Source organism: Sorex fumeus, unplaced genomic scaffold (assembly GCF_029834395.1).
Source record: "Sorex fumeus unplaced genomic scaffold, SorFum_2.1 ptg000129l, whole genome shotgun sequence".
NCBI lineage: Eukaryota > Metazoa > Chordata > Mammalia > Eulipotyphla > Soricidae > Sorex > Sorex fumeus.
In genome coordinates this window covers 4,001,886-4,129,869 of record NW_026606186.1, presented here as the reverse complement: position 1 = coordinate 4,129,869, position 127,984 = coordinate 4,001,886, and the positions used below count along the sequence as shown (strand labels likewise).

The window sequence follows — 127,984 nt, the reverse complement described above, 5'->3', positions numbered from 1 at the left end:
ACGGAGCTGACTCGCGGGGGGGGGGGGGGCGGGGGGGGGGGAGCGGCTGGACCCTTGCAAAGGGGGTAATGACAAGTGACACAGATTCAAAGCCGCAGGTGAAATGGGCAACAAAAGACAAACCAGATACACAGGGCTGCAAAATCAGAAACTTCTGGGCACCGAGGGACACAAAGAACGGGATGAAAAGGCACCCTGCCGAGTGGGAGAAAATATTTGCGAATCAGATATGTGATAAGGGATGAATGCCCAGAAAACAGAAAGAGCTCAACGACTCCACAACCCAAAGCAAACACGGGGACTTGAATGGCTGCTTCTCCCAAGCACACGCACAGATGGACAATAAGCACATGAAAAGATGTTCAGCTCATCATCGGGAATGCAAATGAAAGCCACAAGGAGATGCCACCCCAGCCACAGTAGACCATGGCTGTCAAAAGCCCAGGGGCTGGGGCTGCAAAGACAGTGCAGAGGGTTAGGCGCTTGCCTCACACACCCCTGACCTGGGTTCGATCCCTGGCACGGCAAATGAGCAGTGCCAGGAGTGAGTCCTAGGTGCAGAGTTGGAGTGAGTCCTGAGCGCAGAGCCAGAAGTGAGCCTGAGTCCAGAGTCAGGAGTAAGCCCCGAGCACAGGACCAGGAGTGAGCCCTGAGCCTAAAGCTGAGTATGAGTCCTGAGCGCAGAGTCAGGAGCGAGCCCTGAGCACAGAGCCAGGGGTAAGCCCTGAGCACAGCCAGGTATGACCTCCCCCATCCCACCCCAAGAAGCAACAAGAAACCCAAGGGCTGGTGAGTGAGCTTGTAGGACTAGACTAGCACAGGACTTGCCTGCTGGAAGCCTGGGTTAGAGCTCCAAGCATGGGAGCGGTCCCTCAAGCACCATCAGGAGTGACCCCTGAGCACAGTGGCAGAAGTGGCCCTTGGGCACTGCTGTGCATGTGTGGCCCCCCAAAAAAACAAACAACCCTGAGAACTAGGAGGAATTGGAATTCTGGTACCCTGCCTGTGGGAATCAGAAAGGACACTATTATCATATAGAAAACTGGAAAGTGAGGCCTTAAAAATTAGAAATAGACTAGCCCTAAGATCCAGCCAGTCTACCTGCAGGTGTATTTCTGGGAGAATAAAGGCAGGGATGATGGGCAGCATCAGTGTGCCCATGCCAGCAGCAGTATTCACCAGTGCCCCAAACAAAACAAACAGAAAAGATAATACAAATAAAGCTAAATAAAGGAATTTCTTTCCATTCTTTTTATGGGTGCTCAAGCGGGCCCAGTAACGTCTCCATTGGAGACTTTGTTGTTACTGTGTCTGGCATATGGAGCGATAGCACAGCGGTAGGGCGTTCGCCTTACAAGTGGCCAACATGGCCGACCTGAGTTCGATTCCTCCGTCCCTCTTGGAGAGCCCGGCAAGCTACCGAGAGTATTCGATATGCCAGACACAGTAACAACAAAGTCTCCAATGGAGACGTTACTGGGCCCGCTCGAGCAAATCGACGATCAACGGGAGGGCCTTTACCTTTTACCTTTACCTTTTTAGGGGTATAGAGGGATTTGGGCCACACCCACGAGTGCTCAGAGCTTACTCCTGGCTCTGCGCTCAGGGATCACTCCTGGAAGGCTCGGGGAACCATATAGGGTTCTGGGGACTGAACCAGGGTCGGCTGTGTGCAAGCGCTTTGCCTGCTGTGTTCTTTCTCTGAACCCTCTTTTGAGTTTTGTTTAAATGCTGTAGATGTGTATGATGGCACCAGTTAACCCTAAGGATGCTAAGGGAAATAATCCTGTCACAAATGGACTACTGAGGGGCCAATGGGGTAGAGCCTTGAGCATTGCTGGCGTGGCCCTAAAAAACAAACAGAACCAAAAATCCCAAATGAACCAATGAGATCTGTCCCATGGAAGGTTCCTAAAGACAGAGTAAGCATTCACGGGGGTTCACAATTTCAGTTTTACAAGGTGAAATGTTTGGGGGTCAGAGATGGAGTGACAGTCAAACCACCACATGAATGGACTTGAGACCACAGAACTGCATCCTCAGGAAAGGGAGTTATGGCAAAGCAGATGTATTTCACCATCATTAGGAGAACCATCTGAGAGCCACGAAGAGTGCAGAGAAGGAACTTGCCGCTGCTGACAGTGGTACAAATCCTGGCACTACATAAGGTCTGGGCTCAATGGGGTAGCTCTCCAAAATAAAAGACAATGGTATAAAGAGAGGAACATGGCTGAACATTTTCAGAGGAGAACGCTCGGCAGTGCTCGGAGCTTACTCCCAGCTCTGCACTCGGGAATCACTCGTGGTGGTATTTGGGGGAACCCTATGGGATGCCAGGGATCGAACCCTGATCCACTGCATGGCAGGTAAACGCCCTCCCCTCTCCACTGTACTTCGCTCATGGCTGAATGCTTTGATTGAAATGGTCTCAGAAGCTGCAAAAAAATAAAAATATTTAGGGGCTGGAGCAATAGCAAAATCGGTAAGGTGTTTGCCTTGCATGCGGCTGACTCGGGTTTGATTCCCAGTATCTCATATGGTTCACCCAGCACCAACGGGAGTAATTCCTGAATGCAGAGCCAGGAGTAACCCCTGAGCATCACTGGGTGCGACCCCCCCCAAAATTTAGATTTATGAATTCTTTTTCTCCAACATGTTATGGCTGTCTGTCTGAAATGATGACTGAGACAGTGGTTGTAGTGTGGCAGGTGACGCCCAGCTCAGACACTCCTGGTCTGAGGTCAGTGTGGGTCTGTGTCCTCGCCTTGAGCTGACACCCTCAGGGTGGCCGGAACCACTCTCGGGGGATAGTATCAGGAGGAAGCTCCACCCCGCCCTGCATGTTGAGGCCCCACAGAGCATCTCCCGCCCCTCATCCACCGGGGGCTCCCCATGAACCCGACCCCTCAGACAACCCCGCACTGTCCCAGGCTCCAGGACAGTCCAGAGCCCAGAGCCCCTGTCCCACTGCGCCTGCCCCCTCCCTGTGAATGTTCCATCGCCAGTGAGAAATGGGCTGGCCCAGACCAGGATGCACACATCTGCGTCAGCACCACAAAACTCTTTCTACGGAGGGTCCCTCAGGCAACCACTGGCTCATGAATGTGAGTTTCCCGCCCCCAAGGGACGCTGGTCTCCAACCCAGTGGCCATCAGGGGCTTCAGGCAGAAGGGTGGACTCGTGCCGGCCCCACCAGCTTGATACTGATGACGACCGAGACACCGTCACAGCAGCCTCAGCAGTCACTTGAGCACAGCGCCTGGAGGTCCCGGGGAACCGCCTCTCAGGCCCTCCCTGGCCACTGCATCTCCACCCCCAAAATCCAGGTGCCCACTCCTGGCCACTTCACTAGCCAGGCTGAATAGCCCCAGAATCTTCCTCCCCCTCCTGGGGGGGAAGTAAGGAAGAAAAGGGAGGGATGAAGAAGAAGAGAGGGGCTGATGATTCAGAAATGGGCAATCAGGAGCCTGGAGAGAGAGAGAGAGGGAGAGAGGGAGAGAGAGAGAGAGAGAGAGAGAGAGAGAGAGAGAGAGAGAGAGAGTACAGCGGGTGAAGTGTTTGTTCTGCATGTGGCTGACCTGGTTCTGTCCCCAGCACCCAGATGGTCCCTGACACCACCAGCCGTATATTCCTGAATGCAGAGCTGGAAGAAAGCCCTGAGCACTGCCGGTATGACACCCATTTGGAAAGGAAAGAAAGAAAGAAAGAAAGAAAGAAAGAAAGAAAGAAAGAAAGAAAGAAAGAAGGGAGGGAGGGAGGGAGGGAGGGAGGGAGGGAGGGAGGGAGGGAGGAAGGAAGGAAGGAAGGAAGGAAGAAGGAAGGAAGGAAGGAAGAGAGAGGGAGGCAGAAAGAGAAGAAACAAAGGAAAGAAAGAAAGAAAGGAGAGAAAGAGAGAGAGAGAGAAGGAGGGAGGGAGGGAGGGAGGGAGGGAGGGAAGGAAGGAAGGAAGGAAGGAAGGAAGGAAGGAAGGAAGGAAGGAGCAGCCATTGGGTCAGAGAGAGAGAACAGCAGACAGGGTGCTTGCCTTTGCATGCCACTAACCCGGGTTCGATGCCCAGTCTCCCGACTGGTCCCCCCTGGCCCCCAGGAGTGATGCCAGGAGTAAGCCCTGAGCACCATAGGGTGTGACCAAAAAAAAAAAACCCAAAACAAAAACTAGCAATCAGACTCGTCTCAGACAGGGAGCAGTCACTTGGAGCTACGCCCACCGGCTGGAGCAGTGAGGCCCAGCTTAGATTCCAAGGGTACAGAAGCCCCCCTGACTTGGAGACCCCCTGCCCTCCCTATGACCCTGAAGGGTCCCTCCCCACTACTCCTTCCTGCTCCTGCTCCCTGGTGGCTGGGATTCTCGCTGCAACTGCAAGGGACAGGGGTGGCCGAAGACAGGAACCCCTGGTTGCCACAAGCAGGGAAAGCCCAGGTGTCTGAAGAGGAAGGAGGCAGAGCTAAGCTCTCTTAGGAGGTGAAGGCGGGCTTCCTGGAGGCGGTGACATATACACGGAGTGAGAAAGAATGGCCAGGAGTGAGCTGGGAAGAGTTCAGAGGGATCCTTCCCGGCAAGTGGGAGAGAGGGCAGGATTGCTCCAAGGCTGCTGGAGAGGCTGAACGCGGGCCAGTGTGCTTGGCAGGGTGTGCAGCGACGGGGAAGGCGGCCCCGGGCCAGGAGGCCTTCCAACCCTCCAACCGCGCGGAGGCTTCTAGACTCCGAGGCTTTTTCTGGCTCTGGAAAAGTCTGAATTCCCGAACTCTTCCAGGGAGAAGCACCCTGCCGGGCAGATCCTGTGGCCTGAGGCCTGGGGGAGAGGCAGAGGTGGGGACGGAATATTCTGGCTTTTCTGTGCATGTGGAACAATGGCCAAGCTGTCCATGAAGGACCACAGCACCCGGCTTCCCGACCCCCCTCCCCACTGCAGCTGCCCCCCACCACCCACAGGTACAGCTGACCAGCCATACACGCTGGCCCGGCTCTGCTGCCGTCACCCTGGGCCACGCACTTCCCCGCTCAGAGCCTCAGTTTCCTCATCTTTGCAGTGGGTATGTGAGATCTGGGCGTTGCAGGGCCGGGAGGGGGAATGGCGGCAGGAGGGGTCATGAGGCCAGGCTCAAGGGTGCCCCCTGCCTGGTCTACGCTGCGGCTGGCCTGCAGCCCATCTGGCTCCCCGGCTCCAACCCGAGGCCGGACTGTTCCGGGACAGACGCTAGTCAGCCCCTCAGCCCGGCGCTGACCGCCCTCCTTTCCACGGCAATGTGCATCTCGCCTTCGGAAGAGCCCCTCCTTCCAGCGAGGGTCCGGCAGGGTTGCTCGGGGGACACATTCCAGAAAGAATAACTCTGTGTAACATGAAACCCTGGATCTGGAAACACAACCTCGATGGGAAATGAGGGGATAAGGGGCTGCTCTGCAGACGGCCCAACCTCACAGCACACAAAAGGGATATTGAGACCCCCCCTGGCCTCCCACCTTGGGTCTTGGCCCTCTCTCCCCTCGGCCAGGGATCTTCAATAGCTCACAATGCACCCGGGGCATTATCCCAGATCAGCCCTCCCCTGGCCCCCCCACCCCCCGCCCTTGGGTTCAAGTCCAGATGCCTCAGCAGGACCACCCTCCAGCCCCTGCTTATACTTGCGTGTCATCCTAGTGCAGCCCCAACTGATTAAGTGCTTTCCTGCCTCAGGACCTTTGCGTGTCCGGCAGCCCTCTTGCCCCTCTAGCAGGCCACTGTCCACCCTTCCCAATCCAAAAGCCCACAGAGCTGGCTGAAACTCCAAGCATAAAGCAGAGTTGAGAGATCATGCCCACTTTGCAGGGAAGGAAACTGAGGCCTGTTGAACCATGTGGTGGGGTCCCAAGCCTGGCCAGACAGCCTGCAGCATCTCTGAGCCCCCAGAGAAAGGGACTAGCTGCACCCCCACCTGAACGGGGGCAGGACCTGCTCAGACACGAGGGCTGAGAAAGAGTGGGGATACTCTCTCTGAATGTCCGAGACTCTGGGTTCTACCCCGAAGTCAAGAAGAGTGGGGGGCTGGAGCAATAGCACAGCAGGGAGGGTGTTTGCCTTGCACAAGGCTGACCTGGATTCGAGCCCTGGCAACCCACAGGGTCCCCCAAGCATCTCCAGGAGGGATTCCCGAGTGCAGGGTCAAGAGTAACCCTTGTGCATCACTGTGTGTGCCATGCCCACCCCCCAAAAAAAGGAAGAGGAAGAAGGAGGAGGGGGAGGAGGAGGAGGAGCAGGAGGAGGAAGAGGAGAGAAGGAGGAAGAGCAGAAAAGAGGAAAGGAGGCAATGAGGGGTACAGCAGATTCGCTGAAGCCACGGCCATGTGACCCCCCCATGCCTTGCGTGGCCCCTCCTGCAGATCCAAGCAAGACCACAGGCCTCTGTTTTCTCCTCCAGAAAGTGGACTGAACAATTCTCCTTCATAAGCACATGGTAGCAGTACAGGTGAGGCCCAGCCTGGGGGTGGCATGGTGCCCCCTCCTGTCCTTGCTCTGTGTCTGGGGAGCCTACACCACCCCCCTCCATCCTAGCGGGCTTGCATCCCAAGAGGTTAGGCTGCTGGGGCCTGGGAACCCTCTACGCCTGTTTTTTAAGTGAGGCTTCTGTCTCCCAGCATCCCCTCTGGGCAAAGGCCGGCCTCCGCTCTGCTGGGAAGGGGCAGGAGGCCAGGGACTCAGGTCCGGCGAGCCCAGAGGCCCAGGCTTACAAAGCTGGAGACTGAGGAAGGGATTCCAGAAGATAACTGTGCCTCTCTCGAAGGGGCCACTTCTTTCCCTGCTTGGGGGCCTGAGGGTTTCCCCTCTAGGGGGCTGTGAGACAGGAGGGATGAAGATGGAGGGGGGGGCAGAGGGGAAAGCTACAGATTTGTGGCGGGCGTAGCCGACACTAGTACTCCCTGGCCCCGTGAGTAGGGTTAGCAGGCAGGGGGCCGGGCAAAGGGCAGCTTCGGGTGACCAATATCCCGTGGGAACGAGGGGACAAGGTGTCCCGCGACCCTTCCATGCCGAGTCTCATGATGGAGTTGTAATGAGGACGGTCTAATCTCTGGTACCGTTTATATCAAGCTGGGGAGGAGAGAATACAGTGGGTAGGACCCTTTCCTTGTGTGCGGCTGACCCAGGTTCCATCTCCAATACCATGTATGCCCCCCTGAGCTGCTCCAGGAGTAATCCCTGAGCACAGAGCCAGGAATAACCTCTGTGCCACACCCCAGCAAAAAAAAAGAAAAGCCAAAAATAACCCAAAAGTCAAGCTGGGTCTGGAGAGATAGTTAAGACATTTGCCCTGTGGGGGCTGGAGTAATAGCACAGTGGGTAGGGCGTCTGTCTTGCACGCGGCCAACCCAGGTTCGATTCCCAGCATCTCATATGGTCCCCTGAGCACTGCCAGGGGTGATTCCTGAGTGCAGAGACAGGAGTAACCCCTATGCGTCGCCAGGTGTGACCCAAAAAGCCCCCCCCCCCCCAAAAAAGACATTTGCCCTGCATGCTACAACCCGCGATCTATTCCAGGCACTACATACGGTTCCCTGAGCCCCCCAGGAGTGACCCCTGAGCACAGAATCAGCAATTATCCCTCAGCAGGGCCAAGTTGGCCCAAGCACCCCCACCCCAAATTTTAAAAAATTAAATTAGAAAATATAAAGAGCAGGGGCTGGAGTGATAGCACAGCGGGTAGGACATTTGCCTTGCACGCAGCCAACCCAGGTTCGATTCCCAGCATCCCATATGGTCCCTCGAGCACCGCCAGGAGTAATTCCTGAGTGCAGAGCCAAGAGGAATCCCTGTGCATCACCAGGTGTAACCCAAAAAGCAATATATGTGTGTGTGTGTGTATATATATATATATATATATATATATATATATATATATATATTCGGAGAGCCCGGCAAGCTACCGAGAGTATTCGATATGCCAAACACAGTAACAACAAAGTCTCCAATGGAGACATTACTGGGCCCGCTCGAGCAAATATATATATATATGAGAGAGAGAGAGAGAGAGAGAGAGAAAGAGAGAGAAAATTAGTGCAAGGGATAAAGTATCACCAAGAACCGTCACTGACACCCCATGGTCCCCTGGACCTCGTTGGGGTGGCCATGTGATGCCTAGCACTGTGTCCTTGGACAATCACGTCGAGCCATTGGTCTGGGCAACTGAGAAGCATGTGGGGCCCCGTGTCTCCAGAGCACCACTCAGGAGAGGCTGAAGGTAATGCTAAGACTCAGGCCGGCTATACACACATGCCGACGACCTTCTAGAGGAGCTGGGGAGCAGTTGGGAGGGAAGATTCTTCCTTGATCTGGACACACGGATGTCCCCTTTGTCACTGCACCTCACGCCTTCCCTATAGGCAGCGCACTTCAAGAAAAATGCTAGGAGGGATGCAGACACTGGTGGTAGGGTTGATATTGAAATATTATACACGGGGGCTGAAGCGATAGATAGCACAGCAGGGAGGGCATTTGTCTTGCCTGAGGCTGACCCGCGTTCGAGTCCCAGCATCCCATATGGTCCCCCTGAGCATTGCCAGGTGTGACCCAAAAAGCCAAAAACAAATAAATAAATAAAAGAAAAAGAAATATTACATGCCTAGAACTTATCAAGAACTTTGCAAATCACAATTCTTTCATTAAACTTTGAAAATTATAAAAAAAAATGCTAACATAACTGAAGGACAAACAAACCTAGCATGCAATGCTGGGGGAGAAACTCCAGGCAGGGGCCACGTCACCTGCATTGCCTGGTGGCATCCTGGGTGCCAGCAAGACGGCAAGTGCTCTGGGTCCTGAGTGCTCCTCATTTGAGATGGGGGTTCACCCCTGCTCCCCAGGGGCAGGGGAAAGGCCCAGTCAGCCTCTTCCTGGCAGCTGTGCACCCCTACAAATACCCCCCCACACACACACACACACGCAGGCGTGCAGAAAGGGAATCACATATTTTTGTTGTTCAGCTGCAGAATGTGGATCATTTCATTTATTTATTTATTGCTTTTTGGGTCATACCCAGTGATACTCCAGGGTTACTCCTGGCTCTGTGCTCAGGAATTACTCCTGGCAGTGTTCGGGGGACCATAAGGGATGCCGGGGATCAAACCCAGGCTGGCTGCGTGCAAGGCAAATGCCCTCCCTGCTGTACTATAGCTCTGGTTCCACATTTTTTTCTTTTTAATTTTTTTGCTCAAGCGGGCCCAGTAATGTCTCCATTGGAGACTTTGTTGTTACTGTGTCTGGCATATCGAATACTCTCGGTAGCTTGCCGGGCTCTCCGAGAGGGGCGGAGGAATCGAACTCGGGTCAGCCATGTTGGCCGCGTGTAAGGCGAACGCCCTACCCGCTCCTGGCTCTCTACTCAGGAATCATTCCTGGAGATATGCAGAGGATCCTATGGAATGTCCGGGATCGAACCTGCATCAGCTACATGCAAGGCAAGTGCCCTCCTTGCTGTGCTGTCTCTCTGGCCCTGGGGATTCCATTTCTGATCAAACTGTTCCTCACCAGATTTTCTGCAGAGTTCAGACACCAGAGAATCAGGCAGACCTGGCAGTCTCCAAAGCACCCTTATTGATGATTCATTTCATTTCCCCGAGAATACCCTGAAGATGACCGTCCAAGGGCAGGCAGAGGCTGTCACTAGAAACTGCTTTCCACCAGGCCTGCAACCACGGTCAGTAAGATGGTGGTGAGTGGGACAGCGGTCTGCTCTGGGACCGGCCCCACTCTGCCCCTCGGGCTGCCCCCAACCTCCCGCTTTTCTTTTCCTTTTCCTTTTTACTCTCCTCTCTCCAAGCACCAGCAGAAGCACCCGCCTTCTATATCGAGGGAAACGCTCCCAACAAATGCACACCGAATGCATTTATGTGCACAGACACTCATAAAAACTTTACTAGACACCAAATCATTGCAGGAAGGGGCGAGCCTCCAACGCCGCGGGTCCCCGGGGTTTGGAAGTAGATTGAAGATAAAGATCAAATAGGGTTGGCGCTGGCCCCCACATCACACCTGGCCCCATGGCCCCCCAAGGACTTTCGGGGTGGAGGCCCATGAGTGCTCCTGCATTCGTGGATGTGTCTAGTTCCGGTTCATTCTGCCCGTTGCTCGGGCGTCGCCATGGGGCTGCTCTGGCCGCACACATGGTCCTTGGCCTTCTCCTTCTGGCTCGGTTCAGTTGATCGGGGAAGCCGCTGACTCCAGACGGGCTGCTGACATAGCCCAGCGCAGCCGTTTGGCAAGAAGTGCAAGGATGCTTGAGGAAAAACTATTTTTCAAAAACAAACATACCAGGGGCCCAGGAGAGCAAAGTGCTTGCTTGGACTCCCCTTACCAAGGCAAGGGTCGGGCGCTTGCCTTGAATGCAGATGACTCAGGTTTGATCCCCAGAACCCCTCGTGGTTCCCTGTGCATTGCTGGACTTGCCACCCCCACCCAAACCCACCCCCCTCCCCGCCCCATATACACACACAAAGTCTTAATGCTCCTCATTCTGCTGCCAGAGCCAGGGTAAGGGGAGGAGGGGCTGCCCAGGGGGCCGGGGCTGGGGGGTTGGACTGGGGGGTCCTGGACTCAGCCCGAAGCAGCCTGAAGCAGCCATGGAGGAAGAGAGGGAGGGAGAGTCTCGGAGTGTGTCTGACTCCAGCTCCGCTGGGGCTGAGGATCTCAGGGTATCCCAGCCGTCCTTCCAGCCTTCCCGGTATTTACAGAGTCCTGTCTGTGCAGGAACTGGGGCGGGGGCCATCTGGTGCCCCTCACGCCCCAAGTGGGGTAATGCCACTGTACAGATGAGGAAGCTGAGGCCAGGCTTCCCTGAGGCCTGGCACGCCCTGTTACCTTGTCACCATCCCTAGGGCAGTGAAACACTGCAGCCTCTGGGTCTGAGTGAGTGAGTGAGCTACGGCATCTCTGGCCCCACCCTGCAGGGCCCCAGGGCAGGCGGGGGGGGGGGGGGGGGGGTGGAGTGGTACTCCAGTGACCAATGACGGAGACCCTTTGCCTGGGTCTGTGTCCAGAGATCCTAGCCTAGGGTGGAGGACGGAGGGACTTGGCAGGGGCTCCCCTCAGACTCAACCCTGCCTCCAAGCCACACAGCAACCACCTCTGCAAACACAGTGCAAACCAGGACCTAGAGATGAGAATCTGCTCAACCCACCCCACCCCACCCCCAGTGGGAGGGGAGGCACCAGTCTGGACTTCTGCCCCCACCCCCGGCAGCTCTGGGGTGAGGGTCTCCATGAGGCCCTGCAGATACTGTAGCACTCAGTTGAGGAGGGGCTTGAGCCTGGGGGGAGGTCAAGTCTAAGGGGAGTGAGTGTCAAGCCCACAGGAGCGCCATGTGGTCCTGGCTGGCTCTGCCCTCTGCCTTCTGCTGGGGCTTGCGGATGGAGCATCACCTGCCCAGTGGCCAGCCCAGCGACCCCCCCCCCCCCCCCGCACCTGGGAACTGTTTGATGCGGCCCTCAGGGTTCCCAGGGAAGCACTGGCTTTCCCCCCTGCCCCCTGGATCTGAAGGTGGCTATGGCCCTGTCCACGGACAGGCAGGGCTGGGGGTGGAGGGATGCAGAGTGAGGATCTCCCAGCTCGGGAAGAAGCACAGGAAGTAGAACAGGAGAGGTGGAGGGTAGGAGCTCAGGGGCCAGGGAGATGGTAGCTTTCCTTCTTGGGTAGGGTCCCTGTTCCTGAGTGCAGAACCAGGAATAATTCCTGATCATCACAGGCTGGCCCAAAAGCAAATGAACCAAATAAATAAATACACAAATAAATTTTAAAAATTGGATAAATGTATGTTTGGGAGAGGAGAGTCGCCTAGAGCCTAGAGAGGGGAGGAAGCTGGGAGGGAGCTCCTGGGATGTGGGGAATCAGAGGGTGAGGGGCGTCCAGACGCCCCACCCCTGCTCCGGAGTCCGGCCCAGCTCCCCAGCTCCCTCACAAACGTTTGAGCCCAAGTCCAGATCCCGGATCAGCCGGAGTGCTGCGACAGGGCACCGGGCAACACCACCTCGGGGCGCCACTGCAGCAGAGGCCGGGTTCGTCCCCACCCTCTCCACCCGCTCTGCGGTCCAGTGTCCAGCTGGGCTCTTCTCCCGAGCAGAGGCGGCAGGAGCACGGCGTCTGGTGCGGGACCACGCTCTCTGCCTAGGTGTATGAGGCCCGCAGTGGTGGGGACAAAGGCCGAGGAGCAGAAGATGGATGGGGATGGAAATGGGGGCCTGGGGCGTGGAGAGGGGAGGGGCGGGGGTCTCCGGTTTGGGTTTGTGTCCTGGCTAGTCCTTGAGCGAGTGGGGCCCTCCTGGCCTCCTCCGAATCCCGGGTGGGGTGTCCTGGCAGGAAAGTGCAGGGGCGCAGGGTGACTCCCCGCCACACTTGGAGGCGCCTAGGTCTTGCTGGTGCACCCGAAAAACGGCCCACATGTCCTCCTGCCCCAGACACAGCCTGGGCAGGCAGCCTTGGGCTCTGGCGCCTGGAGACCGGGACTTAGGCAGCCCCAGCTACTGGGGACCCCGTTCCCCAGGAAAGTGCGTGGAGAGGTGGGGAGCCAGAGACCGGGAAAGGGGGTGGAGAGCGGCTTGGGGGCGGTGGGGCAGGGCCTGTGACCCGTAGGATTCCAAAGCAAGTACTGGAGGGGAAGGCGAGGGTCGGGGCGGGCACCCTGGAGCCTACAGGCTGTCCCCGACCACGGGTGCAAACATGTCCCGCTGCCAGCAGAGGGCAGGATGCGCCCGGCCCGTCTGCCCGCCTGTCCGGCTCTGCACCTCGGGGCTGTGCGCGCTGATGCCCACGGCCCAGTTTCCAGCCGCAGCGCCCGCGCCCAGATGCCCGAGGAGACACCTGGGTGAACCTCGGGAGCTCAAGGCCTGAGTTTCCAGGCTCGTCTGGGGCAAGGGCACCAGGGGCACATGAGGGCAACTCTATTGCCACTCGTACACCCTTCTGGCTTACACACAAAGACGCCCAGAAATACAAGCAGACACAAAAGCCACTCACAGCCTCCCTCTCCAAGGCCCCCAAACTCTGAGCGACCCGCCAGCACACAGAACCCTTCAGAAACTTGGAGAGACTCCTATAGAAAGGTGACACACAGACAGAAAAAGGAGCCCAGACACAATACAGAGGCCGAGAGACACACAAAGACGGACGCACCGGCCGGGAGTGACAGACACAGGGACACACAAAGACCGACAAAAGCTGAAGCCACCGAGGCGTGGGAGGACGACGCGCCTGGTGACTATTGGACGCACGCCGGCAGGATGCGGGGATGGAGACCCAGGCTCCCTGGGAGCCCAGAAAGTCGCAGAGACGCGGGAATGTCGTGTGTGCCCAGGGACACGGGGACACACGCCCGCAAAAGCCCAGGAGGCGGGCTCGTGGTCACGCACGGACACGCACGGGTGCCCCCGCCACGCACACAGGTACTCGGCCGGGGCGGGAGCCGCTAATCCCCCCTCGAAGCCGGGCCCCTCCGCGGGGCCCCGCGGCACAGGGGGCCACTTCTGACCGAGCCCCCTGCCGCCTCCAAATCCGATCCGCCCTTTCGCCTCCAGCGGGGTCAGGGGACCCGCCTCCCGTGCCCTCCACCCCCGCCCGGCTCCGCGCCACTGCCCAGCGCCGGGAGGGGCTGCGGCCGCCCCGCCGCGCCTGCCCCGCGGCCGCAGCGACCCCCGCCCCCCGCTCTCGGGCCTCCGTGGGGACCCGGGGACCCCGCCCCAGAGCCTGCCGGGACCGAGCTCCTCGCGCCCCGACGCAGCGGCTTGCGCAACACCGCGCGCCAGTGCCAGGCCAGGTGGGCGCCAGGCCCGGCGGGGTCTGAAAAGTGGCCGATCCGCATCGCGAAGCCGGGGAGCGCCCCCGCCCCGGACCAAGGCCCACTTCGCCTCGCGGGTGCTGCCCCTGCCCGGCGCGGCCTCCCGACCCCGAGCCTTCGATGGCCAAAATCGACTTCGATGACCGAAAAAAGTCACCCGTCCTAGAGGGCGATCGGGTCTCCTCGGAGCTGTCGGACGCAGCCCGTCCCGGGGCTCGGCGGCCTCCGACCGACCGGGGGGCCTCCACGCCCTGCGCGCGCTCCTCACCACCCCGAGCCCCGTGGAGTCAGATCGCCCCCGGCACCCCGAGCCCCGCCCGGGGACCCCTTTCCTTACACTCCCCGTGGCCTGTCCTTCCTCGCCGCGGCCGCGCGGCTCCCATCCTCGCCCGGCACCGCTCCGGGATCCTCGCTCCCCGCCTCCAGCCGAGCTCAGCCAGGCCTGACGTGGTCCCGGGTCCCTCCCTTCCAGGCCGGGGCCCACACCCCCTCTCCTGGGGCCGCGGCCGGTGGCGGTGGGAGGGCGCACGGAGAGTGCGGGGCCAGCAGCCCGCCCCTCCGGCCGCCCCGTCTCCATCCCTCCATCCCCGCGGACCACCGACCCGGGGAGCGGGGCGTCGGGGCGGGAGGCTTGGCAGCGCCGCCGGGCGGGGGGGCGCCCCGCGGCTGGCCCGCGCGACCTACCTCGGCCGCCAGTCGGGGGTCCCCGGGGCCGCCGTCCGCGCCGCGCGGCGGCTGGACACGATACTGATCCACGAGCGGGCACGGAAGGGGATCGCCAGCTCGGTGCCCCGCGCCCCGGCGCGGGCTGCGCGGGCTGCGCGGGGCCGGGCGGCGGGCTGTCGCTCGCGGGCCGCCCCCGAACTTGGGCGGCTGGCCGGCGGGGGCTGCCGGGCCGGGGGCGCGGGGAGCGCTCCCGCGGGGGGCGGGGGGGCGGCCGCCGCACTATTTGACGCGGCGCCGCCGGCTCATCCCGGCGCAGGGATACGAGGCGCGCCAATGAGTTCAAATGTCAGGAAGTTTGAGGAGGGGTGAGGCGGCTCCCGGCCGGAGTATCCCTCCGCCGCCCGCCCCGGCTCTAAACCCGGCGGCTCCCGGGGCGCACCATGGCACTGGAGTAGCGCGGGGAGCGCGCCCGGAGCCCCGCGGCCCGCTGCGCCCCGCCCGGGACCCCGCCGCGCCGCCCGCGCGCGCCCTGCCCCCCCACCCGCCGCCCGCGGGGCCGCCCCTGCACCCCCGCCCCCTCCCCGCGCCGCCGCCGCCGCCGCCGCCGCCGCCGCCGCCGCCCCGCGGCTCCGCCGGCCGCGCCGCCCGGGCTCGGGGCTGACAAGCAGGTGACAGAGGCGCGAGCGGCCGGCCGAGCGCCGCGCCGGGGCCCGGGGTCCGCGCGCCGCCGCTCCCCGCGCGCCCCGGCCGCACCGCATCCCCGGCGGGCGGGCGGGCGGCGGCCGAGCACCCTGGCCGGCGGGGCCCGCGGCGCGCCCCGCGCCCCATGGATATAGCAACAGGTCCCGAGGCGCTGGAGAGGTGCTTCCCCCGCGCCCAGACGGACTGCGCCAAGATGCTGGACGGCATCAAGATGGAGGAGCACGCCCTGCGCCCCGGGCCCGCCACGCTCGGGGTGCTGCTGGGTGAGCGCGGGCGCGGGCCGGGGGTGCGGGGCGCGGGGGCGCGGCGGGGAGGAGGACGCACGCCGGCCCCCCGGGGTGGTCAGCGGCGGGCGCGGGCACCCCCGACACCCGAGCCCTCGGAGGGGACCAGGGGCTCCCGCTGGGAGGACGGGGCCAGGACGGATCCCGGTCAAGCTCACCGTCCTCCTCGGACCTCGGGCAGACCGAGGGAGGCGGCGGCGCGCGGACCCAGGGCCCCAGCGGTCACCTTGTCAGGCTCCTTAGCCAGGTCACTGGGGGCTGTGGGGGGGAAGGAAGCTTCCAAGAGAAAAAAATTTGTCCCTGGGCTCCCCCGAACCCCAGATTTGGGGGAGACTGGGCTAGAAGACCTCGGAGGCCTCCGCGGGGCGTGACAGCGAGCCCGCGCCCCAGCCGCCCCGCGCTCCCCGGGCATCCGCGCCGAGCGCCCCGGCGCCGGGTCGCCCCCAGCCCCGCCAGGGAGAGCGCCGCGCAGGCCCGCCGCCGCTCCGCGGGCCGGCTGGGGCGGGGGCGCGCGGCCGTCGGACCCCCGGGCCGGCCGCACGGGCGCTGACAGCGGGTCTCGCCCCGTGCGCCGCAGGCTCCGACTGCCCGCATCCCGCGGTGTGCGAGGGCTGCCAGCGACCCATCTCCGACCGCTTCCTGATGCGAGTCAACGAGTCCTCCTGGCACGAGGAGTGTTTGCAGTGCGCGGCGTGTCAGCAAGCCCTCACCACCAGCTGCTACTTCCGGGATCGGAAACTCTACTGCAAACAAGACTACCAACAGTAAGCCCCGCGCCCGGCCCCGCGCCCGGCCCCGCGCCCCGCTGCCAGCGCCGCCGCCGCCGCCGCCGCCGTAGCCGCCGCCGCCGCCGCCGCGCGTCCGCTCCGCGCGCTCCGACGCCCGCCGGCTGCGCGCCAGCCGCTCCCGGCCGGGGCGAACCGACCCTGGTGGGGCGCCCCGACCTGCCGCGCTCAACCGGGCGCGGGGTCGCCGATTGAGGGGGCGGGGGCGGGAGGAGGTGTGTGCGTCTAAGGCCGGCCAGGCACTGGGGTCGCAGAGGCAGGGCCTGACCCCAGGGGAGGAGGCCTGCAATGGAACCAGAGATTTGATTTTGAAGGGCAGGCAGGGCTTTCCGTGGGCCCAGGCCCTGCTTGGCGTGTGCTTTTCCAGGTGGGTTTGGGGGGACAGCTTGGGGTCCTCCTGGGAGCCAGGAGGCAGAGTGTGACACCCCTTCCTGCCAGGATCGCGGTGTCACTCCAGTTCCCGTGCAGAGACAAGGGAGCCCACCGGGGGTACAACATGCTATGGGAGAATGTGGCCCTTCCAGCTTTTGTGGCTGGAGATGCTGTTCATTCAGGAAGAGGACCCCGAGAGATGGCAGACCAGTGTGGGACCCCCCTGGGCTGGGAGCCAAGCCAGCCTTCTCCAGGCCTCTCTCTCTCTGTGTTAGTTAGGATGGGGGTGGCCTGCTGAGCCCCACGGCTCTTCTTTTTTCGGGCCTAGTTCAGAGCTCCTGGGTCCTGGCTGGCAAGGGCCTGGGACAGAGGAAAGTCGATAGAGGCTTTTTCCTTTCACCCTCTGCGTTCAGGGCTTGTCCGGGAGGTGCCTGGCGGGACTTGTGGTGGAGGGTCTTGAGAGTGGCATTTCCGAGACAAGCGGTGCCTGTGAGAACTTTCTGGCTAGGCTCTTGGATGGGGGTGGAGGGACTGGGGTCTGCTTAGAGAACTCGGGGAAGCTGGCATGGCCAGACGCCTTGGTGGTGGTGCCTGTGGCTCTGCTCTGCTCAGGACCCTCAACCCAGGTCCACCGCCCTGGCAGGATGCAGAGCCGCCGTGGGGGTGTCCTGTGGCCACCCTTCCACTTGGCTGAGGCCTGGAAGTGGTGGGCTGTAGAGCAGAGCCCCAGAGAGGGTCTGGGCTGAGCCCCTCACTAGCACCGAGCCTGGCAGGGCAGGCGCTGCTCTTTGCTGGCCCCATGGCGCGTCCACCTCTGTCTGGAGCCTCCCTGAGGCCTGTTGCCAGGAGCCGGGTTGGTGGGGTGCCCTGGACTAAAGTGACTCCTGTGGGCGGAGAAGGTGAGGCCCAGTCCCCTTCCCCGAAGGCTGGGGCAGAGTTGCACAAAGCAAGCGGGGAAGGAAGTTTGGGGTACGTGGGGCTGCGGATTGGGGGCAAGCCTGCCAGCAAACCGCAGGCAGGGCTCCTACATCTCAGAAGAGTCGTACCCCTCACCTTGCTTACCTCCGGGACAGAGCTCAGTGCTCACAGCACCCACCTGCACTCAACTCATCCCCTGGCCCGTCCCACTCATCCTTTGGGGACAGGAGGCCCTGAATGCGGGAAGAGGGGCCTCCATGTCTGCGCACAAGGGTGAGGGAATTTTTTTCTTCTTTTAAACGTATCGGGATGACTTTTTTCCAGCCTCTCACCAGTGCTGGTTCTCCCCCTCCACCCGGCAATGGTTTTGGGGCATCTCCGTAAACCGTGGAGAATGCCCTGGGTCCTTCAAAGCCCGGAGACTGGGAAGGAACCTCCAAACGTGAACAGGAGGTTCCTTCAGAGCAGAGAGGCCAACCCCCTCATTTTACAGAGAACAATGAAACGTTAGGGGTGGTTTTGTGGAAAGTGGATTTGCCTTACAAAGAAGTCTCTCTTGGAGAGCCGGCTTCTTCACACCACCGGGGGGCCGTTTGCAGTCGATTTTGGAGCTGGCGAGGGCCAAATCTCTGGGTGCTCTTCCCCGAATCTGGGGCGGCTGCTGCCGGCGGCATTATTCAGGCCACTCCCGCGCCCTCCTCCTCTGACACCCCTTTTTTCCCCCTACCACACCAATTAACTGTCCTCGCTCCCCTCGTTGGGGCATGGGGGCGGCTGGGGGCTGAGGCGGGGTTGTGGAGACAATCCTGGAAGCAAATACCCCGCTGGCTGGACGGCACCGTTTCTAAGGAAGCGCCCTCCGGCACAGCCAGGCTGGCGGGGGGCTCCGGGGGGGAAAGCGATGATCTTTTGCACAATAAAAAATATATTCCACGATTTATTTTTTTTCTTTGAAGATCGCAAATGCATATTTATTGCATCTGTGCCTAAATGCTTTTCAGACGAGAATCCAGGCGAGAGGGCGCGGAAACGTGCCTTCTAGATTTTGCGGAGTCTGCATCCGCGGTTTTGGGGAAAGAACAGTCTCCCCCCCCGCCCCTTTCGCAGCCCTCCAGCCCCCCGCCCCTCCACACACTCCCTTTAACTTTTGAAAAACGTGCTCTTTCGCACCGGGAATGGACTCGGGCCTTGGAAAGCGGTCCCTCTTTAAATTCAGGGTCTCTTCCTCCTTCCCACTGGGTCTCTAAGATCACCCAGACACCCAGAAGCTCGAGGTTGCTCTACGCACCACAGGGGTGATTCATGGCCATCTGGGGTGGGTGTGGGGAATCGTGTTGGATCAAGTCAGTCCGCACTTCCCGGAAGGGCCAAGACAGGGGCCGGGGCCACCGGGTATTTTCACGTGTCTTTTGAAAAAACGAAAAGCCTTTGCCCTTCCCCGCCCTCGGGTGGGAGGGGGGGACGACTTCTTATTCAAAAAACAAATAAAAACAAAGGCCCTCGTCACTCTCCCTGCCGAGCCCCGCGGCAGCCGAGCGCCTTCTACGGGGTTAGACTCCCACGGGGCAGACTGGAGCCCCCAAGGCCCGGATCTCTTCCCCTCTTCCCCAGGAACCAAGGGGGGAGTTTGATGGCATCACGCAATCTTCGTTTTCTGCCGTCCCCACCGGCGAATCGGGACCGTGGAATTATGTAACTCTTGCCTGCCGTCCGTCTCTCTCGCTCGCTTGTCTGGAAGGGGTTTCTCTCCTGGAGGGGGCTCCCGAAGGTGTTGAGGGCTGGTGGGGGCGCCCCCAAATGTCGCAAAATGGTGTCCTGTAGCCTGTGAGACCGCTCCGGGCTGCCCATCGACTGTCCTCAGGGTGCAGGGAGGCTGCCGCCCGCCCGAGACCGGCTGGCGCCCCCCTCCCCCCTCGCCAGTCGGCCTGGCCTGTAGAACTAGGAGCTGCCCAGGGTCCCCTTGGGCTGCCAGCCCCCGTCAGTGCCCTCACCTCCAGGAGCCACGGGAAGCCAAGTTCTGCATTTCTGGCTGTCTTTGGCGTGGATTTTTTAAAAAAATAATTGTTGTTGTTTGTTTCGAATTTACTCCATCTGGCAAAAGCTTCTGGGAGACCCAAGGCCGCTTCCCGACATGTTCTCTTCCTGGGGCATGGTCCCTCAGAGGTCTTCCTGGGAGCTTCCTCTCTGGGGTCCGGGCCACCCCCAGGAGCAAGGGTGGGTGGGAGGCCTGGAACCTCCTGTCCCGGGTTTTCTCCCTTCTCCGGGGGATCTGTGGCAGCAGCACCCCTCCACCCAGGGGCACCCCAGCCTTCCAGCTAATGCAGAGCTGCTCATGCCCCGGCCAGTGGCCTGCCTAGGAAGGAAGGGCACTGCCCGGGCGGTGGACACTCAGCCCGTGACTAGGCCGCAGGCAGCCTCTCCCCAGGGACGAGGGTGAAGGGCTCACTCTGCCAGCCCAGGGTTGGGGACCACGTGCCCCCCAGGAGGGCACTCCTCCATTTAACCCCAGCACCTCGGCTGCGGCGGAAGGGTAAGCCGGGGCCTTCCTGAAGCCGCGTCCGTCCGCCTCTGAACGGAGCCATTATTCACAGCTGACTCCTGGCTCACCCTCTATTCCCCAGGCTCCAGGCTGCTGGAGCCTAATTTGTTTGCTGGGTTTTTCTCCAGTGGGGGAAGCCGCGCGCGGATCTGCACCGGGGCGAGGTGAATGGCTACTCTCAGCTCCCGCCCGCCGGCCGCCGGGGAGCCGGGCAAGGAGGACGCAGTAGCCGGGTGCCTCCCTCCCGGCATCTCCCCTGCGAGAAAGGAGGGCACCCCACCTGGGGGAAGGTATCCGTACAGAGCTGTGGATAATGGGCCCTGAGCACCTGGCACTCTGCCTGGCGAGCTGTTAATAATCTGGAGATGATGGTTGACACTGCTCCCCACATCAGCGTGGCAAGGAATGCCTTGTTCCCGAGCACACGCCAGGCCCAGGGGTTCCATGCTGGCATGCTGGGCTGGCTCCGAGCCCCCCGCCCGCCTCCCCCACCGCCAGTGCAGGGATGGTGAGAGGCACCCCCGTTCTCTCTGCTAGAGGGGGACTCCTGCCCTGCCCTGCTTGGAGAAGGAAAGAGCTTTAGGCTCAAAGCGGGTCTATCTTTGCCCCCTCCCCGCTGCCCCAAAGGCCCCCCTCCCCCAGTTCTAGAGGCTGCTTCTCTCTGCACCCAGGTTCTTTGTCAGCAAACAGGGGGATGGAGTGGGCTCTGTAAGGATTCCACGGGCACCTGGTGGGTTTCCTATACGTGTCCCCTTCTCCACGGGGTCCACCAGCCTCTCCCCCACCCTGAGACACTCAGACCCTCATGATTATTTCAGTGGAAACAGATGCCCACTTTGGGTCATCAGGAAAGCAGCCCTGCAGGTGGGTCCAGGGTAGCTAGTGCCCTGTGTCCCCTTGGGGGGCGCTGGGGCATGGAGGGGGTTCAGAGCAAAGAGCATCCCACTGGAGAACCGTTGACATCCTGGCAGGGCAGAGTTTAATAAAGTGGCCACCATAATCCTCATGTCCTGTCTGCAAGCCATGGGTGCGGATTGTTTTGGGAATTTGGACAGGCAGTGGGGATGAGGGGGTGGGTGGAGGAGAAAGCTGAGATTCGGAGGTGGAGCAGTTAGCATGGCCAGCTCCCCTCTGAGAGGGGCTGGTGCTCATGGCCAGGCGACTGAGGGGGTTTTAAAGGAGAAAAAAATCAGTCCAGTGCGACTTTGACTTTGGTGTTCGAGAGGGCTGAGGAGCTGGGCAGCGGAGGACCTGCCCAGGGACTTGAGTGACGACTGCGCCCACGGCCAGCCCGACCCCAGCATTGAGGCAGGGCCAGTCTTCCTCTCCAGGGAGCCCCCAAGCGCTGTCAGTCGGGGGGAGGGGGAGGTGACCCTGTCCTCTCCATCCTGCGGCCCCAGAGTCCAGGGAAGCCGAGAACAAAACCAGAGTTCTCTGCGCTAAGGGAGGCTAAGGGAGCCGGAGAGAGGAGGTGGCAGTGTCGAGGGGAGGGAGAGGCTGAAGCCGCGTTTGAGAAAGTCCATTCACAGAGGCCAAGGAAGCCAAGTGGCGGGCAGGCGACGGGTCCTGCCATCAGCGGGGTGATCTCCATTCATGTCCTAACTGTCTCCTGTCATTTGAAGCCAAGAGCAACACGATTGGGCTCCCTGGTGGCCTATAGGGTTTTTCTCCCTTTCTCTGCCTTTTCCCCCCTTCGCAGTAAATGTTTATTTGTTAATGATATACTTTAAATAGCCTAGCCTTGACCTCGAGCCTCCTGAAGCATCCATCTTCTCTCAGAAAAGCCCTTCAGAGTTTGTGTAATTTGGGGGGGAAGGTGTAAGTGACGGGCACTGAAGGTTCTGTGTTTGCTTTTAACTACTGCGGAGTTGGGAGTGGTGGGTTGGAGAGGGCCACTGCGCCCCACGGCAACTTTCTGGGGTTTCCGGCCGGCTGACAGCACTTCCTCGGGACCTTTTACCTTTGCTTCCCTTGATCAGTACAAATAAATGTCTGCGCAGGCCCTTCCTTTGTTTTTCCCGGGGCAGTATCGTATCCATTTCTGTCTGTTGGCTTGAGTGGCAGCTGCAGGGGCCCAGGGCCCTGGCGGGGGTCCCGGGGGTCTAGGGCCCTGAGGATGTGTATGCACTTTTTTTCTTGGGTGGGGTGCGGGAGGGGGGGCGAGCATGTTCCTAACAGAACACCTGGCAGGTCTGCCATCAGTGAACAGAGGAAAACCCCGGTCCTGGAGGCTGGTTCCAGAAGAAACAAAGATCTCTGCCTGCTGGCCAGCGGCACAGGGGGAGGTTTTCTCCGGGAAGCTGGGCAGTGGTTTGTGGGCAGTGGGAGGGGTGGGGAGGGCGTTCAGAGATGCTCAGAGCAGCATGGTGCCCCCCCCTCCACCCACTCTAAGGGCTGATACAAGAAGATGGGGGAGCAGGGGAGCAGATGGAGGGGCACAGGGGGCCATGGGGGGTCCTGAGTGCTGCAGCATCCAGAACATGAGGTGGTGAGGCTCCTGGCAGGAGGGGGGGGACAGGCTGGGTGACAGAATCTCGTAACTCCCTCCCGCCCTGTCACAGGCAAGAAGCCTTCACCCCTCTCAGTGGGGCTTCCTGGGTGGGGCATGCATGCCCAAAGAGAAGTGTCCTCCTGTCTGTCCCTCTCCGGACCCTTCCTGAGCCCCTCTCTGGGAAGACTTGCTGGGTTGTGAGGAGGATGGAGAGACGCAACAACCCCACAGTTAAGGGGCTACACACTTAGGCACGTGCCTCCAGCCAGCCCCTCTCCCTCCTTCCCCCCTTCCCTCCTTCCCTCCTTCCCTGCTCCCCCAGCCCCTCCCCTGCACCCCCATGGGCAGGAATACATTGTCTGCCCAACCTGGGCATCCCCCCCCCCCCCAGAGAGAGAGCCCCTGCCAAACAGGTCACCCTCTGCACCTCACCCAGGGGGACCCTGGGCTTTGAGTGCCCCCCAGAGAGAAGGGGGCAGGGGTCTGGCCAGCAGGAACTGGGAGCCATCCAGGCCAGGGACAGTTTTTTCCCAGCAACCTCTTGAATCTGGTCAGTGAGGAAATGAACACCCCAGCCCCCCACCCCCCTCCCGCTGTCCCCCTCCCCCCCCACGGGGAGAGCCTGGGGTGGGGGGGCCCGAGCAGTGCTGTTGCTGGCGTCATTCAGTCATTCAGCTCTGGGGCCAGTGAGGCCAGGCAGTCACTTCACCCCTCCAGGTGCAGAGGTATTCCGTAGCGGAGATTGGGGATTGGGGGGGGATGTGTTTCCAGCTTTCCAGAGCGGATAGAGGAGATGCCTCTATCCAGAGTGGATAGAGGAGAGTCCTCAGGCCCCAATCTTCTCAGGGTCTCAGATTAGGGTTCTCCCCAGACCCCCCCTCCCCCCCCCCCCCCCCCCCCCCCGCCTGGAAGAGTGCAGGGACTGGCAGAGGTGTAGAGTGACAGTCACTGCCCAACACAGCCCACCTCTGCAGGCGGCCCTTGATGAGGAAGGACAGGCTGGAATCACTGCATCCCGGGGCGGGAAGGCGCGTGGGTGCCCCGGGCTCTGGGTGAGCTCTACCCAAGCCCCTGCCTGCCGCTGCAACCCAGAGTGGGGCAGCGTGGTGGTGAGGCTCTGCCTGGCCTGTGGGGGTTGATGAATTTCAGTGTCACCAGGGGTTTAGCCGGGATTTGGGAACCCCAAACGCTAATGCTCACAGGCGGCCCTGCCCTTGCTGAAGCGCAGCCTTTTCACCTAGCCGCTGATTTATGGAGGAATCCGATCCCAGGGCACAGAACTGGGGCCCCACCGAGCCCGGCTGTGGCCGCAGCCGTTACAACTTGGCGCTCCCTCGGCGGCGGCCCTCCTGGCTGCGAGTGGAGCCACTTAAACCTGCGGGAGGAGAGAGACGCAGGCAGGGAGCTCCCATTTTTGTTTGGAATTCACTCAATCTCCCGGTGCCGGTGCCGAGAAGAGTCCTTCTCTGCTGGGCCCCTTGGGCAGGCCCCGAAGAAGTGAGTCCGGGAGAGTTGCTGATGGGAGGAGAAAAAAAATAGAAAAGTGAGTCTAAGATCCTTTTTCTGCTGGAGAACTGTGCAGAAGCCCCTCACTCCTGGAGATGGCCAGCCCCCCCTCCCCACCCCCCCCCCAAAAAACAACACTGAGTTCCTGGCAGGGAAGCTGGGGCAGACCCCAGCCCCGCCTTCCCTGCACCCCCGCAGCCCGGTGGGAGGGCGGAATTTTTTCAGATTTGGTTTGCAGGGGGGAAATGTGGTTGTATCAATCCACAAATATTTACTCTTAACAGACTTGTATCTGTGGAGATTTCGAACAAAGACAGTTTAGGGGGATTACAAAAACCCTAAACCCCGTTTTTCTCCCGGACTTGGTGCTTTAAATGCCAATTACAGGCCAGCCATATCCAACAGCAACGGGGGGAGGTGGCCAGGGTCCACGGGGTGGAGGGGGGGGTGGCTGTCCAGCCATTAAATGTAACTTTTCATTATGAAAAGGATCTTGCTGGTTTTATCTTCTAATAAGATTATGTCACGAACACAAGTACCTAGGACAGTGCTGAGTGACAGGGCTCGGTGGTTTAATCACAGCCCGGGCTCCCCAGACTCCAGGCCCTTTGTCCCCTGAGCCAGGGACGGAAACTTGGCATCCTAATCCCCTTATTCATGTCCAGCAGAGAAAAGAAGCGGGGCACCTTACAACCCTGTCCCCTCCACCCCTTCCGAGGGCCCGGGGGTGTGGGAGGGGAGGGCTTAAGCACTGCCCCCCACCCACCCGCCTGCCTTTAGTTTCCCAGCGGCCTGGGGTCTCTGAGCCGACCATGCGTGGTGGCAGGGTGGGGGGCGGCTTTTTGAGAGCCTCAATAGTGAGCTTCGGGGAAATGGGGGCAACGGATGCAGGTCGGGAAGAGGGATCTGGGGACCCTCTGCTAGCCGGGAACCACGGCCACGGCCTCCTCAAGGAAAGGTGGCACCGAGGGCTACTGCCACGCAGCACACCCCCACGAAAGGGATTGATTGAGGTGCAGCCCGGGGCCCCGGGGCTGTGCCAGGCGGGGAAGCCTCTGCAGGGTGGATTTCGTTGGCTCCCAGACTGGCCCGTTCTTCATCTCCTCATCTCTGCGGTTGCCCGCCTCTAGCTGTGTGCTCTCAGCCCCTTCTTCCGAGGGCGAATTCCTTTGTCCGACCCCCACGGAAACCGGCTTCTCATTCTGCTCCTCCTCGGGCCGTGATGCCTTTATCCTTGCCGCCACCGACGCCACCCCATGCCAGCTTGGAGCTCTTCCCTGGGGCGCCCCCGGCCATGCAGTCCCCAGCCGGGGCGCACACGCTGGGCCAGAGCCCTCGATGTGGCCGCTCACCGGCAGAGCCCCAAGCCACCAGCCCGGTCACCACAACTCCCGGGCGCTATGGACGCCGCCGCCGCCGCCGCTGCCACCACCATCGCCAACCCAACACCGAGGAGCAGGAGCGATGGAGGATTTCAGCCGCCAGAGCCCCCGGGGGCACAGTGGGAAGTGGCGGGTGCAGAGTGTGGCCGGCTGTTCCTAGCCCCTGGGTCACCACACTGCCGAAAACGAAAAGCAAAGCCAGCACCCTGCAGAGAAGATGGGCGTGCAACGGGAGGGGTGTCCCATGCACCCGGGCTGCCTGCCGCAGGGCTTCGGGGGGATGGACCGTGGAGGAATTTGCCTCCGGTACCCCAGGCTCCTAGACTGCTCCTGGCCGCCTCCCGGGCCCCGTGGAAGCCCTGAGTGAGCCCGCTCTCCTCCCTCCACAGTCGGGGCACCGGGAGGATGGCCCGAGAGAGCCGAGAGCCGGTGTCACCTCATAAAAGCGACAGGCAGAGGCTGTTTTATGGGGAGGGAGAAGGAGCAGGAAGTGATGCTTCCCTCCTGGAAAGAGAGACGGAGCTGGTAGGAGGGCGCGGGTACGAGGAGTGGAGGGACGGAGGGACGGTGGCCGCGGGACGGGGCGCTGGTGCTTCCCTGGCCGTCAGCTCTGCAGTGCGGGCGCCGCCGGCAGCCCCAGCCCGTCCACCCAGACTCTGCCAGCGGGCCGGCGGGCGGGCGGGGGAGACTTTCTCCCTCCAAACACTTGATACCAACTTTGTTTTTTTGGCAAGAAAAATAAGCCTTGTTTGGAAAGGGGCTGGTGGCGGGGCGGGCAAGCAGGGAAGGAGTGCGGCGGCAGAGCAAACTTTGCGGATTGGGTTTCAGCGCCTGCGCCCCACCCCCAGCCCTGCCGCGGTGATTTGTGTGCGGGGGTCTGTGACCCGGCGAGGCATCAAACGGCCCGCGGGAACCGGCGAGTTCACAGGGACAGTGGGCAGAGGGGCGCCCTAAGACAACGCAGATGGTTCCTATCAGCCGGGCCGGGCAGAGCCCTGGGCGCACAGCGGCTGCCCGCCGACCGGCCCGGCCTCCCCGCCAGGGACGAAGCCTGGGTCTCCGGAGGAGGCCAGCGGCCAAGGGGCCTTGGGAGGGGGCAGGGGCAGATCACAGCCGGGGATGCCCGGTGGGCCAGGTGACCAGTGACACGGTGGCCGCCAGGTGGTCCGGGCCCCATGGGGGCTGCAAAGGAAGCTGCCCGCCCTGGGCCCCTGGCCCGGGGCAGCTTCTGAGCTGGGATGCACCAGTAAGGTTGAGCACCCTCCCCCCCAGCCCTGCCCCCAGGCAGCTGAGGCTTCTCCAGGTCAGAGAGCCCCTCCCCCAGGAACCTGGAGGGGGCTTTCTCCTGTGGGACAGAGACACCTGACCAGGTGCTATCAAGAACACCGTCCCCCCACACCCACCAGTCGGCCTGCTCCCCCGGAGGTAGAATGCCTTCCCTCCAGTTTCCCCATCTGAGTCTCTCTGTCTGTCTGTCTGTCTGTCTGTCTGTCTGGCCTGGGCCCATTGGGGAGGTGGGAGGGGAGACTTTTCTCCCTTATAGTCCCCAGGAGACTCAGAGCCTTGCTTTGGGGTGCAGGGGGGTGGGGAAGCTCTTTCCCCACTGCTCCTCTGAGCCTGCTGCCCTCTGCCCCCACCCCCAGGTGCTCCTCACAGCCTGACCTGGTTCTCTTGCCCGCTGGGGGTCTCCTGCAGGCAAGCAAGGGGCCAGGAGGGAACCTCTGGCTGTTCCAGAGTGTCCTAGCCCAGAGCTCACCCCCAAATCCCAGAAGAGAAGGGGACACTGGGGCCGGCAGTGGGAACTGGCCGCAGAGGCCCCCAGTGAAGGTGGGCATCCCACAGTGACCAGCACCAGGTGAGGGGGCTCTGGGGCCGCACCATACTTCTGTTCCAGAATCTTCTTCAAGTGTCTGGCTTTCTGGCTTGCCCACCCGCCCTCCTGCCTGCCCTGAGCTGAGGTCACTGGGAGGGGAAGACCCTTCAGTGCCACATGCCAGGAGTGCCCCCTTGGAGGGAAAGATTTAGGGAGGGGATCTGAATAACCACGTGGGTTGGGGGCTTTTGCTTTCCACACGACTTGGGGTGGGGAAGAGGCAGGTGAGTCCTGAGCCTGTCCCTTCATCCTCCATCTCCTGATGGTTTGCACACAGACACTCCTGGAGCATAGCGGGTCACAGGGAGGCCAGGAGCCTGAGTAGGGCCACCGAGGGCCAGCGGGCTGCCTGGATCCCTCTGGGCCCTGGCTCCCAGGGTGCTTTCCTCAAGGGAGCAGCCGGCTGGGTCATCTGCACTCAGAAGACACATCTGCCCTCCACATGTTAGAGGCTCAGCAGAGGACATGTGGCTGGGGACGTGTTATCTTAATCATATTTATCGGCCAATCCCAAAATTAAAAAAAAAAAAAAGAATCTGAAATCCTCATGACCCGGGAAAAGATCTCCCAAGCCCACAGCAGCATTCGAGAGGCCCGTGCCTGCGGGAGCGGGAGCGGTGTCTCCCGGCCCGCCTGGGGCAAGGCTTCAAGGTTCTCGGGGCCCTGCTAGCGAGCGGACTCGGGCTGTGAAACACTTGCTGCTTTCATTTTCCCAAGCAGAGATCTGAAGCAAAATTAATTACCCCGCCTTGACTGATAGTTGCTCTGTCGGAGTATGGTTCTAATCCTTATTAACATTCTCTAAAGTCAGCCATGAAATATGACTTTTACACCACACTCCTTGGCATATGTTTTTCTTTTCCAGGATATTTTTCAGGCTATCTCCGAGCCTCACTGCTGTTCATTATCCCCCCCGCCCCCCCACGATAGGTCTAAACTTGCCAGCCCCAAAGCCAGTCCCAGCCCGAGCAGGAGAGCCACGGGGCCGGGGAGGCAGTGACAACAGTTCTGCTCGCCACACAAATTGCTGGCGATGATGGAGCTTTGAATGTTTCCCTCCATCGTGTTTTTATTACAAGCTCCAGCATAGTTGTGCTCGATGGTGTCTTCAATTAGGTTAAAAAAAAAAAAGGCGAGGGTTCCCCTTTCTAGAGCAGCATGTAAAGAAAATGCTTGTTATGACCGCAGAATTATCGTCCAAACCTGGTTCTAGTAAAGCCGGCCCTGCTTTGACGAGCCCAGCAGGCTGGGAGCTTGCTCTGACTTTTCAGCCGCTGGGGAAACAGGGAGGAAGCACCTGGAGGCCTCCCTCCTGTGGGTACTGGGTGCTGCGTGCTGGGTGCTACCCCACTCCAGACCTCGGGCTGCGGAGGGCCCGGGTGGCACAGAAAGCACGGGAGGAGGGGGGGGGGCGCTCGGGGCTTGTTGAGCACTGCCTCCGGCTCCGCTTGGTGTTGGTCTAAGCACGTGGTCTTTATTAATGACAAGGCGGTACAGGTGCTGTTGTGAGTGTTTTCTGCAGCGGGTAAAACCACCCTGCTGGAACAGAGAGGTGTAGTCACTTGCCCGAAGTCACACAGAGAATGACTGGAGCTGAGACTGAAGCCCAATAATTCTGGTGTGGGGAACTTTCCAGAAATTCTCGAGGAGGGTCGATTTCCACCCTTCCCTGGAGGCTGGACGCGGTGGGGAGGAGGGGGCTCCCCGGACTCCCAGCCCCATCCTCCCCAGGTCCAGAACTCCGCTCCCGATTGAATGAATGTCTCAAGTGAAGGCTCATGAAGAATTGTGCTGCTTGCCTTTGGTCACTGAATCTTCACCACCAGGGGTGGGGGGACATGAGGGATTACTAATATCAGTTCCCACTTTGCAGCATTGCAGCCGGACCAGAGAGATGCAGTGGCTCCCCCAGGTCACACAGCACTGGAAGTCCCAGGCTGCCGTCTGCCAGCACTCGTTTTGTCTAGGTTCAGAGCTGGGTCCCCCAGATCCTGATGAGTTTCCCCCCACATTTACTCAGATTCCTGGGGATAGACTGGGGTTCAGAGAGGGATAGATACACACTTCGGATCACACAGCTTGGAGCCGGCACCCTCAGCTGCCAGGACTGGTTCTCTTGACCTCTCCTTGGCCTTGGGGGGGTCCCGAGGCTGGGGGAGCCCCCGGGAGCCTTCTTGGTGGGTCTCCTTGGGCTGAACAGTCCTGCCCGTAGGAGGCAGCACAGATGTTGTGCCAGAAATGGTGGAGGGCACCCAGGAGTGGGTGGGGCTGGTGTGTCCGTGCCCTGCACCATGCCAGCCGGGCATGGCATCATCCTGGCCCAGCCCCGCTTCACAGAGGGAAAATCAAGGCTCCGGGAAATGGCAGGCGTGTGCCTCGAGGCCCACAGCTATGGAGCAAGCTGGTGACACTCATGCTCAGGTTCTCTGGCTTTGGGGCCGATCAAGCCCCAGCTTTCCTGGGCAGCTTTTAACATTAAAAAAATCTATCTATTATTATTCATTTGGTTTTTGGACCCGACCTGGAAATTCCTTTTTAAATATTTGCAATCTCTTTTTTAAACATTTGTAAATTATTATTACTATTATTATTACTATTATTGGGCTGGAGCAATAGCACAGCGGGAAGGGTGTTTGCCTTGCATGTGGCTGACCCGGGTTCAATTCCTCCACCCCTCTTGGAGAGCCCGGCAAGCTCCCAAGAGTATCCCACCCACACGGCAGAGCCCGGCAAGCTCCCTGTGGCATATTTGATATGCCAAAAACAGTAACGGCAAGTCTCACAATGGAGACATTGCTGGTGCCCGCTCGAGCAAATCGATGAACAACGGGATGACAGTGCTACAGTGCTATTATTATTATTTTAGTTTGAGGACCACAGCCAGTGATGCTCAGGGCTTACTCCTGGCCCTGCTCTCAGGAATCACTCCTGGCAGGGCTTTGGAGTGTGAGGGATTAAACCCAGGTTGACCACATTTATAAGGCAAGTGCCCTCCCCTTTGTACCATTGCTCTGCCACCATCCTTTTTCATTTGTTGGTCTCTTCATTTGGGGTTCGGTGTTGCCCTGGGGCCCCTCCTAGCTCTGTGCTCAGGGAACACACACAGTGCTAGGGACTGAGCTGTCACCAGCTGTGTGCAGGTGACAGGCCCTGACGGCCAAGCCAGCTCTCCTGCTCCTCTCCTTGGCAGCTTCCTGCTTATGGTTCCCTGACAAGGGGTCCAGAGAGGACAAATGCTTTGTTCAGGGCTGCACAGCAATCTGGGGCCAGCAGGACATGCCTTCCTGGTCAGGGTGGGGGACAGGGGAGCTGTCCCCGTGGACGGGATTCAGCTAATCCTAGCAGGGCCCTTTCATCCCGCCTGCCTGGCTCGGGCCGCCCCACTCGTTTGCCGTCTGCCCTTTGAAGGGGACAGCCACCAAGCGTGCCACTGTGAACTGTCAGGGCCTGGGGTTCAGCCCCCTCGGCAGGGCCCTGGAGAGGCAGAGCTGTGTCCCCAGCGCCCCCTCAGTCTGATGAGCAAGTGGCACAGACCCTGGAGAAGTGGGTGGCCGCTCCCGGCCAGCTGTTAGCAGGAGATCAGGCCAGACACAGGTCCTGCTGCAGAGGTGCGGCTGGGGGTTGGGGGTGGGGAACCGGTCAGGGAGGGAACCACCCGGGGACGCCTAGGTCCTAAATCAACAGTCCTGATTCTTGGTCATCCAACAGCTCGGAAGAGGCCTCCTGCTGTGGGGCTCTTAAAGTGAGGGGTGCCCTAGCTAGAGGGATCCCACCCCCTCGAGGGCAGGGACCCCCTGCTAAGCCAGGCCTGGGCAGGGCCAGTGGGGCCCAGCGGAGTGAGGCGGAGACCCTCACATTCCTACCCTTGTCTGAAAGTGTCAGCTGCTTCTCTGCTCTCCTAATTCCAATTTAGCCAGATTCTTCGCCAGAGACGCAGGGAAGATCCCAGGCTGCAGGCCCTGCCAGCAACTGACTGTGACCTTGGCTTCGCCCTGCTGTCCCTCAGTCCCCTCAGAGCCTTCTGAGGCCCAGGCATGTGGCTGGTGAGGGCTGGCCGGCTCTCCGGCACATTTCCTCGCGCGGGACATGAGCTGCTGGCGTTCCTGAGCCAGGAATCTCGGTGCTGGGGGTCCCTGAGTGGCCTCTGCGGGCCCAGACAATCTCCATCCACGGTAGGTCCTGACTTAGTACCAGAAGAACATCTGGAGGGGCTCAGGGGCCAGCCTGCTGGGCTCCAGCCTGTGACCAGTTGCTGTCCTCAGCCTCTGGGGCTCACAGGGACAGTGGGGAGGAGCAGAGAAGCTGATTTCTAGGGTCGGGCGAGGAGGCAACGCCTGCCAGTGGGGGTAAGGGCCGTGTCCAGGAAGGGCCCGTGGACAGCCTGACCCGGCCAGAGGTGAGAGGGCCGTGTCGGGGAAGGGCCCACTGAGTTCTGGTGACCCTGGGCACATGCCCAGAGCTGGGAGGCTGGAGCCATGGGTTCTTGCAGGGGGCGGGACGGGAGGGTAACCTGTCATTCCAGGTATGGGCGCTGGTGACTGGGGTGTGCTGAGGGGACAGGGAAGGGCCGAGAAAGCTTGGCCTGATGGGACTGTGGAGAGAAGGGCAGGGGTGTGACAGGCCTGGCCGGCACTTTATGGACGTGGCATGTGTGTGTGTGTGTGTGTGTGTGTGTGTGTGTGTGTGTGTGTGTGTGATGGGGGCTGGAGGCTATGATGGGTATGGGGGGCAGTGGAGGGCAGGAGATCACGACTATGGTGCATGTACGTGGGTTGGGGGCCTGGAGGCTGGCAGGAGGCAGCGAATGCCACTTGGAGGCCTGGGAAGGGGAGGGTGGGAGGGTCAGACCAGCTGGAGGAGTTGATGTGGGAAGGGGAGACCCAGAGGGACAGCTAGAGAGGCTGGTCGGCCTGGCTGAGGCCTGGGGTTCCGGGCACCTGAGCAGGTCCCCTGAGCGTGGGGGCACCCTTGACTGGGGCCTTGATGGGCCCAGGGTCCTGGCCACATGGTCCAAGCGGACTTCCCCCCCCCCCCCCCCCCCCCGTCCTGAGGGGCTTCTCTCACTTGCAGACCAGCGTATGTGCTTTCAGTTTGCTGCCGGGCCTCGGCCTGGCCTCTGGCTCGGACGCGGGGAGGTGGGAGGTAGCTTGAGCAGGACCCAATCTCTGGTATCGAGGTGCCCCCACCCCCTACCTGAGACTCATTCCCTCTTGACTTCTCCCCTGTCTGGGCCAGGCCCCCTTCCTCTGGCTTAGCTTCTGCTCTTCTTACAGAACTTTGGTCGTTTGGTTTGGGGGGCGGGGCATAGCCGGTGGTACGCAGGGCTTTCTCCTGGGTCTGCACTCTAGGATCACTCCTGGTGGAGTTCAATCCTTAGGGGGCAGGGATCGAACCCTGGTCAGCTGCGTGCAAGGCAGGTTGGCACCATCTTATTGGCCCTCCAGCTCTTGCTGAGGCTGTAGCTTAGGTTGTCAGGATGTGTCACCTTTCTTCTGGACTGGTCCTTTCCTCCGGGAGGCCAGGCAACAGTGTCACCATCCCACGCCCTGACCCTGGACGCTCCTGTCCCTCACCTCAGGCCTGTCCTGCCCTGCTTGTTAATTCTCGGTCCAGGGCAGGACCCGAGCCCCTGGGGCAGCCCCCGGGGGCCTGAATTCCTCCCCCATCCCCCAATAGCCGAGGCCTGAGAACCTCTGTCCCAGGCCACCAGCAGGCACAGAACCTCAGACTTGCAGATGTGTCGTGCCCACATGCTAAGTGAAAGAGGGCGCATGCGGCCTCCCGGTAGGCATGAGGCTGTGGGATGTTGCAGGGGCTGCTATGAGCCAAGTGGGAGTGCATGTGTGTGTGCGTGTGCATGTGTGTGCATGTGTGCATGCATGTGTGTGTACATGCACGCATGTGTGTGCGTGCGTATGTGTACACTGTGTGTGCATGTGTGTGTGAAAGTGTGTGTGTGTGTGTGTGTGTGAAAGTGTGTGTGTGTGAAAGTGTGGCGCTGTGCGGTTCTGAGTCACTCTTGTCTAGTTAAATTACAAGACCATGAGGTGGGCTGCTGTCCCCTACCTGAGCCCCCACAGCCAAGGCCCTGCGGGGAATCGACTCTCCAAGGTCCCAGCTTACTTGGCTGCTGCACCTCGGGGGCTAAAGTGTCTCTTGTGGGGTTCTAGGAAGCACCTAGCCCAGGGAGGTGCTCAGGCTGTTCTGGAGGAGGAGGATGCAGGGAGAAGGAGCCTAACCCACCAGTCCAGGGGCGCCCATATGCCCAGGGGTGGGGTCTGCTGGGGCTGGGGGCTCCTTGGGGGGAGGGGTGCAGCCATGCTCCAGCAGAGCGCCAGCTTCACCCACCCCCCAGTGGTCAGGGCCAGGATCCGGTGGGGCTGACCTGGGGGCCAGCCTGTCCCTGTCCTCAGCCACCCACCTGCCCCCCCACCCCAGTCCCTGTCGAGTGCTGGACTGTGTCCTCACCTGCACATCGGGGGAGCACAAAGCTCAGCACTCAGACACAAGCACTCAAGAGATCGCTCAGGGCCAAGGCGCTTGCCTGTATCCTATGGTCCTGGGTTCGAATCTCCAGTACCACATAGGGTCCCCCTGACCTTGCCAGGAATAGCCCCGGAGTACAGGGGGTGGGTGGGTGGGTGGTAGCAGGGGTGCTGCCCAACACCCCCTTCCCTAAGTAAGGAAAGAAATATGTCATCCCCACCCCCCCACCCCAAGCACATATACACTCACCACTGGCTTGTCATGACCGTGAGAATCAGTAACAACTGGGACCACCTGCCCCTTGGAGGCACTGATGCTGGGGGCGCCCACCCAGACAGGAACCGGACAGGTGGGGAGCCAGCCTTGGGAGGAGACAGACGGGAGAGACTCTGGAAGCTGTGCTGGGGGTGGATGGGGAGAGGGAGGTGGGGGTCACGGCAGCTGGGGGGGTCACGGCAGCTGGGGGGGTCACGGCAGCTGGGGGGGGTCACGGCAGCTGGGGAGGGCTCCCACAAAGGCGTTGCTCACTCTGTCCACTGGCCTCTGCAGCCCCAGTGCGGCCCTGGTGCCCAGTGAAAGAACGTGCGTCTCAAAGCCGGAGATGGGCACCTCCTGCCCTCCAGCCGCGGCCTGACCTGAGCGCTCAGATTAGGGGCCTCATCCTAAAGGGCTGAGGAGACTCGGCCCCCAGCACTCAGCTGGGAGTGACCCCTTAGTGTTGTGGCCAGGGACTATAACCCCACTGAGTACCACTAGGTGCAGCCTCCCCCAGACCAGTAATGATGACGATGGTGCTGATAAGAACAACTGTTGTCTTTAAAAGTCTCAGAATTGGGCACTGAGTGTCAGCACAGCAGGTGACACTTGCCCTGCACAAGGCTGACCCAGGTTGGATCCCCGAGCCTGCAGATCCCGTATGGTCCCCGAGCCTGCAGAGCCAGGAGTGACCCCCGAGCACTGGAGGAGGGAGGGAAGGAAGGCAGGAAGGGAAGGGAGGAAGGATTAAGGGCAAGGCACCACCTGTAGATCCAGCCTGACCGCCTGGCCCCGCAGTGGCCCAGGATGGGGGCACAGTGAACGGTGACCGCCTCTTCCCACAGAGGGAATCCGGAGGCCCGCACAGCCCACCCAGCCCTCCTGTCTGCTTCCGCCTCTGCTCGGAGCGGGGACTCTTCCCCTGGCATTTGCTGAGAGGCTACTGTGTGCCCTGTCCCAGGGGCTGAGGACACAGGACACACACAGCTCTGGTCCCCTGTAGCCCACTGTTGACAGGGAAGGATAGCATCCTTCCCTGTGTACGGAGGGCTTCCTGGAGGAGGACTTGCTGGAGCAGGGGGGTAGTCAGGACTGAGGTGGATGTGTACCCAGCCAAAGAAGGTGTGCCCGGGGGCACCTGAAAATGGGGGTTGGCTGGGGGAGGTCTTTGGGGGAGTTGGGCTTGGGGTGTGTCTGCGGGGTGGAGGTGAGGGTCCGAGGCCCGAGCAGTGCAGGGGCAGGTGCGGCCTGGCCGTGCGGGGGCTGTCAGGATCAGTGTTGCTCGTAGGGTCGGCTGTGTGCGGGCACAGTTGGCGCTGCGGGGTGTTGTGCCCTGAGCACTGCTCTCCTATCTGCAGGCCTGCCAGGGCTCCTGGGGGACCCAGCTCGGTGCTGTCCTTGGGGAGGCCCAGGGGCGCTGAGCAGCAGAGGGTCAAGGGCAGCCCGCCCAGGTGTCTGCAGGCGTCTCTGCTCATGGGTGAGGGTGTGTGGGGAGTGGGGCGATAAGGATGGTGGTCCCCCACATCCCTCCCTCTTCCTCTCTCCCCACCTGCCCTCCCTCTTTCTCCCCTGCCCTCTCCCCTCATCTCCCAGCCCTTCCCTCCTCCCATTCCCTCTCTCCTCCTCTCCCCTTCCCTTTTTTCTCCTCTCCCCTTCCTTCTCTCCTCTCCTCTCCCCTTCCTTCTCTCCTCTCCCCTTCCTTCTCTCCTCCTCTCTCCTCTCCCCTTCCCTCTCTCCTCCTTTTCCCTTCCTTCTCTCCTCCTCTCCCCCTTCCCTCTCTCCTCCTCTCCCCTTCCTCTCTCCTCTTCTCCCCTTCCCTCTCTCCTCCTCTCCCCTTCCCTCTCTCCTCCTCTCCCCCTTCCCTCCTCCCCTGCACTCCCCCCTTCCCTCCTCACCTCCCTTTCCCTCCTCTCTTTCTCTAGGGGCCTGTAGGGGACAGGGAATCTAGGTTCGGTTCTAGGGCCAGACTTGCGTGACCACCCAGGCTACCCTCCCCTAGGTGGGGCCCAGGAGGGAGGGGCAGGGCCGTGGGCGCGCAGGTTGGCTGGGGTCTGGGCAGCAGGTGGATGGGGACAGGGGACGGGGGGACGGACAGGTGTGCCCCGGCGGGCGCGCCCTCCCTGCACGTGCGCCCCAGCCCCCAACAGGTGTGCGGGCACCGTGGTGGGCGGAGCCAGCGGCGGGCGGGGACCAGCCCGGAGGGCAGCGGGCACGGGGCCTCCCGCCCGCGCCCTCCCGCCACCCTCCGCGGCCCTGCCCGGGGGGCGCCGACCCCGACCCGCGGGCCCCCACGCCCCGGCTCAGGGCCTCACAAAGGGAGCGGAGGGAAGAGAAAAATCGCAGAGATTTGTCTTGTCTCGGGCTGACAGCGGCGCGAGTGATTGCCAGGCCCGCCTGGCAGTTTTTTAATCATTTTATCTCGGCCGCGGGCTCTCGGGGGAGCCGGCGGTGCTTAGCAGTCTGCTCGGGAAGACCTCGGGGCGCGCGGCGGCGGCGGCGCCGGCTCCGTTATTAGCTGTGCGCTTCGGAGCGCGCGCGGCTCCCGGGGGAGCCGGTGAAAAATTAACAGGGGCCGGCGGCGCGGGCGCCCGTGTAACTGTAATTACTCCATTGATATTCCTCGCACAATGGCGCTGTCATCAGTCATTTACATAAACTTGCTCTCGGAAGGCGGGCGGAGGGCCCTAATCCTATTGGGTGCTTCCAGCGCATGCATTATACATGGGGGGCGGGAGGGGACCGGGGTGTCCGCGGGAGTCGGGGGAAGGCGGAGAGCGGCCGCGGCGGGCAGGGCCGGGAGAGCAGAGTAATTGGAAGAGAAATGGGGAGAAGGAGCAGCCGGCGAGGGGGCGAGGGAAGGGTCAGCCCGGGCGGGTGCGCAGCCGGCGGTCACCCGCCCGGCCCCGGCCCCGGGGTGGCCAGCCCGAGCCCCCTCCGCGCGCGGCGCCCGGCTGCCAGGGGCAGGTGAGCCCGGCCTTGGGGACTTGGGGACCGCCCCCTCCCCCCGCCCCCCCCCCCAGGCCCCTCTGGGATCTGGCTGGAGGCTCTTCAGCTGCTAAGGAGTTAAACCCTCCCTGGAAATTACCCTGTAATGACCTAATTAAAGACTTCAGGGTGAAAGCTAATAACACCCGCCCAACAATAATAATCCGGGGGCTCCCCCCCCCCCGCACTGCTGCGGCCAGCACCCCCTGACGGCCTCCTGCCAGCTTCGGGGGGCGCGGGGGAGGGCAGGGCAGGGCGCAGGAGGGGAGCGAGGGGAGTGGCCCGTAGTCAAATTCCCGTTGTTGAATATTTAATGAGGCCGGTCCTTGGGCGGACCTGTCGATTTTTATTCTTCTGTCAATAGCTTCTCATACGCGGGCGCTGATCTTTAGCGGCGTCTCCAGGGACTGCTGCCACTAAATGCAATTACGGATTTTATTCCTCAATGTGTTTGATATTTCCACTGATCTAATTTGCAGCCTGGTAGTTTATTGTTTGGCATTTTAATGGCGTTCAAATGCTATGGGAAATTTGATTTCTTTTTATAATTCCTTCTTAACGCGGTTAATGCGGGTGGCGGGGTGGCCCAGATTTTAGAGCCCAATGTATAGGAGGAGAAGGGGGGTGGGGCTGGGCACACCCCCTCTTCCTGGGGTTGAGGATGTGTCTGTTGAAAGGGGGGCGTCCACTTGGGAGCCGGGACCCAGGTGTCTGCCAGCCTCCAGGTTGGGGGTATCTGGGCGACTGAGGTGAGGGGAAGTGGACAGTGAGGCCCAGGGTCCAGGTTGAGGGGCCAGGACAGGCCTCTCCCACGAGCGCCTAGCCTGGCCCTGTGTCCAGCAGTCCCAGAATCTCCCCCTGCCCTCTCCCACTCCCCGACCCAGGGACCTGCCTGCTGGGAGAGGGTCACACCAGCCTGGCCTGCAGATGAGTGTCTGTATGACACGCCTGTCACCTGTGACAAGTCCTGGGGGGCTGGGGGTCAGCCACATTCCCCAGGTGTGTTCACCCCTGTCTTGTGCGGGGCTGTTCCCCCACTCCTGCCCAGGGCCTGGGGCACCCACACTGACTTCTTGGGGGCCCACCAGGCCGGACCAGTGCCAAGAGAGGCACCCCTACCCCACCCCCGACTCTGGCCCAGCTCCCCATCTGAGCTGACCTCCCTCCTCAGACTGGAGCCAGCTGGCACCCTCCTGCCACCCCACCAGCCACAACGATGGCTGCGGGTCCCAGATGCCCAAGGATTGGGGACTGAGGTCACAGGGGCAGGGAGAGAGGCCTGAGGGGTGAAGGGACGCCAGCCACGTCCTCCTGGTCCCACCTGCAGTTCCGGGACAGCTCAGCCTTGGGTGTGTGTGGGGAGGGTCAGGGATCCAGGTTCCCATGCCAGGATCCTGCAGGCTGTGTGCCCCCGCTCCGCCCCCGTCCACAAAGTGGGCACACCAGTCTGCTGGGCCCTACACGCAGCAGGACACCTGCGCAAAGGGTGGCTGATGGTGACCAGGAAGGAGCTGAGGCCCCCTCAGCTGCTGACAGGAGAACTCAGACCAGGCAGACACACTTCCTGGCTCTCTTCCTCCTCCCTTCCCCTCCTCTCAGCCTCATCCCTGTTCTGTTCCTCCTCCCTATTCCTCCTCCCTTCTCTAGACCTATCCCTGCTCTTCCTTCCTCACCCCATTCCTCTTCCCCTCCTCCTCCTCCCCTCCCCCTTCCCTTCTCTTCCTCTCCTCCTCATCCCTATTTCTCCTCCCCTTCTCTTCTTTGCCTCACCCCTACTCTTCCCCTCCCTTCCTCTGCCTTCCCCTCCTTCCCCTTCTACCTCCCCTCCCCTCCTCCTCCTCTTCCCCTTTCCTCTTCCCCTTCTCTGCCTCATCCCTATTCCTCTCTCTCCCCCCTATTCCTCTGCCCTCTCCCTTCCCTCCCCTCCTCCCTCTCTCTCCCCCTCAGCCTCAGCAGTGACTGGGTTTCTGTGCCAGTGGACAGGGGCTCAACCGTCCTTCCCACCCTGCAGGGGAGTCTGGCCTGGCCCTGCCATTTCAGGCCCAGCCCCTGCAGCCCCTTCTTGCCTAGTGGGAGACAGGCGAGGGTGACACTTGCTCCATGCAGCCTTACCCAGGCCAGCATCCGCGTCTCCCTTAACTCCGGGGATAGCCACGGACACCCCCAGCAGAGGCACAGAGAGGCCATTCCCTGCCAGGGACTTTGGAAGCCTGAAGATGTCCCCTGTCATCCCTTACCTGAGCGGGCCGGCCCAGCATTTCTCAGCCCTGCACACTCTGGGTCCCTCTTGTACCTTGTCCTCAGGGGTCCCTGGCCGGCCAGAGCCTGGGCAGGGCAGGCTGGCTCTGTCCTGCTTACATGGACACAGCCCATGGCCAGGGAGCCCAGGAGCCAGTGGAAGAACTCCCAGTCCCTTCAGCCTCCAGAGTGCTCCCGGCCTGCAGGGTGGGGCTCCCTTTCCCCTAAACCCAGCCCCAGCCCCCCTCATACCCACCACCCAGCTCTTCCTCTCATTCTCCCTTTCACAGTCATGCCCCTCTCTTTCCTAGTTCCTCTTACCCACAACACCTCTGTCCCTCATACCATCCCTTGTCCCTACCGCCACACGAACACTGTCCCCTCACCATCCCTCGCCATCCCCTCACCGTAACCTCACCACCCCTCACCGTAACCTCACCACCCCTCACCACCCCTCACCATCCTTCACCAACCCCTCAACACCCATCTCCATCTTCTCCCACCTCCTCACCATCCCCCACCACCCCCTCACCACCCCACTCTGTCCACTCACCACCCCTCACCATCCCCCATTACCCTCAGCACCCCCTCAGCACCCCTCACCATCCCTCACCACCCTTCATCATCCCCTCACCATCCCTCATCACCTTGTCACTGTCCCCACAACCCCTCAGTACCCCTCAGCATCTCTTACAGTTCACCCCTCAGCACCCCCTCCCCATTTCTCCCCACCCCAGCACACCTGTCCCACTGAGAGCCCTTCCTCCCCTGCCCAGGCGGACCCTGCGCTGCTGCCCTGCAGGCTGCTCCTGCCTCCTCAAGGCGTTGCCTGGCCCTGGGCCGTGACTTAGCTCCCCACCCCTGCCCTGGCACCACTTGGCTGTCCCCCACTTTCCCCCTTACCGCCTGGTCCTGGGCAGCAGGTGAGGCATCTCTTGGGTGTGGGAGGGGGGAACGCAGCTCTCAGGGAGCAGGTCTGGGTGTTCGTGGGTGCCCCGGCCACGCGCTCACCCCAAGCAGCCGTGAAGCCAGACCCATGCCCTGTGTCCACTCGGGAAGGGGTGTGGGAGCCTCGGGGTCCTCGGCTGGGAGCAGCCTGGCATCAGCCCGTTGTGCTCCTGCCGCCATGCCTGTTCGGCCATCCTGACGCCACGGCAGCCCGGGCCCTCCAGCTCCAGGGCAAGGGCGGCTGGGCCTCTGCGGACCTCAGGCCCCCGTCAGCCGGACCCTCACTTTTGGGGGGTGTGGGAGGGCCACACTGGCTGTGCTCAGTGCTTCCTCCTGGGCACTTGGTGAGCCCCTCGGAAAGTCACACGCTCTCTCTGAAGCAAGTTTCTGCCACTCACAGGGCATGTACACACACCACACATACACACCTCACATACACACCACACACACCACACACACCACACACACACTACATACACCACACACAGTACACACACCATACCCCACACACCACACACAGACACCACACACACTACACATACACAGTACACACACCGTACCATACACCATACCACACACAGAACACTATATAGCACACAAACACACACACACTACACACCATTGCACACATAGACACTTGCACACACACACACACACACACACACATACCCTCCCCGCACATGCTCTGGGGGATGAGGTCCTCTTGGCCCCTGAGCATCCTGACCAACCAGCCATGGTACTCACTGTCCCCATGGGGGCATGTCAGAGCGAAAGGGGGCCATGCTGCCCTCCGGGGGCTTTCTCACTGTGAGGAACAAATGTGTGCCGTGCTGTGACTTTCCCTGAAAGGCTGCAGAGTCGTCACACAGCAGGGACTGGGGGGTCTGGGCCACACGGTGCTGGGTGCCCACTGGCCATGCTCCCCCCAGGGTCCCAGAAAGAGGGCAGCTGCAGTTGCTGGGGAGCAACCGGGAGGCGCGATGGGGTTCCTTACAGAGAGGCCTATGAAGTAGACCCCATTTTTGTGTTTGGTTTTCTAGGGGACACCTGGCGATGCTCAGGGCTTCCTTCTTGCTTTGTGCTCGGGATCACTCCTGGTGGTGCTCAGGGTGCCATATGGGATGCTGGAGACCAAACTCGGGATCAAACTCAAGGCAAGCGCCCGGCCCGCTGTACTCTGGCCCCTAGAATCCACTTTAGTTCCCACTTTACAGACAGGGAAACTGAGGCTCAGCGGGATCGAGTGACTTGCCAAGTACGTGTGGCTAGGAGGCAGCAGAGCAGGCCCCTGGTTTGGGGACCTTCCCACCGTCCCCCGGCCGGGGCACCCGCTCCTCCACGGGGCGGGCAGGCAGGCCAGGCTGGCGCCGAGCAGAGGAAGCCGGGTTGATAAGGGGCCATCTGGAGGCCAGGTGGGTCTCCTCACTCCCTGCCAGGTAACCAGCCCACCGGGCTGGGGCCTGCCTGTGCCCCCCACCCTCAGGTCCTGTGCACCCCAGCGAGGCACCTGCGGAAGTGTCCTCCCTGCCTGCCAGCCCCCACCCTGCCCCACCAGGCTCAGCAGCTGTCAGGAGTAGAGAATGAGATGCGCAGAAATCCATAACCTCGGGGCTGGAAACCCTGTTTGGTGGGGGAGCTATTGATCGGCAGCGAGGCTCCTCCCTAGCCACCACTTACACTGAAGGGCCAGTGGAGGCTGGGGGTCAGGTGCAGAGAAGGGGCGGGAGAAGGCTTCTCGCCCTGGGTGCTAGCTCGGGGCGCTTGGTGGGGCCCCAGGCGGGAGCAGCTGGACGGCTGTCCTGGCCGTCCCTGAAGGGTACCTCTCTGTGCCGCCCCTCCTTCCCTGCCCGGACCTCCTGGGCGGTGAGTGCCCCTCCCTGCCCCTCAGCTTGCTCGCCCACCCTGAACTGTGAGGCCACTTGCAGGGTGAAGCAGGCGGGGCTGGGTGGGGGCCGTTCCCACGTCCGTGCCGCTGAGGGAGACAGCACGTCCGCGCACACGTCTCTGGGGTGGGGGGAGGCTCTGCCGCAGCCAGACGGGCCCCTCAGCGAGGATGTGGAGTTCCTCTGAATCCCTGCCAAGAGCTGACAGGGACGGGGCTCCCCCGGGGCGCTGCCTGCCCCCCCAGCCCACCTGCTGTCAATCTCCCCCCTCCCACCTGGCCCAGTGGCAGCCTGCGCCCCGCATCTGCCCCATGGGTGCTCGGCGGGCGGCAGCCCCCCAGCCAGGCCCCCAAGAATGATGATGGGGAGCCCCACCCAGCCAGAGCAGGAGGATGCCTGGTCCAGGGCTCAGCTCTCAGGCCCTGGAGGGGAGCGGAGGGGGGGCGGGGGGCTGGCATGGGCTGTGCTTGGGGAGCCCCCAGTCTGTCAAGGAGCCAGGTGAGTGTTCCTGGGGCCCAGGGTTCCCGCCAGGGAGCGGAAGGTCCCCAGGTCCCTCCTGGAGTAAGGCCGAGCCTGGTCTCAGGCCAGCCCCCTCAGCCCTCTGGAGAGCTTCATGTTCAACAGGGCATCCTGGGCAAGGGATGGGCCAGGGAAATGACCAGTAGCCCCATGCATTAGAGGGGCGGGGCACAGGGCCTGGACAGAGCACACACGGCCGGTGTCAGCTGGGGAACGTCCCGAGTGGGTGGGGAGAGGCGCGAGAGAGGACGCGGGCATGTTCTGCGTTCGCTCAGGATTTGTGTTTGAGCACTTGAGCCAACCCAAGCCTCAGAGGGAGCCGCACCGGCTTCCCACACAGGCCCCCAGCTGTGTGTGTGCGGGCGTGGGTGAGGAGAAGCTGTGAGGAAGGAGGCTGGTGACCGCCCCTGGTGCCCATGGTGGAGGGACAGTGAGGGACAGTGAGGGCAGGCCTGCCCGCCATGGTCAGCCTGGCACCAGGGGGCACTTGGTAACTGAGTTGTGAGTGGGTTATGTGCCCGGGGGCAAGAGTTAGAATCTTTCTTTGGAGGGGATGGGGGGTGGGGGGCGCAGCCGATGGTGCTCGGGGGCTCTGTGCTCAGGTAACTCCTGCCACAGGAGTCTGGCTGCCCTCGAGGAACGGTGAACGTGCCATGGTGCCGGGCGTGGAGAGACAGATGGGCCCTCGGGTGACTGGAGGCCAGGCTGGCAGCACGTGCGTGAGATTCCCCCTTGGCTTCTGGGTCTGGTTCGAGGGAGAGTGTGATCCTGGGACAGGTGCTGGGCGCAGTCCCCATCCTTCTGGAGGTCCTTCCCTCACGCCAAAGCCTGCTGCCCCTGGGAGAACGTACTCTGGACCTCATGCTGCCTCTGTGTTGCCAAGGTGGGTGGAGCCCAGTCAAGGAGGGGGAGACGCAGTGTGGCAGGTGCCCTGGTGGCTCCCTGCTCCAGGTGCCAGGCATTGCTGCAGGGGGGATATCCACATTTTGCCTGGGCAGGTAGGAAAGGTCGTCGGGAAGAGAAAACCAATTCTCCCCTCTGGACCAGTATCTTTCATTAATTACTATTGCCAGAGCATTACTGACCTGGAGAAGGTGCAGGATGTGTAGACTCTGACGGGGCCGAGGGCGTTGGGGGGGTGGGCGCCAGAGGGGAGCTCTGGAAGGTGGCTTCCTGCAGGTGCTGCTAGCAGACTCATGCCCACATGGGCGTGCTACTGGGGGCAGGATGTGCCGTGAGACCCTCGCGGGATGCGCCATGAAACCCACGTGGGATGCACTGTGAGACCCTCGCGGGATGCACCGTGAAACCCTCGTGGGGTGTGCAGTGAGACCCTTGCAGGATGTGCCGTGAGACCCTCACGGGATGCGCCGTGAGACCCTCGCAGGGTGTGCTTTGACGACACATGCTTTTGGCAGCTCATGTTTTCTCAAAGGGCCATTTCCTGTGCTCTGGCCCTCAGCTCCTGCCCACTGGCCCCGTGTCCATCCGCCCACCCTGTTGGAGGACTGAGACGGTGCCTCTGAAGAGCCGTGCTGCGGTGGGGCGGGGTTGGGATATGGTGCGTACCCAGGGTGCCCAGGGTCTGGGGAACGCCCAGTAGGCGGGCGCACGTGGTGTGAGTCCAGAATGTTCTATACTTGAGGGGATTCCAGGCCCTGGCTGGTGCTTTAGGAGGGCGTAGCAGGAGGAGACCTGGAGCTCAGGGGCACTGAGGCACCTGAGGAGTCCCGCAGGCAGGAGCGGGGCAGCCAGCCCACATGTGGCCCGCCTCTAAAACAGGAGTGACTTTTGTTTTCCCAGCATGTTGTGAATTCATAACAGCCGATAATGACTTCCTCAAGGACTGTGTAGAGAGACAGAAAGGGGGGGAAGGGAGAGAGAGAGAGAGAGAGAGAGAGAGGGAACAGGAAAAAGTGAAAGAGAGAGAGCTCAAGAGAGAGAGAAAGAGAAGGCCCTTGAAGAAAAATGAACAGCGCTGGGCGTGGACTCCATTTGTAACAATATGGAAATTGATTGTTGAGTCGGAGGAATATTTTGTAGTTTGCTTAGCTGTGCTCGGCTAATAGCCAGGAACATTAGCCACCCCAGGAATGAGTTATGTGCACATTAGGCGCCTCCAGGCTCCCGAGCCCCCTGGAAGGCAAGGCCCAGCCCCTGGAGCCCGCCCGCCCCTGCCATGGGCTCTGCAGACCCTTGGAAAGTCGGGGGGGGGGGGGCTCTGTAGCTCTATAGCTGGAGGAACCGCGGTGCCCTAGGGGGTGTGGGGGCAGGGGCAGGCCGGCTCTGTTCAAGCCTCAACCCCTCCCTTTTGCTGGCCCGGCCACTGGCAGGCACCTTCTCTGCCTCTTGGCCTTGTTCTCTAAGGGAGACGCATGCCAGACGCAACCCGCCCCCCGCTGGAGGAAAGTGGGCACACGTGTGGGTGGGAGACGGTCCAGGCGCGGAGCTTGGCTGCAATCAGGGCCACCCGCTAGAGGCAGTGGGCGGGCGTGAGGGTCCACGCAGCGGAGGCCACGAGGCCCACTGGCACCTCAAGGCTCTGACTGTGGGGCCCCACGGGGGTCACGTGACCGGGCGGAGGGTGGCAGTGACTTCCGGGCCCACCGCTGCACCTGACGAGGAAGCCGGTACTGAGACCCCACTGAGCCGGAACCCCGCCTGGAAGGCCCTCCCGTGGATGGGACACCTCATTCCCTCTGCCCCCGCTGCTGCTGTTCCTGCTGGCCAGACCCCTCTTCAGCCTCCCTGACCTTCCCCTGCACCAGTCCCCGCCACTGCCTGCGGCTGCAGGTCAGACTCAAATTTTCTTTCCAGCATGGCGATCTGGGAGCCGGGGTGATAGCACAGCGGGGAGGGCGTTTGCCTTGCACACAGCCAGTCTGGGTTTGATCCTCACCATCCCATATGGTCTCCTGAGCACCATCAGGAATAAACCCTGAGTGCAGAGCCAGGAGTAACCCCTGAGCATCACCGCATGTGGCACACCCAGCCCCACCCCAGAAAGTCATTCTGAGGGCCAGAGAGATAGGCCGGGGCTAAGGCGCGTGCCTCGCATGCAGCTGACTGGGGTTCCATCTGCAGCGCCACATACCGACCCCCAGGCATTCCCAGGAGTGATCCCTGAGCACTGCTGAGCGTGCCCTTCCCCCCTCCGAGAAGCCCTGCGGAAACCGGGACTGAGGCCTGAGAATTCGCACGTCTGTGGGAATCACATCCACTGAGGGGTGGCAGCCCGGGAGAAGCCGTGTTCTGGAGGCAGCAAGGAGCCCAGAGCGGCCCAGAGCCTGCATTCTCCGTCACGTGGTTTGGATGTCATGGTTGCGGCTGGCCTGGCCCTCAACTGTGTTGTAGGGAATGTTAGAACGGCGGTGGGGGTGCCCGTGCTCCCCGGGGACCCAGTTGAGGGTTATTGGAGAACCTCGATGTGGGCATGGGGTTGGTGCCCACATCTCAGCCACGCACCCTGCCTCTAGAGCATCTCCCCGCCCCCCCGCTGCCCTATGCAGGGGTATCCCTGCCCTTCCCCCTCTCAGCCCGGGGAGCCCCTGACCTAGCAGAGGCCCACCAGGACACCGCCCCCCCCACCTTCCCCACCTGCTGCCACCCCACTGGGAGCTCACACCCATCACCAGAACCTCCACACCCAGCGCTGCTCCCTGTATCCTCCCCCACCCACCACCCCCTGGCAGCCCCGGGTCCTACCGGCCACTTGTGGGGACCCAGGCCCAGGTCAGCCCTCGCGGAGGCCTCTGGGAAGGACGGGGCAGAGGCGGTCAGCTGAAAGCAGGTGGGGCAGCCCAGTGTTTTGTTTTAATCACCAGCGAGATGCTGACACGGGCCTCCCTGGGGACTGTGAGGGGGAGCTCGGGACCGGGCGGGCGCTTCTGCAAACAGCGCGGAAAGCCCCGGTCAGCACAGCCGCGCTCCTGGGAAGAGTCTTCATTAGCCAGCACCACCCGGCCACCTCCTTCTCCTGCTGCTGGCCCCGGGCCCGCCCCTGCTCGGCCTGGCCCCCGCGCCCTTGGGGGACCGCAGGGACCTCAGGGCCTGCACACGGATCCGGAGCTGCGCCGGGCAAGTTGTCGGCCGCAGCAAAACTTGCCAGGCCTCCCTGCCGTGGGTGCCCTGGGCGGCCCTGGGCGGCCAGGAAACTGCTCACCATACCTATTTTAAACACCAGTGTAATGGTTTATGGCCCATCGAGGGATAATTACGGAGTGCAGAACCCGGCTTTTATGGCCCCTCCTCCCCGGGGCACACTTAGAGAACAGTATGTGTCATGTAGCCAATTTAGATAATGATTCTGATAAAGATAAACGGAATTGTTTATTATAAGTAATTGGGTCTGCTCAGGCCCAGATGAGGCAGTGATGGGGAAGGATGCAGTGGCAAGTGGGGAGTAGGGACAGGGGCCGGATGGGGCTGGGGGTAGACAGGCTGACTCTCCCGCTCTCCTCTCCCCGGCTTCTCTCTCCCTCCCTCCCTGTCTTCCCATCTCCTTCCCTCTCCCTTTCCTTCCCTTCCTCTCTCTTGCTCCCCCTTCCTATCTCCCCTTCATTCTGCCCTCTCTCCCTCCCCCTTCCTCCTTACCTCCCTCCCACCTCCTTCTCTCACCTCTTCCCTTTCTTCCTCTCCTTCCCTTCTCTGGCTCTTCCCTCCTTCCCTCTCCCCCTCTCTCCCTTTTCCTCCTTCCCTCTCTCCCTCACCCCTTCTTTTCTTTTCCCCTGCCCCCTCTCCTCTCCCCCTCTTTCTCTAGTCCTCTCCCTGTCTTCCTCCCTCTCTCCCTCTTTTCTCTCCTTCTCTCCCTTCCTCTCCCCTCTCCCCTGCCTCTTCTCCCCCTCACCCCTCCCTTCCTCTCCCCTCTCCTGTCCCCCTCTCCCCTCCCCGCCCCCCCCCTCCCTGGGGAGATGGACTCCTCCTCCATCTGCATCCTGGGCAGAGGCAGCTCCTGAGTATAAATAAATCATGGGGTTTTCTGTCGAGTCAGCTGAGCGGGGGAGGCACCTGGAAACCGCTGGGAGGGGCGAGAGGGGGGTTCCCACTGGCCCCAGCCCCGCCTCCTCTGGGGAAAGCCAGCCTATAAGGCCACAGGCCGCTCAGCCCTGGGGCTGATCCTGGGGTGCAGCTGGCAGGTGCCAGAGCTGGGGGCAGCCGTGTCTGGGGGGGGTGGCCCCCAATAGGGGGTCTTTGTGAAGGACAAACAAAGCCCACCCCACTGCACACACACCTGAGACCGCTAATTAGGCCCGAGCCTGAGGCGGTCCTGGAGGTCTGGGCCGTGGGAACTGGCCCTTTCACCTGCCTGGCGACCCTGCACCCAGTGGGCCCAGCACCCCACAGCTCTGGGACAAGAGCCCAGAAGGATCCCCAGGAAACTAGAGCTCAGTAACAGGGGGCGGGGGTCCTGCAAATGCATCAGCAGGGGGCTCAGGGCAGGGGGTGTGGGGACGCCACATCCGACAGCCAGGGTCTCAAGGATGAACGGGGGACCCCAATGCTAAGACAAAAAGGCAACTTCCAGTCAGGGTGCAGGGCGCCCACACCTCCAAGGTGGGGTCCTGACAGCAGAGGCCCCCACTGGCCCAGCAGGTCCAGGTGTAGCGGCCCCCCCCCCCTCCACTGCCGGAGGCGGCAGCGCCCCCGCTTGAAACCTAAACCGGAGGAACGGGCTGTCAGCGTGCCTGTGATCCCAGGCGTGATTGAGAGGGGCTTCGGGCCCCCAGGCAGCCCCAGCTCAGAGCGGCCCAGCGGGAGGTTGAGGAGGAGAAAGAACCCGGATTTTCTCTTTCTTCCCTGGGCTGCTTATCTGATCACCCGGCCGGCCCCCTTCAAAGACGGCCTTATCAGCTGGAGTTTGTTTGGGGCTGCTCACTGCACCTGGCGGAGAAGGGCTAAGCGGGCCTGCAGGTGGTGGTGGTGGGGGTCTCTGCGCTGGGAATGCACACGCTTTCCTGCACTGGCCCCACATGTGTGTGCGGGGGGGGGGGGTCTGTGGGCTCCAAGTGTCCAAGTGGCCACAGATCATCCCTAGGACTGGGGCGAGAGACGTTTGAGTCATCCCAGGTTGCTCGGCAGTGGGGAGGTGGTGGGACCCCTTCGGGACTCAGTCCTGGTCTGGGGTTGTTGATGGGGAAGAAGCAGCAAAATTAGGGGAGCGTGAGCTGGGGCAGGCAGGCCTTGCTGGGGTGGGGCTGGCGCAGGACCTTTGTGCGCAGAGTGGACTTAGCGAGAGCCATCCTCCTTCAGCTCCTCCAGCCTCCACCACGAGCACTTCTGCAGCTGCCAACAGCAGCCAGCCCTGATTCTAGTGAATTGGAGGCATTGCATTTTCAGTAGATCCTGAAACCCACCTGATTAGATGGATCCACTTAAATGGGACTCATCCTGGGCTGGAGCGAAAGTTCAGCGGGGAGGGCGTTTGCCTTGCATGCGGCCGACCCGGGTTCGATCCCCAGCATCCCATATGCACCGCCAGGAGTAATTCCTGAGAGCAGAGCCAGGAGCAACCCCTGAACATCGCTGGGAGTGACCCAAGAAGCAAAATAAATAAAAATAAATGGGATTCATCCTGAACCCCCCACCCCGAACCTGTGCCCTCCTTTCAGAATAGAGGAAAAGGAGCTCCGTGTCCTGTACCCTGGACCCTGGCTCTGCAGCTCCGGGGTGCAGTGTCTCGATGCGGCCCAGTCTGCAGTGCGCGGACCCCGCCTCTGTGCCAGCCTGCCCTGTGTGCCCCTGTCCATGCGTGGCCCGTGTGCGTGCACGGCCCCATGTGCGTGTCTCAGTCTTTGTGCGTGACTCCTGTGCATGTGTCCTCATGCGTGCGCGGCCTCTGTGCGTGCGTCCATCTTCGTGCATGGCTACAGTGCGTGCGTCTGTCTCCGTGACTCCTGTGAGTGCGTCCTTGTGCGTGCTCCTGTGCGTGTGTGGCCCTTGTGCATATGGTCCCTGGACGTGTGCGTGCTTCTTCGTGCATGCGTGGCCCCTGTGCATGTATGGCCCCTGTGCGTGCGTGCATGCATCTTTGTTCCGTGCGTGCGTCCTTGTTTGTGCGTGGCCCCCGTGTGTGCGTCCTCATGCATGTGTTGCCCCCTGTGCATGCGTGGCTGCTGTGCGTGTGTGACCCCTGTGCATGTGTGGCCCTCGTGCGTGCACGGCCCCCGTGCATGGGAGCAGAGCTGTGCCAGGGATAACGCCCCACCTTTTTCTGTACCCCCCACAGCCCAGGCTCAAAATTATCATCGCCCCCCACGACCATGACAATCTCTCCAGCCCCTCTTCACAGCACCCCCCCCCGAGTCCTCCTCAGGCTGGTTGTGTTTGGCCCCGGGCAGTGGCACCCTAACTGCCAGGCTTCACAGCTGTCTTAGTCCCCTGTCCCTCCTTTCTTCCAACGCTCCCGGGAGTGAGCAAGGCCTGGCGTTCTCCATCGCTGCCCATTGCCCTAATGAGTTTTGCGGCTTCCTCTCTATTCTCCCGTCCTCACCGAACAACCCCCCCAACCGACGGGGTCCCCCTTCTCAGAAGCAGCATCCACCCACATCACTGCTACGCGGCCCCAGCATGCCGCATCCCTCTGTCAGGCCAGCGCCCCCTCAGCCCCCATCATTTCACCAAAATACCTGCAGGACCCCACCTGCCAGTTCAGTGCCGGATGTTACCCCAGCAGGAAGGTGGGGGCAGTGTGCGGGTTTCCCCAATCCTGTACCCCGTGCCCCAGCCCTGTATTGTTAGGTTATTTACCAGCCCCGTCTTCCCCCAGACGACAAATAACAGGGAGGCAGACACTGTGGCTTGTGTGTGTGTGTGTGTGTGTGTGTGTGTGTGTGGTGGTTGTGGTGGAGGGGGAACAGGCAACCCTCAACCCTTTTGTGAACGCGGTACGGGCTGCATGGGCCAGCTGTAGGTCTGTGGGTTGGCCTGGCTGCCCCAGGAGGGACCATTTGCTTCCTTCTGCCCAGCTACCACAAGTCCCAGAAGGGGGCCCGTCCCCTGTGGCCGGGAGCAGGAGATAAAGGAATGGTGGCAGAACGCCTCCTGAGTGCCACAGGGACAGACGGGCACCAGAACACTCAGCCAGCCTGTGCTTGACCTTGCTCACCTCCCCAAGGCCTGTGCGCCTGCTGAGGTCATTGCGGGCAAGACGGCAAAAACGCCAGGCTTGCCCGCGGGGGCGGTAATTCCACTCTAACCCCAGGATGCCCCAGTGGGAGTCATCGAGAGAAGGGTGTCCCCAACCTCTGGCAGTGCCCCTGTGATGATGGTCTGAGTCCTTCCTCTTCCAAACTGTTCTTTCAGAGGACCAGGAGATGGGACGTAGTGGTCAGAGGTGGGTGGACCCGAGGGTGTTGGAGGTGGGCAGCCAGTGACCCAACTGTCCCAGATCTGGGGCTATAGCGATAGCACAGTGGGGAGGGCATTAGCCTTGTACGCAGCCGACCCAGTTCGATCCCTGGCACCCCAGATGGTCCTCCAAGCACCACCAGGAGTAAATCCTGAGCATCGCCAGGTGTGACCCTAAGACTAAATAAGATCCTGTCCCAGACATAAGGGGGTGGAACGGTGGCCAACCTATGAGCCCCACATCACAGGTGGCTTGTGGCAGGGAGCCTGGACCCTGGTGGAAGGAGTCAACTACTCAGGGGCAAACCGCTTCCCTTCATGGAGTGTGCGAGGGAAGTGAGGAGACCACATGTCGTCCTGTCTGGGAAGTTACAGGAGTCCAAGTAACATGACAGCCCCTCCCCCCACCCCTCTACCCGCCTAGCTCCGGATGGGGCAGCTCCCGGCTCCTGCCCGCGGGCACTCTCTGCTTCCCATGACATTTGTGCTGCAGGGCAAGGCCTATGACTTAACAGGCTGGCTGCACAGAGGCTTTGGGGATGCAGTGGGCAGAGAAGGTGCCTGCCCACAGGCCCCGAGCTGCCAGGGGACCAGGCCCCATTCACTGTCTCCAGTGAGCCGTGGCAGGAGACTCTATCCCTCTCCCAAGGCCTGGATGCCGCAGGTGTCTTCAGGAGGGGAATTGGGTGGGCGTCAGCCCTGAGCTCTGCCTGGTGCTGCCCATCAGAGCCTCAGTGGAAGCGTCTCCCCCGGTGTTTGGTTCCAGCCCTGAGGGGCTCCGTGATGGCCTGGGAAAAGGCATTTCGGGGTGTGGAAGGGCACAGCCACAGGGGACTGGGGACTGTGACTTAGGAGCTTTGTGCTGTGGGTGGTGGCCCCCCGCCCTGTCTGACCCTTGGGCCTCTCCGTTTATTCCCCAGCTCAGTGGCCCTCGTGCCAGTCATCCTGGTAGGACAGCCCACGGCACCCCCTTCTCCCCACACCCCTCACTAGTGATGGACCCAGAGCCCTACATGTGGGGGGACACTTGGGCCCTGCTCAGTACCAACACCCCCAAACCGCTCTTCTCCCTGAGTCCAGCTGTTGCCCATGCCCCGATGGGGGGAATGTCACGTCCTTTTGAGGTGGCACTTGCCTCCCTCGAGTCCTCTCCGGACCCCAGTATCTGTCCCTTTCCAAGCAACCCATGTGCAACTTTTTTTTTTTTCTTTTTGGGTCACACCCAGCGATGCACAGGCATTACTCCTGAGCTCTACACTCAAGAATTACACCTGGCTGTGCTCAGGGGACTACATGGGATGCTGGGAATCGAACCGGGTCAACCACATGCAAGGCAAACACCCTACCTGCTGTGCTACCGCTCCAACCCCTGTGTGCAGCTTTTTTTTTTCTTTTTGCATCACACCTGGTGATTCACAGGAGTTACTGGCTCATGCACTCAGGAATCACTCCTGCCGGTGCTCAGGGGACCATATGGGATGCTGGGAATTGAACCTGGGTCGGCCGCCACGTGCAACGTAAATACCCCACTGTGCTATTGCTCCAGCCCCTGTGTGCAGCTTTTTAAGAACATGTTTCACCTGATTTTGTTCTGAGCTTGTGAAAAAGTGAGGAGCGTGGGATGCAGATCCAGGAAGAGTCAGTGCTCCAGCAGCAGGGGGGGAGGGAGGGGCGGGCAGAAAGATAGCACAGTGGGTAGAGCGCTTGCCTTGCTGACTGGAGTTCAGTCCCCAGCACCCTATATCATGGTCTGTGAGTGTAGCGACAAAAGTGAGCTCTGAGCCCCACCAGGCATGTCCCCAAAACAAAACAGAATGCAACAACAGGCCAAGACTTGACAGGGAGGAAGATGAACTGGGAACCAGGAGCGAGCTGGGTGCTGAGGGTGCTGCAGAGAGGCGGGGTTTGCAGGGGTGGGAGATGCAGTGCAGAGTGGGGAGAAGTGAGGCCTTTTTGTCCCAGAACCTCCTTCCCCAAGGAAGGGTCATAAGTCCTTGCACTCCCCCAGGCCAGCAACTTCGGGGCCAGGGTTTTGCAAATGGGTCTCAATGTGTTCCTATTTTATCCGCAAGGAGCCCACTAAGCAGTTCTTGGATCTGTGCTGTGTGCTCCCTACTGCACTGGGTATAAGACCTACAAAGATAAACCCAGGAACCTGGGGGCGGGGTTGGGGTGGTGCCTTGGTGCTGGTGAGGGCACCTCAGGCTGTCCTTGTACTGTTGTGCCGGCTGTTCACTGAACAATAACCTCCGGCCACAGGTTAGTAAGAGACGGAAATGCACCCAATTCAGGGCTCTGGCCAGAGGAAGGAGTGCCTGGTTCACTGAGCTTCAAGAGCCAGAATGGGTAAAGGGATGAGTCAGGCTTCCCTGGAGGAAATAGCGTTGGGTTGGGAGAAATCTCAGAAATTTTGGCAAGTGTGGGTTCGGGGATGTGAGCGGGGACAGCAGAGCTGGGGGCTCCACGCCCTGAAGAGCAGACAGGGCATCCTTGGGGGGCTTGCCCAGTGCAGCAGGTGTGAGTCGGGGTTGGGGGGGGAGGCCAAAAGACTGCAAAAGCCTCCAAGGCCAGGTGTGGGGGTTGGGAGGAGGGAGAAGCAGAACGGGTGAGTTGGGGAGAGACTCGTCAGCGCTGGAGTATGCTGGCCAGGGCAGAAAGTGGACCAGGAGTCAGCGGGGGGCCCCTCACTGGGCCCTGCCCTCCCCCAGGCAGCCCGGCCTCTGGGGCCGAGGGCACCGTGGCCCCTGACCCTCTGCCCTCCTTACTGCCTGCAAGCCCCTCCCTCCGGTCCTGATTCCCACCTCCTGATTCGATTTGGGAAGAACTAATTAGATATAATTCATTATCCTCCAAAATGAGATCAGAAATCAGGAGCTCTCCTCAGAAGAAGGTGGCCTCGCCCCTCATCCATCATGCCTCTAAGTAACCAATTTAAAGGCAGGCGGACGCACGCAGCAGCATTATTACCTTGTCATAAATAGTTAGGGGGAGGCGCCCGAACGAGGCCGCCTTATAAATGGTTTTTATCACATTAGTTTGCAGTTATTTGTCATCCACTTTGCTTAAGATAAATGCCGAACAAATAATCAAATTATCAAACCCAAACCTTGGAAGATCATTTGCATTAATTAGAGCCGGGGAGGCCAGGCGTCCGGAGGCCGAGTGCCCCTGCCCGGCTCCAGCCAGGTTTGGCGGATGAGGAGGGAGGACTTTCTGTCAAGGCCGGGGTGATGGTGGTGGGGGTTTGGGCAGGGCAGTACTGGAGTGGGGGAGCAAGAGCATTTGGGGGGGGGGGCTAGACGCTGTGTTCCCCGTGGTTAAGGACAGGGCCAGGGGGCTGTGGGGCCTGCTGGGACCGCCTCTTGCTCACATACACGGAGACACCCTCAGGCGCTGCGTACCCAGACGCACGCACAGACTCGCAGACACCCCGGCTCTGTTGCTGGGAGCCGGTGCCTTTTGTCTGGCCCCGAGAGGGCCCTGTCACAGGCCTGAATGGACCCCCTGCCCCCACCGAGCATGACAGCTCCAGGCAGCTCGTGCTCCGGGCCTGTCTGGTTCCTGTCCCGGCCACCAGTGCTGGGCAGGTGGTAAGGAGGGTCCCGGGCCAGGGAGGAACATGTCCGGAGGCACCAGTTGACCCTCTCCAAGCTGGGCCCAGAAGGCTTCCTCCCGCAGCCGCCCCGCAGCAGAGAATAGCGATTTCACGCTGGCCCCGGGAGGCCCTCTGTGGCCCAGCTGGGCAGGGCTGGGCGGGCCGCAGGCGCTCGCTCCCCCCTCACCCAGCAGGGCCGATTCGGGCCCATCCAGCCTCCTCCACAATCAGGCCGGGACAGGGACCCTGCTTACTCTCTCGGCTGCCACCCGGCCTCAAAGATGCCCTGGGAGAGATCCTATACACTGGCCTCACAAATGTCCTGAGAGAGATTGTCTACACTTTCATGAGGGGTTGTCTACACTGGCCTCAGAGGTGGTTCTGTGAGGGGTTGTCTACACTGGCCTCAGAAATGGTTCTGTGAAGGGTTGTCTATACGGGACTCAGAATTGGTCCTCTGAGGGGTTGTCTCAGAGGTGGTTCTGTGAGGAGTTATCTACACTGGCCTCATGGTGCTGTGAGGGGTTGTCTATACGGGCTTTGGGAGTGGTTCTGTAAGTAATTGTCCACACCGGCCTCAGAGATGTCCTTTGAGGAGTTGTCTTCACTGGCCCCAGAGATGTCCTATGAGGGCTTGTCTACTTGCCCTCAGAGGTAGTCCGGCTTATGGGTCTATGCACTGGCTTTAAAGGTTATCTGATGAGGTGAAGAAAACACAAGCCTTCTGTGGTTAGTCTAGGATTCTCACAACTGCCCAGGAAGTGATTTCTGAAGCCACTGTAAACAGTATGGCCATGAATTTGGGGCCTGATGGCCTACATCAGACCCCAGCTTAGTTGCACTAAGAATTTGGCTGAGTCACTTAACCTCTCTGTGCCTGTTTTCTGACCTGTTTTTCTTTGGTTGATTTTTTAGGTTGGTTTGGTTTGATTCTCAGTATTCAGAGCTTTCTCCCATCTTTGTGCTCTAGGATCACTCCTAGCTGCGCTCAGGGGATTACATGGGTGCCAGGGATCAAACCCAGATTAGCTGTATGCAAAGCAAGGGCCTCACTATCTGTTCTGTCTGGTCCCGTTTTCTCATATGTAATGGGTGATAACAACACCCAACTGCACAGGTTACAGTGAGGGTTAATGGAGGCAATATTATGAAACATTTGTTCTTGATTCTGGAGCACAGTAAGCACTATGGCAGGGCTTGGAATACCACAGGCCAGAATTTGCGTTTGCCAGGCATGTGTGAACCCTTTGGCCCATCTCTGGTAAATTGATATCTATTTTTCCCTCCCTTCCTTTCACTAACTAGTGTTTCCTTAGTGCCTGCTGTGGGCTGTAGCACCAGCTACAGATTACATCAGCTGTGGTTCCCTGACTGAACTGAGGACAGAGTATGACAGAGGACAGGCGTGTGGTAGATGCTATGAGAGAGACACATCTCAGCTGAGGGGATCGAGGCAGGAGCTCTTATGAGGGCCTAATGGAAGGTGTCCCTGAAGAAGCAACAACTACGCGTAGATTTTGAATGGAAAAGAGGTAGACTTGGGGAGGAAGGATGGGAAATGTCCTCACATAGGATAATGATGCCTGAGGGCAGTGCAGACCCCTCACAGGACCCTCTACCAGACACCCTCACAGGACACCCCCCACAGAACAATGTCTGAGGGCAGAGCAGACCCCTCAGAGGAGTCCCTCACAAGACACCCCGGCAGGACGATGTCTGAGGGCAGTGCAGACTCCTCACAGGACCCTCTTATAGGACACCCTCACAGGACACCCCCCACGAAACAATGTCTGAGGGCAGTGTGGACCCCTCACAGGACATCCCCCCAGTTATGATGTCTGAGGCAGCGCAAACCCCTCCTAGGACACCCCCACCAGACAATGTCTGAGGATAGTGCAGGCTCCACACAGAACTCCCTCATAAGACATCTCATAGGACGATGACTGAGGACAGTGTGGGCTCCTCACAGGATGATGTTTAAGGGTATGTGAACCCCTCCCATGACCCCTTCACAGACCCTCCATACAGGACCATGTCTGAGGGCACTGTGGCCCCCTCACAGGACCTCCCCTTACAGGACACCCTCACAGAACCCCTCAGAGGGCAGTGACTGAGGGCAGTATGGGCCTCTCACAGGACACTGTCTGAGGGCAGTGCAGATCCCGCACAGGACCCACTTAAGGGACACCCTCACAGGACACCCCCACAGGACAATTTCTGAGGGCAGTGCCGACCCCTGACAGGAAAGTTTCTAGGGCGGGGCAGACCATCAAGGAGGGCAGCCAGGCAGGGCCAGAGGCAGGCAGACCTCTCTGGGGACAGGGCTGGCATGTGGGGGCGCCGAAGCTGAGCCACGACACATGGTTGCTGTCTGTGCAGAGGACAGGGGAGCAGATTGAATGGTCCAGCCCTGGGGCCATCGACCAGGGAGCCCCCCTCCCTCCCGCCCTAACTACCCAGCTCAGCTGGGCCAGCGGGAGCCCGGGGCTCTGTCTGCCCCTCCTGGGCCGGGAATGCCAGGCCTTGGGAGATAGCAGGGGTGCGTTGCCCCCCCTTCTGCCGCCCAGTGTCCACTCAAGGTGTGGCCCGAAGCCGGGAGGAAGGACACCTGGCCTGTGCGACCTTTGCCCCCGCCTGGGGAGGTCTGAAGCCCCCCCGCCCCCCGCCAGCCCCCAGCCTCTCCCAACACTCATCTCCCCACCCTCTCTCCAGCCGGTGCTTCCAGGGAAATGACCTCATGAATCAACAATGCGGGGATTGTGGGGGTGGATGGCGCCGGAACGGGTCCTGCTCTCAGCGCCAGACCCACCGGGGCAGCCCGGGCACCTCCAGGGTGGCAGACGCGTCCCACCAGCACCCTGCACGGTGGAGGAATCCCGAGGCACGCCGCTTCCAAGCTGCCTCTTCTCATCCGGACCGAGGGGGTTAACGCAGCACCTTGAAGCTGTGCCGACCGGGAACACCGGCCCACGCTCAGGCCAGGCTCCAGTGCTCGGCCCATGCCAGCCCACTGCTCCAGAGGTGTTATCTTCGTCGTCATCATCACTTTCCCTGCCCAGGAGACGCATCTAGAAGCCCCAGTGAGTCTTGCCAGGGCCGTCCCCGTGCGAGGGAGTGGTGCGGGACCCAAGGGTCCCCGCTCATGTGTGGCATCCATCCCGGTCCCGGCCTCTGGAGACCGCCTGGCCGCCAGCCCTGGGAGCTGAGACCTGGGAATTCTGCAGAACCAGTTGCCTGGCCTGGCCCCGTGCGACTCCCACGCCCAGGCCCTGGGGCATGGGCCCCTGCTCAGGGTGGGCACACAGGCCTGTGGAGTCCGGGCGGAAGTGTGTGGGGCTGGGGCTGGGCTGGGAGCCGGTGGGCGGCCTGTTGGAGCAGGCCCCACACTGGGCACAGAGGGCTCATTGTTGCCGCCCCGCCAGGCCAGGCCCTTGAGCGCGGCCACCACTGCCGAGTTTCGAAAAGCGTCTAGACGGGGCAGCCTCAGGCCCTGGCCTGGTCTTCCTCTGGGAGAGGCTGTGCCACAAGGGGCCAGGCGGGGAGGCTGGTGTCCTCGGCGTGGCCAGACCGAAGAGGCTGGCTGGGGGCGGGGCAACCAAGCGGGAAGAATGAACTGGCCGGTGCCAGAAGGTGTTGGGGAAGAGCACCCAGGTGCTGGCTCACCCAGGAGCCCGAGGGCCCACGGGTTCGAATCCTGACTGTTGCTGTGTGGCCTGCAGCAAGTGAATGCCCTTCTCTGCACCTTGCTGGTCTCAAGAGACCTGGGTTCAAATCTTGGCCCTGTCATTTTCTACGGCTGCATGACCTGGAGGTTGGTGCGTCCGTGAGCTTCAGTTGTGTCATCTGTAAAGTGGGGATAATAATCCTTTATCTTTGGGGGGATGGGGGTTGGGGCCACACCCAGCGGTGCTCTGGGGCTACTCCAGGCTCTGTGCTCAGAAGTGACCCCTGGCACCGCTCAGGGGACCATATATGGTGCTGAGGATGGAGCTGGGGTTTACTGTGTTTGAGCTAAATGCCCTATCTGCTGTGCTATCACCCTGCCCTTCTCCCCGCCTTTATTTTGTGTGTTTGTGTTTTTTTTTTGTTTGTTTTGCTTTTTGGATCACACCTGGCGATGCTCAGAGGTTACTCCTGACTCTGCACTCAGGAATTACCCCTGGCGGTGCTCAGGGGACCATATGGGATGCTGGGATTCGAACCCGGGTCGGCCGCGTGCAAGGCAAATACCCTACCTGCTGTGCTATTGCTCCAGCCCCGTATGTTTGTGTTTTGGGTCACACCCGACAGTGCTTAGGGGCTACTGCTGGCTCTACATTCAGGAATCACTCCTGGTGGTGCTCCAGGGACCCTATAGGATGCCGGGGATCAAATCCTGGGCCATGTGCGAGGCAAACGCCCTTGCACTATGGCTCTGGCCCACCTTCCTCCCTTATGAGGTGAGACTCGCACCCAGGCCAGGTAGAACAGGGCCCGGAGTGAGTGGGCGCAAGCAGGGTCATTAAGCAGGCCACTCCAACTGCTACACGCCCACCAGGCCCTGGCTGGCTCTGAGCCCAGAGGGCCTTTTCCAAGAGAGCGCTCCAGGCCTCATGTGCCACTCTCTGCCTCAGTTTCCCTGTCTGGGAAGTGGGCTCCACCCCAGTGGGCCCCCCACGGCGCAGGGGCAGTGGGCCAGCATGTCTGGGGAATCCCCGCCTGGCAGCCGGCTCCCAGCACAGGGCTATTTTTAGCCGGGGTTGGTGGGAGGTGGCTGCATCTGCCTGTGTTTCCGCGCCTGCCCGCAGAGCCTGCCCCAGCCTCTACCTGGGGGCCGGGGGGTCTGTCCTGCCACCCGCCCATAGCTGGCTCAGGACTGGGGCGAGGGGTCGCACATCTGTAACAGGGGGCGTATCTTCCCCGACCTCCTGCACTGTGCGTTTCCATGGCAGCAAGCAGAGGCGCTTCACCCGGGAGTCTTGTTTATTCTCCCCTGTTAACTCAGGAGACGAGGTTCAGTCTGGGGCACAGGGAGATGGGTGACCCCCACTGTGTCCCTGAGCAGGGGACAGCTGCCACCTCCTCTGGGCCAGGCCGAGGTGCCATGGACGGGACAGTGCCCCTGTTGGATGCCACCCTCGGCCTCCAGCTTCATGTCCTTTGTTTTGGGAACTCGAACAAGCCCCAGCAGGCCCCCAGCAGGGGGTGGCCACATGGGGGGGGAGGGAGGTCTTCACCAATAGTTGCACTGGGCAAGACCTTTCCAACCCCCCTCCCCCACTCTGGCTGTGGCCTCCTGCACCTGTGGACCTGGGGTCACCCCTCCTGCGGTCCTTCTCACCAGGATTCCCCAGGCTCCGCGACCCCCACTGCCCACTGCCCCCCCAGCCTGGCCTGGGGGGAGGGGCGGCAGGGCCCATTGTGGGGGCGCCCCTCGGAACTGGGGTGGGCGGGGGTGGGACCGCCAGCTGTGTGGTGACATTCCGCAGCCGTGCTCACCGCCCTCCTGGCTCTGGTGGCCAGTGAGGTCCCGCTCCTTCCCGGCACTATTTATTGCCTCAGCTCAGTGCGGAGTATTTGCTGAGTGCCGGGAAAGGGCCAGTGGCTGTCTGGAGGGGGCCGGAGGGGGGGCTCTTTTGCACAGAGACAAAGGCCCCCACCCGCCACGACTCCCCATGCGAGTCTCCAAGCCCTGAGCCCCTCCCCCCAGCCCTCTTCCCTGGGCTGTGTGTGTTCAGGAAGGAGCTGCGGGCGTGGGGGGAGGGGGGGGCTTCCTGACAACCCCCGTGGCCACCACCCACCAGCGTGGAGAATCGCGGCCTTTGAACGAGCAGGCACCAGCTGCCCCCCGCCAGCCCTCGGTAGCCGCTTCCCTGCAGGGCCCGCCTGTGCCAGCCCAGGGCTTCTCAGCTGTGTCCCCTGCCCCCCACCTTCTCACCCCCAGGAAGGAGGCCAGGACCCTCCCTGAGGGCTGCACCATTGTCTCCAGGGTTAATGCAGGGTTGACACCAAAGCTGGAGAGGTGCTGTGCCCTGGATGGATGGACAGATGGATGGACGGGACTGTCCTCAGTGGCCCTGCCTAGTGGGGCAGCCTGCAGGGAGCCCTGGGCTTCTGGGCCCCCACCTGCAGGGGCTCCAGGGGTGAGGGCGGACACAGGAGGCTTCTGGGTCCCCACCTCCAGGGTGCCAGGCACGAGGGTGGACATAGGAGGGTTCTGGGCCCCTGGAGGGGCAGCAGAGGCACAGAGTGGAGAGGACGTCCAGCCCGCATTCCCAAGGCAAGAGTGCGTTGAAGGGAGCAGAGCCAGACCAGGAAGCAGGGCTGAGTGATGCTGAGCTGCCCATCCCTGTCTAGAGAGAGAGAGAGAAATGGGGTGGGGGACCCCAAAGAAAGCATGAGGAAGAGGGCGAGAAATGCTCTCACTCGCACCCCTGCCCAGTCCCCACGTGGGCTGCTGACGGGGTGGGCCTGCCAGCCCCAGCTTGTGCCAAGTGGGGACACTCCTGACGGGGTGACGTTTGGTGTCTGTCCCCAAGAGTCAGGCAGAGGACAGAGGGGACAGTCAGCCCCCAGAAGGCCCAGCAGGTGTGGACATGGCCAGGCCACAGGGACAGGACCAGCGCTCACGGAAGTGCTCTCCGGGCTATCCGGGGACCGAGGAGTGGGGACCAGGCCCTTTTCAGGCCCAGGGACCCGAGCAGTGCCACCTCCACGGATCCGGTCCAGAGGAGCTCAGCGTGGGGGGTGCAGAGAGCGACCCATTGGCTGGGGGCATTGCTTTTCCTTTCTCTTTTTCTTTTCTTTTCTTTTTTTTTTAAATTTCTGGTGTTGGGACCGCGCCCAGCCATGCTCAGGAGTTACTCCAGGCTCTGCACCCAGGGATTGCTTCTGGCAGGCTTGGGGGTACCATCTAGGATGCTGAGGGTAAAACCTGTGGTGGGGGGCGTGCTACGTGCCATCCGATGGCTCCGGCCCCTTCTCTCTCCCTCTTCCCTCCCTTCCAGTCCTTTCTTTCCCTTCTGATATCCTGAGTCATTGCGACTTCGCGCTTTGGGGCCCCTCCGGGCTCTGTACACTTGGAAGTGCTCCGAGGTCTGAAAAAATTTCAGACAAAGCAGCTTTAAGTCAAGCAAAACGAGGTCATCTTCAGCCCCAGAATGGCTAGCTCTACCGGCGCGCCCACCCGCTCGCCAGCCCTCCTGGGCACTGCCAGCGGTCCTTCGCGGGAGCAATGCTAAGGACACCTGCCCACATGGGCCCCCCAGGGGGCGCCCCCCACCAGGAGCGGCCCAGGGACTGGGTGAGCTTTGATTTATGAGCCCCTCCTCGCTGCCCCCGACCGCTCTCTGGGCCACTGCCAGCACGTCCCTGCGGCTGACACAAAGCACCAGCGGACATCCCAGCCCATAGATCTTGGTGCACATGTGCCCTCGTGTCGGACCCGGCATGGATCACAGCGGGCCGTGCCTCAGGGCTGGGCCCGGGGAGGCGGGGTGAGGGGGCCGGACAGAGGGGCTTTGCTGCAGAGCTGGGGGCTCCAGGGCTTTTGGCTTCAGAGTCCTGGGGAGGGGGTACTGGGGAGCAGCTGGAGAAGCTGCTCAGAGACAAGAGCACGTGCACCATCATTTCCCGGGGAACAATGACGGTGGCCTGGGGCCGAGGAGGACTCGTGTGAGCAGCCCCGGGTGAGGGGACGGGGAGGAGACCCAGGCACTCCCATTGCGGCCCTGACAAAGGTTTACATCCCAGCGCCAAGCACAGAGCCAGGAGCTGGCCCCCAACCATAGAGGCAGCAGTGGCCCCCAAGTGGCCCCTGAGCACTGAGCAGGGTCGGACACAGATTAGCTGCTCTGTGGATAGTAGCAGGTCACGGGAACAAGTGGAGGAATAGATAAATACAGCCCCAGGATCCAGCAGGCATACGTGCATGCATGTGTTTGTGTCTGTGTGTGCATGTATTTGTGTGTGTACATGTGCGCGCACATGCATGTGACTGGGCATGTTTGTGTATGCATGTGTGCGCGCATGTGTGTGCATGTGTGTGCATGCGTGTGCATGTGTGCATACGTGTGTGCACGTGTGTGCATGTATGCACATATGTGTGTGCGTGCATGTGCTTGTGTGCCAAGCTTCTCCAGGGACCTCAGTCTCAGGGCGCCTTGCCATCACTTCCTGAGCACTGTCCCCGCCTCTTGGCATCTTCTGAGCCCACCAGGCATTGCAAACCTCCCATGGGTCCATGGAGCAGGTGACAAAGCTGAGACAATTCCGTGTCGTCCAGCACCCCACATACACACTGATCCCCCAGAACCCTCCAGTGCTCAGCACAGATGGATACAGCAGCAGGGAGCAGACCCCCCCCAGATGTTCCTTCAGCTCGTGGGGGCAAAGTATTTGCATTTCCACAGCCCAGGAGGTGGCAGAAAGGGTGGGAGCCAGGATCTGCTGTTGGAGTCCTGCGTTCATGCCTAAGACCTGGGTTCAATCCTCAGAACTGCCTCCCCCCTCAAAAAAAAAAAGGCTGGAGGGAAGGACAGCAGGTAGGGTGTTTGGTCCCCAGAATCTCATATTGTCCCCAAGCACCACCAGGAGTCATTCCTGACACATGAGCCAGGAATAACCACTGAGCATCACTGGGTATGGCCCCTGCACCAAAATAAATGAATGTGACTTGGGGCCAGGAGGATAATACAGTAGGTAGAGCATTTGCCTTGCACACGCTAACCCTGGGCACCCCGTATGGTGCCCTGAACCCCGTACCCAGTGTCATCCCTGAATGCAGCGCTAGAAGTAAGTCCTGAGAACAGCTGGGTGTGATCCCAAAACAGAACTATATTTTAAACAGGGTCAGAGCAATAGCACAGCGGGTAGGGCTCTTGCCCTGCCTGGATCCCCAGCATCCCATGTGGTCCCCAGAGCCTGCCAGAAGCAATCAAGTACAGAGACAGGAATAAGCCCTGAGCATCGCTGGGTGTGGCCCCAACCCCCCCCCCAAAAAATTAAGAAAATAAAGAACAAAGCAACCCCCTTCGATGCTTTCTGTGTGTAAGAAGCATTCAGAGAAATTCACTGTTGAGAAGGGAGGCCGAGACTCTGGGGGTTGGAGCTCCCTCCCTGAGGTTCTCCAGGCTACAGCTGCCCGCCTGGCCTGGGGGAGCATGAAGGTGGGGGAGGGGAAGAGCGTGGCTGGGTGGGGGGAGATGGGGAATGGGCAGAATTGGCAGCACCGAGGGGCAGGACCAGGGCCAGGGTCTGAGAGGGGAGGAGAGGAGACCTAGAGCCGTGCTGAGCCCAAGGGCAGAGACCAATGATGGGACTGGAGGGTGGGGAGGGGGTTAGCTGGGTGCAGGGCCTGGGCACTCCCAGTCTGCCTGGGCCTCCCCGCACAACCGCTCACACTCAGCCAGTCACCACCTTCAGTCAAACCAAACCTTCTGGGTCGGAGTGATAGTCCAGCGGGCAGGGTACTCGCTTGACCTGCTTCAGTCCCCGGCACCCCAAGCAATCCCCTGGGCCCCACCAGGAGTGTCCCCTGTGCAACAGAGCCAGGAGTCAGCCCTGAGCTCTGCTGCGAGTGGCCCCCAAACAAAGCAAAACAGATCCCCAAACCTTCTAGACATTTCTTCCGAAAAGAAGTTTGATTCAGGCCCACATTGTGTCTGTGTGCATATGTGTTTGTGTGTGCACATGCGCACCTGTGGGGTTGTGTGTGCTTACACGCGAGTGTGCGTCCATGCGCGTGTGCACATGTATGTTCACAGTGGGTGTGCGTGCAGATGTTTGCGGCTGTGTGCTTGCATTGCTGTCTCTCCAGGCCCCCGTGTGGACCTCAGTGTCTGTCCCCACATGACTGTCCCGAGTGTCCGGCAGTGCCCCGGTCCCCGTGAGAGTGTGGCAGTGCCTATCCCTCGCTGCCAAGCTTAGCGGCCAGTGCTGGGCCAGGGCGCCTGTGTCAAAGGAGGCGGACCTCAGGTCCTGGGCAGTTCTCCTGCTCCCGCCCCTGCCCTCAGGGTTACCCCCAGCAGTCCTCAACCATGGTGGGGAGAGGTAGATGGACGGACCCTTCCAGGGACTCCTGCGAGTGGGGCAGGCCAGACCCCCAGCCTGGCAGCCCTGGGCCTGGCTGGCCTCCCCAGGGGCACAGTCTCCCTTCATCTCCCAGAGGGCTGGCAGCAGGACCGTGGCCCATGGAGCAGCCCTGGGCATGGGGCAGACTCCATCACACACCTGCATGTATGTGTACGTATGAAGTGACAGTGATGGTTCGTGTACACAAGGAGCAGTGCCCGCCAGCTGTCCCTGCACCCTCCTGAGCGAGGGCGCTTTGGGTGTGCACTGGAGCATCCGGGAGCGGCTGTCGGGATCGGGGGTGCGTCCGGGGGGGTCCCCCCCCTGCGGTCTGGAACAGCTCTCCTGCCAGCCAGAGGGCGCAGAGCCAAGAGGCGCCTGTTCAAGGGTGCAGAAATGCTCAGAACGCCCAGCCGGACCCTCCGCAGGTCCCATCAGCAGCCTCAGCCCTTGCTATTGCAGGATGCCCCACACCTAGGAGCCCCTGGATAGAGCGGGGGGGGGGGGGGGGGGAGGGGGGAACAGGTCGCTGCCTCGGATGCCTGCTGCAAAGCACGCTCGGGCCTCCTCGGTGTCGTCTCCCCATTGGTTCTAAAAGCAAAATCGTCCCCAGTGGCTTCTTTTGGTGAGTGACACCCTTTGGGGGCATATGGAGGCGTTTGTAAAAGCCAAGTGCGGGGATACGTTTCCCAGGGCCAGCAGCTGCCTGGAGTGGCCGCCCCGGCAGGCAGCGGGTAGATGGAAACCAGCGGCCTGGGGCACGGAGGTAGGAGGCATGGGGGTGTCCATGGTGCACATCCAGGGATAGGCGGCCCATGGACAGGACCGGGGGCAGTTGCCTCCTCTCCGCCTGGCTGGCTGCTACAGCTGAGATTGGCTGCTTGCTCGTGGACAGACGGACAGACTCACAACTAAGGGGCAGAGTGGAGCCAGGGAAGCCCTAAATCAGGCACCTCCAAACTCGCCCAGCCTGCAGCACCCATCTCCCCCGTGCCATGAGCAAGAGTCATCCCACTGTAACCCCTCCATGCCCCCACCCTCTCTCCTGTCTCGGCCTTCAAGCCACGAGCTGGAGGCTAGGAACCCCACTCAGAAATGGACCATGAATTTCTCGAGATGCTGTATTATTTTTTTTAAAAGTCCCACATTGATGCTTTGTGTTGCAAAAACCCACAAATGCGGGCTAAATGGGGTACTCCTACTGAAGGTCTGGCCGGCCCTCTGCATTCTCCCCCTGGCAGCTGGGTCCGGGCTCAGCTGGGGCCCCTGGCCAGGTCAGCGGGGCTGAGCGGTCCCATTTTTGTTCCGAGTGAGCGGGGCTCAGACTGCCGAGTGGCTGTGTAAATAGTCGCCGCCGTAATCGCGGGCTGATTCCAACTAATTAAACCCCATGCCAAGAGCCCACTCTCGCTAGCATCCCAAGGGGCCGGGAAAACACAGACGCCCCAGACGGGGCTTTGCTCCGGGTCGGGGCTGCCGCTCTAATCCCGTATCTTTTGAAAGATAGGCGCGTCCCGGGATGAGGGGTCAGCCGGCCTGCCCTGCGCTGCGCGGTGGAATTTTTCAATAACCGGCAGCTGGGTCACCAGGCACACAAAGGCAGTGCAATATCCTGTGGCTTACGAGAGAGTGAGGGCCGCGCGGAGCCAGCTCACGCCAGGCCCCCCGCGGCCTGGGCCCCCCGGCGGCCGCCCCCAGAGGCCACTGGCCCCGGCCTCCAGTCCTGCCCCCCAACCCTAACAGAGAGTCCAGGGGGAGCCTGGGGGCCACCTCGGGATCCTCCCTCCTCCCCAAGTCGCAGTCCAGATACATTCATCTTTGTTATTAAAAACCAGCTTGGATGTTCTCTGCTTCCTGAGGCCCCTGGGGACCTGCCCCGGCCAGGGCTGTGGGGACGGGCCCTCCTCGGGGCGGCCAACTCCAGCCCCAGAGGCCTTGGGGGCAGGTTTCTAGAGCCCCAACGGCCATCACCACTGCAGATGGTGGCACGGCCAAGGCCACTCAAGGGCCACTGACCTTGAACCAGGCGCCCCCTGACCCCCTGGTGGAGAGAGGGCCTCTCTGTCAGCATGTCGTTATTGGGGCAATGGAATGAGAGCCTGGTCTGGCAGGAAATGGGACGGGGTGGGAGGGGGGACCGAGATGAGTCGGATGTGGTATGGAGCCCCCACCCCACCCCGGCCTCAGTTTCTTCCACTGGAGTTCCGGGTTGGGGGGTCGCATAGACCCTGGGGAGAAGCGGGGCGTGTGCCCGAGGGCTGTCCCGGGCGCCACACATGTGAGAGTGATTAGATGCTGCCGGGGCCCGGTCGATTTTATTTTATTTTATTTCTTCCCGGAGAAACAATAGTTGCCCCTCTCCGTGGTCTGGAATGCTTTACACCGGGGTCTGGGACCCCTCATTTAAATTGGCTTCGAAGGGACAGGCGCTGCGGTCCCGGGGGGAGGTTGTTAGGGATGGAAAAACCGGGGCCCAGGAATTTACAATCCGTGACTTGAGAGGGGCCTCCCGTCCCCCGCCAGGCCCAGCACGTGCCCGAAGGTGTCACGAGTGGGTTCCTCTGAGCTGAGCAGGACCCGGCAGCAGTGTTGCCCTGGCGGCTGGAAGGGCTCCCCTGACCCCCTCCTGGGCAGGACACAGCAGAAGTGTCAGTCCTGGCTTGGCCCTGCAACTCAGCCCTCTGAGGACCCACCAGAGGCTCTTATGTCTGTGACCAAGTCCCCAAGACCCTTCCCCCGGCTCTGTGACAACTTGGCATCCTGAAACATGTGGCCCCCGGTACATGCCACTCTAAACCTCAGTCTTCTCCTCTGTATAGTGGGTCCATCTTGACTCAGACACAGAGCCAGGCAGACAGCAGCGGGGACTGGGATGGTGGGAGCCCAGGTCAGAGAGGGGCCCCTTCACTACAGTGGGAGTAGGGGGAGGGTTGCCCTGTGTCTGGGGGAGGAGCCGCCAACAGAGGAAGTGAAGGATGAGGGTGAGACCCTGCTGGTAGCCAGCTCTGGTGAAGTGTGGGACTGGTGTAGAGGGAAGAGACAGTGACATCAGGGAGGTCGAGTTAGAGGAAGAGGCAGAGTGTGGACACTAGTCTGCGAAGGTCACTTCCAGATTCTGGAAAGCCGCCCAGGGAGCCTGAGGGATGGTAGGAGGTGCTGACCCCGGACCCCCATGGGTACCTGGCACTGGAGGGCGAGCTCTGTGCTCCCTGAGCCTCCCCCGGCCTGGTGCTAGCGGTCCACTGGGCTGGTCCACTGGCACCATCACAGAATCCTGAGATGTCTGCCCCCCCCCCCCCACCCCGCCCGCCCCTGTCCTCCTCCAAGCCAGAGCCCTGAGCAAGGACATTCCTGGGCTCAGCAAGGAGCACGGAGGAATCTTCCGGGCTGCGGGACTGGGAGGAGCCGGTGGAGGGCGCGTCCCCACCAGGAGCGCTGGGAGACGGGGCGACTGTGGCAGCGTGGGGGAGGGCAGAGCAAACAGCCGGCCAGGTACACAGGCCTGTTTGGACAGCTGCCTCGTCTGTCCGTCTGCTGGGGAGATGCCGGCTGATAGGGGGGCTGGGCGGGCGGTTAACCCCTCACTGCCTGCAGAGCCCCGGGCTCAGCGGACTTCTTCCTGGGGGAGGAGGGAACCAGAGGGTGGGCGCCCTCCCCGAGGGGACACTGGGTCAGGGATAGCGGGGGTGTGCGGGGGTGGGGGGGAGTGTTGAGGACATGGATGGTCCGCAGGCTGCTCCTGCCGGGAGCCCGGAGCAGAAGCGGAGGTCTCCCCAGAGGTGGCCAGGGGCAGGATAGGGCCCTCCCTGTCGACAGCGCCCCTGCCCTCTACTTGCTGGCCCGAGGGAGCCGCCTTTAGGTTGTGGAACGCAGTTGCCCTGGACCTCCCGGCTGGCCCAGTCAGCCTGGTGTGGGGAGAAAGCGGGACCCCAGCTGCCCCCACCCCCCTGTTTCGGGTTTAGCAGTGCTCAGGGCTTGCTCCTGACTCTGCACTCAAGGGTGACTCCTGGCTGGACTCGCGGACCACAAGGGGAGTCGGGATGGAATTAGGATCTCCTGCAAGGCAAGCAAATGCCTTGCCCGCTGGACCAGCGCTTCTGGCCCCTCCCTGTGCCCCTGCTCCCAGTGCTGAGGACTGAATGTGGGGGCTCATCCAGGCAGGGTACCCCCACCTGGGGAGCATGAGGCCCAGCTTCAGAGTGTTGGGGGCTGGACGCGGCTGAAGGAGCCCGCCCAGTGCCAGCTCTCAGGCGCGAGGAAGCGGGTCCACTCCAGCACCACAACACCGCGGGTGTTGCCCCCCACAAAACGGGGGTCCCGACCCGTGTCCAAGCCGGTGCTGGCTGGGTGACCGGGCTCCTCACGGCCCCCCCACCACACCCCCATCCTCCTTGAGACCCCACCTCAGTCTGGGCATGTCCGTCTCCTGTCACCCCTGCCCGGTCCCCTTCGCTCCCCATGTCTCTCTGGGCTGAGCCCTCCACCCCTTCCCGCACCCCCAGTGGTTCTTTGAAAATGGAAATTACTCAGGCCACTCCCCGCTTGCCAGGTTTCTACGGTTCCTCAGAGCTCTTAAGATTAAGACCAAAAAAAAAAAAATCCTTTTAGTTGGCGGCACCGGTCAGGTAAATTAGGGCTTGCAGGGGCAGCATGTGGGGGTCCCCCAGGTACGGCCGGGAGGGTATTGGGGAACACAGCGTGTACATTAACGTTTGCGTAAAAGGGAGAAAGCGGGACAAACCTCCCCCAGCAGCCGGAGAACGGGAGACGCCGCAGGTTCCCCTGTCCTGGCCGGCCCGGGTCTCGGACAGCGGGTGCGACCCCTTCCCGGGCTGCCTCTGGAGAGGGACCTGGGTGCGGGGGCGGGGGCGCGCAGCTGCCGCCGATCCCGTTTGTACATTTGCGCGCGCACCGCGCACCCTCCTCGAGCGAAATGTGGTGGTTTGTAAAACTACCCATTTCCCTAGCGGGGACCGAGACTCTCCCACCCCCCGCACGCCTCCTCTGCACTTTGCCTCGGTTTCCCCTCCTGTCGAGCCACAAATGTTTGGCCCGGCTGGGGCTCCCTCCCCCTCTAGTCCATCTCCAAACTGCCAGTTCAGCCAGGCAGCTTCGCCCCCAGCGTGCGCGGACCCCGTTCCTCTGCCCGCTGCCCCTCTTCCCCCAGCATCACTGCGCCCCCAGCCCCAAAGGAAGGCCCAGTCCATGGAGGGGGGGCAGGGAAAGACCCAGGGAATTCCAAGGAGGAGCTGTCGTGTAGAGGTAGGGGGTATCTCCCTAGCCTTGAAGGCCCCCAGGTTTTGCCATACGCGAAGAGGCTCCAAGCAGGGCACCCTGGTCGCCGCGCCCCGCGCCCTGCTCCTACTGTGAATGGGGGGGGGGGGGGGGGACATTCCCTCCTCCGGTCTGTCTGTCCCTACGGCCAAGGGGAAACGTGGGCAGGTTCCTGGAAGGCCACTTTTCCTTGTTCGTTTTGGGGGCCACACTCGGCGGTGCTCAGGGGTTCAGTCTGTCCCTGCACTCAGGAATCATTCTCGGCAGGGCTCAGAGGTTCTTGGGGAGATGCCGGAGATCGAACCCCGGTCGGCCACGGGCAAGGCAAGCGCCGCGCCCGCCACGCTCCCTCCAGACCCTGGATGCCACTGGGAAGGTGTGTAAACCCTGGGCACCCACTTGGTGCTCGGCACTGCTCGGCCCCGGGAAAGGGTTAAAGCCGGGCGCTTTTTAATTGTCAAATGACTGCGGGCGATTAGCGCTGGCAGCTTCCTCAATAATCGCTCTTCTCTGTACCTGCTGGGAGCTTAATTAAAAAACAAAGAGGCTCAATTTAAAGGCCATTACTATGCTAATGCGGCCGGGCGGCGGTGATTAAGCGGCTCGGGCGGGCTGCGGGCGGCTGGGGCGGGGCGCGGGGCGATCAGTTACCCACTAAACGGGCAGCCTGGGGAGGGGGGCTCCGAGCTGCCGCCCGCCGGCACCGACCCCAGCGCCCGAGACCCAGGGAGCTGGTCCTTGCGCCCGAGGACAGGGCCCTCCCGCTGCCGTCTCCCACAGAAGACCCCCCTCCCACACCCACTCCTCAGTCCAGGACACTTTCACTCAGGCACACGGCCGGAAACCAGCCAGCCACACTCTGGCTACAGATTGGCGTGCCAAGCCGACCAGGGATGGACAGACTCACCAGCTGGGGGTACTGCCAGGAAGGAGTACTCCCGCATGTGTTTTGAGAGAAGGGGGTGACATGCTCCAGATCACTTGGCAAGAGACTAGGCACTGGAGTGTTCGGAAACTGGGCCAACAAAGTTAGTGGCATCATGTGGCTGCATCATGAGGAGTATAGGGTTTGAAAGAGAGGAGGGGGAAGTCGCGTCTCCTTTTGAAAACTCTTTTGGCCAGGTACCCATGCATGAAGCACCACTTGGACACACTCAGGCTTGAGTTAGAGATGGGGCGGGGGGAGGGAGGGATGGAGGGGCAGAAGCAGAATGGAGGAGGAGAGAGAGAGGGAGCAGGAGAGAGGTTCAGGGCTTTGAATGTCTGAAGGGCAAGAAACGGCGAAATCCATGGTCCATGGGGTCGCAGATGAAGCTGCACCTTAGCACCTAGCCTGTGACGTCCTGTGGCACCCACACGTGGTTTTGACCCCCGTCCGTGTTTTCGTGGGCTACTGGGGAAGTTTGAACATTGGGACCACGGAACGCCACCCTCTCAGCCTGGAGGGAAATTGACATGGTAAATTAACCAGCAGTAAATGCTGCCAGCGCAACAGTGGAAGGCCCTGGGTGAGAGTGAAATGCATCACTGGCTCCAAACGAACCGAGTCCGCCCGCTCATCAGTCAGGGGTAATCGGAGCACCAAGCTGAGGATCCTGCAAACCTTTATTGAAATTTCCTTATGGAAAATAATTTATCTCAATGAAAATAATGTTAGTAAAATAAAAATGAAAATGGGAAAAGTTGTAAATTATTTAACTGCACTAGAAAGAAAATTGATCAAAAAATTAAATTGCCTTAATGGAGTTTGTTCCAGAAAAACACTTGCTCCGAGGAAGTTTATCAATGTTGTTATAACCCTAATTAAAATATTGTGGTCTGTGTACAGAGGGAACTGGAAATGCACGGGGTCAGAACAGTGAGGTCAGAGCTGTGAGACTCTCCAGTGCCCTCTGAATGTCTCCTGAGCCCCCCTTTCCCCCGGAAACCCCGTCTTCAGGGGCTCTCTGGAGAGAAATACCCCGCGTTTTAGCCCCACCGGCCCCGGCTGTGCTGGGAGCTGAGGTAATTTGAGTCTTAGAGCAAAAGGCTTGAAGAGGATGTTTCTGGGTTTGGGTTTTGGTTTTTGTGTGTTGGGAAGCACTCAGCTCTGCGCTCAGAAATCACTCTGGCGGCGGCGTCCGGGGTGAGGGGAGGGATCACAGGGCATGTCAGGGCTCCAACCCGGGTCGAAAGCATGCCAGCCAAGCTCCAGGGCCCGGGAGACACTGTAAAGGCGGGCTTGGCATGTTTGACAGAGAAGGTGCCCAGGAAGGGGCTGGCTGGCTGGGTCGGGGGTTGGGGGCATGTTTGTGTGGGTAGGTGCATGGTCCAGAGGCCCATCACACCTGGAGGGCTGCGTATGTGCATGGATGACCGAGCGTGTTCACGTGTGTGTGTGGGGGTGGGGGGGAGGGTTCAACATGGATGGGTGGGAACTGAATTGCAGCCCTCTTAGCCCGGGATTCAGGGCCTGTAGCCCAGTCCCCGCCTTCCTCACCTGCCCTCAACCTCCTCACCACCTCGCTGTCTCTACCCTGCAAAGGGGCCTCCGTTTTTCTTTATTTGGTGCTGGGTTGTTAATATGTGGTGCCGGGATTCAAACCAGGGTCGGACTAAACCCATGGACTGTCCCTCAGCCATTTTCTTATATCTTACTTAAAAACAATTTTTTTTTTTGGTCTCTCAGAGTTCTCTGCTGATTTGGCCCCATGCAGAGCCCAGATTCTGAACTCAGACGCCCCCTGGACTCCTCCCAGTTCAAGGAGTTGCCCCCTTTCTGCTTTTCTGCTCTGTAGCCGCCTCCTCCAGGAAGTCTTCCCTCATATGCAAGCCCCAGCCACCCCCTTATCTCCTGAGTATAAGGTTCTGGGCTTCTCAGGGACTCCAAAGGTGGGGGGAGGCCACACCCACACCGCCCCCCCCCTCCTGAGATCCCTGTGAGCTGGGGGGCGGTGCGGGTGTGGGTGGGCACATGGGGTGACTCGAGGCTCGAGGGGACTTCAGGAGACCTTCAGTGAACCCAGTAGGAATGACCGCGCGGGTGCAGCAGGAGAGGGTGGCTGGGTGTGTGTGTAGGAATGGAAGGGCCCTCAGGGTCAGCCCCTGGGCTGAGATCAGGTGAGTCAGTTTGCCCCCCACCTGGTGAGGGGCCAGAAAGCAGGACCCGGAGGGTTAAGAAAGCCTGCCCAGAGCCCCTCAGAGGGACAGCCTGGCTCTCCTGCCTGTCCCTTGTCACCAGAGAGGTCCACTCCCAGGGAAGGCTCTGCACTGCACCCCCCAATCCGGGAGGCCCAGGGGCGGGCTCCCTCACCAGGGTGGGTGTATGCCTATGGGGTATCCCCACCTCCGCTGGGTACCCCCCTCCCCAGGGCTTCGGCAGGCAGTGGGGGAGGAGATCGGGGCGAGCGCTGGCCTTTGGCCCTCACACACCTTGCAGCTCCCTCCTTCCAGTGGTTCCGGGCCCAGATCTAGGGCTTCCCAGCCCCGCCTTCCCTTCAGAACACCCAGGACCTAGGGGATGGCTCAGGACCCCAACCTGAGGCCACTGCACCCTTGGCTGGAATCTGGGGGTGGGGAAGGGGGGGAGGCGGGGAGCCCCCACCCTCGTGGCCCTCGCCCCGCAACCCTCATCCGCAGGGTGGGCACCCCTGCCCCGCGTCTCAGCGCCCTTCCAGCCCTTGCCACATCCCCCACGGCCTTGGGCCACGAGCAGCGCTGGCCACCGTGGGAGCGAGCGCGGAATGCGGCCCCGGGCTCCCGCCTGCGCGCCGCGCTGCCCGGCCCGGCCCGTGACCTCCAGCCCCGGCCCGGGGGCTCCCAGCAGCGCCCCCGGCCCGGATCAAAGGGCGGCGGAGCGGGGCCCGCGCGGCCGCAGGAAACGGGGAGGCCCGGGCAGGCGCGCGCCGCTGGCCCCGGGTCCGAGCGCCCGGCCGCGCCGCGCATTCCAGCCGCGTGATTGACGCGCGCCCCGGGCCCCCGCCTGCGGCCCGCCCGCCGCCGCCGCCGCCGCATCAAAGCAGATGTTTGCAGCTGGTTTGAGTTGGAGCCCCATCAACAGGCCTCTTTTTGTCTCAAAATAAAAAACAGCTACGCCCGGAATGATAAGGACGCGGCAGGCACGTGGGGGAGATGTCAGCGAGCCGGGCCGGCGGCGAGGGCGGCCCTGCAGCGCCGCAACCCCGACTGCCATCCTCCCTGGGCCTCCACCTGCCCCAGGACTCTGTCACCTACGGGAGGGCTGGGGTCTCAGGTTCAGACAGTGCGGGTGACCCTGGAACTCAGGACTGCCTTCTCCTTCCCTCTGTCCTGCACCTCCTAGTCGAGACCTGAGCCCCCTCAACCCCTATGAGTGTCTGGTGGGTTCCACCAGAAAGAGAGGGGCTGCAGCTCCCCAAGCTGGCCTCAGAGGTTATTGGGGGGGGGAGACAGTGGGACCTGGGCCCTGGCTGGCCCCTAGAGCCTTCCTGGTCTGTAGGGAGGCAGAGGAGGCTTCTGTCCACCCTCCTTCACAGGATAGGCAATGGACATCGGGGTGCTGGCAGGGGGGAGGGGAGGAAGCCAAGAGGGCTGCCCCAGGATGTTGTGCGGGAGGCGGGCGGGTGGGCACACACCTGCCAAGACCAGGGGCTGGACCTTCTTCGACCTGGAACCATTTCTCAGGTTCCCCACGTCAGTGAGGGAGAGGTGAGTCCCCATTTTACAGAAAAGAAAACCGAGGCCCCTGGGGCCCTGCGGGGAGTGTGGAACCCTCACCACCATCTCTGAGGATGTGGGGGTTGGGGACTGTCCTCCTGAGGGCAGGGAGAGATGGGTGACATGTGGGGCTCAGGCAGGACTCAGATACAAATCCCTGGGCCTGTGGGCATGGAGGAGGGCTGCATGGAAGAGGCAGCCCTCCAGCCAGTGCGAGAGCAGTGCTTCTCAGAGCAAGTGACATGGCATGGGGGGGGGGGGGCGGGCAGGTCCAGGAGGCCCTGGGGTGCAGCTGGGGTTGCCTTCTGCTTGTCCACTGAAAGAAGGCAGAATTCCAAGGAGGCTCTGAGCAGGTTTCATTTTTCCAAATTAACAGACACACACACACACACACACACACACACACACACACACACACAGAATGGTGGGAATGGGGCACACCAGGCGATGCTCAGGGATCACTCCTGACTCTGCACTTAGGGATCATGACTGACAGTGCTCTGGGGAGCACAGGGGTGCCAGGGATTGAGCTCAGGTCTACTACATAAAAGGTAAGCACCCTACCCCCTGTGGTATTGCTCCAGCCCCTTGATTTGATTTTAGTTACTGTAAAGTCCTTTGTTCTGTTTGGTTTGGAGGCCACACCTTGCAATGCCCAGGGATCACTCCTGGCTCCCTACGCAGGGATCGTTTCTGGTGGGGCTTGGGGGGACCATATGGGTGCCAGGGATCAAACCTAGCCCCACCTGTGTCAGGCAAACGTCTTACCCTCTGTACGACAGCTCCAGCCCCAGTCACTATGCCTTAGAATTATACGCTTTTGATGGTAGGGTCTTGTGCATACACTACTCCAACGGGACACCCCCCACACCTGTGCTAACTTCCCTCCAGCACTGACCCCTGATCCACCTCAGCCTTCCCCAGAACCCCCCTCCCTACTCCCCCATTTTCATTACTGTGGAAAGCTGTTTCCTAGACCAGCTTTTAGGTTCTGTTACATTGGGTCATCTGCTAGTGTTGTATTTCTTTTGTATTTCTTTGTATCCCATATATGAGAGTGCATTTGGCATCTGTCCTTCTCCTCCTGGTGTGTGGTCTTATCTTTCCTTCTGACTGAGTAATATTCCATTGAGTGTAGGTACCACAGTTCCTTTATCCAGTCATATGTTCTTGGACACTTGAGTTGTTTCCAGGTTGGGGTTTTTGTAAGTAGTGCTGGAATGAGCACAGGAGAGCAAATATCTTTGCTCCATCCCTTGTTTTTTTTTGGGGGGTCACACCCAGCAATGCACAGGGGTTACTCCTGACTCATGCACTCAGGAATTACTCTTGAAGGTGCTCAGGGGACCATATGGGATGCTGGGAATCGAACCCGGGTCGGCCGCATGCAAGGCAAATGCCCTACCCTCTGTGCTATAACTCCAGCCTCTTGTTTTTTTTTTTTTTGAGACCTTTCCAAACTGTTTCCAGAAAGGTTGAACCCATCAACATTTTCATCAGCAGTGGATGAGGGTCCTTCTTCCCATGCCCGTGCCAGCTCTGATGTGTGCCAGTCTCGCTGGAGTGAGGTGCTGTCGCGTTGTTTTGACTTGCGTTTCCTCAAGGACACAGGAGGCAGAGCACTCATATGCCCACTGGCCATCTGTAGTCTTCTTTCTGGAAGCTTCTGTTCATCTCTTCTCTCCATACCAAGTGGCTTGGTTTGGTTTTTCTGAGAAGGAAGCAATAGGGCAAATACGTTTGGAAAGCTCCAGTCTAGAAGGATGAAGAAGAGTTTAGCAACCAGCAAAAGGAGAAGAGCAAGAGAAGGACTGGGAGGTGCCTCAGAGGGCCAGGGAGCCCCCACCCCGGGCACTGCTGCCCCTCGAGGCTGAGGCTGACCTGTCTAGCCGTCCGGCTCTCACCAGGAATGGCCACTGGGACCCCTGAGCCCAGCTGGGGAGCTGTTCCCCCTTGGCTGGAGCGATCACACAGCAGGGAGGGCGCTTGCCCTGCATACAGCCCATCCGGGTTGACCCCCGCCAGGAGTGACCCCTGAGCGCAGAGCCAGGTGTAGGCCCTGAGCACCACCCGGTGTGGCCTCCAAACAAAAATAAAAGCAGGGAGAGGAGAGAAGATGGCACTGAGGCAGGTGAACCCTGGGTGCCGAGGAGCCAGCAGGGGCAGCGGGAAGCTGGCACCAGCCCGGTGCTGGGACTCGGACTTGTCACTCCTCCTGAAAGCATGGGGTGACCCTGGGGGTGCAAACCCGACAGGTGGCTGGGGAAACCATCACAGGAGCCAATGGGGAACGGAATGCAGCGCTGTGAGCAGGACGCTGAGGATTCCCCGAGCAGCACAGAGGCACGTGGGGCCGGGTGGGGCGCCGGGCAAGGGGGCACCAATGGGGAGCCCCCCAACCCCGCTCGGGGGCCAGTGGCCCCATTGGATAGAGAGGAACACTGAGGCTCAGAGAAAAGGACGTGGATGATGTCTCGGACTTGGAGGGGTGGGAAAGAGCTAGGAGTCCAGGTGAATATACTATGGACGTCAGGATGGGGGATGAAAGGGGGGAGGGGAGGCTGTGACCCTCCCTCCCCAACACAACCCAGGAGGACGATGTTGTTGGAGAGAACAGGACCATCCACACTGCCTGTGTCAGTGGTTTAAGAGAAACTGATGCGTTCAGTTGGCCATTCCTATCCCCCTGGTCCAGAAAAACAAAATTATTTGGTTGGTTAGTTTGGGGGATACACCCGATAGTGCTCAGGGCTTACCCCAGGCTCCGTGCTCAGGGCTCACACGTGGCAGCTCTTGGTGGAGGCCACATGTGGTACTGGGAATCCATCCCGGGCTGGCCTCATGCATGCCAACGCCTCCCCAGATGCACTGTCTCTAGCTCCCAGGGAGAAAGCGAGTTTCTGAGAACTTTGCTTACTCACATACAAGCTTAGCAAATTGAGTGTTCAGCAGACAAACCAGTGAAGGCCTGGCGGAGTCGGATTCATAGTTGACAGGTTTCAGGGTAGCACCGGCCCTCAGAGGGGTCCCGGGAGTGGCTGCTCAGGGGTCACTCCTGGCTTCAGTGTGAGCGGGTCTTGGCTGTGGCACCCCAACATTTAGGCGTCATGGTCCCTGGGGGCCACGCCCCAGGGATGCCCAGACCTGCACCCAGCAGGCTGGTGCTTCACCTACCACGGGGCCCCAGAGGGCTTCGGAAAAGCCCACATGCTTGGCCAAGCTTCTGGGGTTCTGCTGAGCCCTGAGAACTCAGCCTGTCGCAACCCTGCCCAAGGTGCACGGACAGATTTGAGATTTAGCACTGGGAGAGCTGCCGGGGGCAGAAAGAACTTTGGTGACATTGGGGTGGGGGGTCTTCCCTGATATCTGAGCTGCTGCATGTGACCTTGAGCTGTCCTGTCTCTGCATCCGTGTGTCCTTCTGTTGACCTGTGGGTTTCTGGGAGCATTTTGTGACGTCAGGCTGACTCGGTCGGGGCTTAATCATGTGAACGAGAGATGAGAGAATCGGGCTGGGGGTGCTCTGCCAGGCAGAAGCAAGCACCCCTTTCTCAGGGGAAAAATGTCATGTGGCGCCCCCTGGAAGTCTGCCTTCTAGAAGGGAACACACAGAGCACCCCTCGGCCGTTCCTGCCCTCCCCCAACACCAGGAGGAGTGGGTGGGGGGAAACTCAGGCTCAGATTGCTGGTGATGCATCAGGCCCTGGACTTGCAGCCCCATCCCCCAGAGAAGCAGGAGGGGATGCCGAGCCCATTATACAGACGAGTAAACTGAGGCTTGGGAAGGCAGTGACTCGCTACCAACCAGCACGTGGTGGAACCGGGCCTGGAATTCACACCCCATCATCCCTGGAGGAGCTCACTTCTTGGTGCTGGTTCCAGGCCCTGCATGGTGGGAGGGACTGGCAACGGGAAGTGGGACCCTTCTGGCCCCCAGCCCCTCCCATGCATGCCCTTAGTAGCTCTCACCCCAGCAAGTAGACAAAGGCAGCCCCGTAATTGGGAGCGAGTATTTCATGCATTCCCCCCCCCCCCCGATGTTTTATTGGGTGGGGAGATGCTTGGAGGCTCAGCGGATGGCACATTCCGTTTATAAAGTGCGCGCGGCTTGTTTTATTTCCCGAGTTTTTGCAATCTAGATAACAGATGAGGCCCCGAGTGGCTGGCGCTGCCTCTGTAATGGCGGCTCAGCGCCTTCGGAGAAGTATTAATAATAGATTGTGTTGATGAGTTTGGAGAAAGTAGCAATCGACCCCCTGCTGCCAAGGCATTAGCACGGCTGTTCCAAAGGCGGCCCTGGCCCTGTGCTGGGGCTGCGCTGGCAACTGTGAATGCAGGTCACCCGCCTCTCCCCAGCGTGCCCTGTGCCCTGCCCTGCTGACCCAGACACGTCCAGTGCCCAGGGTAGAGCGCTGACCGGGGCGGGGACAGTGGGGACTGTCTTGGGTCCGAGCAGCAGGTCCATAAGCCGGGCTCCTTTCCGGGCCCAGCTGCAGTGGCTGCACGGTCCAGGGACCTCCGGTGAGGCTCCTGCATTCGGGGTGGGGGGGAGTCCTCCGAGCCAGCGTCCAATCCCAGCGCCCACTGGGAGCCCCTGCAGGGGGCCTGCCACCCCTGTACCTTCATTCACCTGCACTCAGAGGGCCAGGGAGGGAGCAGGTCCTACCTGGGAAGCCCCGGAGGGCCAGGTGCTCACAGGAGCACACTTTGTCACTCCCTTGTACTCCCTTGTGACCCTCCCCGAGTGACACGCTAGGTCTCACGGAGGCCTGGCAGCAGCCCTTTGTGGCAGGGCCTCGGGGCATCTGTTCTATAGTAGAGAAAGGAGTTGAGACCAGAAGGAAGCTCAGGGGAACATCGAGAAGGGGTTTCCAGGAAGGCTGCCCAGAGGAGGTAGTGTCCGAGTTGGGCGTTGTAGGATGAATAGGAGCCTGCTGGAGGGAATGGAGAGGGGTGGCAAGAGTGACTGGAGAAGGCCCCACCGGAGTGCCCCCGGCCAGTGTCCAAGCAGCAGACAGCTCTGCCTGGCCCCTGTCCACCGGTGCCCCGCCAGCCCTCCGTGGGCGGCGCTGATGGCAGCCCCGGGAAGGGAGGCAGGCCTGGCATTTATGGCCGAGTCTGTTCCAGAACCGATTAGTGGAGAATTGCAGCTGTAATCTGTGCCGTGATGGCGGGCGGGCCATAAAGAGGGATGGGATGTGTGCGGCGCTCCCAAGGTGGCGCCCGCAGACGTGGCCCGGGGACGCGGGGAATGAAAAATGGTTTTAATTCCCTCCCAGCAGCAATGATTTGATTCTTCATAAATTTTTCCATCAAAGTGTGGTTGAGGCGAGTTCCCACAGAGCCGGGCACGTGACAAGGAGGAGGGCGGGAGGGGCGGTCAGTAGGTGCGGGCAGAGGCGGGGCCAGGCTGGACCGAGGTGGGGGACCCCCTCCCCCCCAGACTTGTCTCCCGCCGTGGAGGGTGACCCACTTTCCACGGAGGGGCGGAGCAGCCGGGCTCAGCCGACCTTCCTGCGCCGAGGCCTGGCTCACCCACCTCAGTGTCCTTGTCTCTACAGTAGGCATCGGGTGCCCCCATGCGCTGGCTTGCTGTGGGCTCAGAGCCCAGATGAAGACCAGGGGCTGGCCCAGGGCACATGCCTGGAAATGCTGCAGGGAGAGGCCCATGCGGTGGGGCCGGGAAATGGGCGATGGTGACGGCCAGGCAAAGAAGGCCAAGGGCACGGAGCCAGGGGCCGGCACTGGGCAGCCCAGGGGGCCTGGCTTGGGGGCACAGAGCTGGTGAGAGAAGAAGGTGGGTCCCAGAGGGCCAGGAGGGCAGGAGTGCGGTGTCCTCCAAAGGGACCACAGGGCTCCAGAGAAGCACCAGGTGTGTGTTTTGTTTGCCCTGTTGGGGGGAGGTCCCCAGGCTGTGGGGACTAGGTGCTAGGTCTGATGACGGCTACTCTGGGACAGAGGTGCTCAGGGAGCACCAAAGAACCTGGCAGTGCTTGGGGGTGTGCAGTTTGGGAGCTCAAACTCAGGGCTCCGTGCATGCCAGGATGTGTGCCAGTGCTCTGAGACATGGCTTGTGGTTTAGACGAGCCCTTCAGGGGTCAGGCACTTGCTCTGCCTGTGGCTGCATCAGCTACAACCCTGGTTCGAATCCCCAGCACCATCCAGCGTTCCCTGAGCACTGCCAGGGCTCACTCCTGAGCACAGAGCCAGGAGTAGTCCTGAGCCCTGTTGGATATGGCACAATACACACACACACACACACACACACACACACACACACACGCAAGCAAAAATCAAACAAGAAAAACTCCGACTCATTCTGGAGGGGATGTTGAAGAGCTGAGGGGTCCTGGGGCCCTGGAAGGGAACTGGGGGGTCCCTGAGGCCGAGAGGAGGGGCCCTGCCAGGTGGAGGGTTGGTTATGAGGATGTGGGAGCTCAGGACCTGGGCGCTGTCCGCTGGGCACTGTGTCTCAGCCTGCCTTGCTCGGAGCTAACCCACCCTGTGGTACAATGCCCGGTGCCCAGTCCGGGACGTGCCCACTCTCCGGGCTCCCGGGGGGAGGGAGAGCCGAGTGCGGGGAGCAGGGACCTCCACAGGGGCCTGAGCCCAGCCCTGTACCTGTCTGTGCCCGCAGGCTGTTCGCGGCCAAGTGCAGTGGCTGCATGGAGAAGATCGCGCCCACCGAGTTCGTGATGCGGGCGCTGGAGTGCGTGTACCACCTGGGCTGCTTCTGCTGCTGCGTGTGCGAGCGGCAGCTGCGCAAGGGTGACGAGTTCGTGCTCAAGGAGGGCCAGCTGCTGTGCAAGGGCGACTACGAGAAGGAGAAGGACCTGCTCAGCTCCGTCAGCCCCGACGAGTCCGACTCGGGTGAGCTGGGTCCCACCCCTGAGCTCTCCCACCCCCGGGCACACGGGCCAGCCCCCCCTGCCCAGAGCAGGTACCCCTGGGTCAGGCCCCGCATGTCTGTGCCCAGGCAGACCGGAGCCCACAGCCGGCCCCTATGCCGGGTACCCATCACCCATACACACAGCCCTACAGGACCCGCGTGCCCTGGCCTTGGCCTATATGTGCCCCCATGCATCCGCGCTCCCCTTCCAGCCCTGCCCTTGGGGGTCTCTGCCCGTCCCAGCCTGCTACCATTGTCTCAGTGTCGGGAAGGGGCCCTGACGTGGCCTCTGACCTCTTCCGGTCCAGCACCCAGAGCCCTGGGCCGCAGGCGCAGAGGCCTGCGCGGTTCCGTGTCTGGGTGCCCGTCTGCCCTGCATGCCTGCTTTTCTGTTCATGCTTTGTTTGGGGGTCACACCCAGCAGTGCTCTGGGGCTGCTCCCTGCTCTGGGCTTTGGGGGGGGTGGTGCTCCTGCTGGTGCTCGGGGCCAGGTGGGGCCTGGGACTGCACTCTGGCCTCCTGCATGTGGAGCACGTACACCAGCCCATCTCTTGGTGGCCCCTTTATGTCTTGGCCCTTTGGGTTTGGAGAAAGGGAAGCTCGGGGCGGCTGGCCGGGGCCCTCCAGAGGTCAAGTCCAGGGCTATAGCAGCACTTTGCACAGGGCAGTAGGAGGCCAGACTGGAGCAGGAAGAGACAGGCTGCTGGACCTTGGCAACCCAGAACCCCCTCGGGACAGACTTTGTCACTGCTGGTGCCCTTGGAGGTGGCAAGGAGCTCCCCACTGTCCAATCCTGCTGTCCAGCCCTGCTATTGGGTCCCTGGCTACCTGGCCTGCGGGCCAATGATTTGAGGTTCCCAGAGCCTGTGCACGCCAGGCCTGGGGGTCCCAGGGAGGAAAGCAGCCCTTCTGAGAAATAGGCTGCAGAAGGCCCTGGGGCCACTTTGGGGGTCAGAAAGGCACACTGGGGGTGGGGGATCAATATAGGACCTGCTCCCAGGCCTGGAAGTGCCATGTGTGCATGGTGGGTAGAGTAGGTCTGGGGTACACACGCTTCTACAGCACAGATGTGTGCCTGTTCAGATGCACCCTTGCTTGCCCAGTCCCACCTGTGTGCTCGCCAGAGTGCCTGTGTGTGCACACCTATGAGCTGCATGTGTGTACGCCTGTGAGCTGTGGGTGCATGCCTGTGATCTGTGCCTGTACATGCCTGTGAGCTGTGGGTACATACCTGTGAACTGCACCTGTACATGCCTGTGAGTTGTGCCTCTACATGCCTATGAGTTGTGGGCACATGCCTGTGTGCTGCACTTGTACATGCCTGTGAGTTGAACCTGTACATGCCTGTGAGCTGCACCTTTACATGCCTGTGAGCTGTGGATGCATTCCTGTGAGTTACACATTTACATTCCTGTGAGTTACACATTTACATGCCTGTGAGCTGCGCCTGTACATGCCTGTGGGCTGTGGGTACATGCCTATGTGCTATGCCTGTACATGCCTTGAATTGCGCCTGTACATGCCTGTGAGCTACACATTTACATGCCTGTGAGCTGCGACTGTACATGCCTATGAGCTGCACCTGTACATGCCTGTGAGCTGTGAATAAATGTCTGTGAGCTGCACCTGTGCATGACTGTGAGCTGTGAATAAATGTCTGTGAGCTGCATGTGCACTTGTGTGAGCTGTGTTTGTTCATGTCTGTGATCTGTGTGTGCAAGTTAGTGAGCTGTACATATGCACTCCTGTGAGCTGCGTGTGCATGTCTCTGAGCTGTGTGTGTGTGTGTCTCTCTCTCTCTGAGCTGTGTATGCACTCCTTTGAGTTGTGCATGTGCATATCTGATCTGTGCATGTGTAGGTCTGTGAGTTGCATGTGCATGCCTGTGAGTTGTGTGTGCATGTGTGTGAGCTGCATGTGCAGGTCTGTGAGCTGCATATGCATGTCTGTGAGCTGTACATGTGCATGGCTGAGCTGCACAGGTGCAGTCCCTGGGGCCCCCCTGCAGCCTGAGGTAGTGGAAGGCGTATTTATCTGTACCAGGTGTGTACACACAGACCTCCCAGGTCACTGGCACTTCTGGGTAACATGTCAGGGTGTGTCTTAGTCTGGGACATTTCAAGAAAGAAGGGGTTCTTCTTGGGATCTGCCCTGGGCCCGTTTGGCTGGGGTGAGAGTGGTGGGAATTGGGATTGGTATTTTTGGGATCCTCACCCGGTGGATCTGGGGATTCATTCTCAGGGGTGCCCGAGCCGCCGTGGTGCTGGAGGTCGAGCCCAAGCCTCTTGCTTGCAGAGCATGTGCTCACTTCTGGTGAGCTCAGGGACCATATGGGGCACTTGGGATCAAACCTAGGTCAGATGAAGGCAAGACAAGTGTCCTATTTGCTGTTCTACTGCTTCCTCCCCAGACTGAGTCTCCCCCCAGCAAAGGTTGATTCTGGGCTGCAATCCCCAGCATGCCAGGGTCCAGCAGGAGCAGGTGGTTTCCCTGACAAGGAAAGGGCTTGGGGGAGGCTGAGGCCAGAACAAGCCTCTCACTGAATGGCCCATGTCCAGGTTGGTCATGGTCTCATAAGAGAGCATCACAATGTCTGTGCATGCTTGGGGGCCGTCACAGACCATGTGTGGGCACCCCGTACTATCTGTGGCTTCTGGATCCGTTCCCACATGGGCCCCACTGGACATGTGTGTCCGTCCATTGGCAGGAGCACAGATGCGGGTGTCAGGGCTGGGGGACAGACAAGGCAGGGCCTGCAGACCAAGGAGAGGAGGGCAGTGGGGAGCTGGTCTGAGGGTTCAAGGCCGGGACAGGCATTGCCCCTGGAATCCTGACAGGCCTGGCCATGTCCTCCACAGTAAAGAGCGAGGATGAGGACGGGGACATGAAGCCGGCCAAGGGGCAGGGAGGCCAGAGCAAGGGCAGCGGGGACGACGGGAAGGACCCCCGGAGGCCCAAGCGACCCCGGACAATCCTCACCACGCAGCAGCGAAGAGCGTTCAAGGCCTCTTTCGAAGTCTCCTCCAAGCCCTGCCGGAAGGTGAGGCTGCCCTCGTACATGCCGGCCCCTCCCTCTTGCCGGGGCCTGGGCCTTCCCCCACCTGCCCGCCTTTCCTGCAGTGCCTCCTGCCAGTCCCACTGGGCTGCTGCTGCCCCCCAGGCTGACCCGTCTCCCCCTTTCTGGGCAGGTCCGAGAGACGCTGGCAGCGGAAACGGGGCTCAGCGTGCGTGTGGTCCAGGTCTGGTTCCAGAACCAAAGAGCGAAGGTGAGCCTGGGAGAAACAGGGATGGACCTGGGTCAGGTAGGGCCTGGGGGGTGTGCGTGCGTGGGAATCCGGGAGCTCAGTGGGCGGGGCCTGTGAGAGGGCGGGACACATAGGGAGGGGTCTTGGGGTGGGGCCAGCATGAGGGGGCGGGGCATTGTGGGGCAGGGCCAGTGGGTGGAGCCAGTGTGGTGGGTGTGGCCTTGTGGTGAGTGGGGTAGGTGGGCGGGGCTTCATAGTGGGTGGTGTCGGTGGGCGGGCCGGGATGGACTGCAGAGGTAGGGACCAGCACCAACTGGGTCTCCTGTAGATGAAGAAGTTGGCGCGAAGGCACCAGCAGCAGCAGGAGCAGCAGAACTCCCAGCGGCTGGGCCAAGGTAAGCTGGAGCCAGGGCGAGGATCGGGATCAGAAGTGGAGTTCAGGGTACCTGAGACCTGTGCCCGGCCAGTGTGGGCAACCCAGAGGAGGGGAGAGACGCAGGGACCTGGATACTCTCCTTTTATTGGACACCCGATCAGCTTGTCCCGCACGAAGGACACTGCCTCTTCCATTCCCTAGATGGGGAAACTGAGGCACTGGGGAGCCATAAGAAAAGTCTAGAGGGGCTGGAGGATAGCACAGCGGGGAGGGCGTTTGCCTTGCATGCGGTTGACCTAGGTTCGAGTCCCAGCATCCCATATGGTCCCCCAAGCACCACCAGGAGTAATTCCTGAGTGCAGAGCCAGGAGAAACACCTGTACATCGCCGGGTGTGACCCAAAAAGAAAAAAAAATAAAAGGAAAATTCTAGAGAATGGGTGGGGCTGCGGAAGGGGGTCAGTCAGTCACAGGCAGTCCACACAGGGCTTTGTCAGAATGCTGTTACTGTGGCCCAGGGCTGGTCTCCCAGGGCCCTTGGGGTGTCGAGTTCTGGGGGTCTTGAAGGGAGAGCATGGGGGTGGGACCGACTCTCTAGGACTGCTGACGTGGTGGAGGTCCCCGAGTGTCTGCTCCTAAGGGCAGTCTGGATTCGGGACTCTGGGGCGGGAGGTGAAGGTGCTGTTTTAAACCCGGAGCTCCCTTCCCCGGGATTGGCTGAAGTCTCAGCTTTTGGGGTGCATTTCTGCCAGCATTTGGGTTCCGGGGATTGACTTCCTTCCCCGTCCTTCTCCACACGCACACATCTGCGCGTCAGGTGGGGGCATCCCCTCACCTAGAGCTGGGCTCACCTCTGATCCTCCCCCCTGTGCCCACTCGTACCCCTAGTTCCTCCCACCAGCCCAGAGGAGGATCCCCCAGCCTCCCCACATAAGATGCTCCTGGCTTCAGACAGCCCAGGGGGGACCGTCCTTCTGCCAGGACCTGCTCCAGCCTAGCTCAGACCTTAAAGTGGCTCGGGGTGGAAAGGATCCTTCCTCCAGGAAGTCTTCCTGGGCTGCTCTGAACCAAAATGATGTCCCACTTCAATGCTTTCAGACAGGGATACCTGCTGTCCCCACAGGCTGACTTGAGTGTCTCCTGCCTGAGACCCAGAGGGTGGAGGAGGGGGAGAGTGGGGAGCTGGGACGGGGCGGGGGAGGCAGGAGTCAGTGGGGAGGGGGCCAGGCAGGGTAGACAGGGGACAGTGGGGAGGGAAGGGGAAGGCAGGGGTGAGTGCGGAGGCAGCCGGGGTGGAGGGCAATGGGGAGGTCCCAGGGTGGGGCGGGGAGGAATCAGCTCTCAGAGGCGGAGGTGCCCCGGGAGGCCCTGGGTGGGCAGTGACGCGCGCTGTGCCCCCAGAGGTGCTGTCCAGCCGGATGGAGGGTATGATGGCCTCGTACACGCCGCTGGCGCCCCCGCAGCAGCAGATCGTGGCCATGGAGCAGAGCCCATATGGCAGCAGCGACCCTTTCCAGCAGGGCCTCACGCCACCCCAAATGCCAGGTGACCACATGAACCCCTATGGTAAGCCGCCCCGCCCCTGCCCCCACCCGGCCCAGCTGGCAGGGAGGGGAGGGACCCCCTCGTGATGGCCACCTCCTGTCCTGGGGCCCACGCAGGTCCCCCCACCCAGCCCAGCGGCCTCCTCTGGACGGGACAGGGGTGTCCTCCCCGGCTCCCCGCCCCGCCCCAGGAACCCAACCCAGGACTTTCAGCCTCAGACACAACCCCCCCCCCCCCCCGACTGCCCACCCCTTGCCCTCGCCTCGTGGCCTGCTGACCACCTTCTGCCCCGCAGGGAGCGACTCCATCTTCCACGACATCGACAGCGACACCTCCCTCACCAGCCTCAGCGACTGTTTCCTGGGCTCCTCGGACGTGGGCTCCCTGCAGGCCCGCGTGGGGAACCCCATCGACCGGCTCTACTCCATGCAGAGTTCCTACTTCGCCTCCTGAGGGCCGGCCGGGCCGCTTGGACGCTGGGACGGGGGTCCTGGGCGGCGCTGGGCGGGGAACCCGCAGCCTCCAGCTAGCTGCCCCCCGCCCCGCCCACCAGCCGCACAGACTGCAGACAGCCATACGGTGCCCTCCCTCTGCGGGGGTCCACGCTGGACAGGACCGGGCAGGGGCTCGGCTCCCCCGGGGATCCGGAGTCCTGGGACAGCCACCAGCCGCCCAGCCCTGCCGGGGGCCTCCATCACCTCCTCCTCCCGCCCTCTCTCTTTTTTGGGAAGTGTAAATTCTCTCTATTTTTTTAAACGCCTTCTCTGTGTCCGGCACCCCCATGGCCTGGGCCCAGGTCACAGCAGGGCCCCCCGTGCCTGTCCCCCTGCCCAGGCCCCAAGCCCGGGGCAAGCCTGCAGTAGCCCCTTCCTGCTCCAGCCCAGGCCAGCTCAGAAGGGACATGGTACACCCGCCTATAGCCCCCCCGGACATCCACGCCATGGGCAGCCCTGCCCTCTCGGGAAGGGGCAGGCAGGAAGCTTGGGGGGAAGCCGGAAGCTCCTAGGGGCCCGGGCTGAGGCACCCCCACCCACTCGGGGGCAGGATCCGACGCCCCGGCCCACAGCCTTCCCCTCCCCGTGTGGAGAGGGACCTCGAGGCCTGTTCTCACACCCCTCCTGGGATGGGGAGACCCCTCCGGTCCCAGCACTCCCACTGGTCAGCAGCTCCTTCCTGTCCATTCCGCCTCGGCGGTGGGTGGGCATTGCATTTCTCCCGCTCTTCTTCCCGCAGCTGTCCCCTGCGCCGGGCTCCAGCTTTGCCCTCTGAGGCTGGGAAGCCAACTCAGCCCCACTGACATCAGCCAGCCCTCGGGAGCCAGCCCATCACCTCCCCTCTTTTAGGTCCCCTGCCTCTCTTAATGTGGCCTGTCAGCCGGCGAGTGCTTCCGGTCACAGCAACAGGAGACCCGCCCTGCCCAACTGCGACAGAGCCCGCTGCCCCCGCTCCGGTCCACACAGCCGCCAACTCTCACCTCTCTTCTGTGTGTTGGGGGAGGCGGAAGGGGTCTTGGTGCCAGCAGGGTGGGGACTATTTATTGTTTCGACCCGTGAAGCACCCGCTTTGCGATCTCACTTTGTTTCCTCGTCCCTGGCCCCGGGAGTTCTCTGCACCCCAGTTCCGTGACCACTGGTTCGCTCTTCCTCCTGGGCGCACCTGCGTGACACCAGTGGCATGTGAATCAGACCCTGCCCCTCGCGGGGTGCCCGTGTCCCCTGCCTGCCCTCATGGGAATGCAGTCTGTGGGGGGACGGCGCTGCCTACTCAGCCCCCGCTGTGCAAGTGCTCACAGGGGCACCCCAGATGAAGCTGAGCCCAAAGCGACCCCCTGCCCTGGTACATACGGGAGCTCTGCCCACCTGAGGCCCCTTGTCTGCCCAAGGGGACAACAAGGCCCTCCCCACCGGGACTCCGCGCCAACCACCAGGCCACACCACCAGCTCCCCTCTGGGCCCCTGCCCCAGCCAGGCGCTTCTTGTCCCCAACAGAACTCCTGATCTGGGGGCCCCCTCACTTTTGTGGCTTCTCCCCCTGCCCCTGAGCCTTGGGTACCCCTACCCCTTAGGTCTCACTAGCTTCTGGAGGGGCCAGCCCCACCCCCCACCTTTTTGAGCTGGAGGTCACCCCAAGTTGTGCTGTGGGAAGCCTGGCCAGGAGGGGACCCCGCACTCACCTGCTCGTGTCTCCAGCAGTGACCCTCTCAGTGACGGTGCCCGGGGCCCCGCAGGGGGACAGCCTGGCAGTTTGGGGCCTCACCACCTCCTGAATCCCTGCCCCCGGCTGGGAGCTGGCAGCGCCCGTACACGGTGGTGAGTCCCAGGCACTGCCCACTGACTTTGGCCCTGACCCGGATGTGGGGACACAGGACGAGGGGCTCTCGCTGCCCGCCCTTGCCTTGCGGGGGTCCCGGTCCTCAATTGAGGAAACAGAAGCTTTGAAGGGGTCTGGCCTACACAGCGGGGCTGCCCCAAGTGGGTGGGGGAGGGGTATGCTGGGGACACACAAGGAGAGGCAGAGGTGGGGCCTGCGGGAAGAAGGGGCCAAGGAGGGACGCACAGGGGTCTCTGCAGAGCCCCCGAGAGGAGCCGGTGCTGGACAGAGGCAGGGGAGGGTCCCGTGTATAGACCAGCGAGGCCGCGGGCCCCGTTCTGGTCCTTGGCACCATCCTGGGAGCCCTGGGCATCTCCCCAGGCCCTCACCTGGACGCAAACCCACACACGGGTCGGGAGGGGGCAAGAAGGACCCCCCCTTTGGCCCCGGGGAGACACCCCTGTGCTGGTGCCCCTCCTTGGCATGGGGTCCCCCGGGCCTGCCCGGTCCCGCCTCTGCTTCCTTGTACAGATGCACTACCCGCCGCCATCCCAGACACATTTTATTTAATAACTTGTCATTGTTAAATTATTTATTAGCGTTTGCCACATGCCCACCCGCCCCGTCCTCCACACTCGCCTTCCGCCTCTCCCCACAGAAGCAGAAAGTGGAAGCCACAAAGACGTCGGTATATTTGTAAATAAACCAGCCTGTACCCGCCGCTGCCTCTCTTTGGGGGGCGGGGGGGTGGTCAAGGCCAGTCCTGGCCGGAGGATGGACTTCCTAGTGGCCACTGGAACCAACATTGAGAAGAGGGGGGGATGGGCCCCCCCAGCTGTCCAGCCCTGACCCAAGGCACTGGGGATGGCACTTGCCTTGCCCAGAGCGACTCCAGCTCAGTGCTCAGCACCCACAGGGCTCCCGGGTCCCGCCAGGAGCGACCCCCGAGCACAGGGTCAGGAGTATGTCCTGAGCACTGCTGGGTGTGGTCTTGGGCCGGGAGTCGGTGTCAGAGCAGCCGTGCCTTCTGTGGCTGGGACCAGAGCAGGCCACGCATGTGTTCAGTGGCCCTGCTGTTCGGGACCTCCCAACCCCCATCACCAGAAATGTGCAGTTTCGTGTTGTGTGTGAGCCCCACAGCTGGAGTGGGAGTTTGATGACCACAGCGGCCAGGAGGGGCCAGCGCCCTCACCCCCACCGCCACTTCCAGCAGCCCTGGGTTCCCTCACTCCACAGACCATGAGGAAGTACCTTCAAGAGGTGCAGGAGCCTGGTGAAGGGACCCCCTCCATGGAGGCTTCCTGGAGGAAGGGGCATGAGACGTGAGCTGGAAAGAGAGTGCTGTGGCAAAGGTCTTGACTGGCGCGTGGCCGACCCGGGTTTGATCCCCAGCATCCCGTATGGTCCCCTGAGCACCACCAGGAGTAACTCCTGAGTGCAGAGCCAGGAGGAACCCCTGAGCACCACCAGGTGTCACCCAGAAAGAAAAGCGAAGCTGCGACCTGAAGTTTTGGGGTCTGAACGGAGTGATATCCGGAATGTGCTGGGCCCATGGGAAACTTCTGGGCATCTCATTTGGAGGCTGGAAGGAGCAGGCTGGAAGCAGGGGCATACATCTGGGAGCTCGGGGTGGGGTGGCAGGGAGGTCACTGGCTGCCAAAAGAGAGGGGACATTGGCTTTGGGGGTGGGGGCAGTGGGTTCCAGCAGCGGTAAGGGTCCTGGGCATGACCTGGGCAGGATTCAAAGGTCCCCAGGGCTGCACAGCCTGGTGGATGGTGCCGTCCTGCAGAAAAGAGAACTGGGGTGGGTTGGGGGAATTGGCGCCAACCCCTGGGATGCTGGGAGGAACTAGGGAACCTGCAGAGACACAAAGGGACTTGGTTCTCAAAGGGTGTTCCTCGATGCCTGAAGGTTCCTCACAGAACCTGGGTGAGTACATGTGTCTGTGTGCGCGTGTGCGTGCACGGGTGTGCGTGTGTATATGTGCTCACGTGTACGTGTGTGAATGTGTGCATGTGTGGGCGTGAGTACATGTGTGTGCGTGTGTGCATGAACATGTTCTGTGAGTGCGTGTGTGCACATGCGAATACATGTTCATGTGTGTGTGTGTGTGCGTGTGCATGCATGTGTGTGCGTGTTTGTGAGTGGCTCCTTGGCTCCTTCTGACAGATGCACGGGGCTTGGGCGTGTGCTCTGAGGGCCTTGGTGACGCCACGCGTGGGGCGAAGCGCGTGTCGCGCACGTCCGTGCAGGGTCCTGGGGTCCTGCTGCGCCGCCCGTTTCCCACCCGCACCTCCTGGCAGCCTCTGGGCTTCTCCCTCCGCTCTGGGCACTGGTGCCCCCTAGGGGCAGGGCGCCCCGCACCTCTGCGGCCCGCGCCCTGCACCCCGCGACCTCCTCGGAGGGGGGCGCGGCGGCTGTGTGCGCGCCCCCGCCGGGCTCCGAGAGAGCCCCCTCCCCACCCCAGCGCTCTCGCCTGCAGCAACCCTTGAAAGCCCTGTCACTAAAAAATGTGGGGGTGGAGGGACGCGCTGCGCTAATCCACGCCCCGAGTCTCCTCTGCAGCCCGCAAGGCGAAACCGGGGAGGGGGCGCGGAGGGAGCGGGTCCCCCCGGCCGCCCTCGGGCCGGACGGACAGCGGCCCGGAGCCTGCCCCTGCCTGCCACGGGAGTGGGGGCGCCGACCCTGGGCGCAGCGCCTGGCCCCGCGGCAGAGGCGAGTGCAGAGCTGCGGCCCCCGCGCGCGCCCGGCGGGTCGGCCGGGGTCCCGCCCGCCTCGACCCCTCCCGGTCCTGCCGGCGCCCAGCCCATCCCCGCGGTTTCGCTGAGAGTGGTTCCGGCCCGGCACCGCGAAAGGGTTCGGCTGGCGCCGCCCGCGAAGCGGTGGGGGCCGGGGGAGCTCCGGGACCCGAAGCGCCGCCCCTGCGAGCACCGCAGCCGGCTCCCCCACCCCGGGGTGCAGCAGCCACCCAGCGGCCCAGGGAAGCGGGAGGAGGGATAGCTAGCTGATAGCACGGCACCCGTCCGGAGAGGAGGCGCGGGAAGCGTCAGGCAGGGCAGGATGCGCAGGGCCGCGCTGGCCCCTGACGTGAGCGCTGCCCCTGGGCTTGCCGCGCGCGGGGTCCGGGAGGCACCAGGCTGTGCGCGAGCCTCTGGGTCTTGTCTCCAGGCCCCCCGGAGCCCAGGGCTGGGCGGAGACCCCCTGAGAGAGATGGTCCCATCCCGGCCCACTGCCCCACCCTGTGCCAGGCCAACCTTAACCCCAAGTACTGAAGGAGGGGCACCAGTGCTCGATTTTCATTTTAATTTCAGAACCCCCACCCCACCCTGGGGCCCGACTGGCCAATGGTGGTGGGCCTCATTTGTTCCTTCCTGTTGCTCTCCACCCCCTGCTTGGTAGGCAGGGCCCCCCCCTCCCCCAGACAGTGCTCTCAGGAAGGGCATAGGAAGGAACTACCCCAACCCCCCGGGCAGACGGTGGGGTGGGGGTGGGGGCTGGGAAATCAGGAAAAGCCTCCAGGAAGAAGGAGCTTTGGGGTGAGCCCCGCAGGAAGGACCAGTGTGGGGAAGACGGGAAGGAACTCAGGAAGAAGGGCCAGCCAGAACGCAGTGCTTAGAGGTGCAGAGCTGGTGGTGTGTGTGTGTGTGTGTGTGTGTGTGCGCGTGCGCGTGTGTACGCGTGCGTGTGCTTGTGTGCATGTGTGTGCGTGCGTGTGTGCATGTGTGTGAGTATATGTGTGTGCATGTGCATGTGCTTGTGCACGCGTGTGTTTGCATGTGTGCGCGCGCGCGTGTGTACGCGTGCGTGTGCTTGTGTGCATGTGTGTGCGTGCGTGTGTGCATGTGTGAGTATATGTGTGTGCATGTGCACGCGTGTGTTTGCATGTGTGCGTGTGTGTGCATGTGCGCGTGCAGGAGCCAGGAAGCAGGATGCACCCAGACTGAGTTGGGGGGTCCCAAGTCGCTGAATGACAGACAGATCGGGTCACAGGTGTTGCTAGTGGTCCTGGTGGTCAGCAGAAGGCGCTGGACACAGCCCTAAAGAATAAAACCTCAAAAACCCTGGCTTCCACACCGAGAGTAAAGAAAATGTGCATTTCAGGAAGAATGCCGGGACCGACCCTCGGTGGCCCTACTCTAATCCCAGACGCCTCTATATCCCCAGACTCTGATCCAGGGCAGAGCTAACTCGACCCCCAAAACGCCGGGGAGCTCCAGCACACAATCTAGCAGGAATGGATTCAGTGGCAAATGATTCTTGCTGCCCCCAGCCAGTGGCGAAACACCCGCCTACTCTCTCTGGGCGACACCCCAGCCTCCCCTCTTACGCCAAGCCTGAGTGCTTGGCGAACCGAATCCCCAGCAAAAGTCAGTTCGGATTTTGCTCTGAACCTGCAGTCTCCGGTCAGTCCACGAGGTGGCGATCGGGAGTCAGGCAGGTGGGCGCCTGAGGCCGGAGGGCTGGGCCCATGCTGGGCTGGGTGGAGGCCAGAGGCCGGGAGAGGGAAGAGGCTTCTGTGCGCGTGACCAGGAGGGGGCAGTTTGCAGGGAAGAGTCTCACCTCCCTCACCCGCCACCCGCACCCCCTCCCCACGAGAAACTGTTAAGAACAGTCCCATTTTACAGAACAGGAAAGGGGCTCAGAGAAGTTAATCAACCTGCCTGAGGTCACACAGCCAAGGAGCCTGCAAAAATGGGGTGGGGAACAGGAGGAGGGAGCTGAAGGCTGGTGTCTTGCTTCTGTGCTCCCGGCTCGCTTGTTCCTCCCACTGACCTCAGTGGTGGCAGTTGTCACACGCCTAGTTCACTGATAAGGAAAGTGGGGGGCTGTCCGGGAAGGTCCCAAGCCTTGGGGGGAAGCTGGCTATCCTCAGCACTCTGGCTCCTGGGACATCAGTTCTCCTGGGGCAGGACCACACAGAGGAGAGCGGTCGCCCGCCCCCAACACACAGCCCAGCCTCCTCCCAACCTCTTCAGGGCAGGGGGGCAGGCCAGGGACACACGACTGCTACCCCGCCAGAACAAGACCTGAGTCCACGTCAGAGAGAGCTGCCCTGTCGAGGGTTTCCAGCACCGAGACCCGCCTTGTCCAGGGCCAGCGTTTTGTTTTGACGGTTTCAGTCCTTGGGACTGATGGACGTGTGTGTCGGTGGGTAACTGGGGAGGGCCTGGGTTCTGGGTTCGGGGATGACTCGGTCATGGCGAAGTCCCAGTCTGCCACCCATGGCCGCGTGACAGGGCCAAGTCCCCTAACCACTCAGGCAGCTGCTTCCTGACAGTCCCAGGGACCAGCACAGTGCCACGAGGGGAGGAGATAGTTCAGCCCGTCCCAGATGTCGAAAACAAGCTGGGGAGGGGGGTGGAACTATAGTCCCCGGGGGGAGGGGGAAAGAGGGGGAGCCGGTATTTGCCTTGCACGTGGCTGACCCGGGTTTGATTTCTGGCACCCCATACGGTCTCCCGAGCATGACAAGAGTGACCCCTTAGCACAGAGACAGGAGTCAGCCCTGAGCACAGTCAAGTGTGGCCCCCAAAACAAAAAATAAGTAAATGGAGGGTGATAGCACAGTGGGCAAGGCATTTCCCTTGCAAGGAGCCCACCCCGGTTCAATCCCCGACACCCCATATGGTCCCCTGAGCCCACCAAGAGTGATTCCTGATCATAGAACGAGGAGTCAGCCGTGAGCACTGCTGAGCACTGAGGGGTGTGGTCCAGAAACAAAAAGACTGAGGTGCTCCAGACGTGCCCCTGACTTCATCTACCCGGGAAGCTCAGTCTCAGCCTGAAACACGGAACCTACAGGGGCCCATGGGCCATCCTTGGCCTCAGCAATTACCACCCACACCCCTTGGATCTGGAAATCTTCCAGAAACTGTCTCCTGGCACACCAGCCTTTTCTGCCTCGTGCTCTGAGGCTGGCACGCACTCTGGCCTCCTTGATGCCAGGGCCAGGCCAGAGGAGGCTCTGAGGCACAGATGGTGGGGGCTGGTCCCTGCCAGACTCCTGGTGGGTGGTCCTAGGGTTAACCCCCAGGTGCCAGCATTGTTACGGGTGTGCTGGCAACCCTGCTCCTAACCACCAGGGGGGGCCCTAGAGGTGGAGGCAACCCCGGAGTGACCAGGAAAAAGGAGGAGGAAGCCTCATGTTTACCGATGTTTTGGGGCCACACGGGGCGGTGCTCAGGGATCACTCCTGAAGGGCTTGGAGACCATCTGGGACACCGGGCATTGTGCCCTTCCCGCTGTACTATGGCTCGGGTCCCACCCCGGGCTTGGCTTTAAGGGGCTGTTGGACAGGGCAAGGATCAAAGTAGCCTTTGATCAGAACCATCTCAGGTGGTGATGGAGGACGAAGAGAGCAAGTTTCTGGCCTCAAAATCAGTGCTCGGAAAAGAAAAGGATCACGGAGCATCTCGGCAGAGCCAGCACAGCCCATGGCAGCCTCCACCTCGCCCGGATTCCGGCTGGCGACACCCCTCGTGCACTTGGGGCCGAGCCCGTGTTTCAGGGGGACTCCTTCGGGTGAGGGGTGTTCGTGCTGCAGCGTCTGCTCTGCCAGCGTCGGGAGCTGATGGGCAGCCTGGTGCTGGCCTGAACCCAGGGCAGAGGGGGCACTCCTGCTCTGCGAGCACTATCTGGGGGGCCCTCAGCCCATACCCCTATGGAGACGGGACTCCCGTTCACATGCTGTGCCTCAGGCCAGGCAGGGCGACTTCACTGACAAGAGGTGGACAGGCAAAGTGAATGCCCGGCCCGAGTTTTTAAGGAGCCCCTAATCAAGCCATCACAAGTGGCCGCAGTGACCGTCGGGGCAGGAAGCTGTTGTTGCAACTGCACCCCCAGGTGTGGCAGAGACTCTGGAAGCAAGTGTCTCCCTGGGCTGACCTTTGACCCCACCGAGGGGCCTGGGCTGATGATGACAACAGGTTTCAGTGCAAGAGGCCCTGAGTTCACCCCTGGACCCTTGGAACGTCCCCAGCACACCAAGAGCAACGCCCTGGCCCTGAGCACTCAGGGTGGGGTCCAGAAATGGGGGGGTTGATGGTGCTGGAGCAACAGGATAGCAGGGAGGGCACTCGCCTTGCACGCAGCTGACTGAGCTCCGATTCTCAGCATCCCATAGGCTTCCCCAAGCCCCACCAGGGGTGAACCCTGAGCATCACCAGGTGTGACCCAGAAATAAAAACAGACCAAAAAAAAAAAAAGCAACAAAGGAAGCAAGAGAAGAAAGGAGGAGGGGCTAGTAGAGAGGGAGAGGAAGGGAGGGAGGGAGAGAAAGAAAGCGAGCGAGCGAGAGAGAGAGAGAGAGGGAGAGAGAGAGGGAGAGAGAGAGGATGAGCAAGAAGGAGAGAGAGGGAGAGAGAGAGGGAGAGAGAGAGGGAGAGAGAGAGAGAGGGAGAGAGAGAGAGAGAGGATGAGCAAGAAGGAGAGAGAGGGAGAGAGAGAGGGAGAGAGAGAGGGAGAGAGAGAGAGAGAGGATGAGCAAGAAGGAGAGAGAGGGAGAGAGAGAGGGAGAGAGAGAGGGAGAGAGAGAGAGGGAGAGAGAGAGAGAGGGAGAGAGAGAGAGAGGGAGGATGAGCGAGAAAGAGAGAGAGAGAGAGGGAGAGAGAGAGAGGGAGAGAGAGAGAGAGGGAGAGAGAGAGAGAGAGAGGGAGAGAGAGAGAGGGATGATGAGCGAGAAAGAGAGAGAGAGGGAGAGAGAGAGAGAGAGGGAGGATGAGCGAGAAGGAGAGAGAGAGGGAGAGAGAGAGACAGAATGCCCCCTGATACCTCGGGGCAGTGCCATCTTCCTCCCTCTGAGTCTCCCCCTCACTGGGCACTGTGCCCCTTGGCAGATGGACACTCCAAGGCCCCGAGGGGCAGGTGGCTTGGTGGAGGTGACAAGCAGAGTTCCTGAGCAGGAGATGCAGCCAGCAGGTTAGCAGCATTCACAGCTCTGCCTGGGAGCACGGCCAGGCCACCCAGGAGAAGCCTGGGTCCTTGGCAGCCTTCCCTGCCTGGGGGCGGGGGTGGGGGTGGCCAGGCCAGGCCCCCAGGAGGAGCGCCTGGGAACGGGAGACCTCTGCTCAGGGGAACCCAGAGCGTTCTCAGCGCAGGATGCAGGGGTGGGGCCGGCTGGGTGCTGGGCGCTGGCCAGCGCGGCTCTGGGGCTTGGCGTGCCGGGACAGGAGCCTGCGACTGACAGCACAAAGGCCCGCCTGTGCCTGCTGCAGGGGACTGGCCACGCTCGGAGCGGTCAGCTGGGAAGGTGGGGGCAAAGAAGAGAGGAGGGAGGGTCAGAGATGAGCAGCTGACTCATCATGGGGACCCCAGGGAAGCACTCTTGTAGGTTAGGGGCTGGGAGGGACACTCAGGCAGGAGGAACTGGGTGTCATGCCTGGGAGGGCGGCGGGGGCACTAGCTGGCCTGGGCCTGGGGCTCTGGCTGATGCTGCATGGGACCCCATGACCTGGGCATACTCTGAGCCCTTTTAATCACTGTATCACAGTGACCTCTCTAGGCTGGGGTGGTGATGGGGTGTGGGTCTGCAAACACACACACACACACACACACACACACACACACACACATACACACACTCACCAGGCTCTGAGCAGGAACAGAACTCACGCAAACGCCGTTTTCCCTGGAGCTTCAGTCCTGTGTAGTCAGACGCTTTGCTGCTTGGTACAAGCGTTATAACTGCCTCGTTTCCTCCAGGGGATGTGTCTCTCGGGATTAAATTGCGTCCTCTCTGTCTTGCTTAATGCATCGGGTCTTAACTTCCACTCTGATAATAATATTCATACTCCTGCATTCTGTTTTGCCTGCCCTTCCCTTTTCTATTCGTCTTGGCCCAGCTATTTATTTCACATCATTCTCTCTCCTTTTTTAGTTGTCTGTGTTATTTGTCATTGTTGTTTTCTTTGGACCTTACTAGGCATTGTGCAGGACCTACTCCTGGCTTTGAGCTCAGGGATCACCTCTGGCAAGGTACGGGGGGCCATTGGGGTGCCGGGAATCGAATCCAGGTCAGCCATTGCAAGGCAAGTGCCTTACCCGCTATACTATCACTCCAGCCCTGATGTTTTGTTTTGTTTTTTTTAATTTGCTTTTGTTTTGTCTTGGGGCCATACGCAGCTGACTCCTGGCTCTGCACTCAGGGATCACTCCTGGCAGAGTCTGGGGGGCCCATATAAGATGCCAGGGATTGAAGCCAGATGGGCTGCTTGCAAAGCGAGCGTCTTACCTGCTATACTCCAGATATGCTCCAGCCCCCCCCCCAATATTTTTTAAGCATATAATTTCAGTTCATTTTCATTTTTATTATTTTATATTTGACACACACATAAAGCATATGAACACATAACTAAGTTATAAAGCAGAAGAAACTGAGCAGCTACACAATATATTTTTTTCTGTACTCCTGAAATACTTTATGGACCAGAGATAGTGTAGGGGTTCAAGTGTTTGCTTGCATGTGGCTGACCTGAGATATTACCCCAGATGTGACATACGGTTCCCTGCGCACCATCAGGAGTGATCCCTGAGCACAGAGTCAGGAGGGGTCCAAAATTGAACAAACAAAAGTGCACTGAAGAGCTGACAGTCCATTCAGAGAAATGCAGTGTCCTGCCACAACCATCATGGAGGAATGCAGTTCCAATAAGCCAACAGTGTCCACTGAACCCGAGACTGTGTGGAAAAGCCAATCATTCTGCTGTTGACACCAGCAGCCTGGAGGTGGGGAGCCGCTGTTCTAGCCTCTTTGGGTCACTGTTGTATGTGGGTCACCAAAGACAATGGCCAAGACTAATTTTCCTCTCGCAGCATCTGAGTGTTTACTGTTTCACTAGAATGAATAGTGCTGCCAATGTGTGCATCTCGTTTCTGCAGAATACTGCCTGTCGGGGTGCCAGAGTAGGACAGAGCAGCTTGGAAAAGTCTGTTCTCCAAAGTGCTTTGAGTGTAGGCACCAGGAATCAGTAAGCGTTGGAAGCTTGCCACAAGTGGTGACAGGTGAGGTCAGTTAGGATAGGGAAGGGACCACTACAACAAGGATAGTTGGAAATGATCTCTGGACAAGAACTGAGCGCTGAAAGTAGGTAAATGACAAACATGTTAACCTTTCAGTACCTGGATTGCAAACCATAATGCCAAAAGGAGAGAGAGAGAGAGAGAGAGAGAGAGAGAGAGAGAGAGAGGGAGGAGAAAAGTATCTGCCATAGAGCATAGAGGCAGACTGTGGGGGGGTGGAGGGAAATTGGGGACATTGGTGGTGGGAAATGTGCACTGGTGAAGGGATGGGTGTTGGAATATTGTATGATTGAAACCCACGAACAACTTTGTAACTGTATATCTCATGGTGATTTAACAATTGAAAAATCAAAAGTAAATATTAAAAATAAAGAATATAACTGTGAAAAAAAAAAGAATTTCCTTCCATTCCCTACCTTCCTCTGGCCCTTCCATCTTGACCTGCCCCAGATAATCTTCATCTGCTGCCACCTTTGTTTTAATGAGATGAAACATCTTTTCAAATAGACCCACCTGCCTTTTTACTTTTGCAAAGTGCCTATTTATGTCCTGGATTTAATTGGGGGGAATGGGTCTCTTATTCTAGGGTTTTACAATATATATTCTCTATCCAAATATTTTGCTGGTTATTACAAATAATTCCCATACTCCTTAGGCTATTCCAAGGTGAAAAGAGCATCGCGGGGTGCAGAGGGGCTATGACATAACAGTAGGGGGCCAGGCAGTAGGACAAGGGGTGGCCAAGAAAGGAAATGAGGTCATTAGGGACCACAGTGATCGGCACTGGTGAATGGGTCATCTCTCATGCTTAATGCTTCAGTGCTTTGCTTTTGGGTCTTTTACAAACTCCTTCCCTGCCAAGTCACATGGTGATTCTCCTATGCATTTCCTGCACATTCTAAAGCTCTGACGTTCCCAGTGAAATATCTAATTCCTGAGAATTGATTCTGGGGACCAGGTGAGGGTTGCATTTCATGCTCTTCAGTGTGTGTTCACCCTGGGAGTGCTGGATCATCCTTCCCATGGCTGCAGGGCCAGTTCCTGTCAGCCTGAGCCTGGGAATGCTCCTTATTGCTCCAGCTCCAACTCCTTCTTGCTCCTGCATCTGCCCCCCCCCCCCCCAATGCTGCAGTCACATACAGTCACTTACAGAGCAAGGCTGGTACTGTTTCTTCTCTCCCCACCACAGCCCACCTTCAACTTCAGGTCTCCCTCAGAGATTTTAGAATCCACTTATGAAGGACTTCTAAAAACCCTGCTGTGACAGGAGCCATAGCACCTCAGGGAGGGTGTTTGCCTGGCATGTGGCCAACCTAGGTTTGACCTCCAGCATCCCATATGGTCCCTCAAGCACCATCAGGAGTGATCCCTGAGTGCAGAGCCAGGAGTAAACCCTGAGCATTGGTAGGTGTGGTCCCAAAACAACAAAAAAGTTAAAAATTCTGTTGGGATTTTGATTGGAATGAATCAACATGGGGAGAACTGAGGAAATGCAGATAATGAGACTGTCCCCCTTGAATAGATAAATTTTTCCTGCTTATTTGGGTCTTCTTTAATGTCTTTCAATAACATTGTGTCATTATATTTGCATCAGGCCTTGTACATCTTTTATTAGATTTATTTTTAGATTCCTTACTTTGCTCTCCTAAATACTCTCATTCTCTGAATTGCTTTATAAGGAAGCATAGAGCAGAGAAATTTAGTTGTGAATATTATATCCTGCCACCTTGATAAACTCTTATTAATTCTAATAATCACAGCATATTATTTTGTCTTTGGTCTTTGGTAGATAATCATATCATCTGGGAATGATAGTTTTGTTTCTTTTTCATCATTAAACCGTCCTTCTTTTTCTTCTCCCTCTACTTCAAACACTTTGACTAGAACTTCCAATAAAATGTTGATTAGAAAGATATTGTTTTGTTAAGAAGAAGGCTTTTAGTTTTTCACTACTGTGACTTTCTTAAACTTCACAAGAATATCCCTTTTTTATGCCTAGCAAGAATCTTAATGAAGAAATCATTGGTTCTGAGGAAGTGCTTCTATGCATATCCTCCTTTAATCTCTGAATGCCCCCATCTATATTTACTTATTAGTAACATTTTGCAATATATATGTAGTAGATAACAGATCACACATGGGAAATATCATATATAATTATTATCTATAAAAAGTCACAATAGTGTTGATAACACTATACTAACATATATACATGTGAAACTGTCCTTGCATCCATGCCATCAACCCAGTTTGGTCCAATTTATTTATTTTGGTCACACCCTGTGGTGCTCAGGGGTCACTCCTGATGGTGCTCAGGGGATGAGTAGTGCCAGGGATTAGACTGGGTTTGACTGCATGCAGAGCAAGTACTTTAGCCCCTGTACTATCTCGCCAGTCCCTGGTCATGATTTAAATTTTTTTTCTGGCACAGAGACTGGCACACATCAAAAAGAACAAGAACTACCAATGCTGGCTCAGATGCGGGAGAAAGGGACTTCCATTCACTGCTGGTGGGAATGCTAACTGGTCCAGCCTTTGTGGAAAACAGTATGGACATTCCTCAAAAAACTAGAAACTGAACTTTCATATGACCCAGCAGTGTGGCAGTCGCTCAAAAACACAATGTAGAAAAGCCATCTGCACTCTTATGTTCATTGTAGCACTATTCACAATAGCTAGAATCTGGAAACAACCCAAGTGCCCAAGAACAGAGAGTGGATAAAGAAACTATGGTACATTTACAAAATGGAATACTATGTAGCTGTTAGAAAAACAAAGTCAGGGCTGGAGCGATAGCACAGTCAGTAGGGTGTTTGCCTTGCATGTGGCTGACCCGAGTTTAATTCCCAGCATCCCATATGATCCCCTGAGCACCACCAGGAGTAACTCCTGAGTGCAGATCCAGGAGTAACCCCTGTGCATCGCCAGGTGTGACCCAAAAAGAAAAATACCCCCTCCCCAAAAAACAAAGTCATGAAATTTGCTTATACATGAATGGACCTGGAGAGTATCATGCTGAGTGAAATGAGTGAGAGGGAGAGGGGCAGACATAGAATGACCACACTCATTTGCGGGCTATTAAAAAAATAGAATGAGAAAAATACCCAAAGAGACTAATTGATCCATGGTAGGAAGCTTGCCACAAAGAGAAGGGGAGAGGGCAGGACAGAGAAGGGACCACTATGACAACGGTAGCTGGAAATGATCACTCTGGACAAGAACTGAGTTCTGAGAAAAGGTAAAGTGATATGCATAATAGCATGAAAACCTCTCAGCAACAGTATTGCAAACTACTGTGCCTAAAAGGAAGAGGGAGAGAGAGGGAGAGAGAGAGAGACAGAGAGAGAGAGAGAGAGAGAGAGAGAGGAGAAAAGTATCTGCCATAGAGGCAGAGGTAGCGGGGTGGGAGGGAAACTAGGGACACAGGTGGAAAGAAATGTAGAACAGCGAAGTAGTGAAGGGATGAGTGTTGGAGCATTGTATGACTGAAATGCAGTCATGAACAACTTTGTAACTGTGTCTAACAGTGATGCAATTTTCAAAAAAAAACGTTGGGTTTGGTTTTCCACAATGCTTTCTTGATTTTTTTTGGTTTAGTTTTGTTTGGGGATCCTGAGTTTAGGGATCACTCCTAGTGGTGCTCAGGGGACCCCCCAACGGTGCCAGAAACTGGATTAGGTTAGCCACATCAAGGCAAGTGACTTGCCCTTTCGCTCTCTTTGTAACCTTACAGACCTTTATTGTCATTGATGCCCTTTTATACAAGCCTGGCTCAGACTGGCCTATGTTTCCTACTTTGTGTGTGTCCATGTGGGCCATCAGGGGACTGAATCCAAGACCTCACACATGAGATGCACATCCGACCTTCTGAGTCTCTGCCCGACTGGAACCAAGCTTACCCACCATGTCTTCAGCATATTAAAAGCATCTTCATGGGGCTGGAGCAATAGCACAGTGGGTCGGGCATTTGCCTTGCATGTAGCTGACCCGGGCTCGATTCCCAGCATCCCATATGGTCCCCTGAGCACCACCAGGAGTATGCATGAGCCAGGAGTAACTTCTGTGCATTGTCGGCTGTGATCCAAAAAACAAAAAGAAAAAAAAAAAGAAGGGTCTTCATTTACAAAAGTGCAAATCTGCTGGTGAATTCTCTCCATTTAGCTCTTTTTTGGGGTTGAGGGGCCAGAGAGATAGTACAGTGGGTAAGGCACTTGCCTGGCACAAAGCCAACTGGGGTTCAATCTCCAGCATACCATATGGTCCTCTGAACACCGCCAGGAGTAATTCCCTGAGAGCAGAGGCAGGAGTAACACCTGTGCAAAAAAAATATGGGGGTGGGGACTGAATTTTTTTTTCTTTTTGGGTCACATCCGGTAGTGCACAGGGGTTATTCCTGGTTCATGCACTCAGGAATTACTCCTGGCAGTGCTCAAGGGACCATATGGATATGGGATGCTGGGAACGGAACCCAGGTCGGCCGCGTGCAAGGCAAACACCCTACCCAGTGTGCTATCACTTCGGCCACCGGTGGGGTCTGAATTTTGTTGTTCAGAAAAAATTTATACTGAGCATGAAAATTAAGGCAGAGGATGATTTTGTGTCAGCCCATAGATGTTTACACGCAACTTTTCCTGTTTGGCCTTTGAGCCCCACCTGGCTGTGCTCAGGGGTATAAGTTCAGGCGGGGGAAACCAGGCAGAGCTGGAATGGAGCCAGGGATTTCTGTGTGCAAAGCTGGACTCAGCCCTCTGTGCCAACTCCTTGCCCTCTACTTTCCTGCTTCTCCATCGTGGCTGTTGGCACGTCTGCTACTGGTCTCTCTTGCCGTTGATTTGCTCCTTTCCTTGGGACGCTTTTGTGATCTTCACTATTTCTGGTCTTCTGGGAGCCGAGAAAGCGTGCCCAGCTGGTGGTTGGTGTCTGACATTCTCAGCCACTGTTGCTTAAATGCCACCCCCCCTGCTCCTCCCTTGGACCCCCTCTAACCTGCCCTCCCTCCTTCCTTAGAGCTTTCCCATTTTAGGCTCTCCTTTCCTCCCTGAGCTGAATTGGTCTCCCACCGCACACTTACCTCATCAGAGGCCTCCAATCTGCTCTTTAATCCCTCCCAGAAGATTCTCGCGTCACCAAGAATCCTTTTCCTCTCCACAAATCTTCTCTGGTTTGCCTTCCAATCTGCCTGGTGGCTGGCGCTTGGTTTTCAGTTTGGGGCTGTGATGGCTTCCTGTTGCCGCTCCCTGGTTTGTTTCTTGTCTGTGTTGGAGGCTTGCGGTCCTGTCCGTGTGGTCGTGATGCTGAACTGAGTCTCCGAGGCCCCTTTCTGTCTCATTTGGGGGACCACCAGCCACGAGCTCCCCATAGACGGCTCTAATTCTGGGGATGCTGAGGCTGAGATCGGGGTGCATTCCCACCCAGGGCCCCTGGGTCATGACAGCTGTTTAGGCTCTCTCGCCTCTGCTCCCCGCTTCCTCCGCTGCCCTCCCCTCTCCCCCGTGTTCCTCTCCACCCCTGTCTGACCTTCTTGCTTTGCTGTCAGTTTTCTAGCTTTGGTTTCTGCTCCCCATTGTCTCATGGTTTCCTCTGTTACTGTTACAGACGGGGGTGTCACACCAGGTGGTACTTAGGGGATGCCCCCAGCTCAGTGCTCAGGCGTTACTCCTGCTAGTGCTCGTGCAGTGCAGGGTTGGAACTCGGGGCTCTCACAGGCTCAGCCCTTCGAGCCATCTCCCTCCCCTGTCGTGTGGTGCTTTTGGGGAGCAGAGGTGTTGAGTCCTTGAAAATTCCCCTTCTAATCTAACAAGCCCAGCAGTGCATTGAAAATCATGGTGCGGGCTAGAGAGAGAGTGGAGGGGGCAGAGCACATGCCTTGCACGCGACTGAGCCTGGTTCTATTCCCCACACCCTGTAAGGTCCCCCAAGCACCATCAGGAGTGATCCCAGAGCACAGCGCCAGGAGTAAGCCCTGAGCACTGCTGGGTGTGACTCAAAAACCAAACACAGGAAAAAAAAGAAAAAGATAAAAGCTAGTGAGTGATTGGTCCTATTTTGAAATCTAGGCAGAATCTAATCATATTTTTAATTATTTTTTTTTTCATTTGGGGATGACATACAGCAGTGTTCAGGGTTTACTCCTAACTCTATGCTCAGGAATCACTCCTGGTGGTGTTTGGGGGACCATATACAGAGGTGGGGATCAAGCTGAGTGCAAAGCAAGTATTCTATCCCTCCCTCCAGCCCCTCATGGTATTTTTATTCAGAGGGTTTCAGCCCCTGGCCCCAAATAGAAATTCTTAGGAGCCCCTATTATTCCCATTTTACAGATGGGGAAATGGAAGCTCAGAAAATCAAATATTTGGGAGCTGGAGAGAAAGAATAGCCAGTAAGGTGCTGTCTTACATCCCTGTCACCCCATATGGTTCCCCCGACCCTTGTCAGAAATGGTCCCTGAGTGCAGAGCCAGGAGTAAGTCCTGAGTACCTCTGAGTGTGACCCCCAAAACACCAAAACAGGAGCCAGAGTGATGGTATGGCGGGTTGGGCATTTGTCTTGCAGGCTGCTGACCCAGGTTCAGTCCCCGCAATCCATATGGTGTCCTGAGCCAGCAAGGAGTGATTCCTGAACTCAGAGCCAGGAGTAAGCCCTGGCAACTCCGGGTGTCACCCAAAGGCAAACAAGGGGAAAAAACCTATAAAAATGGGGGAAAGAAGGAAGGGAGAGAGAGAGAGCGAGAGAGAGAGCGAGAGAGAGAGAGAGAGAGAGAGAGAGAGAGAGAGAGAGAGAATCAGACATTTTGACCACTCACATGGTTGAACCAGAGGGAGGTGCCCCCTTGGTGCCGGGGGTGCTTCGGGCCGGGTCAACATTCTGGGTGCAACCACAGGGAGGACTGTGGGTACTGAGTGGGGCTAGCAGGGGTAGCCCCCTCTCTTCAGTCAGGTTCCCTCTGAGCCTGGCTCAGTGGAGCCCACACAGGACTTCCGCCCAGGAAGGGGTGGGGGTAGGCGGGGAGTGGGCAGGCTCTGAAAGCACCAGGTTTCCATGACAACCAGTCACCCTCTGTGAGAAGATGCAAAAGCCACCAGGGGCCAGTGGAAGGTTCAGGAATCTGGAGGCCCCTTACAGGTAGGTCTCTTGCAGCCTCATGGGCAGTGTGAGGGCAGCTCAGAGGAGAGACACAGGGGGCATGGGGCAGGGCTGATGGCCCCACAGTACCACTCTCCATCCCTCCTTCCACACCCCAGGAACTTTGCTCTCGAGCCCAGGATGGAGGGGAAAAGGAGGGAGGTGCTCCATCCCAAATCATCCAGGGTTCCAGCATCTAACCCCCACCCAGTCACCCTCCCCCAGCACCTCTGATCAATGAGGGTCCCGCCCCCCAGGAGACCCAGACAGCCCCCGACAGCCAGTCTGACAAGGCCATGGAACTCGGGAGTGGGGGTCCCTCTGGGATGATGAGCCAGGGCCGAGTCGGCCCCCACTTATGTCCCTGCAGCCTGGCAGAGAAGGGAGGGCACCTTGGGCATAGGCTTGGCACCATGAGTGAGGTGACATCGCCGGGGCCAGAGGTGGCCGCAGGGGCAGCTGGCCAGAGGGTGCCTAGGAGGCAATACTGGGCTCTGGCTTTCCCAGAGGAAGGTAATGGGGTCAGTGTGCCCTGACTCCCAGCCCCCATAGTTGGGGTAGGGCGTGGGAGGGTCACACAAGCAGGTGCTGGCCAAGGGGGTGGGGACAGAGGAGGGAGAAGACTGAGAGAGGCTCCTGGGTCAGGGGAGTCACCCCAGGACAGATACGGGGCCAGTCGGTAGGGGACAGAAGCCATGCCCAGGAAGTGACCTTGAGGTCGGGGGTGGGGTAGTATAGGGGGACATTGCTGGCCCACAGGATGGAGACCAATCGTCCTCTAAAGAGGCAGGGGGCACCCTGGGGTGACTTCCCCAAAATCAACCCATGGAGGAGAAGAACATTTTCCTGCTGCAGCTGAGCCCCATGCCCAGTTCTCCTCCAAAGGGGAGGAGTGGTCACCCACAACCTCTGAACAGGACAATCCAGGAAGTGGGGGGTCACCTCCCAAGCATGGGGAGCCCAATATGTGCTTTGAACAAGTTTCCTTCTTGGGGGTCTGGAGTGTGTGATCCGGCTGTTAGTGGGGTCACTGGGAGAGGGGTGTGGAGGAAAATAGGGAGCCGAGAGGCAGAAAGAAAGGGGCCCAATTGGGTTAAACTCAAAGCACTATGTGCCTCTAGGCAGTGCCCCCCATGCCGATCTGGACCCCAGATAGAGGTCAGTGCCCCCCCATGCTGGCCTGGGCCCCAAGACAGAGGTCTCTGCTTTACCGCAGCACCTGGTGGGGGTCCCCTTGGCCACTGCTGAGAGACCACCTCTCCCATTGTCACGTCCAGCTCCCCGTCTGACAGGTGCTCCCTGGACAGTACCCTTGACCCTGTGGGGAATCGGGTCACCACCGGCTCCCAGGAGACGTTGGCAAGCAGGGCCGCTGGCAAGGCGCTGGGGTCTACGGCTGGTTTCCATTTCTGCTCCTCTTATTCCCTCCCTCGCAGCCCCCCATGCCCCAATATTCCCCGAGGGGGAAAGGGACTCTGGGAAGCCAACCCCACCCTCTGGGCCCGGACCCCTCTAGAGTGAGGGCGGGCTGGGCACCCGCAGAACCCGGGCGCCCCACGTCTGACCCGTGCCGGGCCTGGGGGGCCACGTCGGCTGGGAGGTTCCCGCTTCCTCCCCGGGCGGGGCCGCCGGCCGCAATCCCAGCGCCGTAAAATTTAAAGAGGTGCGAGAGACACTCGGCAGAGCCCGGCAGCGCGGGGAAATGAAATAAGGCCCTTCGGGGCGCCCCCGCCTGCGCTGTGGGGCACCCCCGGGGGTCCAGGTGCGCGCCCTGCTCTCGCCAACCCCTCCCCAGAGCGGAGCGGGGGGTTGACACGGTCCCCCACCCAGCGTGGGAGAGCCAGGCTGGGGACCCCCCCCCCCGGGACTGGACACCTGCCCGCGCGCGGCCCCTTCTGGCAGAGGGAGGCCTCTCCCCCATCTGGAAAGGGGCCGGGAAATGCCCCCCACCTCGTTCTGCCGCCTTTGCGGACGTCCAAGGGTGCTCTGCCTCCTGCCTCCTGCCTCCCCCTCCCTCTTTGCACCGCGGAGACCCCCCGGGATAGCTCCCCCCCACCAGCTCTCCTGAGTGATGGATGGAGCCTTCAGGGAGCCGGCGCGGGCGGGCGGAAATGAAGAGGATAAGATCTGCGGGCGCGCAGACCGCACCCGCCGCAGACCGTGATGGATGGAGCGCCCCGACCCGTCCGCAGCCTCCAGCCCGCCCCCGACCCGCCCGCAGGCCCCCAGCCCTCGCCCTGCACCAGCCCGCAGCCCCCAGCCCGCGCCCCTGCCTGGGACCCACCCGAAGTCCCTCCCATGCCCACCCCACTCCTCGCCCATCCCCCAACCACAAGCATTCTGTCTCTCGAATGCGACACTGCTCCCCAACTCCCCCAAATCGCACTATGGCCACACACACACTCATGCCCCCAAGCCCCACTCCTCTGAATCTGGTGACAGAAAGCACGGCACTCAAATCAAGCTGTCCTTGGCACAAACCACACCCATTTCACCGTCAGACGGACACTTGCCAGCACCCCTATACACACACACATACACACACACGGGCACACAGAGCCCCAACCAGCATAGTATTCCCAGGGCCCCAGGAGCAACCTGGAAAGAGGGCGTGACCCCTGTGGAGCACAGCCCGGGCTGGGGGGATGGGGTGTGTCTTGGGGCAGGCAGAGACCACAGTGACCACTTGCCCTGGGCAGGCATGAGGTCAGGTTGGGCATGGCTGGAAAGCGGGCAGCGCGAGACTTTCCAAATAGGTCTCGCCAGCCGTGTTGCCATGGTTACCCTCTTCCCAGCACCATCACCCCATCCCGTTGCTATGGTTACGGGCCCCGCAGCCCCCTCATGCATCACTACCTTTTGCTTGCCATCTTCATTACCATTCCTTCACTCACTCATTCCCTCGTTCTGCTCACAGGGGAGGCCGTTAGTGCACACCTTTAGGGACAGCCAGCAGAAGGGAGGGGGAAATCCCTGAGGCGCACCGCATGGCCCTGGAGAGCGGTCAGGCCCCTGGCAGCCTCACTGCCTTGGCGCTTGGGGTGGTCCTTAGCCCCAGCGTGCAGGGAGGAAAGGAAATGGGTTGCACCTGGGAAGATGCTTAAACCACCCGGGAGGCCTCACGACGTGGCCCTGGGGACCGGAGCCGACCTGGGGGTGTGTCCTGATTTCGCCTCTCCCGGGAGGAGGGCCTTAGCACACATTTCTGCACCGTCGCTGTGGCGGTCACAGTTTTTATCGTTGCTGTTTTTTAACCCACGGGTGAAGGAACTTGGGCAAATCACCCCACGTTAACACGTCTGGCCTGTAGGGGGAGCCCGAGTTCCTCTCCTCCCGAACCTGCCTTCAACTGCCATGCCCCGGGTGGGTGACCAGGGCCAGGGTACCCCTGGAAGAGAGAGTTTGGAAGCGGAGTTTTTCTGAAGAACCGCCTCCCTCTGCACGTCTCTCCTTGGACACGACCGTATCTGAGACGGAAGAAGCCACTGCACAGGTTCATGCAAGGTAGATGAAAATTTGCACCAGCTCAACTGCCACAGAGGTTCCATCCTGCTTTGCATCCTAGGCTGGAAATGACAGTGAGAGAGAGAGAGAGAGAGAGAGAGAGAGAGAGAGAGAGAGAGAGAGAGAGAGAGAGAGAGAGAGAATTTCCCAGGCCTTTGGATGGCGGCGGGTTTTGGGGGAAACGTGAACACCTCAGAAATTCTGATACTGACATTATGGGTATGAGTCCTGAGAACATCTCCCTCGTTAGTTTCCTAAAGCTGTCAACGGCTTGTACCTCTCCCTGGGAAAAGCACCTTCCCAAGGACATCTTTGGTTCTGTCTAGGCCGTGTTGCTCCATCTCAGGGGCATCATCCATCCCAGCCCCAGCCCTTGGCTTTTCACTGCCTGTGGAGTGAACATGCCCCGCTTTTCCTGGACTCTGTTGATTGCTCTGCAAAGAGGCAACCGAGCCAGGCTTGACCAATAGCAATCCTTCCCTGGAATTTTAGAATGTTTTAGAAATTCTTTTGTTTGTTTTGTTTTGGGAACCATACCTCCCACGGGTGCTCAGGGCTTAGTCCGGACTCTGTGCTCAGGGATCACTCCTGGCAGTGCTCCGGGGACCTTCTGGGCTGTGGAAGATCAGGCCCGCTGAGTGGCAAGGCAAGCGCCTTACCTGTGGTGCTATCTCTCTGGCTGGAAAGTTTTAGAAATTCCTTTGTTCAAGATTTAAATACAAAATATCTCACACAGTTGGAAGACTAGAGTAATATGATTCTATAAAAAAATCCTCCTTTCATCACACGTTTGGCAACCATTAACATTTTGCCATATTCTCTTTGATTTTGCCTTCTTTCCTATAGCAATTCACTAGTTGCTTCACTACAGTTCTCCAAGGCAACCAGCTTCCTTCCTTCCTTCCTTCCTTCCTTCCTTCCTTCCTTCCTTCCTTCCTTCCCTCCTTTTCTTCTTCTCTTCCAGCCCTTTGAGCATTCTCCCCAATCTCAGTTGGTGTGTATCCCCCTTCTACCTATGTAGATAACCACAAAAATATAGTAATATTTTGTTTTGTTTTGGTTTTGCTTTTTGGGTCACACCCAGCAATTCACAGGGGTTACTCCTGGCTCTGCACTCAGGAATGACTCCTGGTGGTGCTCAGGGGACCATATGGGATGCTGGGAATCAAACCTGGGTCGGCTGTGTGCAAGGCAAACACCCTACCTGCTGTGCTATCGCTCCAACTCAGTATTATTTTGTTTTTAATATTAAATTGTCATGTATCATTATGAATATATTTACATGACTGATATCATTGTCTCACTCACTATTATTTTTCAGGATTTTCTCAGGCTCATGCTGTAAACTGATTCCCATATTGTACTTGCAAAGGAGCAGCCTGTTATGGGAGACTACCATGAGTTCTCTCTTGACTCTGCTACAGATCGAAAAGCAGAATGTTTTCTGATTCTGTTGCAATTGCCAGTGATGACTCTGCACTGAGCACCTTTGTGTGTGTCTTTTTGTGTCTAAGAGCGAAAGGTCTTTGATGCATGAACCAAGCAGTGGGATTGCCGGGCCCGGGTGTGTTCTGCTAAGTCGGACTTCTAAACCACTCCCCAAAGCTGTGGTGCTAATCTGCCTCCCCACCACCCTCTGTCAAAGACTTCATTTCCTCACATCTTTATTAACACCTGGCACTCCCAAACCTTACCTGTTCTGCCAGTGCTTTTGCCAATTTGTTTGATGTGCTGTGGTTGATCTTATTTTTCACTGTTTTGCTTCCTGAATTGAGCATCTTTCCCTTTGTAATGGGAAATTTCACTTTCCCCGTTGTAGTTCACATTCTTTGTCCACTTTTCTTCTATGGTTTGCCTTTATGTCATTGGATGGAAGTTCTGTATGTAAACTTTATGTTGTGGTTTTGCAGGGGGTGGGGGGGCTGTTATTGGGCCATACCTGGCTATGCTTAAGGCTTACTCCTGGCTCTGTGCTCAAGGATCACTCCTGGTGGTGTTTGAGGGACCATACGCAGTGACAGTGATCAAACCCCAAGTGGCTGCTGCAAGGCAAATGCTTTACCTGCTCTACTATTGTTAAGCCCGGGACTATGGGTTCCCAAGCGGTGAGATGAACAGAAACACGAACTTGATCATGCAAAAGCAGTAGGAGTTTTATTCCAGTATACTGGGGTCAACTATCTCACCCACAGAGTTGTCTCTTGATAGTGACCCTGACTTCAGGCAGCAAGCAGTTTATATAGGGTTTGATTACATAAGCAGTACATACCTTATTGTTTCAAAAAGAAGTTTACTTAGTTACCAAACAAAGGTGTTTTGGCAAGTGTCTTAGGGTAACAGTAGTCACGCAATAATTAAACAATAGTTTCCACTCGCAGTTTATGGTTACATATGCTACTAATTCTTTTAGGGTTAACAAAAGGCAATTTCTGGGGGATTTTGACTGGGGCATAGTGATTGATTGAGCCCACTTGCTGGGCCCAGGAACTTTCCAGGTGGGTTCAGGTTGGTGAGTTACACATTGGTTTCATTGCTGGGAAACTGAAATTTTTTTAGTTCCTTAAGGGAACCTGAGGCCTAGCTGATTTTGCTGATTTCTGCCACCTGTCATAGCATCAGTTTTGCTTTTACACTATCTATCCAGCCCTCTTATTTGTCTAATTTATTTTGTCTTTATGGGCTGGAGCGATAGCACAGTGGTAGGGCATTCGCCTTTCAAGCGGCCAGCATGGCCGACCCGAGTTCAATTCCTCCGCCCCTCTCGAAGAGCCTGGCAAGCTACCGAGAGTATTCGATATGCCAAACACAGTAACAACAAAGTCTCCAATGGAGACATTACTGGGCCCGCTCGAGCAAATTTTGTCTTTATATAATCTGAACAGCCATCCTTTATAATTTTGACATGATTTTCTCTCACTTCTGTTAAGATTATATGAGGGGGGTTTTCTTTTTTGTTTGTTTGTTTTTTTGTCTTTTGGGGCCATACTCGGCATGCTCATGGGTTACTCCTGGCTCTGTGCTCAGGAATTACTCCTGGCAGTGCTCAGGGATATTATGAAATGCTGGGGATCAAACCCAGGTGGGTCACATGCAAGGCAAATGTTCTACCTGCTGTACTTGTGTCTGTTTTGTTTTTTAAGGATGCATATAGTAGAATAGTAGATTGACAAAGGGATAGGCAATAATGGAGCAGCAGAAAGGACATAAAATGCATCAGTCTTTCCCCTCATGAATCCTTCACTTCCTCTCATCCTCTCTTCCCTTTCTTTCTCTCTCTTCCATTCCTTCTTTTGCTCTTAACCTTCCCTTAATCCATCTCTTCATCTTTCTCTCCAACTTTTTTGTTTTTGCTTTTGTTTTGGGTCACACCTAGTGATGCTCAGGGATTACTCCTGGCTCTACATTCAGGAATCACTCCTGGTGATGCTCAAGGGACCCTATGGGATACTGGGGATTGAGTCCAGTTGGCTGTATGCAAGGCAACTGCCCTACTACTGAACTATCTCTCTGGCCCCTCTTGCATGTTTAGAAATGTTACCAAGAGCCAGTCCCACACCAAATAGACAGTTCCCAAGCGCCCCTCTCTCCAAGGAACTGAGAACAAATTCAATGTCCATTCTCTGCCCAACCACAAGGACTACAATGGCAATGGTGAAGAGACACAGGGGGTTGGGTGGGGGTTGACGCCACTGCAAAGCAGGAAGGAGTGTAGGTGAGAAGAAGGAACATACAGTCCAGCCCAGGTCACAAAGGAAGGCTAATGGGCCACTGTCTGCATGGGCGTCCTCCCCAGTCAGCGTGACCATCCCCAGGTGGGCAGCCTGTTCAATGTGTGGCTCCCTCTTTGGGCTGATGGCAGTGCCTTCCCGGCTCAGCCTTCCCTCTGCACCAGAGGTAGCTATGAAACTATCTGGTATCTTCAGGGCGCCATTGGCAGTGAGGAAGGCCAGCCCTCCAGTGCCCAGGCAGCCTGATCACCAAGAGAAGTCCTAGATAGTCACCTCCAAGCTGACCTCGTTTTTAAAAATTTTTTTCCCCACTGGCTGGCAGCCTAGAACACTCACACCACATTGGAATCTGTCTTGTACTCTCTGTCACTTGTTTTTTCCTGCTCTGACTCCATAGAACTGTGGTGGAATCAGGCAGTCCTCCTGGGATCACGCATCCCTCCTAGAATCAGAAGGTATTGTTCTCCCTGTCTCATGGGGACCAGCGGGTGGAGAGACGCTTCTGCCGCCTCACAGCTCAGAAACCAGACAATCCACCTGAGAGCATCTTCTCCCCACACACTCGAGCCCCAGCAGAGTTCCAGGGAAAATTTATTTCTGCTGCCTTGTGCAAAGCATGATTGTTTTACTTTCTGTTGGGGGCAGTGACTGGGAGGAGAGAGAAAGAAATGTTCATGATGGGGCTGGAACAATATTATGATGGGGAAGGGCTTGCATGCAGCTGACCTGGGTTCAATCCCCGGCATCCCATGTGGTCCCTGAGCATCACTAGGAATAATTCCTAAGTGCAGAGCCAGGCATAACCCCTGAACATTGCCAGGTGTGGCCCCCACACAAAAACAACCCCCCAAAAAGAAACTTTCAGCAAGACCATAGGACATTTGCTAATATTAGTTTCTAATTATTTCCAAATCTTTGCACCGTAAATTCTGGCCAATGATGTGAATGGAATCCCTGTGAACCATTTCTAGCATTCCTTATGAATGAACCCATAGCCTGACCCAATACTTTCCTCTTCTCCTAGATTTTTGCAAATAAGCAAGGTGGCCTTGCAAGATGGGTGCCAGGAAGAGAAAGAGTCCAGGTCGACGGATAACTGTCAGGATGAGGGGCGAGCCACAGACTGGGAATCTTTATGGGGACTTTTCCCAGCCAGCGACAGACTTGGGTTACACTGTCAGGCGTGTTTGTTCCAGTAGGGAGTGTTGCTGATGCAGGACAGATAAGGTGCTCCGTGCCCCCTTTCTGAAGTGATCTAAATGATCTTGGCTAAGAAGAAAAGGCAGAATTGTGCAGGTCACGGCAACTTGGATAGAACTGGAGGTCTCAGGTTAAGCAAAATAAGCCAGAGGGAAGATAAAACAGGATGATCTCACTCATCTGTGATCTGTGGTCTAGAGAGAAACCAAAGCAGGGACTGTGTCATATGACCACAACCCCTTGGCTCTGGATTACGGAACTGAGGTTACCAAGTGGGGGAGGAAGTTGGGGAGGTGGGCCGGAAGTAACATTAGGGCATTGGTGGGTCCCCTAGGCACTTTAGTGAGGTACATCAAGCCCATAAGTTAACACTTTTGTAAACACCTAACTTAAACTATAATGATTACATTTTAAAAATAAAGCAGAGAAAACAAAACAAAACAAAACAAAAAAAACAAATTGGCCCTGCTCTCCATGGGAATTTAAACATCACTTAATTCAAAATTTCATTTTAGGTTTTTTTTTTTTTGGTCATACTGGCGATGCACAGGGGTTACTCCTGGCTCATTCACTCAGGAATTACTTCTGGCGGTGCTCAGGGGACTATATAGGATGCTGGGAATCAAACCTGGGTCAGTTGTGTGCAAGGCAAATGCCCTACCCACTGCGCTATTGCTCCAGCCCCTTAGGGTTTTTTTTTTTAGGGCCACACCTGGTGGTCTTGGAACTACTACTGGCTCTGTGTTCAGGGATCACTCCCGAAGGTGCTTAGGGGACTATATGTGGTGGCAGGGATGAAACCTGGGTTGGTTGTGTGCAAGCAAGAGCCTTAACCTCTGAACTATCTCTCCAGCCCCTATTGTTTGGAGGCCACACCTGGTAATGCTCAGGGCTTACTCCTGGCTCTGCACTCAGGACTTACTCCTGGTGATGCTCAGAGGACCATTTGCGATGCCGGGGATTGAACCTGGGTCAGCTGCATGCAAGAAGGCAAGTGTCCTCCCCACTGCACTGTCATTCCAACCCCATCAAATGTATTCTTTCCTTTCCTATCTTTATTCCGTGCATTTCTTTTCTTTTAAAGGTAGTATTTGTGGAGGGGAAGGAATAGCTCCATGGGCTGGAGGACAGGCTTCCATCCCTGGCACCACTGACCCTCTGAGTGACCCCCGACATGAGCCCCCAACAAAGAACAGGGAGTAGTTCCTGAGCACCATCAGGTGTGACCTAAACTGCCCAAATAATAAAATTACTAGAACGAAGACACTACTTTTTATAAGAGCAGCTTGAAATTCACTCAAAATCAAAGGTCAGTACAGAACTTCATATTGGGGTCAGGAACCTGATCAGGAGGTAAATCCTGGGTTCCATTCCTGGTACCACATGGCCCCTGGGCACTGCCTGGGCTGGGACCAGACTAAAATGCAGGGTTTTTTTTTTCAGTTGCAGCAGACTAAAATGTAGGTGTTTTTCTTTGAGGGGGTGGCGGAGAGGAAAACATCCAGTGACGCTCAGAGATTGCTCCTGGTGGCATTAAGGGGTACATGTGGTGTTGGGGATCAAACAGGGGAATTTTGTATGGGCTCCAGCCTGTCAAGTTCTCTCTGTGGCCACAGTATTGACTTGAGGTATATTGAATTATTTTTAGAAATATGCACTTCAGAGTCCCCTATGCTTTGGGGTTTTTGTTTTAGGCTTTTGGCTTTTTTTTTTCCTGGTCATATCTGGCGATGCTCAGGGGTATTCCTGGCAGTGCTTAGGGGACCATAGGGGATGCTGGAGGTTGAACCTGGGTCAGTCGGATGCAAGGCAATGCCCTCCCCACTGTCCTATCACTCTGGCCCCAAGTCCCCTATGTTTCGGCTTGGCTTGGTAGTCTATTTCTTTTAGCAATGACCAATGTTCCGTTGAGTGACCTACCACTTCCAGTTCAACAACTGAAGGATGCCAAGGTTGTTTTCTATTTGGGTCTTGTGAATAGAGTTGCCGTGAACATCTTGAGACCCAGGGTTTTGTGTGGATGAGAGTTTTCCACTCCTTTGAGTAAAGAGTGATGAGTGTGAGAGCTGGGTCCCCTGGCAAGAGCATGGGAAGAGTTTGTAAGAAACCACAGAACCATCACTGACAGCCTCGGTACCACTTTGCATCACCACCAGCAGTGAACACGAGCCCCTGATGCTCTACCTCTTCCTGGCCTTGGTGACTTCACTTCCTCTTTGGGCCTCCACTGCAGCTGTGTGGTGGGATCTCATTTCCCCCTTCCTGTCCCTTTCTTGTGTGGTTGCACACGTGCTTATGGTGACTCACACCTCTGGATTGTGGTGCTTGCCCACTTAGGGTGTGATGTGCTCCTGGTGCATGCTTGGTCGTAGTGCTGGGGATGTCAGTGCCACAGGATGACACTCGGTGATGTGGGCAGACCTGGGACTCAGATCCTGAGCCTTGTGCTGACAAGGCAGGTGCCCGACCACAAGCCCTTCTCCTTATTGATTGCATTTTCCTGACGACGTGTAACCTAGGTCATACACCGTTCCTTCTTTTCTTTTTTCTGGTTTTGGGGCCACACCCAGTGGTGCTGAAGACGGACTCCTGCTTTGGAGCTCAGGGATCACTCTGGGAAGTACTCAGAGGGTCAAATCAGAGTCATCCCCAAGGAAGGGAAGTGCCTGACCCCCATCCCCCATACCCTTTCTCTGTCCCTGTATACCTTCTTTGGTCAATCGTGTGTTTGTGTGTGCTCCTCCTTGCCCCGTGCATGTTTTTTTTTGGTGCTGGGAATTGAACACAGTGACTCGTACATGCAAGGCAAGTAATCTACTGCTCGCTGCCCGCATGCCCAGTCCATGTGTTTCACTCATTTCTGGAGTGATGGGGATGTTTGGGCCACAGACAGAGGTTGCTCAGAGGCTACTCCTGGTTGTGCGTTCAGGGGACCATGTTCAGGGGTGCCAGAGATCAAACCAAATTTAGCTGCAGAATCACTTACCAATGTATGATCTCTCCGGGCCAGCATTTTGCCCATTTTAAAATCAGGTCACTTCCTTATTTTTCACGGTGAGAGTCCTTTATATGTTTGTCATAACAGTCCTCAATCAGATATGTCTTTTGTAAACATTCCCCCCTCTGGTGGCTTATCCCTTTTATACAGTCCTCTGAAAAGCAGTTTTCCATTTAATTAAGTCCAGCTTATCAAATTTCTTTTTTGGGAGATATCTTTGGTGTGGCACAGCTTTCTAAGCTTAATGATTTTATGTTTATTTCAAATGATTTGTTTGCATTGATTATGATTAAAATGATTTTATTTGTAATGAATTCATTTAAGGAATCACACAGAGAGATTCACAAATGTTAAAACAATCCTTGTTTTCACGGCATGAATTTTAGTTAGACTTGGTTTGTTTTGAGCATAAAATTGAGGAATCATGTTGCCAATATTTGAAAAGTAACTTCACATAGATTGTTCATAAATGAGAGTTGTGTGCCATTTTTGTTTCTTCTACTGTTTTTTTTTTCCAATTCTGAGGTCAAGGTTATCCTAGTCATTAGAAAGGAGGTGGAAGAGAAGATTTTTTTTTTCCTTTCCCATTCAGGAAAAAGTCTGAGTAAGAAAACAGGTTTTCAGTCATATAATGAAATTATATGACTAATTATATGAAAAAAATTTGCAAAAAAATTAAAATTAAAAAAAGCAGTTTTGTTTTGTCTTTAGTAAAACAACAAAACATCTAAGTACTGACACTTTCATTGTTGGTCAAATTCTTGGGTTGTTATAAACCTATTTGAGTATTTTGTTTTTTTGTTCAACTAATATTGATCTTGTCTTTTTCCAGACTTCTGATAACAAAGCCTATTTTATGCAAGTGTCCAGGTGTATTGGCAGAGCCTTATGGAACATTCCCCATGTTCCTTTCCCTCTCTCCAAATGTACTTAGGTCCTTGAAAAATGTTGCAACTCTTGTTTTTCCTCCATTGACCTTGCCAGAAAATTGTCTATATCCTAGTTTACTTTTTTTTGAGGTGCACTGGGGGAACTGGACATACCCAGCTATACGCAGGACTTACTCCCTCAGCCTAACTTCTTAAACTATGGATTATCACCCTATATAAAGTTGTGAACATTTTATTTTGCTACCAATACTTTCATTTTTTGTTTTAAAAATTGTATTCAAGCACCATGAAAGTTATTCATAATTGAGTCAACTTCCCGCCACCAGTGTTCCAGATTCCCTTCCGTATCTGACCCCTCCAGCCAGCTCTCTTGACAGGTACCCTCCTACGTTTGATGGTCTCTTGATTTCAGTGTTGTTGATTCGGTGGTTTGAGATTTGGCTCTGTCATCCCAGACACCTTTGTATCTGCCTCCCCTCACTTGACCCCCCATTGCTCTTCATCTGTCTCTTCTCTCCCTCCCGTTCACTCTTTCCTTCTTCCTCCCTACACTCAGGGGCTGAAGGCAACCCCCTTTCAAACATTACATTCCCTCATCCAGTCTTGTAACTTTAAAAACCTGGTTTTAAAATCAATTTTAAAAAATAATTTATTATCAGTAAATGTTAATGGGCTGGAGCGATAGCACAGCGGTAGGGCGCTTGCCTTGCACGGAGCCAACATGGCCTACCCGAGTTCGATTCCTCCGCCCCTCTCGGAGAGCCCGGCAAGCTACCGAGAGTATCTCGCCCGCACGGCAGAGCCTGGCAAGCTCCCCGTGACGTATTCGATATGCCAAACACAGTAACAACAAAGTCTCCAATGGAGACGTTACTGGGCCCGCTCGAGCAAATCGATGAACAACGGGAGGGCCTTTACCTTTACCTTTACCTTATCAGTAAATGTTTGATTTGTGACCTATGTGATGGACCTACCTATCTACCCAGGATCACAGAAAATTTCTCAGGCAAAAAGGGGGTCATGCACTCTAGTGATGGGTGTGTAGCTAGGCTGATGTCTTGATGTATGTGTAAAAAGTATAACTAACCAACTGTTGTAAATCATGGTGGTGCCAGGGATTAAGCGACAATAAAAAAGTTAAAAAAAAAAAGAACAACCACCAAAATAAAATTCACAAATTTCACTTTAAAAAGGAAGGGACTTATATTGCAAATATTTAAGAAACCTGATCTACATTACTCATTTTTTTCAAAAAACTTGATTTTTCTTAATGATTTCCTGTTATTTCTTGGTTTTCTAATTCAGTTTTCTATCTTCTTCAATCAGAAATTTGGTTCAATTCTTTTCAGTCATTTTCCCTAATAAATGTATTTTAGGGCCATAATTTTCTCTCCTTTTTTGTTTGCTTTTTGGGTTACACCCTGCGGTGCTCAGGGCTTACTCCTGACTCTGTTCAGGGATCACTCCTACTGGGGCTCAGGGGACCGCACGGGATGCCGGTGATTGAATACGGGTCAGTGATGTGTGAGGGAAGCACCCCATCTGCTACACTATCTCTCAGCCCCTTTCCGAGTTCCACTTTGTCAGTAACCTACAAATCTTGACATATAAATTATTTAGTTATAAATATGTGTAATTGATATCATAATCGCTTTTTAATTCATTGGTTATTTAGCGTTATTAACCCATTAGTTAGTGATTAGAGATTTGACTGTGTGATGATCCTTTCATTATTAAATTCTGATTTATGAAGCCTGTATGATAATGCGTCTCTGTCATTTTTTGGGTCTTCTTTTATCTGCTAGAATGGGTCAATACTTGAACATCTGCATGATGAGAACAGATATTCTTCATTTGCTATATTCAGAATTATACGAGCAGCTAAATTAAGCTTGTCAACTTTGTTGCTAAGTTTTCTATGTTTTCTTTATCCTCGCTTCTTTTTTCCCTATTCTACTTGAGATGTGTTAAAAATCTCCCAATATTCATATGAGTTTGCCAATTTTTAATGCTGTCAGGATAAAAATATTATTTGTTGTTATATTTTGTTGGGAAGGTAGTCTCCCATTATTTATTTTTCTCACCCACTTTTCCTAATACTGGTTTCCCCCTACACTTTATTTTGTTTAGAATTAACATCACTTAATCACTTAACTTCCCGTTAGTCGTCGATTTGCTCGAGCGGGCGCCAGTAACGTCTCCATTTGTCCCTGTCACGTGCTAGTGTAGCCCAATGGCATCTCTTTGCTCTGGGAACATGGAGGGTCTCAAACCGATCGTTCATGATCTTGACAAAGAAGTCTGACCATCTGGTAGGTGGGCGGCCACGCGGTCTCTTGACATCCCGTGGAATCCAATCAGTAACAGCTCTAGTCCAACGGTCATCTTTAAATCTCATTACGTGACCAGCCCATCTGATTTTCGACACCTTGGCATAAGAACCAGTAACTACAACTGGTCTCATTCACCTGACCCTGAAGAATTAACATAATAGTATTCTTTCACGAAGGACTGCATTTAGTATATCTTATAGGTGACTCTACTAGCTATGAATTTCCTCAGTTTTTATTCATGTGGAAATGTCTTAGTTTCTTCGAGACATTTTTTAGTGGGGAGTGGGCGCTGTTTGAACAACACGGTGTTACTCAGGGTTTAATCCTAGCTCTGTTCCCAGGGATCACGCTCGGTGGTGCCAGGATTTGAACCAGTGTCGGCCGCATGTAAAGTGAGCACTTTACTCCCAATATTATCTCTCCAGTCCTCTTCCCCACTTTTGAATGATAAGTTTGCTGGATACAAAATTCCTGTCTCATTTCTTTCATGACTTCTGCCATCTCACTAGCTTCTGACTACTATAGTTTCTGACGAAGTCAGCTTTTATTTATTTGGGGAGTTCCAGAGATCAAACTTAGGTTTCCATATGGCTGGCATATGCTCCACCACATCTTGGTCCCTCAGACTTTAATTTCTACTTTTTTCCCCTCTGTTTTTGGGCCATAACTGCAATACTCAGAGCTTAATTCTGGTTCTGCACTCAGGGATCAGTTCTGGCAGGCTCAGAGGACTATATGGGGTGGGAGGGATTGAACCCAGCTTGATCACGTGCAAGGCAAATGCATTTAATTTCTTTATAGTTCCCTTTGATGCGAAGTCACTTTGAAAGCATCACTTGATGCTTTCAAGATTCTTGGCTCTTCTCTCTGTGATGTCTCTGTGTGGATCATTTTGAATTGATTCTACTTGGAGTTCATTAAGTCTCTTAGGTATGTGAATTAATATTTTTCACCAAACTTGGAAAGTTTGAAGCCATTTTTATTTTTTATTTTTTTGCTTTTTGGGTCACACCCGGCGATGCACAGGGGTTACTCCTGGCTGTGCACTCATGAATTACTCCTGGTGGTGCTCAGGGGACCATAAGGGATGCTGGGAATGGAACCCAGGTCGGCCATGTGCAAGGCAAACGCCCTACTTGCTGTGCTATCGCTCCAGCCCTGAAGCCATATTTATTTATTTATTTATTTATTTGCTTTTTGGGTCATACCCGGCGATGCACAGGGGTTAATCCTGGCTTTACACTCAGGAATCACCCCTGGCAGTGCTCAGGGGACCATATGGGATTCTGGGAATTGAACCCGGGTTGGCCGCTTGCAAGGCAAATGCCCTACCAGCTGTGCTATTGCTCCAACCCCTGAAGACATTTTTAAAATTAGTATTTCTCTCCCTTTATTTCACCTCTCCTCATTTCCCTCTGCCCATTTTCTTGATGATGTCTCCAAGGTGTCTAAGGCCATGCCTTTCTGCTTTTTATTTCCCAGAAATTATCATCCCACGGGCCTTCTATCTAAGTCCATTGATTCTTTCTTCCACATGTTCAAACCTGCCTCTGTACCCTCTTTCCTTTGGTGAATTCATTGACTGAAATGTCTTTACTTTTCAACTTCACCATTCTTATTTGACTCTTTTCTATAAGTTTTCAGGTGTCTTGGATGGTACAGTGGGCGTTTGCCTTGCACACAGCCAACTGAGGTTCGATTCCCAGCATTCCATATGGTCCCCTGAGCACTACCAGGAGTAATTTGTGAGTGCAGAGCCAGGAGGAGACCCTCAGCATTGCCAAGTATGACCCAAAAAGAAACAACAATAACAAAAGACCCAAATTTTGATAGAGAAAAGTTAGGGCCACACCCAGGGGCACTTGAGAGGCTACCCTTGGCTTTGTGCTTGGACATGATGTCTGGTAGTGCTCTGAGGACCTTGTGGCACTAAGGATTAAACCAGGAATTGTTCACATGCAAAGCGAGCAGCTTAACCCCAGTACCACCTCTCTGATCTGACATCTTTATTTATAAGGCAGTATTCTTATTTACTGGCTCTTTCAGGGTCAGGGGAATGAGACCCATTGTATTTACTGGTTTTGGCATATTGAATACGCCACAGATAGCTTACCAGGTTCTGCCGTGCGGGCGGGATATTCTTGGTAGCTTGCCAGGCTCTCCGAGAGAAATAGGGGCTTTAGGGCGGCCTCTAATCGTCCTTGCAGATGTTCCCATGGTTCAAACCATATTTGAACCCTATCAAATATGGTGTGGTAATCTTGTATTAAGTGTTTATATGATGTGTCATAGGCAAAAGCAGCCACGCAGTCCGGAAAGCATCTTGGAGTGTGGCAGCAGCTGGGTAGTGGAGGTAGTGGAGGTAGTGGAGGTAGTGGAGGTCTGCTGATAAGGTATTTATCTAGTACCAGTAGGGTGGGTCTTCTGTGTGTAATCCCTGGGTTGGTGGAAGCAGATAGGGCAGGGTAGGGTGGGGCTTCTGGTTTTAATCCCTTGGTTGCTGGAGATTGGTGGTAGTGGGCAGAGGATCCCTGTTCCCAGGTCCATTGAGCCTGGAGTCCAAGGTCATAGAGTTCAGCTTACCTGGTTCTGTGGGGCTTCACTTGTGCGTGAGTCTCAGCCTGAGCATCCAGAAAGCACCCTGGAGTGTGACGGCAGCTAGGTAGTGGAGGTATTGGAAAACTCTCAAGCTCATTCGCCAACGTGGCTTGGTGCAAGCCTCAGGCAACCTCAAGTGAACGTCTGAGCTCACAAAGCAGTGCAGAGAAGTGATAAAGGAAGACCTCAAAGAGAGAAGAACAGCAGTGTTGGCAGATGAGGCAGAAGCTAGGAAAAGCATTTGCAACACCCACCTATCCTTTGTTAACTACAAGACCAAGATGACTGCCCTCCGATGTCCTGATGGATCTATCACATCTTCCAGAAAGGCAATGGAGAAGATTATCCATGACTTCTACTTGGATCTCTTCATAGCCACGTCCACCTGCCCACATACCAAATTCCGCAGGATGGATATGTCGTTCTCAATGTTCTCCCTTCCAAAATCCAACATGCCATTTCGTCGGTAAAGAAGCAAACAGCACCCAACCCAGACAAGGTCAGACCCAAACACCTGAAGAACCTGCCATCAGTCCTCATCAATACACTGGCTCAGCTCTTCACACGCTACCTGTCTTAATACAAGTTTCCATCCCAGTGGAAAACCAGCAGGACTATACTACTGTACAAGAAGGGAGACATCCATGACATTGGCAGCTATCGCCTGATCTGCCTGTTGTCTGTCATCTACAAGCTGTTCACTTGAGTCATCCTGAATAGGATTGGCAAAACACTAGATGAAGGACAACCATGCAAGCAAGCCGGGTTCCAAAAAGGATTCAGTACCATCAACCATATCCATATGATAACCAAGCTCATTGAGGTTTGTTAGGAATTAAAGATGCCGCTCTGTCTAACATTCATTGATTTAAAGAAGGCCTTTGATTCTGTTGAGACTGAAGTGGTCATCAAAGCCCTAGCCAAACAGGACATTCAAACTCAATACATCAGGATCCTCTGTGAGCTGTATTACAATTCATTACCAGGATCTCACCATTCTACAAGGAAGTGATCATCCATGTCAAGAGAGGGGTTTGGCAGAGTGATTCCATTTCACCGAAACTCTTCAGTGCCACCAGCGAGAATGTCATGCGATGACTGGAATGGAAAGGAATGGGAGTGAAGATAGAAGGTCAGCAACTATACCACCTCTGCTTTGCTGATGACATCATTCTAATAACACCAAACATTAGCCAAGCGGCACAAAAGCTGGCCAACTTCAACCATGAGTGTGGAAAGGTCGGACTACAGCTGAATCTCATGAAGACAATGTTTATGAGAAACAGTCTCTTTCCCAATGTTCCATTCGCTCTCAATGGAACAAACATCTCCGAATGCAACAGTTATGTGTACCTAGGTCAAGAAGTCAACATGACGAATGACCTGGCACGTGAGTTACACAGGAGGAAGAGAGCGGCTTGGAACGCCTTCAAGAGCATCGAAGAAATAGCTAAGAGAATGAAGAACCTCCAGCACCAGGCACATCTCTTCGATTCCACTGTTCTTCCTGCATTAACATACGCCTCAGAGACCTGGGCCCTATGAAAACAGGATGAGAACGCTATTTGGTTCTCCCAAAGAGGAATAGAAAGAGCTATGCTTAGAGTATCAAGCTTCACTCAAATGAGAGAAGTAATCCGGAGTTCCAACCTCTGTCGATGGTCAAAAATCAGGGACGCTGTTTCGTTTGCCAAGGCGTTGAAAATTAGATGGGCTGGACACGTAATGTGATTTGGAGACAACCGTTGAAATAGATCCATTACCAACTGGATTCCACAGGATGTCAAAAGATTGCATGGCTGCCCACCTATGAAATGGTCAGACTTCTTCATCAAGACCCTGAACAATCGATTTGAGGCTCTTCGTGTTCCTAGAATGAGCAGATGCCATTGGGCTACACTAGCACGCGACAGGGAGGAATGGAGACGTTTCTGGTGCCTGCTCGAGCAAATTGATGAGTAATGGGATGTCAAGTGATCAAGTGATTCTTATACTTAATTTAGCATCTTAAATGTAGTTTCTTTGAATTCTTCAAATATACTTAAAATAGCTTCTTTAAATCCCTTTTCTCATAAACCCAACGCCTGAGCACCCACAACATAATTTTGATCTTCTGCATGGTTCTGACCACGGGTCACAGTTTAGTGTCTATTTGCATGCAAAGTCTCGTGACTTTGTTGAAATGGGACATTTCTGAAAACAAACCATTGGAGACTGTCAATCAGATCTCCTCCCTGCTTTTGCTGTGGTGGTCTTATGCTATTTGTTTACTGAACTTTCTTAATGAATTCTGTCAAGTGTGATTTATTTCTTTATCATGCCTGGCCACTAAGGTCTCTGCTTGATTAGTCTGGGCATCAGCTGATAACTAGATCAAGAAATTTGGGGGCCAGAGAACTAGTACAGCAAATAGGGCATTTACCTTGCACGTAGTTGACCCAGGTTTGATCCCTGACATCTCATAGGTCCCCTGTGCACTGCCAGGAGTAATTCCTAAGTACAGAGCCAGGAGTAACCCCTGAGCATCACTAGATATGAAACTAAAAACAAAAGAAAGAAAGAAATTATCAAATGTTCAGTATTTTTTGATAATTACTAAAATACTAAACATTCAAGTATTTTTGAGGAGTTTTGTGCCAATGCACATATGCACGTATGTTGGGGGTAGTCTTAACCATCCACCTCCTCACACAGAGCTTGGAGGTCAGTGAGAGGTCAGAGAACACGTCTGCCTTCCAGCTGACGTGAGCACAGGCCCAACCCTCAGAGCAGTGGGGTCTGGGAGCCACTCCCTGAAAGGGCTCAGATCTTTTCAAAGCCCACCATGGTCACCTCATCCCTCAAGGTTCCCTTTTAAGCTTTTGGCCAGTCGGTACTTGCCCCAACTGCCTGGACACCTGGTGTTTGATCATCACCGCTGCATTTTTTGACACATGCCCCAGGGAAAGGCTGCTTGCAATGGGGGATTGCCAGGGATTGCCTGCAAGCGAGATCCGTGACAGAGCCACGAGACAGGGCAAGCATGGAGAATTCTCTGGGGCTGGGAGCATGGAGGGCATCACCGGTTCCATCTGTCCACGGCAGCCAGGCTGCTGGTCTTTCTCGAATTGCAGCCAAAAGGCTTCGGCAGAGCCAGAGGGGAGATGGCAGAGACAGCACTAGTGAAAGTCAGAATCTCACAGCACTTGCTCTTCTTACGAACATTCCATTTCTCTCTCTCTCTCTCTCTCTCTCTCTCTCTCTCTCTCTCTCTCTCTCTTTCTTTTTAAAATCAGCGCTCCTTAGATGGCTGCAAACCTTTGGCTAATTTTCAGAGTTCTGGAAATGTTGTTTCTATTTGTGCTCTGGCTTTCATTACTTTGACAAAGGAGGGGATTCCCAGAGATCCTTGCTTTGCCATTTTCACACATGTCAGTCTGCTATTCCTTAATGGTATATAAAATTATAGTGTTTCTTACTATGGATGGCATCTCAGATTTGATAAAATATGGTATGTTTCTGCTGTAAAAATATAACTAATGGGGGGCTGGAGTGATAGCACAGTGGGTAGGGCATCTGCCTTGTACACAGCTGACCGGGTTCGATTCCCAGCATCCCATATGGTCCCCTGAGCACCACCAGGGGTAATTCCTGAGTGCAGAGCCAGGAGCCAGGAGTAACCCCTGTGCTTCGCCAGGTGTGATCCAAAAAGCAAAAAATAAATAAACACATAAGTAAAATAAAAAACAACAAATGGAAGAGTTAAAATAAGATCATTCGGGCCAGAAGGATAGTACAGGGGGTAAGGCACTTGCCTTGCATGAGGCTGACCCTGGTTCAACCTCCAGCACCAATTATGGTCCCAGGAGTGACCTCTCAGCACAGAACCAGGAGTAAGCCCTGAGAACCATAGGGTATGGCCCAGCCCGACCCCTCAAGAAAAATGGGGAAGAAACTAAGACATTTCCATATAAATAAAAAATGAGGAAATTTATTACTAGCAGATTCACCTGGAAGATATACTAAGCAGAGTTGTTCAAGCTGTCTGGAAGAGCACTGAAGGTGATCAGAACCCATGGGGAGAAACAAAGATCTCTGGGGAAGTTGAATACATAGACAAACATAAGTGTCCGTGCATTTTTTTTTGAGTTGTAACTCTCTTTTCTTCCAATGATTATACATAGTTGAAAAAGGCAATAATTATGAATCTATGTTTATGGCTATTCAATGTATAAAATCGATAATAATGTATGGCAATAAGAGCTCAAAGAAGGGGAAAAGAATCAATATAGAGAATTTTTGAATGCTATTAAAATTATATTGGTATTAAGATACACTAAATTTTTTAAGTTCATATGTTAATTGTATTCTCTACACTGGCTGCTAAGAAAACAATTAAGTGAAAGAAATGACAAGAGAATTAAAAATGGGGGTCTTTAGGGAGTCTGGCAGATAGTACAGTGGGTGAAGTGCCTGCTTTGCACGTGGCCAACCTGTCAGGGACGCAGGTTCGATCTCTGGCATCCCATACAGTCCTCCATGCACTGTCAGGAGTAACTCCTGAGAGCAGAGCTAGGACTAAGTCTGGAGCATCACTAGATGTGACCCCCAAACTAAAAAAGGACACAAAAGCTGGGGACCTGGGGCTGTTGGCTCAGTGGTACAGAACCTGCTTCGCTGGCATGA

The 127,984-nt window shown here is 58.1% G+C and overlaps 1 protein-coding gene across 2 annotated transcripts; it reads left to right on the top strand.

Moving 5' to 3' along the window:
- The first annotated feature begins 15,209 nt into the window (after window positions 1-15,209).
- Window positions 15,210-87,100, top strand: LOC130045814 (LIM homeobox transcription factor 1-beta). 2 transcript variants are annotated; one of them, XM_056138695.1, is made up of 8 exons: window positions 15,210-15,425; window positions 16,024-16,210; window positions 81,202-81,434; window positions 84,312-84,493; window positions 84,642-84,719; window positions 85,027-85,093; window positions 86,475-86,639; window positions 86,914-87,100. In XM_056138695.1, exons 1-8 carry the CDS (start codon window positions 15,287-15,289, stop codon window positions 87,069-87,071), a joined length of 1,209 nt encoding a protein of 402 aa, XP_055994670.1. In that variant the 5' UTR covers window positions 15,210-15,286; the 3' UTR covers window positions 87,072-87,100. The 2 variants fall into 2 exon arrangements, with proteins under 2 accessions (XP_055994670.1, XP_055994671.1); XM_056138696.1 differs by having other exon boundaries at window positions 15,211-15,425; window positions 86,475-86,618.
- The last annotated feature ends 40,884 nt before the right edge of the window (window positions 87,101-127,984 follow it).

Coding starts and splice junctions, on each gene's coding strand:
- LOC130045814 (XM_056138695.1), top strand. CDS start 15,287: ATGGATATAGCAACAGGTCCCGAGGCGCTGGAGAGGTGCTTCCCCCGC. Junction 16,211..81,201: donor TGCAAACAAGACTACCAACA/GTAAGCCCCGCG, acceptor CTGTGCCCGCAG/GCTGTTCGCGGCCAAGTGCA. Junction 85,094..86,474: donor CTCCCAGCGGCTGGGCCAAG/GTAAGCTGGAGC, acceptor CTGTGCCCCCAG/AGGTGCTGTCCAGCCGGATG.